Source organism: Eurytemora carolleeae, unplaced genomic scaffold (assembly GCF_000591075.1).
Source record: "Eurytemora carolleeae unplaced genomic scaffold, Eaff_2.0 scaffold604, whole genome shotgun sequence".
Taxonomy (NCBI): domain Eukaryota; kingdom Metazoa; phylum Arthropoda; class Copepoda; order Calanoida; family Temoridae; genus Eurytemora; species Eurytemora carolleeae.
In genome coordinates, this window is record NW_019396514.1 from 86,970 (window position 1) to 204,418 (window position 117,449).

The 117,449-nt window shown below is 31.2% G+C and overlaps 3 protein-coding genes across 3 annotated transcripts; all 3 read left to right on the forward strand.

Moving 5' to 3' along the window:
• The first annotated feature begins 15,400 nt into the window (after positions 1-15,400).
• Positions 15,401-81,667, forward strand: LOC111704687 (alpha-catulin). Its single transcript, XM_023477000.1, has 23 exons — positions 15,401-15,755; positions 27,585-27,691; positions 31,843-31,891; positions 34,323-34,442; positions 42,519-42,586; positions 47,953-47,998; positions 49,776-49,841; positions 56,579-56,623; positions 57,297-57,373; positions 59,633-59,698; positions 63,846-63,923; positions 68,156-68,248; positions 71,022-71,079; positions 72,463-72,521; positions 72,722-72,765; positions 72,836-72,872; positions 73,397-73,441; positions 75,014-75,062; positions 75,761-75,801; positions 77,138-77,204; positions 77,967-78,028; positions 79,348-79,396; positions 79,669-81,667. Exons 1-23 carry the CDS (start codon positions 15,456-15,458, stop codon positions 80,824-80,826), a joined length of 2,784 nt encoding a protein of 927 aa, XP_023332768.1. The 5' UTR covers positions 15,401-15,455; the 3' UTR covers positions 80,827-81,667.
• Positions 81,668-93,328: 11,661 nt separating this feature from the next.
• LOC111704688 (alanine aminotransferase 1) lies at positions 93,329-111,333 on the forward strand. The gene is made up of 21 exons (XM_023477001.1): positions 93,329-93,419; positions 93,963-93,998; positions 94,163-94,200; positions 94,482-94,507; positions 95,010-95,049; positions 96,182-96,250; positions 96,997-97,086; positions 98,080-98,147; positions 99,147-99,224; positions 100,216-100,292; positions 101,295-101,359; positions 102,476-102,550; positions 102,888-102,955; positions 105,051-105,117; positions 105,836-105,964; positions 106,676-106,741; positions 107,260-107,382; positions 108,175-108,360; positions 109,074-109,182; positions 109,514-109,572; positions 111,133-111,333. Exons 1-21 carry the CDS (start codon positions 93,335-93,337, stop codon positions 111,208-111,210), a joined length of 1,632 nt encoding a protein of 543 aa, XP_023332769.1. The 5' UTR covers positions 93,329-93,334; the 3' UTR covers positions 111,211-111,333.
• A 1,024-nt stretch (positions 111,334-112,357) lies between these two features.
• LOC111704683 (glycine-rich cell wall structural protein-like) lies at positions 112,358-113,729 on the forward strand. The gene is made up of 2 exons (XM_023476996.1): positions 112,358-112,383; positions 113,294-113,729. Exons 1-2 carry the CDS (start codon positions 112,358-112,360, stop codon positions 113,727-113,729), a joined length of 462 nt encoding a protein of 153 aa, XP_023332764.1.
• The last annotated feature ends 3,720 nt before the right edge of the window (positions 113,730-117,449 follow it).

Sequence of the window (117,449 nt, forward strand, 5' to 3'; positions counted from 1 at the left end):
TATTCTCCAAAATGTTCAATTTTTTAATCTTTTTGATTATTATATTTATTATTAGTCCAGCTAGTCTATTCAATGTATTCAATTTTCTATTGGGTATAATAATTTAGGTTCATTGTGCTGGATAATTGGACGAGAAAGGTTTTTAATGTCTTTCAATGAAAAGAAAATTGTGGTAGCAAGAATGACCAGAGTAGGGATTTTAAAAATATGACGCAAATCTTTGTAGGAAAACAAGATATTCGTATATATATGTTGCATATAGCCGGCCAGACGGCTGGACCGATTGGGCTAAAATTTTGTGTGGACACTCATTTAAAAAAAAAAAAATTTCCACGGGCAACGCCGAGCCCTTCAGCTAGTATATACTATAACAATCAAATAAGTAATGAAGTACAATATGTGGCAACTGCGCACACTCTCAGTACTGCTGTCAGGTGTTAAATCAGTTTTCTGTGTTAGACAATGTTTAATAGCATGTTCGGGGAAGTCCTTTGAACAGGTTTTACTGAGGTTAAGCCCTGCGGATCCAGTGGAAATGCAAGCAGAAAAAAAGGTGGTAATCTAGTGATAAGTCGTCTCTAAATTTAATTTTTTCTGAAGTGTCGTATTTGACGAAATTTGGGAAACCGTTAAAAATATACAACAATGCGAAAAAGTGCTGTTATGATTAAATTGATTAAAAAACTATATACATATCTGACAAATACAAACTGTCATTTTTCTTGTTACATTTTACACAATTGTTATGTCGTACATAATTGGTCCATATTTCTCTGTTAACTGTTCGACTTAAAAATTTATGCAGCAAATACAAGAATGGAATTAAATAAATGTTGATTTTAAAATAATCGGGGCCCTAGTGTCACTTGTTTCAAGAGTTTCAAAGTTTGGTTAAGCTACTAATTAACAATTTAATATGTTACATTTTTCATTTGTTCACATTGGATAAACATTAAAATGGAAACTTTTTTTGGTTAAAATTTTAAGGTTCGTTTAATCAAAAATAGGTATTTTGCTACAGTGAGAACCAGAAAACTATGGTACATAAAGACAACATCACAGCGTATTTGATGTTATAGTTACAAGTCAAACAAAATTAATTAGTAACTTCAAATCACTTGTCCAGTTACATGGGTCTGCTAGAGTCTAAACTGTCGTCTTCCTATCATGCTGCAAATGAATATTATAAATCAAAAGATTAAGTTTAAATTCAATTTTCTTAGCATTTGAGACTGAAATCTTAGTGAAGTTCAGTTTAGTATAGCCACTACCAAAGTTTAAATTGAATTTTTTGTTGTTGAAAGGAATTGCGCAATAATTAATTGCATTTATTGCGTGCCATACGTTTTAAATTGAATTTCATAAAAAAATTGAAACACAAACCCAAGAAAGTTGAACGGAATTGCGCGCTATAGCACGTTATTATTACGGAATTGTGCACAATAAAATTCGCTTAGCGCATTTGCGCGCAAGTAAACTCCACGTGCGTTGGAAACCCTAGTTGCCAACTATTGTACGTATTAACATTGATCTTTCTAACGTCACACAGATTTGTAGTAATAAATTTAGGGTTTGCAACAGCAAAAAATTATTAAATTGCAGTTTTGCACCTTTGTAAGGTTTTTAAAAATCAAATTAAAAATAGAAATTCAGTGGCATAAATTCTTTGAGACATTTGAAAAATCTGCTTTAAGTTTTATGTTTATTTAAGTAAAAACTACGACAAAGAAAAGCAAGAAAAATTCTTTTATTTAGTTTTCTAATTAAAAACTATTAATATGTTATCTGTTAATGAAATTAGAAGAAAGAAAACAATCATTAACACTTAGAAAACTAAAGAATTAAGAAAATTAATAAGACTGAGTCCATGTGATAAAAAAGAAACAAATATTTTTGAAAAAAACGTCAATTTAAAATCGAAAAACTTCAAAGAAGTCACAAAAAAGGCGAAGTCTAAAGCAAGCCAAAAGGTATGTAACGCATACCCCATGTAATTCATTAAATGGCTTTAAAAAATATATATTCAGAGAAAAGAAGCAAACAACTTTTTTTTAACGAAGAACCATCTTGATATGTTTTTATGTTAAATCGTAAAGATATAACATCCCTGAAAACTGTTCTAGATAAACCAATCCAAACCTAACTTTCTATCTCTCGGACCTGTCAAAACCATAGTTGTGAAGAAAGTTGTAAAAACATATTTGTGAAAACTCCACAAGAGGGTTGTTACAAGATGTCAGCACTCCAAACAACACAAAATAAATATGGTGTCAGCATAAGGAATTGTAAATAGACAGACTGGGTGTTAATAAGAAAGTTTCTTAATTGTTTCAAGAAATCTTGGAAAATAAGGATAAAAATCAATGAAATCTTAGACTTACGTACGATATATAAGCCTGTAGAAAGCATGTACAGTGATAACCAGAAGAAAATGTTTCAAAGAAAATAGTTTTACACTTGTTAAATCACTAATTTAGTAAAATGTGTCTGTTTACACTGCACAATTGCTGTGTGTCATGGTCATTGGACTTTTTAAGCTATGACTTGAATCTAAAGTCGTCTTCATTCCTGAGTTTTCCTGTGCTCACTGTATTCTGCATTCAAAAAGAGTTGCAATTTGTTCAATTAATTTTTAGATAACTAAAGCGATAAAATTAAAGTTTTTTTATTTACACTAGGCTTTTAGGGCGCTTCGCGCCCATCTTCTATTTAAATTGTGAACATATGTTCTTTTTGTTTACATTTAAAAACAAAGAAGAAAAGAATTTTGCGGATTTTTAAAAAAAAAACGGATTTTCAAGAATTTAAATTTTTTTAAAAATTAAAAACCTTTAAAACACATTTTTTTTATTTTTATCATTCATAAACCGTCCTTGTGGTCACGTGATGTCCCATAAAAAATTTGGGCCCGATCGGTTTTGCCGTTTTGACGTTTATTGGATACAAACAAACAGACAAACAGACAGACAAGCCAAATTTATATATAGATATGTTTCTAAATGTTCCTTACTTCGAAACCAATTCTACCTGAGTATCGAAGTAATAAAAGATAAACCATTTTTTCTTAACTTTCATAAAGAGCCATGTCAAATAAAATACCAAATCGGATCTCTGAGTTTCAGATACAGTGAACCAATTAATAACGAATACATCGAAAGAATTCATCAAATGTCGTATTCTTCACTTTCTGATAATGAAATTTTGCCGATATTTAGTTTTTTAATTAAATGATTATATTGAACTCTTTAAAACTGTTCCCGCATATTCATGGCTATTTATTTATTTTTGCAAATACTGAAATTTACGTAATATAGTATAAAACTCATTGAAAAATTGTCAAGACGACATTTAATAAATTCTTCCGATGTATTCGTTTTTAAGGGTTTCACTGTAGTATTAATACTATAATTATAATTATAATTATAATTAATACCTAAATTGTTGGTCGCTGACAAAAAGACTTGGTCCAATAGAAAGTAACATTTTATACATTATTGTGATCGAATAATTATTAATTACACGCAAAAAAATACCCAAATTTTCTTCGTAACTCGTACTTCAAAGTTTATTTACGAGTTTACATTTACTATGTGCTTAGTACAATTTATATTAAATAATTTTGTAACGTCTCACATAACAAGATTGAATAACTCTATTATTATTATGATTTATTTGTCGAACACATAAAATTGGTTCAGATATTAGATTAGAACTATAATTCAATTTATACATAGGTTTTCAACTAACGACTTTAATTGTTCTCTAATGTCGTCTTCTTCACAGTCCCGGAGCTGTAACAGGAGATGCTGCAGACATTCGATATTGTCTTCTTCTTGAATGGTGAGCGGCCCACATTCTTCAAAGATGGCTCTTGAAGTTGGTAGGCTGTTTAATATATCTAGAGAGAATTCGTCAGAGATATTTGAAATGTTTCTTCCAAAGTCGTACTGTAGAGAATATGCAGATATCGATCCAACTTGCCAAATCAATGGATCCAACTATGCAAAATAGACTGTGCAAACTTGGCAAATTGTCTTAGTAAAAGAACTCTCACAGCGTTGAATTCTTTAGAAAAATTCTTCACAAAATAAGTATGTGTAGGCTGTGGCAAGTTCCAACAAACTTCAACTGTAGTGTTCCAAGATCGGTAGGTTTGACAGGCATATTCATTGTAAAGGTTCCAAATATTGCTTCCATAAAAGGAACAACAATAAGTTTGCACAGCAGATAACTTTTGCAGTGGTGAGCAGAAATGAAAAATTCCCAATAATTCAGTAGATGATCCAATGTAGGCACCTCTAGCCTTTTTGCAGTCTATATTGAGTTATTTCTTTTAATTTAAAAAGAAAATTTTTATGATCAAAAGTTTTTTATTTTATCAGATAAGTTTTCTCATATAGCTGTATTTTCAAAATTGGGTTAACATTTTTTATTCAAAACCTTATCTGCAAACATAACGTCGTAACATATATAAAAATTGTAATACTTTTTAATGTGTAATTACATCAAAAATTACTATGTAAGAATTGAATTAGATTTTAAATAAATATCTAGATTTTAAAAGTTGCAAGGGTTTTTCGAATATGTCAATTTTAGTCTTTAGGAAAAGGAAAAAAAAAACATACTTGTGTTATTTCCGATTTTCCCTTATAAACCGACCAAACTTTAACTATTCTTTGTAAACCGACTAAACTTTAACTTTTCTCTATAAACCGACCAAACTTTAACTTTTCTTTGAAAACCGACCAAACTTTAACTTTTCTTTGTAAACCGACCAAACTTTAATTTTTCTTTGAATTAAAAAAAGAATGAACAATCCTTCAAATTACTTTTTCTTTAATTTCTTCAAAGTAAAATTGCTAGAAAAAAATAAAACGGGGGAGCGCCCTGACCCTTTTTCCTCCCCCCCCCCTCTCCGAGTCTTTTCAGAATGTATTCCAAATATAATTCCTTTAGTTTCTGTTGTAAAGTTTTTCATTGGTAAACTTTTCAAATCAACAGATATTGCAATTTGCAACTAGATTAAAATAAATTATTTCAACTTTTTATCAAGTTAATCAAAACTTTTTAAATATTCCATAATTGCCCTCAAACTTAAAAAAAGTTAAAATGGATATTTAGCTTTACTATAACCAAAAAAAACATGAAAAAACGTTTGTTTTAACTTTCAACTGGAACTCCTGTCCTCCCTTTAAAGTGAGTTTTTTTCCAAAGTATTCTTTTCTTGATTTTCGATAAGCATGAAAAACTTATGGTAGATGTTTTTTGTAATATTTGAACAAAAATTTAAGATTTCTTATTAAACTATCATTTTGTTCGTTTTGAAGGCATTGCTTTTTTTATACTAACTCTGATTTTCTAATTCCTTTATCTTTGCAACTAAACCTTAGGTGTTTGAATATTGTTAAATCAAATAATCTACGTTTAAAATATCAAAGGTTTAAAATAATATTTAGAATTATAGAAACTTGAGTTTGTAGCAAAGAATTAGTTGCGTTGTTTTGCACAAGTTTTGTTTGAAGAAGAAAAGAGCTTCGCCATTTTTTAGAGTCGTTGTCATATATATCAATACAATAACGATGACTTTCGATTCTAAATTTTGATTTCTTCCAAGCTTTTAAACAGGATGGATATGTACATAAACATGGAAAGAATGATTTGTTAGAAATTTAAACTTAATAGAAAAGTCGTCTTCATTGTATTGATATAAACACCGACCACTGTATATTATTAAATCCGTCCTCTAAACTACTTGAGAGCTCGGTTTCCTGTTTATCATTCAAAGCAGACCCAAGGCTTTCATCAGATTTATATTAGACCAAATAAAAATTTAGATAAATTGAAAAAAAAGTTAATATTTATATTAAAAATAATTATATAAAAAAATAAAAGTTGGTTTTGTTTAATCTATGCAGGGGGGTGTCTTACATCCCTGTGTAAGCAAAGTAGTACGTCAGAAATATGTGTAAAGAAAAAAAAAACATTTTAAAATATTGACATTTAATGATTATTGATAGAAGAGTATTGTTTTTAAAAGCTTTATGGAAAAAATTTTGGGCCTGAGCCCAATAACTAAAAAATGTCTTTGCTATTTTTATCTTTATTTTCCATCGCCCTTCCGACAGATAAATAGATAGATAGATAGATAGATAGATAGATAGATATATTGATTAATAGATAGATAGAATATTAACTAAACCAAGTTTAATTATTTGAACTTGAGTCAGCTAAGCAAGAACATGTTAGATTTCGATTAAGGTAATAAATTTAAAACACAATTAGGTTTCATTTTCAAATTTCCTTGCCAAATGCCAAAAAATAATGAGCTGCAAAACTATAAGCCAGCTTTTCAGGGGGACCGTAACAGGGAGGGGGGGACAACCGACCCATGCCCCCCCCCCTAAGAAGTTCAGGTTAAAAAAGATTAAATGACTAGTTTAATTAAAGAATCAATCGAAAACTAGAATTGCAAAACAAAGTTTCAAGAACATCTGCTAATTTTACAATTGTTTTAATTAACGAAAGAGAGAACCGTTGGAGTTCGGACATTATTTATTTTGTAAATAAAGGAATTTTTGTTCAAAATAAAAGAAATTCAAAATATTCTCCTTCATTCCAATCTACAATAATGTCCGAAATTGATTTCCATATCTAAATTTAAAAAAAAACACAAAAGACCATTTGCGATTGTCAATTTTAGCGATTCTTAGAATTTAAAAATAAATTAGTATTTCGGGAAAAATCTTTCAACCTTGCTGTATACATATTACATATATGTTTATTTTTGCAATGTTGTCACTTCCAAGCAAACTTTATTAAGCATTTACATATACAAAAATTGTTGATTAAAATAGAAATATAAGAGGGGGCGGTACACCCCCCAATTTCATGGACTGCCCCCCCCAAAAAAACCCCCCTTGTCGATGAGGCATTGTCATATGTGCGTGGAAGGACACTTGAAGATAAGTTTACAATACCTTTAAGGAATGTTTTCTCATCATCAATTTTGCTATTATCCTTTTTTACATGTCATCTAGATGTGTTATCTTAACTCTCTAACAAGTTTTTAATCTTATAATGTGAAAATGCAATTTAAGTTTTTGTGATGGTATGAAGTAATCTACTAAAGAAATAACTGTCATCCGCCTGTTAACTTTATGTCTCAACAAAAAACTCTTGTTGCTTTTTAATCTATCTTTCTTTGTCTTGTCAAAATAAAACATTTTAAAATTAAAGAACTGACATTATTAAACTTATTGCAAATAAGTGTGAAAAGTAGACTTTCTATATATTGATATTAATATTTAAATTATGATTTTTATTAGATCAAATAATTTAAGCTTATAAAACCAAAGATGTAAACTATTCAGTTTCAAAGATTTAGGGATGAGAAAATTTGATATTGTGGCGAAGACTCAATTTCTTTACCCCACTGATATCTAGACATTCATCCTACCTCACTGATATCTAGACATTCATTCTACCTTACTGATATCTAGACATTCATCCTATCTCACTGATATCTAGACATTCATTCTACCTTACTGATATCTAGACATTCATTCTACCTTACTGATATCTAGACATTCATTCTACCTTACTGATATCTAGACATTCATTCTACCTTACTGATATCTAGAAATTCATTCTACCTCATTGATATCTAGACAATCATTCAAACTCACTGATATCTAGACATTCATTCTACCTCACTGATATCTAGACATTCATTCTATCTCACTGATATCTAGACATTCATTCTACCTCACTGATATCTAGACATTTATTGTACCTCGTTGATATCTAGACATTCATCCTATCTCACTGATATCTAGACATTCATTCTACCTCACTGATATCTAGACATTCATCCTACCTCACTGATATCTAGACATTCATCCTACCTCACTGATATCTAGACATTCATTCTAGCTCACTGATATCTGGACATTCATTCTACCTCACTGATATCTAGATATTCATCCTACCTCATTGATAACTGGACATTCATCCTATCTTATTGATATCTAGACATTCATTCTACCTCACTGATATCTAGACTTTCATCCTATCTCACTAATAGCTATACATTCATCCTACCTCACTGATATCTAGACATTCATATTACCTCAATTTATCTAGACATTCATTCTAGCTCACTGATATCTAGACATTCATTCTACCTCACTGATATCTAGACATTCATCCTACCTCATTGATATCTAGACAATCATTCAAACTCACTGATATCTACACATTCATCCTAGCTCCCTAATATCTAGACATTTATTTTAGAGCTTTGTCAGTTCTAACAAAAATTCAGAGTTACACACAAAAGGGTGTACACGTAATTTTTTACGATTCTGATGTTTGATTAACAACATGGTTCCATTTAATTCTTTACCTGATTGAAGATAAATAGATATCATCAATGTTCTATCCAAGAAATTGAGAATTAGCAATTGTTTTATTCTTTTTAAAAGTGATTTGTTGATTAATACGGATTAATTCAGAAAAAAGTACGTTTTTTTGCCTGGTAATAATTGAAAAATCGGACATGATTTGGAAACCGTGAGACTCCATTTCTGAAAACCATATTTAAACTATACTTATGCTAAAAGTCCTTTATGGCACCTGTTTTTGGCAAACCTTGTCAGTTTGTGGAATATTTTGTACTGAATTTTATAATTTAAACCATTTTAAAACATTAGCAATATTTTAAGCTAAATAAGTTCAGTCCAAAAAACTTCATTAAGACGTTTAAAAACGTTTTTTACATTACTTTATAAATCTAATATAATTATAAATAACGCAATAATTTTCTAAGATCTCGTCTTTTGTGATTTCGAGGGTCAAACATAACTTTAAGTACTTTATAAAGGTAAAAAGTGTTTTTATATTTAAAAATATAAAAAAGGAACCTTGAATACTCTCCTCAAACTCTACTTGTCCAATCCTTAAATCTTTGCCAATTGATTTTGCAGACCTTATGATAGTTATAGATCAAACCACATTAATCTATAAAAAGGAAAAAGGTTAATTGTTTCTTTTAACGTCGCTGCAGTATTTACGTATATTGTATTACATGTTCTAGCCGCCTTTAAGTTGGTGCGATAGTTAAACTTACTTATGTTTTCAGTGAGACAATTACAAAACAATAAATACATCATAAAAATAAGTATTTTTTAAAAAGTAAAAAAGTAAGCAGAGAATTAAAAGATGATAGAAAAGATAGACATCGAATTTAATGGTTATAAAAGTAGTTTAAAATTGAAAAAAAAATGAAAATAAAGCAAGATGGAAAACTGATGGCATGTACTTTAAAGAAAACTAGAATAAAACATGATGGAAAACTGATGGTATACTTTAAAGAAAACTAGAATAAAGCAAGATGGAAACTGAGGGTATGTACTTTAAAGAAAACGAAAGGTTTAGCAAAACAGAAACAAAAAACCAATAGATGAAGAAAAATATTAAACAAATTTATAATAATAATGTTCAAAACTTTTGAGAGAAAATCATCCCATTTTTGAAGTGCTTCAGCATCCATTATTTAGCATAAAAACATCCATGATAATTTTGTATTCTTTAACAACAAATTTACTACAAAATAAATGTATTAACACTGCAATAAAGAAAAATTTTTAGAAGCAGAGTGAATTTTTGCTCTTCCGTGTTTAAACAAAATATATTTCTCATAATTTAAACATATTCATACAAAAACTACAGGTACGAATTTGACACCTCCTTTATCCTATAGTTTTGAGTTTACCCCCTAAACTGAGAGAACAAAACTTTTCACTGAAAATATACAGATTTCAAAAGTTAATCATTATCAGTAGCTATATCTAGAAAAATGAGCTATGTTTGAAGATATTAAAGTAGCAAAAATAATAAATACAAAGGTTTAACGTGTCACATAAAATGTTGACTTTCTATAAACATTTCAAAATTAATATTTGATTTGAATTATATCAAACACGTGCTTGAACGCACAAATTGTGTGTTCAGACCGACATTGTGGAAGACGATGTTTTGCGGCCTCCAAAACAGAGTTCCACAACAGAAGAAGAACGCGGGATTATCCATATACTCCTGCGATCAGTTTTTAGTAGTTATATAAAGTTGCTGGTTATAAAGAAATATATATTGGAATACTTCTAACCTAGTTTCGATAGAGTCCGTCCTCTGACCTCTATATTGGTGACCCCGACGAAGAACATTCAGTGATTTTTTTTCCAGTACTCCGAACTTTATTTCTAACTTCATGAAGATGACGGATGTACCGGCTGCCACACCCACCTCGCAGTTCGTCGCAAAGTTAGCTGTCAAACTTCCAGATTTTTGGACGGATGACCCTGATCTTTGGTTTTTGCACGCTGAGTCCGCCTTCAGGAACTCCCAGGTTACTCAGTCGCAGACCAAATTCGACCATGTTATACAGAAATTACCTCAAAACATCATGGTTTCGGTTCGAGGATTGATTATGAACGCCACCTCGTCCTCTACTCCTTATGAAGATCTAAAGGCGAAGCTGGTNATGCCCGATTCGCCATATGGTTCCTATGAAACCTTTATAAACAGTTTTCAAAATTATAAACATTCATATCAAATTAATACTTTGCCATCTTTACATGGAGAGTCATTTTAAGATGTATCTTTACAGAATAGAGATCTCTAGCTTAAACAAATTGGAGTTCTTTCCTGGTATATTTGTTTCTATAGAAACTAGTGTTTTTGTTCACCATAGTCATTGAAGGTCATTCTTAAATAACATTTTTACCTCAAGCTTCTTTGTGGCATTTATACCAGTTGTAATCGATAGTACTCGCTCCCCTTTGATTGGAATATGATAAGAATCATATCTCACGTATTTTTTTAAAATGTTTTTGTTTTGTTTTTATAGCTACTTTAATGGAACCATGTAGCAGATGTATTATGATATTTTTAGCTACTTTAATGGAACCATGTAGCAGATGTATTATGATATTTTTAGCTACTTTAATGGAACCATGTAGCAGATGTATTACATGTGGTTGCAGAGGGGTACACATAGGCCAATAAAATGTGTAGGCTCCACATGTGGTTGCAGAGGGGTACACATAGGCCCTCTGACCTCTATAACATATTTGTTTATCAGTGTGAGATAATTATGAAACAGCATGATATATCAACAAATATTACCATTATTATTATTATTTATATTATTTCTGGTTCTATAGTGCTTAGTTAGACCAATGGTTTACATGATTTATACATATCATTAATCTTTATAATAAAGCTCTTCCCTAATACATTGATAACCAGAACACTCTAAAAGACTACTATAAGCAATACAGAATTGTATTTGATGTTGTTACACAGCAAATTATGTTATTAGACACTTATCAGTTATTAAATCACTAACTAAGTGAAATGGGTGGTCTGTTTACACTGCACGATTTCTGTTTCCAATTCTCATTAGACTATTTAAAAAACATAACTTGAGTCTAAAGGTAGTTTTTCTATTTCTGAGTTTTCTAGTTGCAGAGGGGTAAACATAGGCCAATAAAATGTGTAGGCTCCACATGTGGTTGCAGAGGGGTACACATAGGCCAATAAAATGTGTAGGCTCCACATGTGGTTGCAGAGGGGTACACATAGGCCAATAAAATGTGTAGGCTCCACATGTGGTTGCAGAGGGGTACACATAGGCCAATAAAATGTGTAGGCTCCACATGTGGTTGCAGAGGGGTACACATAGGCTAATAACATTATGTAGGCACCACCTGTGGTTGCATAGGGGTACACATAGGCTAATAGAATTGTGTTCTTTAAACACTGGGCAACGCCGAGTGCTACAGCATTTACATGCACACTCAAAGAACTTTCAAATTTCAAAATTTGTTGAAGCACCAGCATCAAATTAATTTATTCATTTATCTTTTTGAGCCATACATTTCTTGGATCGTACCGAATCGAATTTTTTTTATTGCAAAAACAAAGTTTCCTTAAATATTATGTTATTTAATTTATTCCTAGTAACTTTCTGATTAACTCATAAAATGTTCTATGTGATACCAAATATTTTTAAGATCTAGATGTTTATTTTCTTCGTATCGAGATTATATTAAAGATACAAAATTGTTTATATTATTTTTACAAAAAACTATTTTACGATAGTGGCATGTTAATACATTTGTATTTTAGTTAAGAAAATACTTTAGTTTACGGATACATTTTTTTCATTTTTTCTTTCCAAAATTCATATTACATTCAGTTTCTTAGGGAAAAAGAACCTTTTTCAAGTATTTTGGACTATGGAATTGATAAGAGTTATAGTAATGCTGAGAATATAGTTCTCTTTTTTGTAAATAGATTGTGTGAAATTAAAGAACATCATTATCTATTCAAATATTGCACCCTGAACTAACCAGAGAGAGAAGCATTCGGTTTCTTCTATTTGAAATCAAACGTGTTTTCGTCTATATTTTTTACAATCTTTCAACTTACGGATTTGTTTATTTTATACTTTTTCATTCAAAATGTACATGCCAACAAAAAATTATTTAAGAATAAAGGATATAAAATTATGTATAAGGGGTCAAATTGTGATCGAAAGTCACAGCTTTCTGAAATACTGACAGAACCGTTAAATCCACGTGATTGACAAAACAGCAGTTCCAGAGAAAAAATTTACATGTTATATAGCAAGATAGCATACTGATTCGCGATTTGAAATGGACACAAGACATTCACAATGTGTGCTATCGTTTATAGGAGTATGCGGCAAATACCAAATATACCAAATATTGAAGTTAAAAAATGAGTTTTTGCCACATACTAAAATTTCTAATCCCTATATCTTTGTAACCATCGACTACATAATTTGAAGTGATGATCTGGCAGAAATTATAGTTTGATATATTTGAGGTATATCACACCGGGTTGCAGAGATATATAAGGATTAAGACATCAGACTATGTGACGAAAACTCAGATCCTTTCTTCTAAAAATGAAGTATGTTTGTTATTGTATATTTGTAGTCAGGGTAAAGAGTATATTGTATTTTTATGAAATGTCTAAAACTCTTCTTTTTCTGAAGAAAAGATATTACTTTAGTCCTCAAACCAATACAAAAGTGAGGGAGAGAAATGTAGGATTTGATTTCTATCGGGGCGTATCTTGAAAACTGAATGCAGAAACAAGTGTCACATTTAATATTATTTGTCAAAAACAAAACAAAAAAATTTACATTTTTCCTACCGTTTTTTTGCCATTTGCTCCAACTTCCCTGGCACCCAAACTATTACAGTTGGCGGTCTAATTTTTATTAATGAGCTGGCCTTGAAAAATTAGGCTATAATCAATGATCATTTATTACAATTCTATACCTTTACTCTAATACCTTTTTATAGGGACGCCCCCCCCCCCCNGGGGTAGTGTTCCAGCCACCCATGTGTTTTTTCCAAATAACTTAAAAATGGCTGAGATTAGAACGCTTAAACTTCATCACCTTTTCAACTTAATAGTTCTTAACAAATTATGCACAAAGGAATTAAGTTTTTACCACAAACTAAGATTTTCTAATTCCTATAACTTAGCAACCCATTTTCCTAGACCTTTGCTATTTCAAACTATTAGTTCTGGTAAATAGTCTAAGTTTGAGATATCAAAGGTTTACACCATCAAGTTGCAAAGATATAGGGGTTCAAGGTTTACACCATCAAGTTGCAAAGATATAGGGGTTAGAAAATGTAAATTTATTGCAAAACTCAGTTCCTTTTTTATGCATAGGGTAGGGTGGAGGTCCGGAGAACAGTCAAACTGCGGGTCAGTGTTTCAAAATAATTTGAAATGGTTAATAACTTTTTTTTAAATTAAGCTACAGTGCTAAAATCTATATATTTATAAAGCCCTTAAAAAATAGATGTAATAAGATGTTTCAAATGTTAATATTTGTCAAAAGTAAAAAGAATTATTTTTGAACATTTATCTTACGTAATTTTTGATTTTTTTTAGATTCTCTCTTGCACCCAACCCATTAAAGTTAGAGGTCAATTTTTTTAATGAGTAGGCCTTTACATATTGGACTAGGGACCCCCCCCCCATCTATTAAATAAAAAAGTCACTTAAAAAATGGTATAATTACAACTGACCCTGCAAGCAAAGATGGCAATGCCCGATTCGCCATATGGTTCCTATGAAACCTTTATAAACAGTTTTCAAAATTATAAACATTCATATCAAATTAATACTTTGCCATCTTTACATGGAGAGTCATTTTAAGATGTATCTTTACAGAATAGAGATCTCTAGCTTAAACAAATTGGAGTTCTTTCCTGGTATATTTGTTTCTATAGAAACTAGTGTTTTTGTTCACCATAGTCATTGAAGGTCATTCTTAAATAACATTTTTACCTCAAGCTTCTTTGTGGCATTTATACCAGTTGTAATCGATAGTACTCGCTCCCCTTTGATTGGAATATGATAAGAATCATATCTCACGTATTTTTTTAAAATGTTTTTGTTTTGTTTTTATAGCTACTTTAATGGAACCATGTAGCAGATGTATTATGATATTTTTAGCTACTTTAATGGAACCATGTAGCAGATGTATTATGATATTTTTAGCTACTTTAATGGAACCATGTAGCAGATGTATTATGATATTTTTGTCCACTCCTTCGCCCCCGACAGGCGTAAATACATTTACTCTTTCTATTTCAAAGTTTGACTTATGAAAAATGATGAAATTTAAATTAACCCCCCCCAAGTGATTATAAAATCAGAGTTTGTGGCAAAGACTCAATTCCTTTGTCTCATAGGATCCTTATTATGGTAACAAAAATATTCAGGCAAAAGTTTCTAAACTGGGCTATCTTCCATTTTTAGCTTTTCTTCTTTGTTTAATGAGACAAATTGTTTCAGATTTATTTATTTTTAAAAAATATGTTTTTTAAAGCAAGTAAAACGATTTCGAAAAGTGCCTTAATTTCGTTAGGAAAAAGAGATTTTATGTTGATTTAAGCAATTTAGACACATTTCCGATCATAATATTTAAAATAGAATAATTTGTTGTTTTGCAATCTTAGATTGTCGAATAAATTGTTTCAATGGTCTTTATGGAAGTTTCGTTGTAAAATATAAAAACACATTCATGATTTTCTTGCCATAAAAAATAATTTTAATGGAAAAAAATCAGTGTTTACATTAATCACGAGGTCTGGAGGATTAATATAATTTTATCCAATTATTCTTGGATAAATAGATGATCATATGGTTAATATCCCTGGGGGGTGTTCAACAGTTGGATAATAAACTAATCCCTCGATATACACACCAGAGGGATGCTACAGTCCATCATCTGTAAGATTTGTGTATCCTCTCTCTTCTCCGGAGGCTGGAGCTACAGGCTGGTGTGTCCTCAGGTCTGAATAAACCTGGCAGCCTCAGTACCAAGATTAGTGGGGAGGATGACGGGCGTAGTCCCAACTCCTCCCTCTTCCAGTGCCAACAGCAGGAATAGATCTCACTCGTTAACATTTCCACGCCACGGTGCACCACCCCACCTTACATCCCCCGCTCCACCACCACCTGCTCCTAGCAGTCCACAGAACTCACGTGCAAGAACAGACAATGCGCGGCGCTCAAGTGCAAGTGCCGCGCTTAATAGTGACCAATTTGTGATAGATCACCTGGGCACGATGGGCCTAGGTCGGCATCAGTCATCTTTGTTTAGTGTGAAGGAGGGAGGGGAGTCTGCACTGCTACAGGTAGGATAATTTACCTGGTGGGATCCAGAGCCTCAGATTCCAGGATATATCACACTAGCAAACCACAAACCAAGGGGAGAGGGGATATCACACTCTGAAACCACAAACCAAGGGGAGGGGGGATATTACACTCTTATACCACAAACCCAGGGGAGGGGGGATATTACACTCTTATACCACAAACCCAGGGGAGGGGGGATATTACACTCTTAACCCACAAACCCACAAACCTGCAGGGGAAGGTTGATATTACACTGTTAAAATTTGTGTATATATTCAACATAATATAACATATAAAATTTTTTAACGATAAAATTCTGTTATATATATATATGATTTACGTCAATTTACAGTAAATGACACTATATATTTAATTTGTATAATTTTTTTTAATCACTTCTTAAATAAGCATTTTAAAGATTTATTGTATTCACATCCACTTTTTTGATCTTTTAAGTTTTTCATTTTTCTTTCAATGGCTTTAAACTTACAATATCTAAGTAGGTATTTTTTGAAGATAATCAATATATCCTTTATTAAACTTAATCTTAATATTTGTTTAAACCACAAAGCTTAAAAAAGCATAAAAAGGCTAAATTTAATAAATTCTAAAGTCAGAACTTAGGTCCCCTTTGGTCCAGGTCATCTGAATCAGCGTTTGTTAGTTTGTAACCAAAGAAAATAGAATATAATTAGAGTGGAATTTACTAGAAAACAGTGTAAATTGGCCATTTTGTTGTACTGTATCCATACTGCAGGTGTACTTCACATATACGACCTTTTGGGCCCTGGAACATCATTTTATAGAAAATCTAAAATTAATTACGATGATTTTCCGCTATAACTATAAATCAATTGATGTTTTTATTCACCTCATTCATTTTATAAAGTTTATTTAACGGCTTTAAAAAATTCGAAATTGAAATGAATAGTCTATAGGGAACATACTGTATTAATGTACTCTACTGTACATAATTTGTGAATATTTACATGATTTGTACACTTTGAACTCCCTTTCAGGCTGAAAGGGAGTGGCAAAATTTATTCCGAGAGATTGTCTAAATTCCACTCTAATAAATATATATTCTATTCTCTTTGTTTGTAACCAACAAACTTTAAAAAGACAGAACCGATCAAACGCTCCGTGACCAAAGGGAAGGGATGCAAATATTTGAAAATCCACAAAAAAAATATTATAAAATCCACGAACTTTTTTGTCATTGTTTTATTTGTACAAAGAAAGGATGCTCGCAGATTGAGTCACAATTAAAAGTTAAAAAGAAGTTAAAAAGAAAATGCACACGAAGCGCCTTCAATGCCTAGTGATGTTAAAAAAGGCTTTTGGAACCCTGACCCGTGTTCGACCTTTTAATATATTGTGATTATAAAAAGCAAGATGTGTGGTGAAGGGATGATTGGGCAATATAACCGCAATTTCCGGGCATGCATAATGCATATACATTAAGGGTATCCAAATAAAGGTAAAAGTTAAACCAATTTTTGCAAAATGTAATTCGTTGTCATTTTTATTTGTCCTTTTTTGACAACCATTCTGTGATTGTAACGGTCTTTTAATACAATGGTTGGCGTTTATGGCACTTCCTGGTTAATTGACAGCTTCTCCTTGTATATGAATCCATACTGCTTGAAAGTTTTGTAAACATCTAAATGGAAATTGAAAGTATTCTTTAGTTTACTATATATATAAGAATGACTTTAGCATACCAAGTGACTATTTTGGTCGGTAAATTTTATTCATAGGTTTTAGATTTTTATTAAGAAGTAGTAAAAAGAAATTCTAATTTAGATTAAATAATTAAATAAAACATAGGACTTTTAATATGTCTAACCAAGGATGTAATGCAAGGAAAATTATTTCAGAAGTGTACACATCTTTTGTACTGCAGTGTACTGTCTCTGGGCGGTAATGTAAACACAAGACGGATGTCAAAAACTGACATGGGATCCATCTTTCACATAAAAAAATCAATGAAATATTCTGGTCATTGGAAACTATTATGTGAATTATCAAAATTATCAAAATTAAATGCTTTTAACCTCCTCGGATACTAAACGAACACTGATGCATAAATTCTTTTTTACAAATTCCGCCCAAAAAGAACTGGTTTCAATATGTATGCATTGCAGAGTATACGCGACCGCAATTAACTTTCCTTGCATGGCACCCTTGTGTCTAACTATGAATCTTACTACAACTATCTTGTGTTACAATTTAAAATAATGTTTACAACATCAGTTTTCAAAGATGTAGGGAGTAGAACATTGAAGTTAGACGAAAGTAAAAATTGTATGTCAGTTCTATCTTTGAAATGAATAGTGAGACACATGAACTGTGGAATAGAAAGGCGAATGTTAGGTTGCAAGTTATTTTTTAAAATAGTCCAATAATAAACATAAAGCACAGCCATTGATTAGATAAGATAATTTTCATGCGTATAACTCTCTGTTTTTTAACAACATCAATTATATATGTACACACATTTCAATATCTAAAACGTACCTTAAAGCGTACCTTAAAACGTATCTTATTACATATCTTAAAACGTATCTTAAAACGTACCTTAAGACGTACCTTAAAACGTACCTTAAAACGTACCTTAAATTGTAACTTAAACGAACCTTAAAAAATACCTTAAAACGTGCCTTAAAACGTATCTTAAAACGTACCTTAAAACGTACCTTAAAACGTACCTTAAAGCATATTTTAATACGTACTTTGAAATATACCTTAAAATGTACAAAACTTACCTTAAAACGTACTTTAAAACGTATCATAAAATATTTAGCGGGGTGCTAATAAGCATGAATAAGTAAGACTGAGTAGTCAATGCTAACTGAATATATATTTATCAAACAACAGTATTTATACAAGATGCAGTATACTATAATCTAAACAATAACAATAACAATGTGTACTGCATTCCAGGAATCCAAAAGGGGCATCACAAACGTACCTTAAAATGTACTTTAAAACGTACCTTCAAACTTAACTTAAAACGTATCTTAAAACGTACCTAAAAACGATACACATCCATAATTTTGGGTCTCACTGTATCAAATCAAGAAATCATTGAGCTTATTAGGGTCCTTGGTTAGCTTGCTACATGGAATCTCTATTTGTTTATCCATTGATCTCTGTGTCCCAAGTTTTTATATAAATTATCCCAAAGTAATCTTATCTTTGATCCTGAGACTAAACTAAACTTTATCATATCCCTCTGGAAACAAGACAGGAGGATAAGGTAAAATGTATGCGACATCACTGGTTCATCTTTGTGACCTCGTAGCTCCTCTAGTTTTCATTTTAAGTATAAGAAAATTTTCCGGTTACATATTTTAAAATCAAAACAGTTTTTTTCTAAATAGTTTATCTAAAAGAGTTATGATTGAAAATCCATAAGATTTAAATCTTACATGAATATTACTTTTGTTTGATGTGATGTCAAAGGTTTCATTGCAAAGATATATGGTTTAGATAATTTGTTAAAATTATTGTTACAAAAATTGCTATAGTTATGCTTTAGAACTGGATTCACATCATTATTAAATAACTTTCAAATTTTTCAATAACTTTTAAACACAAAAGTTTGAGAAATTAAACAACATACTGTACAATTTTTAATGTACTGTAAACAATTTTAGTGTTGACTATATTATATAACTTTCAAATTTTTCAATAACTTTTAAACTAAAGGGTTTGAGAAATTAAACAACATACTGTACAATTCTTTATGTACTGTAAAGTGTACACGGGAAAAAAAACATTTTGGTTAAATTAAAACGATTTTTTTTAATACGCGATTACATTAAAAATAATCGTTTTTTATGTTAAAAATAAGCTAATTTTTTGTTGAAAATAAACGATTTTGTGTCGCTTAATTGGCAGTCACCAACTTCTTCTGAAATATAAGCGATTTTTTTATGAAACAAAGCGATTTTTTTAAAAGCGATTTATGTTAAGCGACTTTTTGTCGCCTAATCGGGTGCCATCCAACTTTTTTACCCAATTAGGCGACTTTTTATCGCTTAATTACGACTTTTTTAATTTAGAGTATCAAAATAATCATGCTTCGCAAGATCAGAAAAAAATCTTAAATAAATTGTTATAATTTAAATCTATTCAAGTTTAAGACCAAATATGATGCAAATTAAAGTATGATATAAGGTTTTCCAACGCAAATGGATGTTACTTTGCGCGCAAAATTGCGAGCCCTAAAATCCCGCACAATTCCGATTGTAAACCCTAATAGATATCCATCATTTTATTTTTCTTTAAAAAGTAATGCTTGAAATTTCTAAGAAATAGTATTCTGGTTTTATATTAAATTCCTAACTTTATTATACCCTGGAAATATTTTGAGAAAAATGACCTCTTTCCCTCAAACTTTAAGATAAATTTTCAGATTTCCCCGCCAAGCATTCTTTTTTTGCGCCTAATATTTTTTTTTTGGGGGCCAAGTATTCTATTGCACAAAATACTCTAATTTCCCACCATTTTTTTATTCGCCAAAAATACTAATTTCCCCATGAAATATTTTCATTTTCCCGCCAAATATTCTTAATCTTGCTGTCAATAGAGAAGATTAGCCTAGAGCCACTCTTGTCTGAGATGGCGGAGCTTATTCAGAGAATATCAGACAATTTTTAGATTCATCAACTTCGGAATATTCCGGGAAATGTTTTTGAAAATGTTCTACTTTAGACTGATTAAACTCGGGGGAAATAACTGATTCAAGTTTTTATACAGTAATGACGACTTTCGATTCTAAATTTTTAATTCAACCAAGATTTCTAACAGCATAGATATACATTAATATTGAAATAATGAGAAATTGTAAACAAACAGCTTCGCTGTGTAATTGTGATTTCAAAAAAAGCTTGTCAGAAATGTTGACTCTTTTCAGCAAATTTAAATTCCAAAAACATTTTAGAAGTTGATAAAAATGCTTAAATTTTTTTGCCGGTATTTGATAATTTATGATTATTAGCTTTGTCCCCTCAAACCGGCTATTTCTTAAACTTTAGCCTAAATATTCAATATTTTACAATTTAGTTTACGCCTATATAAGCAGAAATAACAGAATAATTTAGTTAAGCTAATCACAAAATGGTAAAAAACAGGCTGTTGTTTCCAATGGTGTCAACGTTCTGAAAAATAAACGAAAAATAGATCGTTCAGAGAAATAAAAAAAACCCTTATAAAAGTCTAAAAATATTAAAAGTTCCAGTAAAACAAATTAGCTATAGCCAATTGCTAATCGTATTGCATCTTACTGTATTGTACTAATGTATTTAACTGTACCGTATTTTACTTTACTGTATTTTACTTACTGTACTGTATTGTACTGTAATTAACTGAACTGTAATGTACAGTACTGTACTGTCCTGTATTGTGCTGTACTGTCTTGTTGTATTGTACTGTATTGTATTGTACTGTACTGTACTGTACTGTACTGTACTGTACTGCACTGTACTGCACTATAACTATATATAATAAATCTTGTACTACAAGTGTTTATTTCACATATTGTGCTAAAACTAATTTTTAGCTTGGAGAAAAACTTTGAACATGTTTTGAATAATAACAAGATTCCAGACTCAAGAGTATTGAATAAAAAAGATGTATTGCACACATAATATAATAAGGTTACCCAAGTGTCAGGAATACTAATATATATCCTCCAGGCTTCTTTCAATATATACTCATATCTTATAAAAACATCAAATAAGACAAATTTTATTTTGCTTAAATGCATAGATTTTCTCAAAAGTATTGATTTTTCTAAGTAGATTTATAATATTTTTAACTATATGAATTCTGATATGTCAAACAGTTTGAAATATAATGAAATGTTTACACCATTAGGTGGCAAAGATATATAAAGATTGCACTGTTTAAAGGGAGTGATCGCGAAAAATGAAAGGGGGTATAGGCTTAATGCGATAAAAAAGTGCTTTTGATCGCTACTAATCTTACTTCTATCTGTTGCGTCTAGAAGAAAATTGTTAAAAACGACTAATACCGAAGAACGCAGTGTCCATACAAATTCAGAAAGATGCAACATACGACTTAGACCGTAAAAAAATCTATTTAATTTCAAAAAAATCATTCAGATATTACAACCTATAGTCATCGATTATCTTTCGCCACATTTTATATAGTTGATTTTTCATAATATGTTTTGATTTTATTTTTTAAAACAATATTTACCATACAACTTGTTTTCGAACATTCCTGGAAAATATGAAAATGTCGTCTTCATTACCAAAAATCCTCGAAACAGGAATAAATGTTTTTACAAGTAACTCTCGGATCAAAACAATTAAAACATATTTTGCGAACACTCCCTTTAAGTTTGTGACTAGAACTATTTACTAGATTTTTATTTGAATTTAAAAATAATTTTACTTTTAAAGCGTTTCAACATTTTCTCAAAATTCACTCTGTAAAACAAAAAAAAACTCCAAATTTCTTGTGAAATCTTAATTCTTAATACTTTATAAGATGTCATTTTGGTTTTCAAAAACTTTGTAAATTATCTAAAATAATTTTATTCAAACACAAATATGGTTGTTTTTATATTTTCTTTATGAAAACATTTATGTTTAGTTTTTTATTTGTTTAATCCCAACTATTGTGTAAGGAAAATTTCTGGAACCTGTCTGAAAAAAGAATCAGATTGTTTTTATACATAAAAATATATAATATAAAGATATCAAGCTTGTATCTAGAATATACACTAGAATACACAAGGATACAAATTAACCTAGTCTTAGTTTCTTCTATTCTCCATAATCTTAGAAGGAGAACAGCGTTTTTGCCAACAAACCAATTTTTGGGCGTGCCGTTTAATAAAAACGAAAGATGGACGTTAGCGACTTCTATTGTCAAGAGAAATAAACGCTAGTTTTTTTTTATTAATGAACAATTTGAAATTTTTTTAAAGATCTTAAAAAATCGTTTTATTACTGAACGTGCGAACGATTTTTTCAAACAAATTTTGAAAAAAAAACTAAAGTTTTATATATACCGAACGAATGGTTTTACTGAACGATCGTTTTGTGAGAAACCCAATGAAATTGATGGATGGAAATTTAACTTGTGTACGGACAAAGTCTGATCTTTTAAACAATTAAGAAAAAACGAACGAAATGGGTCGTTTTTAAAATTTATGATTTTCCTTAATTTGTCCATACTCCTCAAATAAATATTCTTAAAGAAAATAGAAAAGACATTATGGTACTTTGTATAAAAGAGAATATGAGAGATATAAAAGTAATGATGATGATAATTTCGGTGCTTTAGATACGGAAAGTCTGGTTCAGAAATATCAAATCATAATAAGTCATGGATAGATAGATAGATAAATAGATAGATAGATAGATAGATAGATAGATAGATAGATAGATAGATAGATAGATAGATAGAAGATAGACATATAGATAGATAGATAGACATATAGATAGATAGATAGATAGATAGATAGATAGATAAATAGATAGATAGATAGATAGATAGATAGATAGATAGATAGATAGATAGATAGATAGATAGATAGATAGATAGATAGACATATAGATAGATAGATAGACATATAGATAGATAGATAGATAGATAGATAGATAGATAGATAGATAGATAGATACACGTTTTACTTATTTTATCTTTTATTCATGCTTTTTTTTATTTTTAGATATCTTAGAAATAGTTTCTAGACTAAAGAATCTTCAAGAACTGAACTGAGTGCTTGCAAAAACCTCTAATTTTCTAGCTTTTATATCTTTGCAACCTGATGGTCTAAACCATTGAAACTTAAACAAGTCGATTAAGCAAAATTTAAACTTTGATACATCAACGGATTATCAACCCATTTTTTTCATGTGTTTCAGTCGTTTTCTTGCAGAAAAATTGTTCAGTAAACACGTTCGTTCAATAAAATTGTTGGTTCAGTAAAATCAATTGTTGAATAAAATCGTTTTTTTTTACTGAACGATCATTCAGTAAAATCGTTTGTTCAGTCTAACCGTATTGGTTCAATAAAATCGTTCGTATTGTGAAAAAAACTAAAATTTTTTTAATCTTTCAGAAAATTCATTCCTCTAATACAGAAGGAGCACGATCATTAGCTATCAACTCACTTACTTTCTACTCCCTTGCAATCAGCTTCATTTACTATCAGCCTCACTTACTATCCCCTCATTTGCTATCAATGCACTTGCTATCTGTTTCACTTGATCTCGGCCTCACTTGCTCTCGTGCACACTTGCCATCCAGTCTCACTTGCTATCAGGTCAATTTGCTATCAGGCCTCACTTGCTATCAAAACGTTTGTTCTTTAGTCTCAACTGCTATCAATGCTCATCTGCTATCCAAAACTAGTTACTAACGAAATAAGTTACTATCACAATTAGTTGTTTCTTAAATAAGTTGCTGTCAAACCAGTTCTTAGTGGCTGTCATAAACAATTGTTGCTTTTTAAACAAGTTGCTATTAAAACCAGTTCTTATTTACTATCATAAACTTATGGCTTTCTAAATAAGTTGCTATTAAAACCAGTTCTTATTTGCTATCATAAACTTGTGGCTTTCTTAATAAGTTGCTATCAAAACCAGTCCTTAGTTGATATTAAAAATATGTTGCTTTCTAAACAAGTTGCTATCAAAACCAGTTCTTATTTGCTATCATAAACTTATGGCTTTCTAAATAAGTTGCTATTAAAACCAGTTCTTATTTGCTATCATAAACTTGTGGCTTTCTTAATAAGTTGCTATCAAAACCAGTCCTTAGTTGATATTAAAAATATGTTGCTTTCTAAACAAGTTGCTATCAAAACCAGTTCTTATTTGCTATCATAAACTTATGGCTTTCTAAATAAGTTGCTATCAAAACCAGTTCTTATTTGTTATCATAAACTTGTGGCTTTCTTAATAAGTTGCTATTAAAACCAGTCCTTAGTTGATATTAAAAATATGTTGCTTTCTAAACAAGTTGCTATCAAAACCAATTCTTATTTGATATTAAAAATGTGTCGCTATCAAAACCAGTCGTTCATGCCATGAATAAGTTGCTTTCTAAATAAGATTCTTTCAAATCCTGTCGTTTGTTTACTTTTGTAGAACAGCTACGCGCTTTGCATCCGTTTCTGTATTTCTGGTACCTGTGGGTGGCCTATGTATTGTATGCCTTGTTTTTGAAGTGGAAATACAGATAGTTATTAATATCTTTCAAAAAGTTGATACCTTTACTTGAGGCAACAAAATGAGCCGGTTGCATGCCCACGCAATGTTTGCCAGAGAATGAAGAATTCCAAATTTTCAGGAGAATAAAAATGGTAAAAATAAGGATTGAGAGGAAGTCGAAAATTTGATAGCAAATGAGGATTAATAGCAAATTGGCCTGATAGCAAATGAGCTGAGGCTTGATAGCAAATGTGTCGATAGCAGTTGAGGCCGGATAGAAAATGAATGTGATCGCAACTGAGTTGATAGTAAATGAGTTTGATAGCAAATGTTTGGATAGCAAGTGAGGCTGATAGCAACTGATTTTCATTGAAAGTGAGTTGATAGCAAGTGGGTTAGGAGCAAATGATCGTTTTTTCAAGATCGATCGTACATATTTAAATTGTACAGTTTTTGATTGTTTGTTTTTTAAAAAACGGTCTACTGTCTCATCTGTGAAGAAAAAGTAATTATATAGTCAGAGTTTGTTGCAAGTAATTTTTGAAATAAATAGTGTCTGCTATATCCTCTTCCCCCCCCCCTCTCTCTATTATTGTTTGCTATCTCCCTCCCCCCCCCAAAAAAAATGATCTGCTATCTCCGTTCTTCCCCCCTTGAACAATGTATGTTAAAGTTTATAATTTCTAGATTTCCTAATCCTTTAATACTTCAAGGTATTAAGAGCCTGAGTACTTGTAGTTGAGATTAGATTTTTATAATCCTTGGAACATGTCTTTTACTAATATTTATAATATCCTGTCCTATCTTGTCCTATCCTGTCCTATCCTGTCCTATCCTGTCCTATCCTGTCCTATCCTGTCCTATTTTGTCCTATTTTGTCCTATCCTATCCTATCCTATCCTATCCTATCCTATCCTATCCTGTCCTATCCTTTCCTATCCTGTCCCATCCTATCCTATCCTGTCCTATCCTGTCCTATCTCGTCCTATCCTGTCCTATCTTGTCCTATCCTATCCTATCCTATCCTATCCTATCCTATCCTATCCTATCCTATCTTATCCTATCCTATCCTAACCTATCCTATCCTATCCTATTTTGTCCTATCCTGTCCTATCATGTCCTATCCTATCCTGTCCTATCCTGTCCCATCCTATCCTATCCTATCTTGTCCTAATTTTCCTATTCTGTCCAATCCTGTCCTTTCCTATCCTATCCTGTCATATCCTGTCCTATTCTGTCCAATCCTAACCTAACATATCCTGTCCTATCCTGTCATATCCTGTCCTATCCTGTCCTATCCTGTCCTATCCTGTCCTATCCTGTCCTATCCTGTCCTATCCTGTCCTATCCTATCCTATCCTATCCTGTCCTATCCTTTCCTATCCTGTCCCATCCTATCCTATCCTGTCCTATCCTGTCCTATCCTGTCCTATCCTGTCCTATCCTGTCCTATCCTGTCCTATCCTGTCCTATCCTGTCCTATCCTGTCCTTTCTTGTCCTATCCTGTCCTATCCTGTTCTATCCTGTCTTATTTTATTCTGCAAAGAAAAGACGTCATGGCATAGTTATTACAAGATAAAAAGATATAAAGGTTTTATGCTGTAAGATATACAATAACATTCTCCATAACATTTCCTTATGTAATCTAATTGCCAATAAAAAATCCGTATAAATATAATAAAACAATAAACCACACAATACAATTATTCAATTTAAGATAATTGATTGAATTACACCAAGATTATGCTTGTATCTATAACTATATTCAGATGCAAACATTTATCAGATTGTATCCGGGTATCAACTTTGTGAATGAGTTACATGTGTCTTGTTCATATTGATTTTAAATGACCTAATTATCGCCTAGCTGTTCTTTAATGACCTAATACTATCTAACTGCTTGGGAATAAAACTATTTATCACCTACCAACCTGCTCTTAAATTACCTATTTATTATCGAACTGCTAAAAAAGTATCTATTTATCACCTAACTACTCTAAATTGACCAATATATTACCTAACTGCTCTAAATTGGCCTATTTATCACCTAACTGCTGTAAATTGACCAATTTATCACATAACTGCTCTAAATTGACCAATTTATCACCTAACTGCTCTAAATTGGCCTATTTATCACCTAACTGCTCTAAATTGGCCTATTTATCACCTAAATGCTGTAAATTGACCAATTTATCACATAACTGCTCTAAATTGACCAATTTATCACCTAACTGCTCTAAATTGACCAATTTATCACCTAACTGCTCTAAATTGACCTATTTATCACCTAACTGCTCTAAAATGACCTATTTATCACGTAACTGCCTTAAAATAACCTATTTATTACCTAGCTAACTGCCCATGCATGACCTTCGTATTACCTAAATGCTCTTAATTGACCTATTTATTAACTAACTGCTCAAAAAGTATCTATTTATCACCTAACTACTCTAAATTGACCAATATATCCCCTAACTGCTCTAAAATGACCTATTTATCACCTAACTGCCCTAGCATGACCTGTGTATTACCTAACTGCTCTATATTGACCTATTTATCACCTAACTGCTCTATCATGACCTATGTATTACCATAACTGCCCTAAACTAACCTATAAATATTTGCAGAGACTGGGAAAGGGAATAAACCTGTCTGTGGAACGGTTTGTGACTGTCGGAGAAACTATTGCTGAGATAGATAGACAAGATATGCTGGATGCCTGCAGGGAAACAAGGTAATTAAAGTATTAAAGGGACTGTACACGAAATTTCAAGTAACCCTACACATTTCTGATTAACATAAGTTTATTGTAAACTTTATTTTTATGGTCACCCTGTTTGTAATTATTAAATCCTATCTTGGAAACCCTGTTTGTATTATTAAATCCCATCTTGGACACCATATTTGTATTTATAAATGTAATCTTGGACACCCTGTTTGTAATTATAAATTCTATTTTGGTCAACCTATTTGTATTTATAAATCCCATCTTGGTCACCCTGTTTGTATTTATAAATCCCATCTTGGACACCCTGTTTGTATTTATAAATCCCATCTTGGACCCCCTGTTTGTATTTATAAATCCCATCTTGGACCCCCTATTTTTATTTATTATAAATCCATCTTGAAATCCCATCTTGGACCCCCTGTTTGTATTTATAAATCCCATCTTGGACCCCCTGTTTGTATTTATAAATCCCATCTTGGACACCCTGTTTGTATTTATAAAACCAATCTTGGATACCCTGTTTGTATTTATAAAGCCAATCCTGGACACCCTGTTTGTATTTATAAAACCAATCTTGGACACCCTGTTTGTATTTATAAAACCAATCTTGGACACCCTGTTTGTATTTATAAATCCCATCTTGGACCCCCTGTTTTTATTTATAAATCCCATCTTGGACCCCCTGTTTGTATTTATAAATCCCATCTTGGACAACCTGTTTGTATTTATAAAACCAATCTTGGATACCCTGTTTGTATTTATAAAGCCAATCCTGGACACCCTGCTTGTATTTATAAAACCAATCTTGGACACCCTGTTTGTATTTATAAAACCAATCTTGGACACCCTGTTTGTATTTATAAATCCCATCTTGGTTGTCCTTGGTTAAATTGTTCCAGTGATAAACATATTTTCCATTTGGCAGGATTAGACTGGATTAGACGAAAATCCTCTAGTTAGATCCCCTAGTTAGTGGACCATTATAAAGATTTAGGGAGGCCTCTAGTATGTGGGAGTAAATAGGCGTGTTCTTTTTTATTTGTTCCTTCCTCGTTCTAGAACAAGGGCTTTCAAAAGAGATCCTTCGTTCCTCTTTACTTCGTTTTCCAATCATTTTATCCTCATAACGTTCTGTTCTTTGTGTTCTTGATCGAAAACGGTTCTAGTTGTTCCTTAACCTGTGTTTGTATAAAATGCCTTCTTTTTAAGCGAAAATTTTATGTTTTTTTAAAAAGAAAATGGTATTGAAGGTTTTAAAAGCTAGTTTTTGTACATTTTCTTAACACTTTTCAGATTATTAAATGCCTTTTTTTCGAAATTAGAAAATATAGATACTTTCAAACTAGAGGTTTTTGCAGTATTGAGATTTGAAATTTCAAAATGAGAATATAAAATTTCAACTTTTATTTTCAAACTCTGGTATTGGTGGTAGTGAGATTTCAAAATCCAAAATGAGAATATAAAATTTCAAAGATTTCAAAATCCAAAATAAAAAATTTCAACTTTTATTTTCAAACTGTGGTATTGGCGGTAGTGAGATTTCAAATCCAAAATGAGAATATAAAATATAAAAATATAAAACTCCAGAAAATCTTTGTGAATAATTGAGAGATTATAGAAACTAATAATTGAATAAGATTACTTCGATGATAAGATTAATTTTTATTTTCTCAACCTACTCCTAAACATCTAAATAGTTTACTGTAGAATTTTGTGAACATTTTTGACGTCTTTACTTAACAATTAAAAAAAGAAATTCCGAAAACATATCCACCATTGCCGACTTTGCGCTCAAACTCAGGATTTAGAGATCTTTAAAAAGTTTTCTATGTCTCTAATGAATCCTAAAAAAATCCACAACACTGCATACTCAATTCAACTACATTACATAGCCGGTCAGTCCCTTTAAGAGTAACAGAGTACCTTCTTCTTCCTTCACTTCTAATCTATAGCTGACAATTGAACTTTACTAAAGGGACAAGTAGACGTTATTTCAAGGTTTCAATTATAAACTGATTAAATCATTGTTTCATAAAGGGTAAATGTGAGATGTCTCTTGGAAAAATCAATTTTTTTTAGTTTTTGTTTTTGCACATGCACATATTAACACTGCAACGGCAGTGAAGTAAACTGCCAGAATTCAACACTTTTTAAGAGAATAACGGTTTAAAGGGTATCATTGTTAATCGAATATGGAATCATCATATTGTTCATTCTTTGAAATCATGTACAAGTAAATGTTTCTTTTTTTGGTTTGTAAACCAAAAATATGTTTAATGCGTAGTTTCTATGCAACTCGGAGAATCTATATATAAATATATATATATATATTGTGACATTGCATCAAATCCCCCGCCCCCTTCCCCTCTCTCCTACCCCCTGTCATCTATGATTACACTAGAAATTAGTTAATTTATCCTAAAGCTCAGTATATTTATCATTTTATCTTCATATCTTCATTACATGACCTGGACTGGACTAAGAGAAAATACATCAAACAAAGATCTCGAGCTGGGGGTGTTCGGCTTTTTTTCAGTTCATTAATTTGGTTATCGTTTTTGAACGACCAATTTCACTAGTTTTTTTTCAATTTTTCCAAAAAAAAAATTTCGTTCATTCTTAAAACTTTCGCTTATTTTACATGAAACGATTATTCAGTAAACATGTTAGTTCAGTAAAATTGTTCGTTCAATAAGAATAATGATAGTTTTTTCAAAAACTTTTGGAAATTTAGTTCATTCAGTAAAAAACGAGAGTTTTTTAAGTTTGTGTGAACAAACAATTCAATTTAGATACTGTTCATGTACAATCGAAATTGTTCGAACAATTTTAAGTCCTTTATTTTTGTTGTTTTTTCGTTTGCTTTTAGAAAACAATAGTTTTCATTTCTTTGAACGTTCCAAGTTGTTTATCCATCGTTTGTTAAACATCGTTTACAAAACCATGATTTCTCAAAAAAAGGTGTTCGTTCACAAAAACAATGCCCATCTATATTCAACAGTCAAAATTCTAAAACAGTTTAAAAGTAAAAATAATTTTTCCCGAGCATTTTACTTATTTGTCAATAAAGCTTAAAATATTTAGATATCCAGCTGTCCCGAAAAAAAAACAATATTACAATATCATACTGACAAAATTACAATCAAAATGTAAAATTTTCATAAAAGAAAAATCCAGATTCCGGGTAAAACTTATATTTTGTCTTATGTTTGTCTGATTACAAAACTTTGCCAGCCACCTTCCCCTTCTTCGTTTATTTAATAGGTTCAGTTTCTAATTCTTTCGAAATCAACCAATGAGGACTTTGATATGGTCATTCATTGGTCCAATAGCAAGGTACGATTGAAGGTTCTTATTGGTTGATACAATTTACCAAATATACCTCCTCTATAATTGGCCTAAATTCATTGTCACAAACTCTGGTTTTTAATCTCTATATCTTTTAACCTGATGTTGTAACTCATAGACCTTGATATTTTAAACTATGAAATCTGTTAAATCAAATAATCCAAGTTTGAAATATCAAAGGTTTTCGCCATTTTATTGAACATATATAAGAAGTCGAAAATTTGAGTGTCTGACAAAAATTCAATTCCGTTCTCCAATTTAAGACCCAATAAGTTTGAAAGTTTTTCCACTGAATTCTATTTTAGTTTAGAAACGGAAGCCAAGCTATATTTAAAGTTAGCTTTCAGTTTTTGGTGGTTTGTCAATTTTGGAACAACCTTTAGATCTCCAATATCTATTATCCGATTCAAACATTAAAACAACTCAATAAAACCAAAATATAAAAAGGTAAAGTTAAAATCATTATTGAGCATTTTTTCAAACATCTGCCTAACTCAAGAATTTTACGCCCTTTTTTTGTTTTTTCTTAAATCTTTGATTTAAGTTATTTATTTATTTTTTAAACAGATCTTTTTCACAGTCCGCATTTCTCAAAGAATGTTTTGAGCTTTGACCGACCATGCCCAACGCTAGGCCCCCTGATACCCTGGGACCATTTGAGATCCCAAACAAAATTTACCTTGAATGACTTAACTGTTTTGCTGGAAAATGCCAACAATGCATCAATCTGACAAAACATAACTCATTTACTAGTCTTTTTGTTAAAATAATAATATTAATGATATATTTTAATACTTATTCTTTTTTAGGCGAGCAGGAAAACTGATTGAAAAGCTTGCTGAAAATTTGGCTGTGCAGGAAAGAAATAGATTTTTAGAACTAACAATAAACAATTTAAGAAAAAAGGCAGATATTTGTATATGCACAGATGCGTAACTAAACTCAGCGCTTCTCCAGCTGTAATTCTGGGACCACATAGGAAAGGTCTGCTCTCCTCGGAGGTGGCAACTGAGATTTTTATAACTAACAGTATACAATTTGAGAAAAAAGGCAAAGATGCGTAACTAAACTTAGCGCTTCTCCAGCTGGAATTCTGGTACCACATAGAATAGGTCTGCTCTCCTCGGAGGCAGTAAGGCAACTGAGATTTTTATAACTAACAGTGTACAATTTAAGAAAAAACGCAGAAAAAGACCTTTTGTACCAGGCCAGCTATATGTTGTCTGCTTGCATATTTGTATATGCACATACAGTAACCAGAAAACTCTGAATTAAGAAGACGAATTTAATACTCAAGTCTTGACAACAATAGTGCAATGAACATTAGTAAGAGCAATTGCGCAGTGTCAACAGACCCATTTTAATTACATAACCGTGATTCAGCAAGTCTTTTAAATCCATTATGATTATTTCAATTTTTTTAGAAAGTTTGAAAATGCGGGAAACCTTGGGAGAAACTAGAATTAAAATGGATTAAACAAAAAAGAGTTAAAATGTTTAATCTTTAATCTAAAGTTTGTTGAATTAATTGGTTTAATCTGAAAGCTTTAGAAACTCCATTCTGTATGATTATTTTTCAATCTTTTCATTTTTTTTAAGGGAGGGGGAAGGGGTCTTTTTTGTGAATTCAGAATGAAAAAGTTTTTTAAAGATTTGCCGTATTCTGCAAAAGAAATACATATTCGTAAATTTCTGAACTATAAATATCTTGAAATTATAAAAAAAAAACTAGCTGAACGCCAGGCGGCGTTGCCCGTGGAATAAAAACATTGAAAAACTTTTTGGAAAAAAAATTGTTTTTTTAAAAATTGATTGTTTAGCCTATAACCCCCCCCCCCCGCAACCAATAATGAGTGTCCACAAAAAAATTGCAGCCCAATCGGTCTAGCCGTTTGGGCGACTATACGCAACATATATACAAATGTCTTGTTATAGATATATTGTGAAAACTTTGCAGTTCTTTGCGCATTAAAATGACAATCCATTATTTAATATTGTATTCCCGGTAAAATCCCTGGGTATGACTGTTTGTCGTTAACACACTAGGCTTACCAATATTGAATAAACGATTATCTTAAAGCTTAGAGGGGGATGCCAAGACACTTTATTTACAATAAAATATTTAACCCTATTAGTACCAGACTCTTTAGTGGTGTGTCATAAAGTTAAATACAAATTGCGAAATTGGTTTTAAAATTTCAAGCTTTATATATTATTTGCTTTTATCTTTTTGTTTGCCTTGATTTACTTTCTTAAATTAGTTTAATGTTGCCTTTTGGTTTAAAATTCAAAGGAACTGAGTTCTTTCCACAAACTATGGTTTTCTAATCTCTATATCTTTGTAACCCAATGTCGTAGACCTTAGATATTTCAAACTATTGATATTTATAGATAAATTAATCCAAGTTTGAAATATCAAAGGTTTACACCATCAGGTTGCAAAGATATTGGGTTCAGAAAATATGAGTTTGTGGCAAAAACTCAATTCCTTTCAGATGTTCAGCAAAACAGCCCCCCCCCTCATCCCCCTATGCATGTATTGTATAAGAACCTGGTCCTGGTCTATACACTAGAATGGTTGATATTGAGTGTTGCTGCTAAAGAAATCCTTTATTATATATACTTTTATAGCAGACATATGTTACTACTGACATAAATGTATTGTTGGGGTATTCAAGAATAAGCATAGTAAAGGGGGATCGGGGGGAGGGAGGGGGGTATTAGAAAAGTAAGGTAGAGATGGGCGCGTTCGGTTTTTATTCTATTTTGTTTGTTCATCGTTCCAGGAAGACCCATTTCGTTTTTTTTCCTCGGTTGTTAACGACCCATCTCGTTCTTTTTTATCATTCAACAAAATTTATTTATTTCGTTCGTAAAATAATCGTTCATTTTCCATCTTTCATTGTTCATTGATATCGTTCAGTAAAATGGTTCGTTCAATAAAACCGTTCTTACAGATAAAGCACGAATTTATTCAAAACTTGTTTGACAGTCTAGAAAAATCATCCTTTTTTCCAAATCTTATGGAAAATTTGTTTGTTTAGAAATTCTAGATCGCTAGAAAGTTCTTATTTCTCCGAAATAACTTTGTATATTTTTCTAAACGGCGCCATCCTTCACAAAGAATTTCGTTTGTTCTCAAAAATTTCATTTGTTCGCAAAAGCTATGCCAATCTCTAGGGGTAGGTGAATATAAAGGAGTGGGTGATATAAGGGATAGAAAATAAAATGCAGGATGAACAAATTTAATTTCTACGATTTGTCTCCAAACTATTTTGTGTTGGTCCAGAGTGGAGGTGGAGGAGGTAATCTCGCAAATACAATATTAGAGGACGAGGTAATGGCTGAGCATAACGAGGACACTAGCTTGCTGTCAGCCTGCAGGAACCTCATGACCTCAATAACTAAGGTGAGAATCTACGATGTTCGGTACTTTCTCAAAAACATTTTCCCAAACAGCAACTTCCCATGGGGTATTTTCCCTAGTGGCAACTTCACAAATGTGCAATTTCCCAAGCGGTAAGTCTGTCTTAGCCGCAGCTCTTGGCCCCCAGTCTGTTCTAACCGTGGCGTTCGGCTCCCTAGCCAATCCTAGCCGCAGGGCTCGGTCCATTAGCAAATCCTCGCCGCTGCGCATCGCTTGGTCCCCATTGCAGCCTTGGGCGCCTGAGAGGGCCTAACCTAACTTTTGGAAAGTTGCCGCTTGGAAAATCGCACATTTGGGAAATTGATACTGGGGAAGTCACCCTGGGGAAAATGCATTGGGAAAGTACATTACATCGAATATATTTACAGCTTTTAAAATGATGCACTAACTTTCGGGACTGAACCAACTTTCAAACGTATCGATGGGCTTTTGTTCTAACTTTGACCTTATGGACCCACGTGTACATTTTTGCAGCAAAGGACATGAATATTTCAAAGCTGCAAAATGCTTATTTATAGCTTTAGTTTTCTCGAATAATTTACCCATTTTTGATATATATACATCTAGATACTTCATGTTTAATCACAGCAGCTGTAGGTCTATTTTTAAATTTAACCCTATCCCTGCTGGGGTACTTGAAAACCAGGATATGCTCTAAATCCCATGTTTTATGTCCAAATATGACAAATCATACATCATTAGAAAGCTCTTGTGCTCTACTTTAAGAATCTGCAAAAAAATTTGCAAATTTGCAAAAGCAGTCATTCAGGCAGTGTGCCTGAGGACTCAGGCAGTTAGTATAAAGCCCGGTTTTAGGCCCAAAGGGAGGGCTTTGGGTATGTAAGAAAAGTCAGAAAATTTCAACAGCCTCAGACCAATACTTTTTGAGTTATGTAAAAAAAACTACAGGGGGGGGTCAAATTGACCCCCACCCCCAGCAGGAATAGGGTTAAAAGAAAAATTATTTTATTTTACCAATCATGAAACCAATATTAAATCTTATAATAAATACCTAAATTACAACATTTTTTTTTTGGGGGGGGGGGAGGGAGGGAGAGGGGGCCAAAACTCTCAAGCTGGATTCACCCTTTTCAGATATGTATAAGTCTATTTCACTTTGAAACACAATATATAGGTTTTCCAATATCATATATGTGATGAGATGAGATTGTTTGAAGTTCTCCTGAATTCCCTGGGGGAAACTGCCCGTATAGGTTCCGAATTATATTCCAATCCTATCTTTCTGATTTTTGACTTAACATCGATCCAATCATTAATAACATATTTTTGTTAAACTTTTCCAACCCAATTTAAATTCGTTAAAATCCACTTTATCTATATTGTATGGTAATTCATTGTGCAGTGCTGATATTGTACGGCACTGCATATTGTAGGGTACTACATTGTGCAATACTGTATTGCATGGCAATGTTTTGTACGGTAATGCATTGTACAGAACTGTATTTTACAGTACTGTATTTTACAGTACTGTATTGTACAGTGCTGTATTGTACAGTACTGCATTGTACAGAACTGTATTTTACAGTACTTTATTGTACAGCACTGTAATGTACAGTAATGTATTGTACTGTATTGTATTATACAGTAAGTATTGTATTGTACTGCTGATAGTCCAAGTCAGAAAAATTGTATTATAATAAACATTTTTGAGAATTTTTAACATATATCAAATTTTTTTTAAAAACCGCAAACATTCCTTTATACCTTTCCTCTCCTATTCTTAGATAAACTAATGGCACAAGAAGCCTGGACAATTAGTCCTGAGAAAAGAATTGGTAGAAAACCTATGACCTTTTCCCAGAAACAATAGAACTGCTGGGGGGGGGGGGGGGGGGGGCACAAATCTTCAGGAAAATGTCATTTGTCTGGAAACCCAGTATTCCAGTATTCAATATTTCTAGTCTAGCTTCAAGATTAATGACAGAATCTAAAATGTTTCTATAAGAGGAATGCATGTCAATTTTAAATAATAAATCAAGAAAAGAAGCACCATCAACTTAACCTGCAGTTTGGCAAACCTTCAAACTTTAAATTTAAAAAGATTGATAATATGGCATGCAGCTTCCAAGTAGATTTTCATGTACAATAGGTGGCAACAGAGAGATGGACCAATTATACACGACGTCACAAGTGTCAAAGAAACTGAGTTTTTGCTACAATCTCTGAGTTTCGAATCTTTTTGTCTTAGCAAACTTAAATGTATAACTGAATATTCTATTTTAAGGACATTGATAAAAAACCAAGGATAATTAGATGCGATTTTATAATTTTATTAGATTTAAAATTGGTGGATTCCATCATTGACTGAGCTACTAGACAGTCACATACGCTATTCGAAATTTAAATAGTAAGGACATGTCTTCTTTATGTGCAAACCGAAGTCGCAGACCTTTGATATTTTAAGCTTTGGACTCTGTTTAATCAAATAGTCTAAATTTAAAATATCAAAGGTTTACATTATCAGGTTGCAAAAAAGGTATTAGAAAGTTTGAGTTTGTGGGAAATACTCACTTCCTTCAAGGGGAGAAACGAAATTTTCTCACATTAATTGGCATGTCTTCCAAGATTAAATAAAAAAGTGTAAAACAGAAAATGAAGAACCAAAAATTAAAACTTATTTTACTGTAAGATAAGCACTTTATTTTTAAATTAGGCAATTATTAATAACTTTGTCGGACACAAAAACTAAGTTGTCACAGGGCTGGGCACATTCCAACTTTTTCTAACGGTTTCACTGTTACTTACCGTTAAAAAATAAAAATTTCAGTTAGCCGTCAATTTTAAAGGTTTGTTTCATTAACGGCATTTACTGTTTTTTTTCAAATTACCGTTAGTTAACAATATCAATTTTTATTAACAACGTGAACAGAAAACTCCCTTTAAATCATTAAATCGGCGAACCTGTTGAAATCACATAAACATTTAAACTTGAGAATTTATTTCTCTTTGTAAATCTCGGGTTCGATCAATAAACACCAAGATACAGATTAAACATAAAATTTTCTTTTGTATTTTGAATCAAAACTACAATAAAGCAAAACTACAATAAACCAAACTACAATAAAGCAAAACTACAATAAAACAAACTGCAATAGAACTAAACTACAATAAAAACTACAATAAAACAAAACTACAATAGAAGAAAACTACAATGAAACAAAGCTACAATAAAACAACTAAAATAAAGCAAAACTACAACAAAGCCAAACTATACTAAAGCAAAACTACAATAAAGCAAAACTACAATAAAATAAAACTACAATAAAACAAAACTACAATAAAACAAAACTACAATAAAACAAAACTACAATAAAACAAAACTACAATAAAACAAAACTACAATAAAACTAAACTACAATAAAACTAAACTACAAGAAAACAAACTATAACAAAGCAAAACTACAATACAGAAAAGGTTACAATAAAACAAAACTACAAAAAAACAAAACTACCATAAAAGAAAGCTACAATAAAACAAAATATAACAAAGCAAAAATACAATACAGAAAAGGTTACAATGAAGCAAATTTACAATAAAACAAAACTACAATAAAACAAACTATAACAAAGCAAAACTACAATGAAGAAAAGGTTACAATGAAGCAAAACTACAATAAAACAAAACTACAATAAGATAAAACTATAATAAAACAAACTATAACAAAGCAAAACTACAATAAAGAAAAGGTTACAATAAAGCAAAACTAATTCTAAAAAAGCCTTTTATCTAAAGAAAAGACAAAAGTATAATTTTAACCTTTATTAGGTTTAAATGGTTGTTAATGGAAACCAAGATGTGGTTCCTCTCACGCAAAATTAAATTAGTATTTTGACAATTACTCCTTTTAAACTTAAGCTAGAAAAAGTGCTTAGGTTTTCGCTCTCAAGGTCTCTGAAAACTGAATAACTTGTCATGGTGTTGTCATTAAATTAGAAATTATACTTGGAGAAATAGTTGGAAGATAGAATATTTTTTCACGACAAACCAACTACAGCCAAGTATGTCTCCTGTGCTTATATATATAAAGTAGTATTCTCTATATTTGGGTATTTCTTTTTCGATCATAACTCATGATTCTCTTGACTCATTTGCCACACATGTTGGTTAATTTTAATGATAACTGTAAATGATTCGACCAGCCGATAATCTGACTTACTATGAGCGAAAGCATGAGGTTGTAAAAAAATGTCCATTTGATAAAGACGGTTCGGAGACAATCAAATCTTATTTTTTTCAAGGTATGGAACCTTTTCGTAAAATAAAATGAATATTTTATTATATGGGGCCACATCTTATTTAATTACAAAGTCGCAATAAAGTTTTTTTTCAAAATAATTTTTTGTACGTCGATATTGGTGATTTCGCCCAAAATGGTCCGTTCTAAATACAATAAAACTGTAAAAACTATAAACCCTATATGGGCAATATTCTATCTTGGAGCAAAGCATAAAAGAATTGAAAATTCGTTTTATAGACATAAACATTTCTAGCTGATTTAACATATTCAGATTCATCCGTATATATGTATATATATACAGGGTAGGGTGTCAATGAAATATTTTTCTTTAAAATGCCGTTTTAACCTTCAATAGTAGGCCTAATATTAAAAAATGTTCTCTGTCTCTTTTCTGAAGATTTTCACAAAAAAATTAATAATCAATGATAGAATTAAGGATTTTTCAAATTTCAAAATGAATGACATATAAGGAATTATTTTAAGGACGTTTGATTTTTTTTTTTGAAAATCTTAGAAAAAGGGCTAAGAACATTTCGAGTTAAAAAAAACGGCATTTTAGAGCAAAATCTTTCAACGACGACACCCTAGTATGCTTAAAAAGCCTAAACACACTTTTTTAGAGACATCTTGTACATATATATATATATATATATATATATATATATATAAAATATATCACAGAGCATAGACCAGGGCCGGCTAGTTTTAGCTTATCGAAAATCATCTTTTTTTGATGAAACACAAAGAACATTAACAAGATAAGGCCTAGCAATTTTGTCTTTTTAAATATATCACAAAAAATAAACTGGATATTAATCAAATCGCCTTTATTTAGTTAAACAATAAAATAGAAGAAAAGTTTGGTTTTCTGATAGTTTCAAAAATGTCTGGAAAAATAAATGTCTGCGTTTGTTTGTTTTGTTTGAGATATTGTTTATATATTGAATATTGTGTATGCATATTAGGATATATATTGACTATGATATATAAATATATTTATCAATGAATATATTATAAATCATGTTCCCCATTAGAACAAACACTACAACAAGCTAATGATCCTAATCCTCATATATGTACATACAGGGGGGCCAGGGAAAAAAGGCACAAAAAATGAAACTTCAAAAAACACACCTGAATTATGTATTTAAGAAAATTGCATTCACAACAAAACAAAAAACTAGAAATAACTCAGTTCATTCCATAAGTGTATTTTCAAGTTACTGGTTTCGTATTTTCCAATCTGAAAATGATATTAAATACACTCTACGCGTGAAATTGCATAAATGTTGTCTATTTATTATACACTTTTTTGTCTCCCTGTAAACATAAATCAAACAAATTAAAATTCAAATTGGTCACAATACGCTAATTTTCTGATCCCTGCTTTGAAACCTGATAACAGAATTCATATTTTTGAATTAAAGATATATAGATATACATATTATAATAATATATAATAGTATATAAATATATATATAGATTAGGAAATAAGAGTTTGAGACAATTGTTTACTTCCTTTTTTCTAAACGTTTTCAAATTACTCTGTGGTAAAGATGTACTGCCATTCACACCATTAGACATTGGTAATCCAAACGTACAACAAGAAAAAAAAACATATTCTTTCAAGTGTAATATTCGGTCCTATCGTAGGATTATCACTTATGAATATGATGATATGATGCTTTGCAATCAAATTGAAGTCTATATACTGTACAACTAGGTTATAATATAGAGTGATGATGTATACTAATCCATTACTAATTGTACAGGGCACGTACTTCACTTACTTACTGCGAAAGCAAACTGCATTTATTATGTTTGTACTGTTTGTTTAGGGCTTATTATCTTTGCATCCTTTATCAGTAAACCGTTTCAATTGTACACTCAAGCTGAAAAGCAGGGCAGGTAGTTAACTACCAACCCCCCTGATACTGAACAGTGTATATCTGAGCCGGTACAACATGTACTGTATTGCAAATGCATGAACTCGCACTGTCCAAGCTGACTACCAAGAGTGTAAGGTTGACCTTTTTATGCAAAGAATACATCCCGGCAAGATCACAGTGAATAAGAAATAACCTTTTTCATAAATCAAAATTTTAATTTGGTGAATAAACTAGGTTCGAAGGATTTATGGATTTTTAAATCTTTGCGTCTCAAAATTTTAGATCTAGTAATATTTCAAGAAGCTCTTCAAACTATATTATTTTAAAGAGACTGCACGTAGCATTTTCAATTGATCTCCCATGTATTTCACGGACAGTCGTAGTACATTTGAATTTCCAAGCCGGGTCAACCTTTCCGGTCCCAGTTTGTACTGTATCGTCTGGACATTGGGTAAATAAAGCAGAAACTCAATAGGACTAGCCGGTGCAACAAGGTTGACGCTGTCAGACTTTAGGTTGAATTTACTTTTACTAAAGAGACAGAGGTGCATGATTCCCGATTTACAATATTTTTAAACCATTATCTGATCAATGATATGGAAGATATTGTCGTTTTTGTACAAAACTTTAAAAGTGTTTAATTCTATCAATTTACTACTTTGTTTCCGAAGCTAAATGCCCAAGTGTATTTATAGAGAAATCACTATTGAAAATAATCAATTCACGGCGTAAAAATCATCATACATTCTTGACCAAACAAAAAGCATTTAAAGGGACATAGCCAATGGCAGTGCAGTATCGTTGTCACGTCATACAGACGGAAACCACGTGACCAGTAAACTGCACTGCCATTGACTGAAGTTCTTATGACGTAACACGGACGTAAACGGACTATATGTAATAGTATTATCAATTATATCTATTGAAAATGCAAAATAGCAGCAAACCTGAGATTCTCAGGCTCCTGTGGGATATAATCGTTTTCATATTGGTTGCATATTTGTTTAATATGATCTATTTAAACCTACTACTTTTATACAGAATTATATATATATGAATTTTCGTATGAATTTGTCACAGTATCATATCAATTTCTCGAGACAGGAACATCAGATAGATGTCTTATAGGTATCGTTCAACGCCTGAGATTCTCAGGTGTCAGCCTATACTCCCTTTCATTTTTCTGTTACAGTCCCCCTTTAATGGTACCGTTGTGAATAGAATATGTCTTTCTATAAATGGAGAGTGACTTGAAATTACATTAATGGTCCACAACATGTAGTAAAAGACGAATCTATGTTTTTATTGCTTCCAATTGATGAATACAAATTAGGTGGAGAAATTGTTAAACCTTAAAGTGCTGTAATATGGAATTTAATGTTCGGTAAAAATATCCTTATTGCATACAAATTGTAAAAACAGCATTTCTATCCAATAACAGGTTTAACACTGAATATTCAAAACTGTGTTAATCATCTGAACAAACAAACAGAGATTACTACTTTATATAAAAATAGTTAATAGGTTTTTGGAACCCAGCTTTGCTTGGAAACCAACAGATTAGAATTTTAGAAAACTTATTTTTTGAACCAAGCTAAGAACATTCCTATGTTTCTACCGATTTCCCCATTAAAAATTAAGGGCGAGAGGTTCGTGAATCATAAAATATGAGCGGGCATCAAAACCGACAAACTACCAAACCGACAGACAAACAGAGATAACTAAATTTAAAATTCAGTGATGGCGATGGACCAAACCTCTGTAGAGTAAAAAAGTAGATGTTAGTTCCACATTTATTGAAAATATATTTCGGTCTGGGTTGACCCTCGTCAGTTCTTGAGATTGTTTCTTCACAAAGATTAAAATTTATATTTATAGATAAATCGTAATAATAATAATTATATATTCAGGTTCTCCTTTTGGCTGATAGTGTGGTAGTGAAGCAACTCCTTCTAGATAATGATTCACATACTACAAGGCAATTAAATGAATATAGAACTCATGTTGTGAATCGAGCCTTGTCATGGAGTCCCAATGAATTTACTCCTACAATCCCATTATGTTTTCGTGAAAAAATGTCTGTAAAGGAAACAAGTCGTTGCCACTAACTCTGATTTTCTAATCCTTATATCGTTACAGCCTAATGTCGTAGTCCTTAGATATTTCAAACTATGAATTTTGTTAATTCACATAATCTTATTTTAAAATATAAAATGCTTATACACCATCCGATTGCAAAGATATAAGGATAAGAACATTTAGGTTTCTGGCATTGACAAAATTACTTTAAAGAGATTTTTACCAAAAAACCTAAAATTACTGTATGTGTGATTTCAAGGATATTGTCGGTGTTTAAATCTGAAAACTTATCTACGTTTTCCTGAAGTAGAAATGCGCAAGTCACTTTTATAGAAACTACAATTAAAAATAATCAGTTTTCAAAATTATAACATTGATATCTAATTTAAACTTAATCGCTGATCATTTGAATCAATACTGGTATAAATTCTACCCAAGGTTTTTTTGGACCTTTACCCTTTTAATTCTTTTTAAAAACTCTCTTTAAACTCTATTAAAACTATTGAGGGTTCTTTCTCACTCCCCTTGTAAAGTTAAAAGAAGAAAATTGTAGATACTGAAGAAGTCTAAATATGTAAAAAAATTTACCTAGAATTCTTTGATGTTAACTTTGCTTTGAGACTTCTTTCATGGTTTGTTCAAATTCCATGGAGTCATTTCTGACACAAAACCATATATATATACTTTGCTTGGCTGTCTGTCTGATTTTTTCTAAAAAACGTCATAACGGCTGAACCGATCGGACCAAAAAATTTGTAGGCAACTAAATGACCCTAGGGAGGGTTTATGGATGCTCAAAGTGAAAATTTGGATTTTTGTAAAATTTTGAAAATCCTCGAAAAAGTATTATTAAATCCACAATTTTTTTTTCATATTTTATAAAGAAAAGATGCTTTGAGTAAATTGAGAAAGAGCCACAATTAAAAGTTGAAATATAAGATGGGCGAAAAGCCCATTGAAAGCCTGTCCTTTTTAAGTAATAATCTTCAAGCGGTCTTTTGTTAATAATCTTTTTCGTTTAAAAATTAACAAATTTTGTGGGTTTTCCAATTTTAATTATTAATTTTCCAATTTAAAAAATTAAAAATAATTTCGTGACACTTTTGATCTGTGGCTGACGATAAAAATCCCTTGTGGTATGTTTTTAAAGCTTTTTTCCTTGTAAAAGATTGTATTTTATAATTTGAATTTAAATTTGATTAAAATTCCTGAAATTTTACGAATATTTCTGTAAAAAAGAAATGCCAGCATTTAAATTAAACGAAGAAATCATTTTTGTTAAAGAGAATAAAACAAATTTTTGTCAAACTATAATAAAACAAATTTAACATTAACAGTCAACATTTTTTTCAAAGCATATTTGGTTTTGAAAAAGCCACAATCTAAAAAGAGGATGAAACTTTAATGACGAATATGTTATGACACTACCATATATTTTAATAACCCAGGGAGGGACTGAGCCCCTAGAAACCCTCAAAAAACCCTGCCCCAGTATGCGCCTCTGAATTTAATCTAAAGATGTATTTCGAAAGGTTATTCCTGATAACTTAAATATTGGTTAGTTCAACAAGATTTTTCTTGAAGAATTTGTAAAAACTTTTAGATGGTTCTTAAACAAATGATAGGTTTTAGTTTAGGACAGCTTTATAATTCTTTTGTATTTATAATGTATTCTAAGGTAGACAGTTAAATATTTTCTAAGCTAGACAGTTAATTGTATTCTAAGCTAGACTGTTAAATGTATTCTAAGCTAGACTGTTAAATGTATTCATTCTAAGCTATACAGTTAAATGTATTCTAAGCTATACAGTTGAATGTATTCTAAGCTAGACAGTTATATGTCTTCTAAGCTATACAGTTAAATGTATTCTAAGCTAGACAGTAAAATGTATTCTAAGCTAGACAGTTAAATGTATTCTAAGCTAGGTATTTAAATGTATTCTAAGCTAGACTGTCAAATGTATTTTAGGCTAGGCAGTTAAATGTATTCTAAGCTGGACAGGTGAAAGTGTTCTAAGCTAGACAGTTAAATGTATTCAAAGCTAGACATTTAAATGTATTCTAAGCTAGACAGTTAAATGTATTCTAAGCTAGACATTTAAATGTATTCTAATCTAGACAGTTAAATGTATTCTAAGCTAGACATTTACATGTATTATAAGCTAGACTGTTAAATGTATTCTAAGCTAGACTGTTAAATGTATTCTAATCTAGACAGTTAAATGTATTCTAAGCTAGACAGTTGAATAATTTCTAAGCTAGACTTTAAATGTATTCTAAGCTAGACAGTTACATGTATTCTAATCTAGACATTTAAATGTATTCTAAGCTAGACTGTCAAATGTATTTTAGGCTAGGCAGTTAAATGTATTCTAAGCTAGACATTTAAATGTATTCTAAGCTAGACAGTTAAATGCATTTTAGGCTAGGCAGTTAAATGTATTCTAAGTTAGTCAGTTAAATGTATTCTAAGCTAGACAGTAAAATGTAGTCTAAGCTAGACAGTTAAATGTATTCTAAGCTAGGCAGTTAAATGTATTCTAAGCTAGACAGTTAAATGTATTCTAAGTTAGTCAGTTAAATGTATTCTAAGCTAGACAGTAAAATGTAGTCTAAGCTAGACAGTTAAATGTATTTTAAGCTAGACAGTTAAATGTATTCTAAGCTAGACAGTAAAATGTTTTCAAAGCTAGACAGTAAAATGTATTCTAAACTATATAGTTAAATATATTCTAAGATAGACAGTTGAATGTTTTCAAAGCTAGACAGTAAAATGTATTCTAAACTATAGCTAAAAGTATTCTAAGCTAGACAGTAAAATGTATTCTAAACTATATAGTTAAATGAATTCTAAGCTAGACAGTAAAAGAAAAGGATTTAAACTTATTCAATTTTATGGAAGTCTAGGCAGGTAAGCTTTGCTCAAGTCCCCATGGGATGAAAGAATTTAAACTAGGGATGTGCGTCGTTTCTGGGGAAAGATCAAATTCTTTCTTGGGAAAAAACAGAACGGAACTTGACGGAACGAACGATTTAAGAAAAAAAGTAACATATCCGGCTCAAGTGCTTGTTGTCGTTTCTGGGGAACGATCTGTTTTTCAAGGTAACAAACTGAACGGAACGGAACGAACGATTAAAAAAAGTTGGAACATGCCAAGCTTAAGGGCTGAGTATCCTTTCTGGGTAATGATCATTCTGTCACGGGAACAAATAGAACGTAAAACAGAACGGAACGAAGATTTTAAAAAAAGTAGGAATATTCCCATTTCTATAGATGAGAGAATTCAAATACAGTGATTCTTGATCCTAGATTTATTTTCATTTAATAAACAGAACCATCCTGGGTAATTGAGCAAAAGAAAGAAAGAAGTTATTGTCACCCCNCTTCAAGCAAGCAATATTTGAATATAATAAATAAAATTGACAGAATTAATCCGTTATAAAAATAGGAAATCGACTATTTTCTTCTCATTTTAATCATTTATTAAACATTTTTCATTGCCGTTCAGATCATTTTTACATTGTCTTTTTATACATATTCCTTCCATCAGAACTTTTCAATAAAACTTTTTATATCTGTCTTTACTTGGGCTTTCCGTTTCTTGAGTCTGGTTAATATAGTTTGACAACTTTACAGGGTTTTTGTTGTGTCACTTTCCTGCCAGTTTGGCTCGTTCTTGGACTTTTTAAAGACACCACACATTTTGTTCTTTTTCTATTTGTTTTCTTTGAGGGTCTAAATTTGTGTAAAGAGAAGCAATGTTTAGAATTAACAATTTTGAAACTTGTAAAATTTTCTCAGATTTGTGTAGAACCTTTTAAAACTCCAAAATCCTTATCATTTTTTAAAAAAAGATGTCCCAAAATATATATAGTCCAAATATAATCTTACATTTCCTAATTTTAATGAAAAAAGACCAAAATATCTTAATTATTTTAAAAAAATGTTTAAAGGTAAAAATAGAAATAAAAAGAATATTAGATCTCAAAACAAAGTTTTCGTTGTTATTCATAGCAATCAAACATCATTTTATTAAAGGGCATAAAAATCTTAAAAGTAAAATCGATTATGTAGACTTAAGTCTACATAATGGGATAATAACGGCTTTAAGAGTAATAGTTCATTCAATATTATAATTTGAGCAGGGAACTTTAGAATGGATAACCTTTAATCCCAACTACTTAATCCGAATATCCACTGTGGAAACTTTTAATTTTTAGTCCTTAATCCACTCTTTTTCTCTCTCTTTGGATATCCGTACATTGTTTTCTTCAATGAGAGTGAAGGAATATAGTTTGTAAATTGTACTGACCAATGACAGCCTTGAAAATAAATTCTATTCCATGAGAGAAATCCATAATTTCTAACAAATTAAGAATTTGTTGTCGGCCATTTTGTAAATTTATCGTTGAAGCAAAATATTTAATAATACGTTAAATGAAGGCCCTTCCAGTCAAGAAAACTAACAAATCTGGCGTTCCTAGAATCAAATTTGTTGATCTAAATATTTGATCTCGAGACTAACATAATCTCGAAATTAGCAAAAAGATAGGATCAAACATTAATCCTGATATCCACCATTCTATAGTTTCCAGCTCTGAAAACCTATAACACCGCGAAAGATAATTTGATTGTGATAAATCATTATTTGCCGTCTTTAGGTTCATCCATAATATAAGGCGTAAACATTGAAATTGTAAACCTTTAATTTATAAAGAGCTCCTAAAATATTTTAATTTCAAAATTTAATAGTGAATGCAAAACTTAATTGAAAATGAAGTAAAATATTGTTTTAATGAAAATGAATGCATTTTGTTGAATACATTAAATATTCTATTGAAATGGAACACATATACAATTTAAAACTCTGGAATTCATTTCCAGATTTTCTACTCCAGAAACTTGGAGGCAAACTTGCAATATCGGGCAAACTGTCAACCCCTGCCCGTTAGCAAACTGGCATTGATATTTTAAATTTGTTTTAATATCTAGTTAAAACTAGTAAAGGAATTGAGTCTTTTCCACAAACTCATATTTTCTAATCCCTTTATCTTTGATGTTGTAAACCTTTGATATTTCAAACTATAATTTCTGTCAGATTAAATAATCATAGGTTTACCACAACTTTAAGCTGCAAAGATATAGGAATAGTGCAAAGATAGGAATAGAACATTTAAAATTGTGACAAAAACTCAATTTCTTTGTATCAGTTATATTTTCATTTCTTATCATTTTCTTCAATCAATATTCATGTAAAAATTCAGTCAAGTTGCCATCCAGCACATGAACAATTTCTCCGAGTTTGTTAAGGTAACATTTTATTGCGTTTTTTATGTTTTTATACCGTCGCTACAGTTGTTTCTTTTTCCTAGAATGGGTTATATGACGTTTGTTTCTGTTCTGCATTTGCATTTCTCGCAAATTTTGATAAATCTCTAAAAATATTTTCAAAAATATTTCAAAATGGCAAATTACAAAATTCGTTGTATTATTTTAAAACTAGCTGAAGGGCCCAGTGTTGCCAGTGAAAAAAAAAATTTGAAAAAAATAGAATTTTAAGCCTATAATATCTTTGCCACCCATGAGTGTCCACAAAAAATTTCAGCCCAATCGGTCTAGCCGTTTGGCGGGTTATAGGCAACATACGAATGTCTTCTTTTATTATATAGATTGTATTTTTGAAAAAAAATATTTTTAATTTATACGCTATTTCCTTTCTTTCTGTCAATAAACTAATATTTAATATTTTAAATTAAATAAGAAATCCTTGAAAAGAAATATAAATGTGCTTTTATTTTTAACTTTCAAACTATATTTGCTTTTTACCTTGTAGGGAGACATGAAAGGTATTTCAAATTTAAACCTAAAGTGCTGCACAAACTTTTAGATTGTACAAAGGTCGGTGAAAAACTGTGGAAATTGGTATTAAAAGACAATTGAAGATTTTTGCTGTCTTTTTTTGTAATTTTTTTAAGGAAATACAATTGTTCTTTTCAATGAAATTTCAAATTTTTTTCTCAAAGAAATGTATTTGATTGCCATTAATGAAACTGAGGTTTTGCCACAAACTCAATTTGTTTCATCCCTATATCTTTGCAACCCGATGTTGTAGACCTATGAAATCTTCTATATCAAATGGTCTAAATTTGAAATGTCAAAGGTTTACATAAAGATTAGAAAACTTTAATTTGTAGCAAAAACTCATTTCCCTTAAACCAAAAGTAAACAACATGTACAAAGGCCAATAAAAAACTGTTGAAATTGGTATCAAGTTAGACGGTTGTAGATGTTTTGTTTTCTTTTGTTTATTATTTTTCAAAGAAAAAACAAGTTGTTAATTTTTGATAAACTTTCGTATAAAAAGACGTTATGAATTTGTTTCTCAAAGAATGTATTTGATTGCCATTAAAGTAACTGATATTTTGCCACAAACTCAAATTTTCTAATCCCTATATCTTTACAACCCGATGTTGTAGACCTTTGATGTTTAAAACTATGCAATCTGCTAAATCAAAAGATCTAAGTTTAAAATATCTAATGTGTGCATCATTATTCATTAGGTTGCAAAGAAATAGGGATAAGAAAAATTCAGTTATTATCAAAAACTTAGCTACCATAAACTCGAAACGTTTAACGTGTATAAACTGTAACATAAGACCAGTGAAAAACTGTTGTATTTGTATCAAAAGACTTTTGTAGTCTTTTCTTTGCAGTTTTTGAAAAGAAAAAAAAAACTTTTTCATAAATCCTTTTTTTAAATATGAATTGTTTTTTGTTATAAATCAAATTCAAATATTAAACATAATTTTGTTAAATGTTCATTGGTTTTATAAATAAAAATAACCTATATAATAAAGCTTTCCGGTCATATATATATTTATATGATAACTATAGCTGGACGGAATAGGCTGACATTTTTTTAGGGAACCTTTGAGTACCCTGAAAGTAACTTGGGCTAAAGAATTAGAATTTTTTCCGAAAACAATTTTTTTTTAAATCAAAATTTTTTTTTCTAAATTTGATTTAAAAAATTTCTATTGGCAACAACTGGCACTTCAACTATAGTTATTTGATTCTTGTTTTTAAGGCTTTCTGTGATTTTGGACAAGAAATGGTTGATCTGATAGCTACCACTAGATGGTCTTCTAATCAGGTTAAAGAACATTTTTTTTTTTTTTCAATTTTTTTAAAATAATGTTGGATTTTGCTATAAAAATGCTTTTAATTTTTTTTAATCTGAAAAATCTGGCCATTTTCATTTTTGTCACTGCTGTATATATCTACAACTTAAACTCTAGGAAAGCTAGTGATTATAGCTTCTACAAAAAAATCAGATAACTACTAAATTGTTAATTTTAGTTTAACAATTTAGTCAAAAACTAAAAATTACTTTTTTCCATTTCAAAACATTGAGAATTTTTGAGAATTTTTAAGAATTTTCGAGAATTTTTGAGAATTTTTGAGAATTTTTGAGAATTTTTGAGAATTTTTGTTTGCCTAATTCTCAATCCTTTAACTTTGGATCCTACAGTTTGGATCCGACAGCTAGGATCTTTCAGGTCTGATCCTACACTTTAGATCCTTCACTTTGGATCCTACAGGTTTTATCCAACAGTTTGGACCAAACAGTTTGAATTCTACAGTTTTGATCCTTCATTTGGAACCCTACAGTGTGGATCCTAAAGTTTGGATCCTACAGTTTAGATCCTACAGTTTGAACCCTACAGTTTGGTTCCTAAATTTTTGATCCTACAGCTTTGATCCTACAGTTTAGATCCTACAGTTTTGATCCTAAAGTTTGGATCCTACAGTTTGGATTCTATAAACAGTTGAATCCTAAAGTCCGGATCCTACAGTTTGGATCCTTTAGTTTGGATTCTAAAGTTTGGATCCAACAGTTTGAATCCTTTATACAGCTGAATCCTACAGTTTGGTTACTACAGTTTGGAACCTACAGTTTGGATTTTACAGTTTGAATCCTACAGTTTGGATCCTACTGTTTGGATCCAACAGTTTGAATCCTCTATACAGTTGAATCCTACAGTTTGGATCCTGCAGTTTGGATACTATAGTTTGGACCCAACAGTTTGAATTCTATAGTTGTGATCCTACAGATTGAATCCTACAGTTTTGATCGTGCAGTTTATATCCTACAGTTTGGATCCTAAAGTTTAGATCCTATTGTCTGGATCCTACAGTTTGGATCCTACAGTTTGGTTCCTACTGTTTTGATCCGACAGTATGGATCCTATAGTTTGGATCCTATAAACCGTCGAATCCTTCAGTTCGGATCCTACAGTTTGGATCCTACAGATTGGATCCTACAGTTTGGATTCTTCAGTTTGGATTCTACAGTTTGGATCTTACAGTTTGGATCCTTTAGTTTGGATCCTAAAGTTTGGATCTTACAGTTTGGATCCTACAGTTTGGTTGCTACAGTTTGGAACCTACAGTTTAGATCTTACAGTTTAGATCCTAGAGTTTGGATCCTACAGTTTGTATCCTACGGTATGGATCCTACAGTTTGGATCATTCAGTTTGGATCCTACAGTTTGGATCCTTAAGTTTGGATCCTACTGTTTGGATCCAACAGTTTGAATTCAATATACGAATGAATCCTACAGTTTGGATCCTACAGTTCGGGTCCTACAGTTCGGATCCTACTGTCTGGATCTCACATTTTAGATCCCACAGTTTAGTTCCTACAGTTTGGAGTCTTCAATCTGGATCCTATAGTTTGGATCCTACAGTTTGGGTCCTACAGTTTAGATCTTACAATTTAGATCCTACAGTTTAGACCCTATTGTTTCAATCCTTCAGTTTGGATCCTACAGTTGTGATCCTACAGTTTGCCTAATTTATCTTGATAAATAAAATAAGGGTTTAGCTGTCTTGTTTATTATATATCTCTACAGACTCTCAAGAGACACTCTTGTCTTCATAAAACAAAGAAAATGTTGGAAGAATATATACAATATATATATTAGTGTTATATAAGGAAATATATAATGTTGGAAGGATATATACAATATATATATTAGTGTTATATAAGGAAATATATTTCATTTCAAATGTAAAGGGACAACATAAAAAATGGTGTAGTTCCAGTGCTATAGTTCTAGTTCTAGATAAAGTTCTAGTTTTAGTGCTATAGTTTGAGTTCTAGATAAAGTTCTAGTCTAGTTCTAGTTCTAGTTCTAGTTCTAATTCTAGTTCTAGTTCTATTTCTAGTTCTAGTTCTAGTTCATACGTTCTAGTTCTAGTTCTAGTTCTAGTTCTTGTTCTAGTTCTAGTTCTAGTTCTAGTTCGAGTTCTATGGTTTGAGTCACATTGCACATTTTTATCCCACGTTGAATCCTTTCTTGACAATCAATCTTTTAACATCTTTACAAAGAAAGGGAGCAAAGAACAGCACTTAATTTAGACACATTGCATTTGTCACAACCAAGGTTTTAGATCTCAATCTAAATTTCTTCAATTTTCAATAATTTTGATTTTTGACAGAAATACTAAAGATTTGTAGAAACAAGTTAAGCAGACACTGAGAATAGTTGAAGTTGACAAGAATGCTATGAATAAAATTAATAATAATTAGAAAAAAAATCAGATTTATAATTATTTTAGCAATAAATATAATAATGTAATTAAAAGTATTAATCAGGAAGTAGAGTATTAGTCCTGTGCTCCAAATCAACCCAAAAGGTCAACCTTGTGTGACTTGTAAATTTCTTTGCCATGACTTTTATAATAGTTTAGGGGTCAGAATCCTATTTTACATAAATCTGAACACACATGGGGGGAACCGAAAAAAGCCCCCAAAAATGGTCCAAATTTTAAATAGCCGAAATCATGTTAAAAATGTGTTGAATCAAAAAAATATTCTAAAAGTATTTAGGGTCCTCAAAATTAGTTTTTGTGTAAGTCTTATAAAAATAAAGTTATCGATAAATATTAATATCTATTCTGTAATCTAAATTTTTATTTTAGCAAAACGTGAATTAGCGGAAAATAGATAGTTTTAAACCCAAAATAAAAAAGTAATTAACAATTGTAAGTAGAAATGAAAGATAAACATAAATTTAGATATATAGGAAATTATGAATGAGCAGGAAGAATTAAAAAGAAATTTAAAGTGAAATCTAAGATTTAAACAGATGAGCTGGTTGTTCAGAAAATTTAAACATAAAGCAAAATATCAAGGGAATCCAGAATTACAACAATAAAAAGTGAAAGTGAGGATAACGATTTAAAAAATAAGGAGGAAAACATAATGGAGAATACACACCTGATCATGAAAAAAATATATATTTAATACTTTTATTTCTATACTCACAAGTTCTCTCTCTAAAACTATATTATCATAATTTTGTACTCACCGCTTATCTCAGTTCTCATTTTCTTTTATCTATTTTCCTTTTTACATCCACTTTCCATTTTTCCTTTTATTTGGTTGTTTTTTAACTTTTTTTCCTTTTTTTAACTTTCACTATTTTATTCTAATGTTTTCCTTTTCACCGTGATTATCTTAAGTTATCCAATCTTTAATACACTTTTCGTACTTTTTCTGCAAATATTTTGTGGGAAATACAAATCTTTCACCTATATAATTCTCTTTTTAACTTCTTTAAAAATTGTATTTCCAATTTTACTTTATTTGTAATATTTTAATTACTCCCCATTTTAACTTTTACTCCCACATTTATAATTATTAATAATTTCACATTGTATATGATGTTGTATTTTCTCAATTAATATTTGAATTATCATATAAATTAAGAAAAATCGGCTATAACTTGGTTTTTATCAGACCTATTGTAAAATTGTGTTTCGATGACCCCAGTTATTTTTAGCATATTTTGGGGGTCGGAGAAATAAGATTTTTTTTATTAAGTATATTCATAACTTGCATACTTTTGGCCTATTTTTATTTCAAACATTTTTGAGGTCATTTTTCTAACCACTAAACCATTTTAGAAGTCATGACTCATGGTAAAGAACATTTGAAGGTCGACTTAGAGCCAATAAAACCAATAAAACTATTTGACATTCAAATACATGAATTATATTTAAAATTCGCCAAAAAAGGTGAAAAAACTTAGGAAATTGGAAGCTAAATGTCAAAATAACCCAATGATATTTTTATTACTTTTTTATTTTCCCACTTTTCGTTCTTTTCTTTTATGGAAAATGTAATTCAATTATATAAATTACTTTTTAATGTTTTATTTTCCATTGAATCCATTCAAAGTTTTATCAACTATTTGCTGAAACGCCCGACGTTGCTCGTGGAAAAAAAATCAGGGGGGGGGGTTTGTTTTTTTAGCCAATTCAACCCCTAGGCTCCTATGAGTGTCCACAAAAAATTTCAGCCCAGTCGGTCCAGCCGTTCGGCCGGCTATATGGAACCAACATATATACGAATGTCTTGATTTGTTACATAGAAGATTGGCTAACTCTTTATAGTGGTACTGCTTACTGTTTAGTGATTGTGTCTCAATAATAGATCATTAAAAATCAGATTAGAAATAATATATTTTAAAAATAAAAATGTTTTAAAAATGATGGTTTGCAGTGTCAGGGGTTTCAAATATTGTTTAAAGAAGAACAAAACAAATATTAAATATAATAAGATAATTATATTGTAAATAAAAAAGGGAATTCATTATTTTATATTTTCCAAATGTTGAACTATTGAACTTAAACAGACAGATAGCTTTCAGACTGAACGATGTTCAGTAAAATTGTTCGTTCTTTCTAAAAAAAAAGGATTGTTTTTTTCAAAAGTGAATTATAAAAAATCCGTTCGTTCAGTAAAACTATCTTTTGTTTTATGTTTGTTCGAAAGAATCGTTCGTCCAGTAAAAAATCTTTTATATTTTCAAAATTTTTCAAAACATTTGTTCAGTAATTTCTCTGAACGATCCATGAATCCTTCAAGATAAACATATAGATAGATAAACAGATAGATAGAAGGATAGATAGATAGATAGATAGATAGAAGAATAGATAGATAAACAGACAGATAGAAGAATAGATAGATAAACAGATAGATAGAAGAATAGATAGATAAACAGATAGATAGAAGAATAGATAAATAAACAGATAGATAGAAGAATAGATAGATAAACAGATAGATAGAAGAATAGATAGATAAACAGATAGATAGAAGAATAGATAGATAAACAGATAGATAGAAGAATAGATAGATAAACAGATAGATAGAAGAATAGATAGATAAACAGATAGATAGAAGAATAGATAGATAAACAGATAGATAGAAGAATAGATAGATAAACAGATAGATAGAAGAATAGATAGATAAACAGATAGATAGAAGAATAGATAGATAAACAGATAGATAGAAGAATAGATAGATAAACAGATAGATAGAAGAATAGATAGATAAACAGATAGATAGAAGAATAGATAGATAAACAGATAGATAGAAGAATAGATAGATAAACAGATAGATAGAAGAATAGATAGATAAACAGATAGATAGAAGAATAGATAGATAAACAGATAGATAGAAGAATAGATAGATAAACAGATAGATAGAAGGATAGATAGATAAACAGATAGATAGAAGGATAGATAGATAAACAGATAGATAGAAGGATAGATAGATAAACAGATAGATAGAAGGATAGATAGATAAACAGATAGATAGAAAGATAGATAGATAAACAGGTAGATAGAAGAATAGATAGATAAACAGATAGATAGAAGGATAGATAGATAAACAGATAAATACAAGGATAGATAGATAAACATTTAGATAGAAGGGTAGATAGATAGATAGATAGATAGATAGATAGATAGATAGATAGATAGATAGATAGATAGATAGATAGATAGATAGATAGATAGATAGATAGATAGATAGATAGATAGATAGATAGATAGATAGATAGATAGATAGATAGATAGATAGATAGATAGATAGATAGATAGATAGATAGATAGATAGATAGATAGATAGATAGATAGATAGATAGATAAACAGATAGATAGATAAAAGGATAGATCTGGATTCATCATCTTGTTCCAAGAACTCATTGGTTATTGTTAGAGTTAGCTGACTCAAGTTCAACTAATTAAACTTGGTTTAGTTAATCGAACTATCAGTATTCTATCTATCTATCTATCTATCTATCTATCTATCTACAATTCTTCTAAATCTAACACTCTTAGCTCCGTGAAACAAAAACTCTTTTTGCCAAATTTTCGGTATATTTAACCATCTTCAGCGCATATTCCAAAAAACATACAAAATAAGAAGCTTGAATAATAAATGTTTAAGATTTGAAAGAATTAAAAGATAAAAGTAACAATATATAAACAAAAACAAATAAACAGATTTCAAATGTGATACCTTTCTTTAACTCAACCAAAGATTAGCTGAATATTTGAATGTTATGAATGGTGGTGGTCTATCTATCCTTCTATCTATCTATCTATCTATCTATCTATCTATCTATCTATCTATCTATCTATCTATCTATCATATATCATCTATCTATATATCCTTCTTCTCAAATACTTTATTAAAAACAAAAGAACACTTATACACTTAAAATATAATTATAGGTATAGAGTGGCGTGTTCTCCCTCTATAGTTTCAGATAAAGTAAAAAACGTGATTTCGAAGAAATAGAAATAAACTTTTAATAAATCTGCAAAAACTATGGATTTATGAATTTGTAAAGTGGCTTGGTCGCCCTTTTATTTTAGCAAAGATAATATATTCAATAAAAGAAAAAAGAGAGAAAAAACTTTAAAATTCAGCAAAAATTATTGATAAGGGCGTAATTGCATAAACGCCTAGAGCTAAAATGCATATCTATCTATATATCAATCAATCAATCAATTATATTTTGTTCTGTTCAGGCTCGATCTTCAAGAGAGAGAGCTCAAATAGAATGCGCAAGACAGGTTAGTTTGAAGGGGGGGGGGACCATTTTTTGTCCGCTAGGCGTCTCTCCCAATATTGAGAGCAGAGACACCTTGCGGCCAAAAAATATTCCTCTAAAGTACATTGTACACAAAAAAAAGGATAAGGATATTTAAACAGCACATAATGAATGCCCGAATTGAATTCAACAATTATAAGGGGTAATATCTGAATAATTTAATAGAATTAGCTGCGGTCCGGGTAAATAATGCAACTCCGTAGATTTGCATGAGTATTACTTTTTTGGTATGAGTCGTTAATAACTATGTGCACCAGAACATTAGTAACGATGGATATCAAATTCAATCCGGAATCAGTCTATATCATTTTGCTAACACTTCCTTTAAATGTTTTAAAGAATAAGGCAGAAAAAAGTTTTTTTATCAATGAATACTCACACTTACTAGAATTCGAAAAGAGCAGAGCCAAGAGTTGTTATTTAAAGCGGAGCAAACCTGATAAGGTTAAAAAGTGTTTAATTTTAATGATTTCATCCAGGCAATTCCAGCTATTTTACTCATTTATTAAGTTTCAAATTAATGAACCTAAGGTTAAAATCTTATTATGTATTTTCTAATTTCTCAGAAATCCTGTTACCGACGGGTGGGAGGATTTAATATTGGTAGGTTTTAATTAAAAGTATTCATGTTCCAGGTATTAGATAGATCTACTGTTCTCCTTTTAACCTCTACGCAGTGTTGCTTACGTCATCAAAACTCCGTCACAGCGAGGCATAACAATAATAACGATAATAGTAACAACAAGCTGAGTGTTGCCCGTGGAATTTTTAAAATACTTGAGAAAAAAATTCTAATTTTAGAAAAAATTATAATTTATAAAGAAAAAAATTTTATCTACGTTACCACCGGGGCCCAGGCACCCTTGGGTTCCCTCAAAAATGTTCAGCCACTTTGGTCCATCTGTTTGGCCAGCTAAAGCTAACATATATATGAGCGAAGAGCTTTATTATATAGATAAAAACAACAATAACAACCATTAAATTCATTTTCAAATATCCTTATGTCCAGGACGGAAGTGCAGACTATACCCTATTACGATGGGGTGGGGGGGGAGGTCCATTAACCCCGGGGTTTTTCTTAATAACTTAAAAACGGCTTAAAATATAAAACTTCTTCACTATTTAAACTTCAAAGTTGTGAACAAAGTTTGCAACAAAAAATTTGTTGATGCATACATTACATAAGGTAGGGTGAAGGATAGTCAAACGGTGGGTCCGTGTTTCCAAAAAAAATAGCATTGGTTAACAACTTTTTATTAATTAAGCTACAGGGCTAAAATTATATGTTTAACATATTAATTTTTGAACATTTTTCCGATGTTCATTTTATTTAATCGTCCCTTGCACCCTTACCATTAAACATAGAGGTCTAATTTTGTATTTGTGCGCCGTAAAAATTTGGTCCAGGGACATGTATCACACTCCTCTGACTCAACTCTAAAAGCAAAATCAAAGAGGGGGGGGCGAAAAAAATAGCCCAAGCCTGAAAGGGTTAAAACTCTTCAAGTATAAACATTAATCAGCCTTATTTCTGTTTCCTGCCTTGCTTGTCTTGTGTCTCTCCCCATGCTGACGTAAACAGAGATATTTAAAAATATTTTGTTTGTTTTCCTCCTAGACATTCCAAAACAGGATGCAGACCTATCAATGCATCTTTCTTTAAACAAATATGCTACAAACAGATGTGTTTCGATCTTAAAATACCACTAATGGGGGGGGGGGGTAACATTAAATAAGGCATTGTCATAAAAAATAGTTTTATCGAAAGAGATTACAAAGATAAGAAATCTTCATTTTTAACGAGGCAAAAATTATTACAAATTTTAAGGACCACAGATTATTTATTCATGCTTATCTGGTGCTAAAATAATTCTTTTTTTTAACCCGAATTCAGTCATTGGATTTAAATATTATAGCCTTTGAGAAAAATAACCTATGGCAAAAGAAAGCATAATAAGCAAGTTTAAAATATCACATGGTTTTTTCATAGTCTTATTTCAAATAAAACAATAAGTAAGTTTTTCTTGATTATCAAAAATCCGACATATTTTTACACATTTAAAATTGCATGATTTAGGGCTTTCACAAATTTATATTTTGTCAAATTTGTCGCATAAGCTTTTTTATTACTTTTTTCATCATAAAAAGTTTGGATTTCGCAAATATATATATTTATCGATGTATCCTATTTCGGTCAAATGTTTACAGTAATGTATACTGTAAACTGTAAACAACACTATGTTGAAAAAACATTATGAGCCGGAAACTTAAGACAGAGTATTGTAATGACACCCAGTATTCCGGAAACCTGATTCAGAGCCCAAAACTTAAGACAAGGTAACGTTATTAAAACCAGTTTTAAACCCGGGTTTCACGAATGGGGTTAGGCAATTTTGTGAATATCAATATTTTTGTTATGAAAAATTATTTTATTCACTTTATTTATATTTTCTTTTTTTTTCGAATCTCTTAAATCAAAATCTTAAGGCCCCAAAAAAAGAAAACGATCGGGAGTTCAATTTTTCGGCTCAGGCAGTTCATTACGGATACCAATATTTTTGGTCAGAAATTTTATTTCATGAGGTGTCCAGTAGATCTTACCATACACTACCGGCCCTCAACTCAAATTATGGAAATCAATTTTGCAAATTATTTACAAAGATATATTTAGTATTGTCACGTCCCACCGGTGTACATTTGAATATCCGAGCTGGGTCAACCTTTGTAGTCCTACTTTGGACTGTATACTGCCAATTTACAATTACTAAAGCGGCAGAGGAGTGTGTTGGTGTTTCTTCACTTTTTAACACAGAAACTAACACAGTTACAAAATGAAAACATAGGAAAAAACTTTAGTATTTTGGCAAAAAATAAAATTAATTGGTGAAGTATTTTGAATATTTTTATGTCGTTTTTTCTAAACTTTCTAAAGTTTACTTTTCTTCTTTTTGTAATTATTATTGTTGTGAAGAGAGAACAGAGACACAGTGTTTTGTCAGATGAGACGGGCAATAGATCTTATCCACTTCGTTATCAGGTAGAATACAGATACAGATACAGATACAGATACAGATACAGATACAGACAGATTTCGGAATTCCGGTTTAATTGCAGACTGATTTTTTTGTAAGCCTGAAATTTTCCGGAAACATGTTCCGGAATTTTGGAACGTTAGGGAAAAGCACTTGCAAAAAACTTTCAGGTAAAAAAATAAAACCTTCGTAGTTCTGAAAAAAAACTTTTTAAAATTTTTCCCTCGACAAACAGTGTGGTAAAACATCCGGTCCGTGTAAAAAAAACGAAAGCAGCCCTTTTGTGAATTAAGCTCAGTGGTCTAATATTTTTTGATGAGCTGGCCTTGAAAAATTTGGCTATGAACATGCATTGCAACAAAAACCTTTAGTTTAAGAAAATTTTCTAGGTCTCACCCCCCCCCCCTGATATACCTATAGATTCAGGCCCACCCAGCCTTTATAGGATTAAGACAGTGAGTTATTTTTTCACACAAAAAAAAACAAGAAATGAATGAAAAACCAAAAATAAAGCTCAATCTTCTTTTGTAACAGTTATGGTAATATTTTCAATTAACAATATCATAAGATATTTCATAAAACATCCATTGACTATCTTTATTTTTCAAAAAATAAAATTATTTTAGAGATTTTCAGGTATTTATTCTGGAACTACAAACTTTTTAAGTCTAAGCTGTCTAATCCTCGTGAGAATTTTAAATTTGAAGAAAATTGCAAACTTTTGTTTCAAAACTCTAAGTTTGTAAAACTTGTATTTCCATTTTTCTATTTAACTCAAGATAATGCAGTTAGGAAAAGGAAAGTTGATCATTTTACGTTTCAATGGACACATTTGTTACAAATTTACGATTACCAACCTTTTAGGACGCTTTGCAGCACTTTTTCTTGTGATGAATCTAGCTTTAATTGTGATTTTCATACCACCATTTTTTAACATCGCACACTCTTCCCAGTTTGTACCGGCCTGCCAGATAACAGCGTGTACTGACCCGATCCTATGGTATAGTACGTCGCCCTAACCAGATTAACATACGAAAGGGGTCAATTTTCTTGGCATAGTTCCGTCGGAGGGCTAACTATGACAACTCCCATGGCGCGTTCAGACTTTTTACAGTACCCGGCCTAATCCTAGGCCTATTTGACCGACCCCACTGGCTTAAACCACCGTGCGCTGCGTATAACTAATAATTTCTGTATTATTATTATTTTATATTATTTGGTGAATTTTTTTGTTTCAATTGGCAATAATCGTTCTTTCTTGGGGGACGTCTGACGTTTATTGGATACTAACAAATCAAACAAGATATATCTGCAATAAAAATATATCTAGCTAAATTCGTAAAAAACAGAGAAGCTACAAAGTTACAAAGTCATGTCAGTAGTGTCGTATATTTGGATCTTCTCCTAGTGTTCTAGTACAGTGTGCCATCTTCACAAAAAACCCAAAATTAAATTTAGCCTTTCCGTAACTAATTTTAAAACTATCAGAACAATTGTAATTGTTAACCCACGAAACCTTTGAGTGATGAAGGTTTTCGGACTCGATGAACTTTCAAAGGTTTGAAGGGTATTGTTTTGTAAATCGGGCACTGTCCTCTGTTCATGGAGGATCACTTGAAATTACGCTAACAGTCCCTTTAAATCAAAAATATCTTTAAATCTGAAGAAAAAGTACGATGAATCGAAAGGAAATAAAAATGTATTATCTATTATATTTTTACTCAATATAAGATAAACAATTATTTGTTCCACATTCTTAGTAAATATTAATTGTTGTAATGTTAGCTGGATTAAAGAGTAATGAGGGGGGGGGGCACTTTATATAACTATAAAGGGACAATAGGAAAATATTAAGCAATATTTCATTTTAGAAATGTGTGTCCGATTTCTGACGATGCAACTTACCGTTTGAACCTTTATTCAAATTAACAATATGGAATTGATATAATTCTATAAATTGCTTGTATTACATCTGTTGCAAATAAATTTAAGTCACTTTTTAAAGAGAATAGAAATTAAAATGTGTTCACTTTTATAAATACATGGAAATCTTTATAGTTTTTACCACCTTCTAAACTTAAATTTTTGAAAGAAAAGATCACTTGAAAATACGCGGAAAGTCCCTTTAATATTAAAATTTATCGTTGTGAGGATTATCTTCAAAATACGATAGTTTATGGTTAGATTATATTGGATTATATACTCAGATTATGGTAAACTGAACACATGAAAAAAATATGATTTTAAAAGTAAAATTTTGCGCTTTTAAATAAAAAACTAGGCTTCGTGCCCATCTTCTTTTTCAACTTTAATTAATTTAATTAATCTTTTACCATTTTCTCTCTTGGCTAAAACAGCAGTGAAAAATATTGCAGATTAAATATTTAAATAAACGTGGATTTTCATAATCTTACAAAAATCTAAAATTTTGAAGACTACTTTAAGCAATTATGAGCATCCGTAAACCTTTCCTAGGGTCATGTTAGGTCCCACATGCACAACATTTTGACGTTTATTTGATACAAACAGACAGACAGATAAGCAACGTCTATCTATATCTATATCTATATCTATATCTATATCTATAGATACCATAAAATTGATTAAAATTATTAAATAATATGATTTAAAGGGACTGTAAAGGAAAAATGAATGGGGGGTATTGGCTGAAAGCTAATCACTTTAGCTCTCGATCGCGACCCATGAAAGTTATATCTGATGTTCCTGTCTCGAGAAACTGATTTACAACTTTATCAAATTTATACGAAAATTAATATATATATACAATTTTGTATAAAAGTAGTGGGTTTACAAAGATCAAATTCAGCAAATATGCAACCTATCTGAAAACGAAAGCTAATTGTAACTTAGGCTTACTCCAATTCTAATTATATATTTGTTATTTCTATTTTTTATAGATTTAATTCATAATATTATTTTTACGTCTGTATTGCTTGACCAGCAATTCCACCAATTGCAATGCAGTAAAGTGGTCACGTGATACAAGCGGAGACACGTAAACAGTATACTGCTCTGCCATTGATAATAGTTCTGGTCACGTGATTTAAGTTTAAGATTTTCTAAATTTTACAAATATGAACTTTCGTATAATTTTAACACAGTTTATATCAATTTCTCGATACAGGAACATCAGATAAAACTGTCATGGGTCGCGATCAAGAGCTAAAGTGATTAGCTTTCAGCCTATACCCCCTTTCATTTTTCCTTTACAGTCCCTTTAAGTGCTAATATTCTCAAATTCTCTCTTTCTGCGGGACAATATTTTTTATATTTTTGAGACACAAAAATCTTTGGAATAGAAAGATGACAGATAGATCAAAGTTATGACTGTAAATAGTCCAATGAACACATAAAACACAACAATTGTGCATTGTACACAGACCCTTTTCACATTATGAGATGGTTTTTAAGCTACTAGAAAATGTTTTCACATAACTTCAACATAAAAAATCCATGACTCAAATTTCTTAGATTTCTTCTTTCTTTTCTCACAGTTTCATCCTTTAGTGTGTCTTCTCGATACTAAAAGTAGCAGTATTGCAATTAGTGGTTACTCCTTACATTGGACATAAAGAGATAGATGGTTAATCTATAAATCTATATATATAAAAATAAATATATATATATCTTATCCATACATTAACCAAAGCAGTATAATTGAATGTATGTATATCGTGTGTGTATGTTACCTATATAAAGTAAAGAAGACTTTAAAAAAAATGAAAATAATGTAATTTCCTTATTCCACTCCAAAGAAAATCAACTGATACGACCTTGAGACCTCGTAGCTTCTCTACAGTTTTGGTATTTAACACCTAAGCATGAGAAAACAATAATTTTTACTTGTATATCATTAGAAATTCAATAATCATCGTTCTTCTAAAAAAGTTCTTCAAAAAGAAGTAGTAAGGATTGAATCTTTTTAACATTTAAAGTTATCAGATTTTAATGAAAATTCAATGAAAACTGTTGCGTAAGATCATGTTTTTATTAAAGAATGTTAATTTACGTTTTAGAACTAAATTAATCTAGAAATTGCCCGGAGAGAAAGAGAGAGATAAAAAATAAAAGATAAAATAAACCTTAATTATTATTATTATTATTATTATTATTATTATTATTATCATTCAGGGAAGGCGTGTCCCCCCAACTATCAGAAGATCTAGAACTCAATGAAATCCCAGGAACTATCTATACATCAAACCAACAGTAAGTTTTTATAGCTACATTTATGTAAGACACAATGTTAAGCAGAAAATTGTCGAATATGAAGACGACTGTAAGGCAATATTTACGTGGTTTTACAAAGCTAATAGTTTTACTAGTAACTTATTAAATCACTTATTATGTGAAATTTTATTTAAAGTCATGACTTGAGTCTCAAAAACGTCTTGCAATTCTAGAGTTTTCTGGTTCTTACTGTATTATATTATAAAGGAGAATATTGAAATGTATTTATAATAAGATAAGTCTTCAATTCAAGTACAGTAAAGTATGTGTAGGCAAGGGTTTATGTGTTTTCTGGTTCTTACTGTATTATATTATAAAGGAGAATATTGAAATGTATTTATAATAAGATAAGTCTTTAATTCAAGAACGTGTAGGTAAGGGTTTTGTGAACATTTAAAAAGAAAGCTTTTCTAAAAGTCAATTTGATAACCAATAACAAATAAGATGATAAAAATCGACCCCTTTTAAAAGGATTGTAAGCGTAACTTTAAGTGACCCTCCATGTAGAGATAGCGATGCCCTTTCTACAACGTATACCCTTCAAAGTGCTTCTCATCGGCGTCAAACCTTATAGAAATCCAACGTATAGAAACCGCTACGTATAGCAACATGGCGTATTTTCCCGGAGAACATTTTTCATATTTTTGAGAAATTAAATAATCAGTGTAAAGTAGATATAATTTTCATAAAATCCTTTCATTTAAATGGTAAAACGGAATTTTATGAAATCATATTTGCATTGCTGGAGAACTTTTTAATACTTTTGAGAAATTTTTTTCTTCTAAAAATAAAACTGTAGATAGCATTTTTATAAAATATTTTTTTAAATAGTAACATGCAAATTTACGTATAACCATATAATCATTCATTTATGTTGTCAGTACATAATAAAATCTGGGGGACCTTAAACTGCACAATAGAGAGCAGTACAAATGTACATATTAAAATATTTTGCTCCTTTAATGTCTGGGTATGTTAAAAAATAGAAATTATGAAAATGATAATGATAAGCTACAATGTTTTACAAAAACGTTTAATTTCTCAAAAATATAAAAAAAATTCTCCCGGAAAATACCCCATGTTGCTATACGTAGCTGTTACTATACGTTGGATTTCTATAAGGTTTGACGCCCTTCTCATCAAGTATATTAAATATCCAAGTATCCAAAGCATAATGTTAAAGGGAGTGACCGGCTATGTAAGGTAGTTGAACTGAGTATGCAGTGTTATGGAAAACTTCTTTCGGATTCATTTGAGATATATTAAACTTTTTAAAAATCTGTAAATCCTGAGTTTGAGCGCAAATTTTACGTTCAAAACTCCTACTTTGGGGGTGGATACGTTTTCAGAATTAGTTTTTTTTAAATTATAAAATAGCGACAACGAAAAATAAAGTAAAACTTATACAGTCGAATTTGCGCTCAAATTCAGGATTTACAGGTCTTTAAAAAGTTTAATATGTCTCAAATGAATCCGAAAGAAGCTTTGCACAACACTGCATACTCAGTTCAACTACCTTACATAGCCGGTAACTCCCTTTAACATTATGCTTTTAAAATTGAAATACTTACGTTATTCTTACGAATAAAATGTTTGGGTTTAGTGTTTCCATGCGCAACAACTGTTTATTCAATATTTGTGATTCTTTTATCAATATCAAGACAGAGTACTATTTGTTCTAGGGTTGGTAATTGTAAACTTGTAAATTTGTGTTGGTAAAACCCGATACTGCAGATAGTGCAGAAGATAAAAATTTTTGAGTACCGAGTAATTCTTATACCTGTATCAAGTAACTGTATAAGTATACCTGTATCTTATACCTGTATCAAGTTACGTTGATACTTCTAAAATGTCAAAATAGATAGGTTTGAGCAGTTCCAAATTGCACAAAAAGATATATTTTTTCTCAAAATAAAGTATATACGAATTTGTTACTGTCTACGGCTTTCGATTAATTGAAATTAAGAAATTTTGCCTAGAAAATTATAAATTCAATGGGAACCCTCTAAAAACATTAATCAATTTTGCTTAAATATTGAAAATGTCAATATCTCTGAAAATCCATTTAGAATATTTCTTTTTTTGTCAGGTCTGCCATTTATAAACCTGAAATTTCAAAGTATTTGATATTTTCAATTTGAACTTTGCAAATTGATTATACAGCCCAGTACAACCATTTTTATAGTGCACAATATTTCAAAAATAGAATTTTCAAGAGGGAGAAATTGTCAAGCTTCGAGCCTAAAGGAATTAACAAAAAAATATTTGTTGGGAACCGCCATATCTATAGGGTCAAATATGTTCACTGCAAATATTTATTGAAATTTTAAGTTATTAAGCAAACATTTTTAAAAGATCTTGACACGGCGAATTCAAATTTTTGGAAAATTTGTAACATTGTATTTAAGAAAAAAATATAAATGTGCAAACTCCCTTAAAAGGCATATGTGCAAAATCTAAGCAAATTTCATCCTTTTGTTTAAGGCTTTCTGCAAATAAGTGTAAAATGTCGAAATCCAATGACAAGAAGAAGGTCTAAATATTGATTTAGTCTGGTAAAGGTAAAATAAGGCGTGAAGGACTCAGGCAGTGGGTGTAAAAGCCCCACTTTTTGTTAGTTAGAAAAGTTAAAGAAAAATGAACAGCCTCAGACCAATATATATTTTCTGAATTATCTACAAAAAAAAACGTCAGGGGGGGGGTCGCATGGATAGGATTGAAATACTGTCTATAATGAGGAGAAACAAATCTGAATATTTGTCAAAAATGTACTTTGTAGGGGTATTTTGATAACTTTTCAATAATATGATTAAAATAAAAGAACATATAAAACTATGTTTTATTTTTTTTTTTTTTTTTGAGTGCTCTTTCATGATTTTAATTTTTGGTACTTTTTTGCTTGGTTTTACAGAATCTGTGAAATGAATACTTTTATTGTAAAATTTTATAATGTGTTTTAAAGTTTAAGAAGTAATACCTTAGGTTCGATAAAGTAACTTTGGAAGGAATTGGTTTCTTTTTGGCAAAGGAACTGAAAATCTGCGCCAAACCCATACATTCTATATTCTGTCTCAAAACTGCTATTTTATTCAACAAAAATCAACAAATCGGTTCACAGTGTGCCTTCTGCTATAGAAGACGATACAGGTTAAGTTAAGTACAGTGTTTATTGAAGGAAAGATGGAAGTATGGAAGTACAGGAGTACGCGCTTACGGTACAATATATATATTAAAGGGAGTATGGAAGTACAGGAGTACAAGTTTACAGTACAATTTACATATTAAAGGGAGTATGGAAGTACAGGAGTACAAGTTTACATTGCAATATGTATATTAAAGGGAGTTTACAGGGGTACAAGTTTACAGTGCATTGTGTATTGTAAAGGGAGGATTGAAGTATAGGAGTTACAAGTTTACAGTACCTTGTGCATATTAAAGGGAGGATGGAAGTACAGNAGTACAGGAGTACAAGTTTACAGTACAATATGTATATTAAAGGGAGTATGGAAGTACAGGAGTACAAGTTTACAGTACAATATGTATATTAAAGGAGGGATGTAAGTATAAAAGTAAAAGTTTGTAGTACAATATGTATATCAAAGGAAGGATTGAAGTATGTAAGTACAATTTTTCAGTACAATATGTTTATTAAAGGGAGTATGGAAGTACAGGAGTACAAGTTTAAAGTACAATATATATATTAAGGGGAGTTTGGAAGTACAGGAGTACAAGTTTACAGTACATTGTCTATATTAAAGGAGGGATGGAAGTATATGAGTATGGAAGTAAAAGTTTTCAGCAAAATATATTTATTAAAAGGAGAATGGAAGAATAAGAGTACAAGTTTACAGTACAATATGTATATTAAAGGGAGTATGGAAGTACAGGAGTATAAGTTTACAGTAAATTGTGTATTGTATAGGAGTTCAAGTTTACAGTACAATATGTATATAAAAGGGAGAATGGAAGTACAGGATTACAAGTTTATAGTAAATTGTGTATTGTAAAGGAGTATGGAAGTATAGGAGTACAAGTTTACAGTAAATTGTGTATTGTAAAGGGAGTATGGAAGTATAGGAGTACAAGTTTACAGTACAATATGTATATCAAAGGAAGGATGGATGTATGGAAGTTTACAGTACAGTGTATTGTAAAGAGAGTCTAGAAGTATAGGACTAGTACAAGTTTACAGTACAATATATATTTTAAAGGGAGGATGGAAGTATTGGAGTGCAAGCAAGTGTACTGGGATCTCTACGACAATTCGAACACTCCGTGGACCTAATACGACTGTCTGTTGTCAGGTTAGTCAATAATTGACAAAATTTCAAGTAACGCTCTAGGCTGCAGGCAAGAATATAATGCAAGGAAAGTATACTCTGCGTACATATTGAAACCAGTTCTCTCTGGGCGGAATTTGTAAACAAGAATAGATGCCTCAGTGTTCGTTTAGTATCCGAGGAGGTTAAAAGCATTGAATTTTGATAATTTTGATAATTCACATAAATAGTTTCCTATGACCAGAATATTTCATTGATTATTTATGTGAAAGATGGATCCCATGTCAGGCTTCGACATCCGTCTTGTGTTTACATTAACACCCAGTGACAGTACACTGCAGTACAAAAGATGCGTACACCTCTGAAATAACTTTCCTTGCATTAAATCCTTGGCTCTAGGTGGCATGTACTATTCGCCTTAAACGCTTTGTCTGATAAGGAATGAAATGATGAATGAATGAAAAATCGACGCGTTTTTTTTAATTAAACTTAGTCTTTTGTCGTCTCTGTGCAGTTTTTATTTTTAATATTTGTTTTCTTGGTATTTCTAAAGAGCCCCGCGTTGAATTGGTCTAGCTTGCTTGTTATTCTTTATCAAGTGTTTACATCATTTTAGAAGCAATTAAACAAATAAACAGGTTTGTATTCCCTCTTAAATTTGATTAAAAACATTACTTAGAAATATACAGTATCTACAGACGGGGTTTCAATACATTAACCCTAAACAGGCTGGGGGGGGGGGGGGGGGGGGGGGGGGGGGGAGAGGCGTTTGGCACCCCCTATAGTTTTTTTGTCCTAGCACTCTCATTTTTCACCATGCAATTTTGTGACTTTTAATGAAAAGGATTTTTTGTTAAAAAATATTTTTTTTAATTTATAGGGTAGGGTACAGGGCGGAAAAAATTCCGATCTGAACAAAAAATTTTAAAAATAGCCCATAACTTTTTTATGACTAAAGCGACAGATATTTTTGAAAAGCCCTTGAAAAATCTATGTAGAAACATGTGTCATACTTTGATATTTGCTTAAAACAAAAAATACTTTGAACTTTTTTTTACCCTCCCTAGCACCCAAACTATTAAAGTTATCGGTCTAATTTTTTTCCTTTCAGGTGGCCATGAAAAATTGGTCTATGAACATGCATTTCAACCCTATACCTATTCTCTATGGCCTTTTTCTAGGGGGGCACCAAACCCCAAACGCCCCCCCCAGGCTATACATAGATTCAGACCCCCCCCCCCAGCCTTTATAGGGTTAAAGACAACTTTTCTATTTAAGTTTCGCTTTCTAGTATTTTTTTTTTTCAAATTACAAGTTTACAAGTAAACAAAGAGAACCTGATAATTTACAGCTTCGCTTTGGTTCCACGTTTATGGGTATCCATGCTGTTTGAATTGCATAATGAAAATCAAATTTAAGTCGAAAGACGTATTTATCGTATTGATATATACGACGATGACTGTATGCAAATTGATGATAAGTCATGGGACCAATTGCAAAAATGTTTTTTTATTTTGTTTGCCAAAGGATTAAATAATTCATTGTGGATATAATATTATGGGCATCCGTGTGAGGTCCATTTTGAGATAATTAAGGTTTCTTGGCGTTTAAAAATTCAAAATACTTACTCTGATCGAAGACATTCACAAAACAATTTTTCAAACCGCGGAAAACGAAAAATGATTTTAGAAATTGTTTCAAAGCCCGTTTCGGTGAATATCTGTGGTCAGAAATATTTTGATAAATCTCATAAAAACTATCTTGTCTAGCAAGCAATTTTGAAATAGGATTTATATCTCAGATTCTTGTGGAGACTCTTAACATGTAATAGTTACATACAAAGTACTTAGCGCAATTTATAACTAAAAGAAGTAATGAAGATGTCAATCATTTAGTTTTTTTAAATATTTTGAATGTTTGGATGTCAGAGATATTTAATTTTATTCTTACTCTTCCTTAAAAAGATAGTGAATTAAGAAAAAAGAATGCGGGAAACTGAATTAAATTAATTAGATCTTTCTAACAAATCAAAATAAATGCAGCACAGAGATAAAAACTTACACTAATGGGGGAGTTAAGGTTTCTGTATCAAAACACTGACCCCTCCCATTACTTCCCCCCCCCCCCTACAAAACTTAAAATTAAAAACCAATTATTCTAAATAATTGCTGAAATGATTAAATGAAATGATTGCTAAATTGATTTATTGATTGATAATTTGATTGATTAATTGATTGATAAAATTATCGATTAATTGATTGATTTATTAATTAGCTAAATGATTGATTTATTGGCTGATTATTTGATCAATTTAATGAATCCTTGAATAATAAATTGATTGATAAAATGATAAATTAACTGATTGGAAAATTTATTGGTTAATTGATTAATTTATTGATTGAATAATTGTCTGATTAATTGATTTATTGATTAATTGATTGATTAATTGACTAATTAATTGACTGATTAATTGACTGATTAATTGACTATTAATTGACTGATTATTTGACTGATTAATTGACTAATTAATTGACTGATTAATTTACTGATTAATTGACTAATTAATTGACTGATTAATTTACTGATTAATTGACTAATTAATTGACTGATTAATTGACTAATTAATTGACTGATTAATTGACTGATTAATTGACTAATTTACTAAATGATTGATTTATTGGCTGATTGATTGATTTATTGTCTGATTGATTGATTAAATTGAATGATTAATTGATGTATTGTCTGATTGATTGAGTAATTGAATGATTAATTGATTGATTGTTAAATTTCTATTTAGTCCTAGCTACTGTGATCAGATAAGCTGTCTTCTCGATTCAATTGTGGAAAGGACACAGGTAAAATGTCTTCTATTTTGTTAAATCAAACAAAAATATGAAACTTCCCAAATGATTAGATCCCAAACGGTTTATACCAAATATATATTTTTCAAACATAACTTTTCCCAAATGTACGTTTATCCAACTCAACCTGTTCCCAAATATAAATTTTCAAATCTGGTTTTAAATCCAAATATTTATTTTCCCATCTCCCCAATGTCCCAAATCATTTTTCCGTATATACAGTTTCCAAACTCTACGCTTCCCAAACATAAATTTCTAAAAGAGTAATTTTCTAATTACCAATATTAGGCAGAAACAAAAAAAAATACAATTTGTATTCTGTGTTACTAATAGGTTTAAGCAGTTCTTTGGGTTTTACGTCATGGCTGCAAGCATAACAATTTTATTTTGGAAATGTCTCCTAGAAAATGATCAATTTTATTGAGAAACGTCTTTAATATGTTTAATTAGATTGTGCGTAAGTTAAGTTAAATTATATTTTGATTTATTTAACACGATATCTGAAATAATTAGAATAATAAAATTTAGTAGTTTCCATGAAATTATGCTGTTAAAAAAGTTTGGGGAGATACAGTTAGACCCATAAAATTGTGGAATAATGAGAACTACTTCAATCTTAATTGTTTATATTGTTAAAAAGCAAGTAGTTTACTAGTAGCAAGTAGTTTACTAGTGTTAAATCTGAAATCGTCTTCCTATTCCACAGTTTTATAGGTCTCACTGTGTAATTCCTTTTACATTTCAGATTGAAATTCTGATACAACAGCATTTAGCAGGGTTTTAGTATAGTTTAAGCTATAAATAAGTTTATTTCTTTTAACACATTCTCACACTACATTTTATGAGGGTCTTGGGGGAGGGTTCTTTGCTTTCAAAGATGTATCACCCACATTTTAGACTTTATAACCTTGAAATTTCATTATTTTTTAAGTATTAGTAATTTAAAGGATTTTTAAATTTTTTTTTTTAAGTAGGTAGAGTAAGGTACAGGACGGTCTAAAGACTGGTCGGGTTAAAAAAAAAACTGCCCACAACTAATTTTGTTATTCAAGATATCTTTATTGATAATGCATTTAATTCTATGAATTTAAAATTGTTAAAATTTTGATTATTTTACTACGTTGATAAATTATTTTTAAATGTTGGATTTAGACTTGGAAAAGGCGTTTGATTTCAGTATTCTCAACATTGGCAATGTTTACCATTGAACAACGGTTTCTACTTTACATAAACAAATACTCCACTACACAAATAGAATATATGAAAGCAATGTCGGAAAGTGTTTATTCGTTTTCTTTTGAAGTTTGAGGCTAACATTTGAGTATTTTTTATTTTTAAAGAGAATGTTTTCGATAAATTTATTTTTTCTTTATTTAGGATTTTACGGATTCTGCGTACACGACACATGATCATCGGCAGCAAATTATTCTACTAAGGTAAACATTTAGAAATGGTTGCGCTCTGGATGTATCTCGGCAACATTTTTAACTGGAAATGAAACGCAAAAATTTAATTTTTAATTGCATTTCACTTTTAACCTCCAATGGGATTGATATTATAAACAATAATCGACCTTTATCTTCAAGTTTGCCGAAAAGTACACCACGAGAAAAATATTTAAAAATTCTAATTTTAGGTACAGATGTAAACTAGAGTTGGATAATCTGCTTCGTCTTCCAGGTTTTGCCATTTTTTAAATATTTTTTTAACCCATTCGAATTTTTTGAAATTATATTATGATATATTTTAGGTGTTAGCTCACATATACTTTCAGAACAGGAGTCAAGGTATGTATGCCTGAACGATCGGCATTAAGGGAAACATGGTTGAAAAAACTTGATGTTAATAGCAGAAGAGTCAAGTAAATTCACTGATTTCACAAAGTATGATTGATGCGCGGCATTCTCGATCAGTCGCGCTTGAAGGAAGATGAAGAGCACGATTAATTGATTGAAAATATCGTCCTCGCTTTTTAAAAATCTTGAAAACTGTAATGAATATTCTCTAAAGTTACATAAGTTATTATAAATGTTTACTGCATTCGAATGACTAGAATAAAATATAGAATGTATGTACATTGTAATATTGAAATGATAAGTTAACGGTGTAATTTAACGATTTACGGGATAAAAAGAATAATGCAGCTTAGTGAATTTGCATGGACAATCAATCTGCTCTTTACTATTAAGCAATTTCAATCATTTCCTCCTTTCTATACGCTATGATATAAGTAAAGTTACCAGCGATCCAAATAAAGTTTGAAAGTCAGGTTTTCCTCTTTCATTTTTCGCGAACACTCCCTTTTGTTTAGATTGCACGAGGAAAGGAGTGGAGACACAGGCTTGTTAGCAATGAGGTTTTCTTCATGTCCAGATTATCTGTTTGAATACTTTGCCTGTCTGGGTGTATGTTAGGATGTTTGTATCCAAAAAACGTCAAAACGGCTGAACCGATCGGGCCCATATGACCCTAAGAAATATCTGGACAGTACAAAAAAAACAATTAGCAATTGTGTATAAATGTCTATACATATGTCTATATGTCTCCGCGGATGTTTCATAATTTTTAATTTTGGTTTAAAACAATGTCCAATCCGATTGTTTGGTTTCCTTTTTTTTAAATTACATCTGTATGTCTATTTTTCTCCTATCGTTTTATCTATCTATATAATTATATATCTGTCTGCATCTTTTCTGCTGATTCTGTGATGTTTAGTGCCAACAATATATCTAGCTAAACCTACTCCTATATTAGTGGGGATATAAACCTACTCTCCTATATTAGTGGGGATATAAACCTACTCTCCTATATTAGTGGGGATATAAACCTACTCCTATATTAGTGGGGATATAAACCTACTCCTATATTAGTGGGGATATAAACCTACTCTAATATTAGTGGGGATATAAACCTACACTCCTATATTAGTGGGGATATAAACCTACTCCTATATTAGTGGGGATATAAACCTACTCCTATATTAGTGGGGATATTAACCTATATACTTATAAAATAGTGACGTGGAAATACAGTCATAATCAGAAATTGCTGGAATAGGAAGTTGACTTTAAACTCAAGTCATGATGTAAAATAGTGCAATGAACAGGAGGCCTAGTAATTGTTCAGTGTTAACAGAGCTATTTCTATTAATAAGTGATTTAATAACTTACTAGTAAAGCTATTTACTTTACATCTACATCAAATGCACCTCAATGTTGCTTTAATGTCGTCTTCCTTTTCAACTGTTTTCTGGTGATCACTGTATTTTGAATCATCTATAGACTATATGTAGTATGTAGCTTATTCAATTACTTACCAGCTTTAATCCTTATTTTAAAATTCATTGAATTAAAATCCAATATTTAAGTCCCGGGTGTAATCCTCATACTCTATTGCAATTTACAATTTAATCAAATAAATCAATTCTATATCTATTCCTTTATATCAATCTTAGAAGAACAGAAATAATTCTAGGATATTATTTCACATTGTTTCAATATTGGATTAAATCTGGGATTAGTTGCAAGCACTTAATCCAGAATTGACGTGGATTGAAGAAATTAAGTCAAGGTCACAAACTCAAATTTTCGAATCCCTATATCTTTGCAACATGAGTGTGTTAATCTTTGATATTTTAAATTAAGGTTATTTGATCTAACATAATTTATACTTTGAAATATCTAAGTTCTACAGCATTGGGTTGGAAAGAAATAGGGATTAGAAAATCAGAGTTTGTGGCAAACATTCAATTCCTTTGTAATTAAACTCAATTATGAAAGCTGGGATTAATAAGGATTAAATCCAGGATTCGAGGATTTTATCTGGAAATTGAAAAAGGGATTAAAATTGGGATTCATGTTGATAGCATCCGAGATTAAAAGAAGGGATTGCAAAACCGTATTTCAATGCCATGAAGAATAAATTCTAGTCGAACCCTTCTCCATACAATAGCGGAGCTAAGAGCTGAACTAATCCAGGTATTCTTCATGATTATTCAACTCAACATAGCAATTCTATAATTTTCATGCTTTCAAATTGACTAGGAGTTTTTTAAATGGACTAGGTATATTCCTAGAGAACGATTTTGATATCTAATTGATCCTTGATCAAACAAGACTTTGAAAAGTACTGTTGTAATTCGACCAATGCCATTTTAGCATGTCCATTGAAAGTATACGCTTACAGTCCCTCTAAAGATCTCTTAAAATTTAAATAACATTATAAAACTCTTCTCAAAAAATATACCAGAGTAATACAAACTTGAGAGATAAAAATAAGAAAATATCAATTTAATCTAACAAAAAAATTGTGCTTTGACTTTTTGTTGTAAAAACTTTTTAGTTTTTTTTAGTTTTGACCAATCATGAGTAATTTAGTAAAAAAACATGTTGCCACAAAATCTCATTTTTTTATTCCTATATTTTTACATCCTGATGCCATAGACCTTTGATATTTCAAACTACATTAATATAGAAAAGAATCGGACAGGAGAAAAAACAAACAATCGGGCAAAAATCTTTAAAGAAAATAGAAAATAATCTGAAAAGTAACTCAATATTGATGATTGAGTCGAAAATATATTATAAAAATGGAAGTATCAAAGATATTGGGATAAGAAAATTTGAGGTATTGCAAAAACTTAATTCCTTTAATTGTTACATTTCTATTTGTATAGACTGCTGTGGAACACACCAAGTTTTTATCTGACCATTCGAGGTGAGTAAACTCTTTGGTATTAGATATTAAAGGGACCGAGCGCTGAGCACATATATATATACATAAAGGGGAGTAAAGTTATGGTAAATATGAACCCTATAAATATATACAGATATAGAAACTGCACACTCAGCTACCGAACATTTTCTACATATTTATTTAATAAATTAGGGAGCCTAACGCTACGGCTAGGCCATACTTGGGAAGTTTCTGCTTGGGAAATTGCACATTTGAGAAGTTGTCTATTGGTAAACTATCTTTGGGAAGTTGCCGCTTTGGAAAAGGCCTTTGGGAAAGTACCTAACATCTTTGGGAAAGTACCTAACATCTTTGGGAAAGTACCTAACATCTTTGAAACAACTCTTCTATAATTTTTAGTTTTTAAGGCTTTCTTTAACTTTTCACAATAGTTTTGCTTTTGACAGGGTGCAAGGAGTAGGGTTGGTTTCTCAGGGAGGATTAGGGTTGGTTTCTCAGGGAGGATTAAGGTTGGTTTCTCAGGGAGGATTAGGGTTTGTTTCTCAGGGAGGACTAGGGTTGGTTTCTCTGGGAGGATTAAGGTTGGTTTCTCATGGAGGATCAAGGTTGGTTTCTCAGGGAGGATTAGGGTTGGTTTCTTAGGGAGGATTAGGATTTGTTTCTCAGGAAGGATTAGAGTGCTAGCTCCCTCTCCTCCCTCCCCCCCCCCCCCTAGAAAAAAGTAATCTCTTTCCTGGTTAAATTCTTATAGAAGCCCCTAAATGTTGTAAAGTAGAATTCATAGTTAAGAATATCAAAGGACTACAGACTACATCAGGTTGCAATCATAAAAGGTTTAGAAAATTCAAAAAAAGAGTTCAGTTTCTTCACTGTAAAAATTTGAAAAATCTAGATTTTTCTATTTTAGGAATTCTAAAGAAAGACTAAGTCACAAAAGGTGCGCAATAGAAAGAGTGTTTTGAACTTTTAATGTGAATATATTAAAGTACAGCTTGCATTATTCCTCAACTTTACTGTGATATAAAGGAGAACTGAACACAAAGGATTAAACATTTTAGATTTATGAGAATTACAGTTTTAATATTGGACCAACGAAAAGAAAATTATATTTTGCTATTTTATATTAGAACAATTGTTTCTGGTTGCGGCTGTTCGAGGAACTTTTGTTTAGAAATCAAGATTATAATTTTCAATTTTGAGATTGTATTCATGAAATACTTTTCAAATTGCACTTCAGTGTTTCACGGATTTCAATATTTAGCTACAAAAATACAGATATCTCTGTCTGTTTTGATTAATTAATTGTACATGCAAATTTTTAAATGAAGTTTTAATTAATTTTTTTTTAATAATTAAGACGAGGAGCAGATATTCTTCATGCAGTTAGAACAGCTGGTTTCTCCTCAGATCCTGATAGATTGCAGGTAATTAATTAACAGGGGATATATTTTTCAACCCATATCCCCAACTGCACCCCCCCCCCCCCCCCCACCGAATATTTTATATTAAGGTTTTTGTATGGACTTCAAAATGACACCACAAAAATCTGTGAAAATTCCAATATTTCCAAACTATATATTCGTAATTTAATTAAACTATGCTAATTTGTTATTCTTTGAGAAAAAACTATTGTATTTTGTTTCGATTTTTTTCACAAATCTTTTCTCAGGGTTTTAACTTGGCATAGAGTAGTGTAAGGAAAGCAAATGTTTATAATAAACAATTTTAAAAGTTAAACATTAAACCGATTAAACAAAGAGATTGCTCTTTTTCTCTGTAATGCTTTATTGTCGGGGGATACATTATTAAAAAACCTTGTTCGTTATGAGCTGGTCCAAGAGGTTAAGTTATGAGTTGAAAACGAACAATTATTTAATTGGCCGATTTTAAAAGTTAATTAAACCTACCTGAACCAAATATATTGGAAAAAAACTTACTTTCCCAACATTCATTTACAATCCAATATGGTTTAGATATAGTGGTAAATATCAATCAAATTAACATGGAAACAAAGAGAAGCTGTTAATTAACAGCTTTTCTTTGCTTACTTGTAAACTTGTTATTTAAAAAAAGCTTGATAGAAATAGAAAAGCGTCTATATTGTAGTGATATTAACGCCGACTACTGTATCTAAAACGAGGAGAAACCAATGAAAATGTGCAACTTCTAATCTAACCTCTATTTAGGTTGAATGTGATCTGTTTGCTGAACACATAGATTATGTGGAAGATGTGTGTAAACTGATCAGGGAATTGGTTATTTTATATTTTATGCAATAAAAACTTGATATCATTACTTTCCCACAAGAAAATTTTGGTCTTGTTAAAGTGTCAAAACATTTTCTAAGCATTTCTAATTTCCCCTTTTTCTAAAATACTAGGCTTTATTGTCTATATTTCTAGAGTATAACATTTATGATCATCAAAAAAACTAAATCATACATTTTAAGATAAAACAAGGACGACAGTCATTACCTTGCTTTCTGTTTACCACTGTATTCAATTCCATTAATCTGAATGATAATCTGTTGGAAAGATTAGATCTGAGATATATTCAAACTATCTCTCAGATCTACTGGATAGATTAGATCTGAAATATATTCCAACTATATATCTCAGATCTGCTGGATAGATTAGATCTGAAATATATTTCAACTATCTCTCAGATCTACTGGAAAGATTAGATCTGAAATATATTCCAACTATATATCTCAGATCTACTGGATAGATTAGATCTGAGGTATATTCCAACTATCTCTCAGATCTGCTGGAAAGATTAGATCTGTGATATATTCCAACTATCTCTCAGATCTGCTGGATAGATTAGATCTGAGATATATTCCAAATATTTCTCACATCTGTTGGAAAGATTAGATCTGAAATATATTTCAACTATCTCTCAGATCTACTGGATAGATTAGATCTGAAATATATTCCAACTATCTCTCAGATCTGTTGGAAAGATTAGATCTGAGATATATTCCAACTATCTCTCAGATCTACTGGATAGATTAGATCTGAAATATATTCAGACTATCTCTTAGATCTGCTGGATAGATCTGTTTTCTTCCTCGACCTTTGATCAAATATTCATTATTCAAACTTTACAAACACTCTCTTCCTGGTATCTTATTATACTGGTATCCAGGTGCCCAGGTATCCTGGAATCCTGGTATCCTGGTATCCTGGTATCCTGGTATCCTGGTATCCTGGTATCCTGGTATCCTGGTATCCTGGTATCCTGGTATCCTGGTATCCTGGTATCCTGGTATCCTGGTATCCTGGTATCCTGGTCCTGGTATCCTGGTATCCTGGTATCCTGGTATCCTGGTATCCTGGTATCCTGGTATCCTGGTATCCTGGTATTATGGTATCCTGGAATCATGGTATCATGGTATCCTGGTATCCTGGTATCCTATCCTGGTATCCTGGTATCATGGTATCCTGGTATCCTGGTATCATGGTATCATGGTATCCTATCCTGGTATCCTGGTATCCTGGTTCCTGGTATCCTGGTATCCTGGTATTCATATGCTACAAATGTTAAAAAATAACCAAAAAAATTTAGTCATGTGTCAACAAGAGAATGTGATAGAGTTAAAGCAAAACATTCACAGGAAAATTATCAAATCTTTTAATACTTATTATTAATCTAATTTTTATTAATCATGTTTTTAAGGAAAATGGTTCTTACTCAATCCTTTATCCTGAAAGAGTACAGTTGAATATTCAATATTTGTAGAGATGTTTGCATATTCAGCTATTGATGCTGCTGGCATCAAATTCCTTTTATCAATATTTTACAAAATATCGACTAAGGGAAATTTGAGGAAATTCACAAATTCTTTTTAAAATTTTTTTAAAATTTGATGAATGTTTACCCTTATAGGTTAACTTGCATATCTACGGACCACAGGTTATTGTTGCTTCAAATACCTTCTGTGCTGAGCCTACCTCCAAAATTGCCAAAGAAACTTTTGAAAACTTTTGTGAAATGTGGCGCTTCCTAGTAAGTGATGTTGTTCAAGTGGCCAAAGACATATTAGAAAGCTTTAAAAGTTACCCACCCTCAAAGGGAGGCGTAAATTCCATACAAAATTTGTCTGCACAAAATTCAGAACAGTTTTTTCCAAACCATGTGAATCACTTTACCATGGGACCAATGATACAGCATGGATATAGATCAAGGACAAATCACTGTGATGGATCCATGTATTCTCCTGATATCAACTCTCAACAGCATAGGATAAACAATATGCCGATGCGTTCGCATCCCCACTATCCGATGCATGACCGGGGGCCACCTGATGGGGTTCCTTACCGGAACGAGACTGTCTGGGGCGGTGAAGGTTATGGACAGTACCGACAAGGTGGGTATGTACCAGATAATGGAATACGGTCTGGTATGGCGACCGCCCATGAAATCCTAGATACTTTCAAGGAGGTTGGTGATGATAATGAAATTTTGAAACATGCACGAGGCATGTTAGCAAGCGCCCAATCAATGCAAAGTTTTACCCGAGGGGAAGGGAAAATTAAAACCACCCAGGACTTTTTCACAAAGGCAGAATCATTATCAGAGTTCTCTAATAAGCTGTATAAATTAGTTCGCATGTTTTCTTACACCGTGCCAACCGGCGAGGACAAGCGAATACTGATGCAAGCTGCTGACCATATTCCTCGCCACTGTGGGCAGATGCAACTCCTTATTCAACTCCCAGGAGTTGGTAAAGAGTCTACATTTAGAAAAGTAGATAGCATAATAAAAGAAAACAATCAAATCATGTACCTAACAGCAAAAGTAGTTCAGTTATGTTTTATGAATGCCAAAAAATATGAATTGGATTTTAGAGGTATTACGCTCTCCAACAGCTCTGGAGACGGGACAGATGCAAGCTCAACCTTCGGTGCTTCCTCAGGAGGAGCCGGAGGATCATCAAGCCATCTGGATTCCGGAATCGGGTTCGGGTCAAGCAGACGCGGAGGACCCCCAGCAGCTGGCGCAGGGGGAAATAAGAGAACAAGAGTGTCCTTCCTTCTTTACTAACATCTTTTTGATGAAGAATTTTCATACAGGAGTGTTTCCAGTTTATAATATTAATTCTATTTTCCCCACTAAATTTCCTAGTATTTCTAGGAAGACAGCTCAACCGGCAGACAATAGGGATAACTTTCAATTTGACTCCCCGGGGAGCATAGAATCTAGTAGAGAATCAGATATTGGTTTGGATGAAAATATTCTAATTGAATTAGGAATTTCTATGCCTACGCAAAAGACTGGTCCACCCAAGGCTGTTTATTACACAAAAGAATTAGGCGTCTACCGTCAATGTTTCCAACCAGCGTTTGATTATCCGAAGACCTGTTCTCAGTTTTTGGGTTGTAAAGCCCGGGACTTTCTGCTTGTACTAGCTGGTCTTATAAATATACTCTTGCTACAGTTTGCGTTGGTTATTATCATGCATGCTGTTAATGAAGATTCGAAGAACTTGGGAGCCTAGAAAAGCCGTCATCGGACATTTAAAATTCAATTTCTTTCTGCTTTGTTTTCTAGCATTAGAAAAAACAACGGGTTTATAATGTTAAAAAAATACTTTTCTCAAACAGGAACTTTTACTTCCTAACACTGAAAGAAAATCCTTAAACCCTGCTTTTTCTTCTTAAATACAACAACTGGAAAAATGAAGAAAGTTTTTGTGCTGGAAATATTTGGAGTATTTGATTTGTAGATTTCTTCCTAGTAAATATACAGGGTAAATCATTTGGAGTAGAGTTGTAACTGGTTAATCAATTTTACAAACGATAAAAAAACTATAACTTTTTTTTTGATTTATCAGAATAACGATACCATCGTCAACAAAGGGTTGTTGTTATGAGTCGTTAACGATTGTTAAAAAAATAAAATGTACCTCCCTTTGATAACGAAACGACCAAGTAAAACTTAGAAACGATTCCAGCGTTTTTTTTATTTTAAAAAGCGATTGAAATATCCATTCCTACTTTTGAGAAAATATCTTGTAACAAAATAATTAAATTTCTGGCAACGCAATGTTTACATTTACTTCTACAAACTGTATGTTATTTCATTCTACTTTTATATTGAATATGCATATTTATCGCAAAAACATGAAATCACAAAAGATGCAAACCAAATTTCAAAACCTCGGCTTACTTTTCTCAACTACTGTAGGCGGCGGCATTCATATCAATAAATGAAGACGACATTTTATAAGTTTATATTTCTAACAAGATTTTTTAGATTACAAGTTTACAAGTAAACAAAATAAGCTGTTAATTGGCAGCTTCTCTTTGTTTTCCTGTTTATGTGTATCCATGCTGTGTAAATGCTTGGTAAAAATAAAAAAATAGAATTCGGATGTCGTCTTTAATGTATTGATATATACGACGATCCCTGTATTAATGTACAAGCAAGATATATTTTACTTTGTAAACCACAAGATTGGCTAAGTACTAGCCTCAAAATATAACTTTCTAACGTAAACGTAAACGTAAACGTAAACGTAAACGTAAACGTAAACGTAAACGTAAACGTAAACATAAACGTAAACGTAAACGTTAACATAAACATAAACGTAAATGTAAACGTAAACGTAAACGTAAACGTAAACGTAATAGTAAACATAAACGTAAACGTAAACGTAAATGTAAAAGAAAACGTAAAAGAAAACATAAACATAAACGTAAACATAAACTTAAACATAAACGTAAACATAAACGTTAACATAAACGTCAATGTAAATGTAAATGTAAACGTAAAGAAACCTAATTTTTTTAAACTTTTGCTGACCTGGTTTACTTAAAAGACTTTAACAACAAACATGTTTTTCTCAAATTTGTTGTTTTAGCAAAGAACAGAAATGGTTAAACTTGTTAAACACCATCCCAAATACCATCTGTTACCATTATTTCTTTTGCAAAATGTTACTTGATTATGAAGTATGTTTTACCAATATTGCATTTAAACAGTTAAACAGGGTATAGAACTATAGATACTTTTTAATAACAGCATAAAAAATATAAATTCATTTATCTGAAAAAAACAGTAATTATAATTTTTCAACAGGTTTTGCAAAACATTATAAGAGATAAAAAAAATTTTAAAGGGACCTAACACGTTATATTAATTGACTCCCCATCTTTTATTTCGAAAATATACATGTCTACTTTAAAAACGTTGGAGTATTTTTCCCAATAGTGATCAGATAAAGGTTTAAATGCATGTACCGTTGTAAATCGGACATGCCAGACTTTGAAGGAAGGATTTATATAAATCACGTTTACAGTCCCTTTAAATCTAACATTACAGGATCCGGAGGGGGCAAAAAATAATGTGTTATTAGGCAAAATATTACTTCTTATCAAACTTTGTCTTTTCATAACAATTTTTAAATGTTTATCTATCTATCTATCAATTTATTGTTAAATGTGTATCTCTGACTGTATCTGTAAAATTTTTGAAAATTTGTTGTTGAAAGGGGGAGGGGGGGGGGTCAAAGTTTATACTGTGAAATATTTTCTTATCCTCTGTAAAATCTGTTTAAAATATCATTCCATCAAGTATTTTCTCAATACACTATCAAAATGAAATCTGCCGAAAATTTTATTTTACTTAATTTTAATCTAAATCCCATATTTTATAAAGAAAATATTTGTTTCTTCAACAAATTTTTTTATTTTTATTTTTTAAGCATCTGCATTCTTTTTTTGTGGAAATAAGATCATTTTTAAAGGATAAATTCCAAATTACAAAAAACTGTTAGGTATTTTGCTATCATTTCAATTTAAAACTTACCTAATTTACATAAATCTTTTCCTAATTATTTATTAATTTTTATATAAATATAGTTCCATAGAAAACCAAAGTGTTATTAAACCCCCAGATAAATGTGATATATTATAATTTGTGATTTGTTTATCCATGTTCGAAAAGACCAATATGTGCATTGTTGTTCATTGGGCTGTATGTATTCTTTTACTTTTGTTAACTTAAAAACTGTTTATCTTCCATAGAGAATAGAATATATATTAGAGGGGAATTTAAAGAATCTCTCGGTATGAATTTTTTCAGTTCCTTTAAGCCTGAAAGGGAGTTCAAAGTGTACAAATCATGTAAATGTTCACAAATTATATGCAGTAGAGTACACAAATACAGTATACTCCCTAGACTATTCATTTCAATTTCGAATTTTTTAAACTGTTAAATAAACTTTATAATGAATTAGGTGAATAAAAAACATCATTTGATTTATAGTTATAACGGAAAATCATCGTTTGTAAAGTGGAAGGCATAGAGTCTATGTAAAATGATCATTGGTCAATTATGAAACCAGCCTATTTCATAATTTGGTTTTCTTTTAACAATAATTTTAGAATTTCTATAAAATGATATTCCAGGGCCCAAAAGGTGATATAGCATAAATATGTGAAGTACACCTGCAGTACGGAAACAGTACAACAAAATGGCCGTTTTACTCTTTTTTCTAATAAATTCCCCTCTAATATATATTCTATTCTCTTTGTTATCTTCCCATTCAATCAAAAAACATATATAAGATGACAGATATGACATATACTGATCATGTTAACAAAAAGCTTTTACGGAAATCAAACGGACTTAGCGTAAAACTGTTCAAAACTAAATTCATCTTCAAAATGTTGTAAGAATTATATTTTATTACGTTTACGTATAAATGTATTCTGTTACAGTACAATTTTGACTTACAGTACAATGAACAGCTATGTACAAAACAATTTTTAGGATTCTCAGTACTGTTAGTGTACACTGTACATAGATCAATGTTAAGAATTTATTATTTTATATATTGAGAATTTGATACAATGTAGAATATAAAACAAAAACAAACAATAAACTCTAAAAATGGTTGATAATATCTTTTATTATTTCATAGTTTGTGCCGTGCTTCCTATTAAAGCAGCTAGAGAGGCTCTTAATTTTTGAATTGTCAGATTATGAAAATTAGCTTAAACTATAAATGCATCCGGCGGACTAGGGTTAATTTGAATCCGGACCGGACCGACTCCTTGTACCCATGGCGTGGTAACGTACGGCATGTACCAGCTTATGTCGGCCTGGTTTCAACTTTTGTAGTCAACTGTCAACTTTTGTTGACACGGCCAGACGTTTACAGTACCCGGCCTATCAATCAAAGCCCCAGCCTATCCAAGAATGTAATGCAAGGAAAGATAATTGCAGTTGCGTATACTCTGCGTACATATTGAAACAAGAATAGATGCATCAGTGTTCGTTTAGTATCCGAGGAGATTAAAAGCATTGAATTTTAATAATTTTGATAATTCACATAAAAGTTTCCTATGACCAGAATATTTCATTGATTATTCATGTGAAAGATGGATCCCATGTCAGGCTATAACATCGGTCTTGTGTTTACATTACCGCCCAGTGACAGAACACTGAAGTACAAAAGATGCGTACACCTCTGAAATAACCTTCCTTGCATTAAATCCTTGAGCCTATCAATCATAGGCCCGGTCTATCAATCATAGGCCTATTTGACCTACTCCAATAGCTTGGTTCAGTGTGGGATATTGGGCAAGGGGATGACGCTGGAATTGCCAATGATATTGCGTTATGGGGAGCAAGGGGAAAGGGGGGTGATCACTCAGATTCCTTAAATTTATAATCTTAACTCTAACTTTTTTTTGCTATGCCAAAGGCAAGACAACGTTTAAAATTTAAATATCCAAGAACTTTTTTTGGGGGGGTTAATAACTAAAATTTACTATTATGTGAATTATCAAAATTATCAAAATTTAATGCTTTTAACCTCCTCGGATACTAAACGAACACTGCATGTATCTATTCTTGTTTACAAATTCCGCCCAAAGAGAAGTGGTTTCTATGTGTACGCAGAGTATATGCAACTGCAATTAACTTTCCTTGCATTACAATCTTGGTTCCGATAGTATAGTTTTTCCTAGAGTAGAAATGCACAAGTCACTTTGAAGAGAAATCAGTTTTAGAACTTATTAACATACTTATATACAAGAATGTAATGCAAGGAAAGTAAGAGTTTGCAGTTCTCTCTGGGTGGAATTTGTAAACAAGAATAGATGCCTCAGTGTTCGTTTAGTATCCGAAGAGGTTAAAAGCATTAAATTTTGATAATTTTGATAATTCACATAATAGTTTCTTATGACCATAATATTTCATTGATTATTTATGTGAAAGATGGATCCCATTTCAGGCTTCGACATCCGTCAAGTGTTTACATTACCGCCCAGTGACAGTACACTGCAGTACAAAACATGCGTACACTTCTGAAATAACTTTCCTTGCATTAAATCCTTGCTTATATAATTCAAATTTGAACAGACAATTTAGGGGCAATTTAGAGGCAATTTAGGAGCACTGGTGCCGTCTTTGCATACAGGTTCACTTGAAATTACGCTTACAGTCATAAAAACCATTAATGGTTTCCATATTTGAACAAAACCTTCATATTTTTCCGCTGAAGTATATATATTCTTATCTTACCGACAAATTACTGTGTTTAAGATCCTTAAAAGTTTGCTGGCATTAATTACACTAATGAGAGTAATTAGTGTTTATGACATCAGGACTCTAGGGGACAAACAAGCGTACTGCAGTTGAAGACTGTAATTAATTAACACAACTAAAAGATTAAAATTATTTACAGGGCTGCCCACAAAGAATGATACTGCAAAGATGACGGAAAACTCTTGAAATATGACAATTCCAATTAAGTTTAAATTGCATCTTCTGCATAAAATATAGAATTCCAATGGCTTAATTAATGAGTTGGCAAAGAAAGAAACAAGTTTATAATTGCAGGGAAAGAATATAAAAGAAACAGTGTCCGAATTTAATGAATTTAAGCAGCATTTTAAATCCGCCAAAAACCGGTTTCAATTGAACGCTGACTTAAATCTTTAAACATCGAATATAGTTTTAATTGGAACCAACCATTATTTGATCAGCATCTCAAATTTAAGCCGCGGCTCAAATTCTTTAGATTCGGCCTTATGATAGGATAAATTCACTATAATCGTCTTTGAAGGCTCATTCTCCGTGGGTAACCCTGTAGTTTAAAGAAAGAAAAGCTAGATATAAAAGGGATACAGCATTAAAAGGGGAAGGCAGGGGCATGAAACTGTGCGCTAGTATTAGCTTGGAAACCCAGCTTTTCCTGGAAACTAGGTTTTCACATACTCAACTCATAAACCAAGAACATTACCGTGGTTCTAAAGAGTTCTCTAAAAGTAAAGTGTTTTTAAAAAATTATTTTAATTTGGTTGGAGATCAAGAATTGTTTTAAATATGTTAAAATTGTTATGAAAGGGGATACATCTTAATGGCAAAAGAAGACGACTGGAATTAAAATTTTTTGCAGTTCTCAATGTATATGCATACTTTGCTTTTCTGGGTGTCTGTTTGTGTGTATCCAATAAATGTCAAAATGGGTGACCCGATCGGAGCCATTTTTTGTGTTGGGCCTCACTTGACCCATGGAAGGGTTTATGGATGCTCAAAATTACAAAAATTGCGAAAATGCGAAAAAATATCATTAAATCCGCGAACTTGTTTTTGTTATTGTTAATTACTTATATTGTTCAAAGAGAAACTTAATCTCAATTCTTCACAATATTATACATTATACAATATATCTAACATCAAATACGTAGAAAAATATTCCTATATATACATATCTATATCATCAATACTTTACCCAATATCCGATTTTCATTTAAATATTTATACTCTATACATACAGGGTGTCCTAGGAGTTTAGGATTTACCGGTTGTTTCAGAATATTGTTGTAAAATTCTATGATTTTTTCTTCCTTCTTCTTAGCGAATTTCCGAAAGTTTTTTGGCCTTTCGGTTTAGTCGTTTTGACCTTTAATGGAAGTAAGTAAGAAAAAAGAATCTCCAAACACATCTGTATTTATGGCGTAGTAATCTTTTTGTCTATCTGTTAGTGTTTTGTATGTCCGTTCATAATTTTTATAAGAGATCTTTTTCTTCCCAGGATATGATCGAGTTGTTACAGAATTCTCTATCGCGAAAGTTGGTGATGTTTGGGTTTATATTGATCTACCAGGGGTTGTAATCTGATAGCACATTCATCTATCCACGCTTCATTCATACTGAGCTGCCTAAGGGCTTCTTAGGCCTGAGAATAATAGAGTGCAGGAATTCTTCTGATATACTGGAATGAGGCCCGGGTGCCATACAGATAGGAAACATCAAACTCATTGCTCCCTATCATTTGTAAGCCCGGATTGGATACCCCCAGGTACCTATAACTGGAAACCATAGACTCTCTCTGCTTGTCCATCTTTCCTCTTTTCGTCATTATTCATTTGGATCAATCCACTTGAAGCTTCGTTGAGTAGAAAGAAAGCACGCACCCTTTCGCTGCTAGAGTTGTTGACAGCCGCCACTCTGTCCTCCTACATCCGTCAGGTGGTCATAACTGCTTAACCAAATGTCGGCTTCAGATGTTTTTGAAACCACAGGTTTGTGTGGAGTACGGGAATCGAACCCGTGAACGCCTGTTTGTATGACAATGAAACTTTTGATGGTTAAAAGATGGCTAAACAGATCGGATATAAAATCTAACTTAACACTCCACAAAAAAACTTGCGCTATTTGAAAACTGTCAAATGAAATAATTCTAACTCCAAAGTAACATTTAAAACTGTTACCAAAAGGTGACATGGAAACGCCTCAACATCGAAACTGATCTAAAATTAGCGGAAACCGATCAAATTACTTATTTTTTGATGCATTTCCACGATTTCTTTGAATTTTTTGGAAATCCCCCAACAGTCAGATTTTGAGGAGTTTTCTCCTTTTTTAGATAGATTTACCAAAATTTTAGATCCATTTCCGCTTTATAGCAATGAAATATTCTCGAGGGATTTCCCAATGTTTTTGAGGGGATTCCCAATAGTTTAGATCCGTTTCCTCATATCTTTGATCCATTTCCGCTTTCTTCAAAAACTTTATAATTGATTTGTTTCCTCATATTTTATACAAATTTTAGAAAACAATAGTTTATTTCCCTCTTGTCTGTAAAGAAAAAATGTATTAGTTTACGTATTTTCACCTCATCACCTGAAAATAGTATTGTTTTTAGTGTTAAAGAAAGGAAATATTTTGTAAACGCAGGAACTGAACTAGACCAACAAGTTCTCCAACTGTTTGTTTTATTTGTCTGTTCTCCAATCCTACATAGGGCTTTGCGGGGGAGGGGTTGCAGAGCTGCCATGAGCCCCATGAAAAGACCTCCGGAGCCTCTTAATATGCAGAATTGCTTCCATCCCGCGCAAAACCGTCCCAAAATCCAATATATCTCTCTCTTCATAGTAGAATCCACAATGGTTTAAAGAAACAATTAATCCACAAAGTTCAATTATTAATTGATCTTATCTTGTTTTCTTGTTAAAAAGATATGATATGGGACACCCTGTTTGCGTCGACAAATCCCAGTTGTGTCAAAAAAATTCCCCTGCAGCGCGTTCTTATTACAAATGTGCCCCCCCCCCCCCTATTCAAAATCCTAGTTACAGGCCTGTTTTAATTTATAACTTGAATAAGTTAATTCTGAAAAAGAAATGGAAAGTTGTCATCATTAGTATGAATATAAATGCTGACCACTGTACCCTAAAAGTGTCTTCCAAATTTTTGGGAATACTAACAACCTTATTATTTCAGAAGTTTTTTAATTCAAATTAAAAAACATATATTTATTTTCTGTAGCTGTCACGGCAAAATAAATGATCCACAAAGCATTGAAAAAAATAAACTATTAAAGCTGAAGTTACCGGCGTTGCCCGTAATTAAAAAATTATTTTATTTCTATTTTACAAATTCTAGGTATTCTTTGCAATTCGTACATTTTCATAACAAACCAAAATATTCAAAAATACGGTGGTAGGCGATTATATCAATACAATAAAGACAACTTTTTTATTTAAGTTTTGATTGTTAACAAGCTTTTTTAGAACTATGACCTTACAAGCAATCAAAGAGAAGCTTTTTAATTGATAAATTCTCTTGACTTCTATGTGTTTGTGTATCGATGCTGTTTAACAGCTTAATTTAATAAGAAAGTCGTCTTTATTGTATTGATATAATCGGCTACCATTGTACTATATGTTTTCGATTGAGAAACAGAGTGAAAAAATGGACTAGAAGTCTTTACTAATTGCATGGAAGACCATAAAAGAAAAGTATATTTACTGACCTGCTTAATAAACATAAGTAAAAAATAAAAATAAATGATGGATTAAAAAGCTTATTATACAAAAGAATATAGAAAATAGTTTTTCTTTGGAAGGAACATTTACAAGCAAAAACAAATTGATATTTTTTAAGTTTCTGAAAAAGCGGAAACGGATCAAAATATGAGGAACGGACCTAAAAATTGAGATTTTTAGGGTTCTTGAAAAAAAGGCTGAAACGGATCCAAAATAGGAGAAACAGACCTAAAAATTTAAGGAAATCGAACAACAAATAAAGATTTTTAAAGTTTTTGAAAAAAGCGGAAATGGATCTAAAATATGAGGAAAAACAAGCCTATCGAAAGATCAGTTTAAAATGGATACGTACAAATGTCGTCTTCAAGAAAACAATTTTAAGAATTCCTGTTGTGTGGGAGCCACAATCATTGTGTGGGAGCCACAATTTAGTGCATTGAAATTGCGATTTTCAAAATTCCAGCCACGTCTTGCAAAAAATTTGCACTATAAAGATATTTAAAGAATCAGCTTCAAATTCAATATTTCAATATATTTCAGAATCTCACTATACATGATATTTCAATATATTTCAGAATCTCACTGTACATGATATTTCAATATATTTCAGAATCTCACTATACATAATATTTCAATATATTTCAGAATCTCACTATACATAATATTTCAATATATTTCAGAATCTCACTATACATGATATTTCAATATATTTCAGAATCTCACTATACATGATATTTCAATATATTTCAGAATCTCATATTTCAATATATTTCAGAATCTCACTATACATGATCTTTCATGCCTTGTGGCAATCCTCAGTAGGTTAATTAATTAATTGATATAAAGATATATTTAAGTTTAAATTAAAATAATGATTCCTTTTAATGTAAACTGCTTAACTTACTTTTCCCCAAAAATAAAATACATCTTTCCTCTCAAATGGCTAATGTTTAAAATAATATAAGCAATAAAAAATATGCTTGATAACATACCGAACATTTGCACTATTTAACAAGAAAATTGCAAACTTGGATTTTTTGGTGTAAATTTGGAAATTTGTAAATTTGGCAATGACAGGTAATATTGTGATTTTCCCATCTTTTCTTATTTTTTAGATTACCCTAAACAATTTGTCTCGGTGTCCACATTGCGTAGAATTATGTAAAATCTTTTTTTTTAAATTAAAAGCAGTTTATCAACTGAACACACTGCGCCTGCCTTTTGGCCTGTGGAGTGGGGTGTCCAGTGTCTTTGGCCCCTTTCTTAATTTCTTATCAGAAATAATTTTTTTAACAAAAATACAATATAATCATAGATTTGAAAGTTGTAACCCCCCTTTTTGTTAGCTTTGGTATCTCAAAATATATACGGTGTCCCACGTAACTAGACAGTTGGTGAATATTTTTGAATGACTTCTTCCATATACTGAATAAGATATTAAAGACTTTTTCCAGTTTATTTCGTTAAAAAATCTTTAACTCAAGTATTTAATTTTGAAATCAATTTTACTATGATGGCTGCCACATGGTATTTTTGTTATTTTCTTTTGTTTAAAACATATACCCAACTTATAAAGGAATTGTTTTTGCAGTTTATTATAACTCCCCCCCCCCTCACAATGAAAATCTGGGCAGAATCTTTATAATGTTTCAGTTGAACGCTGAAACAGTGCTTTTCACCATGAATTCTCCTTTCCTTTTTATTTCTAGTGTTTTCAACATCAGCTGATGGTCCGGTAAAAGCTGGAAAATTCAAGAAAAAAATATTTGCATTTAAACTAAAAAAAATCTGTCTTTCTCACAAAAAGCTGTGATAAAATATTTTAGGACAGATTATCTATTATGCACTTTTTGACACCGGTGTTAATGCTAAACTTAAAGATTTTCAAAAATACGGAATTATTTAAGGAAATTTTGGAAATTATACTTTAAAAAAAAAAAAAAACTCTTCCCGATCCTTCACTGTTTGTTTTATTATGAACAAGCTTAAGGGTCCTGCATTGCCCGTGGGAAAAAAAAATAAAATTGGATTTAAAAAATAAAAAAAATTGAAAAATTTGAAAAAAAAATATTCGATTTCTATGTCACTCCAATGCTACCCAGTGTCCACAAAAATTTCAGCCCATTAGGTCCAGCCGTATGGGTGGCTGTAGGGAACATATATACGAAAGTCTTGTTTTATTATATAGATTTGACATTCTTCAATTTATGATGTTGTTCAATAACTGAAATCCAAAATAAATTATAGGAACAGTTTTAATAACCAACTTATTTAATGTCATTCCCATATTAACTATATTCGAATGCTTCAAAAAATAATCGATGACTTTATTTAGGATGTGATATTTGAATGATTTGTTTGGAATTAAAGTAAATATTTTACCATACAAGTCGTATATTGCAACTTTCTGAATTTGTATGGACGCTACTTTCTTCAGTATAAGTAGTTTTTCACAATTTTCTCCTTAAAGACGCAACAGATAGATATATGATTAGTAGCGATCAAAAGCGATTATTTTTCGTCGTAAGATTATCTATACCCCTTTTTATTTTTCGCAAACACTCCCTTTAAGTCTCTTTTATTTCCAGAAGTTAACGACTGGCTCAAGAAGTTTCAAATATGAGATGTACGTGCATCCAAACTTAGCTAAAATACGTTACTATTCCCTTCTTGGTAGAGTTCAGAGTTAAGAGCTGAAAACTTTAGAATGGTGGATATCGAGATCAATGCTTGATCCTGTCTTTTTCTTAATCTCTAGATTAGATAATACTTGTTCTCCTCTTGTTATTAATCTCCAGATTAATTAACCGATTAGGATTAAGGATATAAGGAGTTTTCAGCTCAGACTGCTTAAAAAAATTGTTGTTACTTAGCTTGAAAAATATATTAAGAAATCACGGTGATTTAAAGGTTGTTTTCACGCAACAATCGAGAAGAATTTGTCAATTACTTTTAAAACTTAAGAAAAAAATAAGTGCTTAATAGTTCATACTGTTTATGTCTAGGACTAAAAAAAGTATAAGTAAGCAAGTTAGGTTAAATCACAGGCAAACTTCAAAGTCGATCCATTCTTGAAAATTGATGTAACTTTTATAGCAGTCTGGATCTATGTGAGATAGTCTATATCCTTTATATCACTTTTAGCAGTAAATCAAGCGTAATTCAGCTTAATCAATTTATTTATAAACTATTTGCTGCCTAATCAGCTTAATCAATTTATCTTTAAACTATTTGCTGCCTAATCAGTTAATTATTTCTAGAGAAAAATGGATCCGAGTAATTTTCAGTCCATGAAACATTTGAAACTTTGTGAATCTTCAAGCTGTACAGATCTTCCTGGGTTAGATACAGGTGATACAAGGATCCTGGATACAGGGATACTGGGATACAGGATACAGGGATACTGGATACAGGGATACTGGGATACAGGATACAGGTGATACTGGATACAGGGATACTGGATACAGGGATACTGGATACAGGGATACTGGTATACTGGATACTGGGATACTGGGATAATGGATACAGGGATACTGGATTACTGGATTCAGGGATACAGGGATACAGGGATACTGGGATACTGGATACAGGGATACTGGGATAATGGATACAGGGATACTGGATACAGGGATACTGGATACAGGTATACTGGATACAGGGGGACTGGGATACTGGATACAGGGATACTGGGATACTGATACAGGGATACTGGGATACTGGATACAGGGATATTGGGATACTGTATTCAGGGATACAGGGATATTGGGATACTGTATTCAGGGATACAGGGATACAAGGATACTGGGATACTGGATACAGGAATACGGGGATACTGGATACAGGGATACTGGGATACTGAATACAGGGAATTTGAAATTTGAAATCTGTTTACAGGGGATCTTGATAGTCCAGATTTTAATGGAGTTGAAGGTAAAAAATAAAATAATAGTATTAAGAAATTTATTTTGGAATCCTCAAATCAAAATCTTAGAATAAACTAAAACTAAAAAAAAGAATTACAATAACAATTATTATAAAGACTATGTAGCTACAATTAATAATATTACAAACTAACCAATTTTATTATTTTTAAGAAAGTGGAAGTGATTCAGAGGGGAGAAGTGATGAGGACGTATGTAGATATTGCAAATTAAAGGGAGTTTTTGCTAAAAATAAATGGGGTATAGGTTGATATCAAATTGAATTTAGATAGATTCTATAATTTTACCAATGTTCTTCGGTGAGACGTTTTTAACTTTTATTCATTATAGACGCAACAGATAAAAATAAAATGAGTAGCGTTCGATATCGAATTCAATGTGATATTGGCAGCTATACCCCATTCATTTTTCGTGAACAGTCTCTTTAAATAATTTCTTTTAAAAAATATATTAAAATATTTTCCCTTTCAAGATCCTGACTATGAAACCGGTGGAAAGGTAAGAAACTTTTTTTTAAAGTTTCATTTTATTAAAATTATATAAAATCAAAATTCTAATCAAAATAAGTTAAATTCTGTTTTCTTGTAATTTCTCGTGAAAACATTGATTTTCAAGTATTTGAAGACGTGATTCACAAGAGTACCTTTAACAATGAAGAAGAAAAATTGTCGTTTTTTATCTTTAAAAATATTAACATAAATCCACAAGTCATTCTTATAAAAAATCTACGATTGAAAAAATCAATTATAATCTAGAAAAATAATGATTGATTTTAAAACAGATAAAGGTACCGTTGGAAATCGGACATGCCACTCTAAAAAATAGGGGTAAATTAAAATTATGTCTACAGTCACTTATATTATTTTTTACAGTATTCATATAAAATATTAAAAATTACATGTTTAAACTTTGAAATTTAAAAAGCGCTGAACCGAATAAAGTTCTGAAATAAATTTGAGAAACATGAAGCACCCTGAATTCTTGTTTTATTATATTTTAGTAAAGTGCTAACAGTAGACATGGTGAATGAAGGAATAAAGGTAAAATATATAAATATATTAGGGTTGGTTTAAAGCAAGTTTGTATAGTATAGTGTTAGATACTCTGCGATGCGCTCATGTACAAGAAATGTCGTCTTTATAGCGATGGACACTCAAAATCCTCATATGACGTAACATATTATTGCCGAAAGATGAAGTAACAGCGTTAAAAGTAAAGAGGGGGAGGGAGTATTTTCTCTGCTTGTCAGCTGTAGAATTGTTCGTGTAAAGTGCTATTAATACAACATTTTTAATATATGCGCATACGCATTATAGTATATAAAACCTTACTTTACATCCTTGGTTTTTAATATATGCGCATACGCATTAGAGTATATAAAACCTTACTTTACATCCTTGAAGGAAATAATTACTTTTCTTCCTAATCTATACTCTAATTACTACATCTTATGGACCTTTAATTTTTCAAATACGAATTCCGATAAAATGTTCAAAGTTTAAAATAAAAACGATTTCAAACATTGTGTTCAAAGATATTTGGGATTAATAAATGTTGAGTTTGAGTGAAGTTATCAGATTCTTTATTCCAACAAACATCACTTGGTAATAGGTGTTGTTCAAGGATATTTGGGATTAATAAATGTCGAGTTTGAGGCAAATTATCAGATTCTTTATTCCAACAAACATCCCTTGGTAATAGGTGTTGTTCAAAGATATTTGGGATTAATAAATGTTGAGTTTGAGTGAAGTTATCAGATTCTTTATTCCAACAAACATCCCTTGGTAATAGGTACTGTTAGTCAAAAATTATTTTCTCTAAAACTGAACATAAAAATTTAAAATCTTCCAAATTGACAATTAGAATGCTATGTATACTTTGATTCTTTGCGACTTGCCTTGGAAGCCTCTTGAAACAAAAAATTTTTCCTCATAACGTGTCTTTATCAGACATAGACATGTATTATTAAACGTCTTTCTTCATAGTATTACATGACAAAAAATGACAACAAAAATCAGTGTCCAGATTGTGTAGAATAAAAGTTTAATTAACTGGCAAATATTTAATAGTATTAATAGGTTATGTTCCCCTTTTAAAAATTAAATTCAAGGATATAATAGATAAATTCATTAAAAATAATTTCGCCTTGAAGCCCTTATTGCTTGATTACAGGTTATGACATATGCTGTCCGTGGACCATTGCTAATCAGAGCTAATGAAATAGAACAGGAATTAAAACAAGTATGTATTGAAAAAAACAGGTGGACATAATATTCTGATGTGCAAATGTGCGCGCGAAAAATACGTGCTAAAATGTTGCCGAAAGTTAATTTCAATGTCTGTCCTCTGCAGTTGTTGTAAATTTTGTTTTTTGCATAAAGGTAAATGATAATTGCATTCTGTTTGCATGTTTCACAAACTTTATGCATGTGAATGTGGTTAAATTTGGCGTAAAATTTGCATAGCGCTTTTGTTTGTGCACCGGAATTTGTCCAATATTGCGCAATTTGCGAAACAATCTTGATACTCAAAGAAGCGCAAAAAATTGTATCATATAATATTTATTTTATTCTCTTAACAAATTATGGAAGAAGACATTTAAAACTATTCCCCAAGTGTCATGTTTCGTGGGACCTTCATATCCAAACAAACAAAATTACTGAATACTTCTTTTGTAAAGGTCCTGCCAGCGTTGTGAATAATTAATAAATTAAATTATTTTATGTTCTAGAAAAAAAAATTTTAATAAATGTGCACAGTGCAAGAAAGACAACATTTAATAAATATATAAAAATATAATATGCATTAAAGAAATTGAGTTTTTGTCACAAACTCAAACTTTCTGTTCCTGATAGCTTTACAATCTGGTGGCATAAACCCTTTATATATTAAAGTTTTTCTTCCGACGAAATCAGGTTGCAAAGATATAGAGATTAGAAAATCTAAGTTTGTGGCGAAAATTCAAGTACTTTTTGCAATTTTTTAAGGGAGTTGAAAAGTCTTTTAAAACGGTGATAAAGGCAAATATAGGAGATGCTCATGCAATGGGCAATAAACCTATCACATTCATTAGACAGGTAGGTTTAGACAAGATTTACAGATAGGTTTAGACAAGATTAGACAGGTAGGTTTAGACAAGATTAGAATGGTAGGTTTAGACAGGATTAGACAGGTAGGTTTAGACAAGATTAGACAGGTAGGTTTAGACAAGATTAGACAGGTAGATTTAGACAAGATTAGACAGGTTTTAGACAAGATTAGACAGGTAGGTTTAGACAAGATTAGACAGGTATATTTAGACTAGCTAGTAAAGACCAATTTATAACGGTACAAATAGATTCCGCCTGCTTATAAACAGTCTCTTCAATTTTTAGGACAGGGTCGACTTTGAAGTGTCGGAACGCCTTGGGCTTAGATTTTACCGCTCTAACTCACTTATACTTTTCTTTAGCCCTTTACATGAACATTTTAGTACTAGAAAGCACTTGTTGTTAGCTTTGGTTTTTGAGAAGTAATTGGCAAAATTCTTATGCGATTTTTGCTTGAGAGCGTGAGACCTTACAATCACAGAGGGTAACCTTGAAACCTTTATTTATCAAAAATGTGGAAGATATTGTTGTTTTTCTGACACGAAAAGTGAGTTCCTCCAGCCATTGATTCTAAAAAACAAAAACAAGTCACTGTATCACAAATGAAAATAAACAGTTTGAAGATGCAAAAGTTATTCTATTTAATTTGACTAGTTAATAAGGCCCTTTAAAACTGTTCTACTCTTAATCTCTACTCTTATACCTTGTTGGACGAAGCAGTGTTTATTACAGAAAGGACCAATATCAAGTGTCTAGAGTAGAGTCGAGCAGGCCTTTATAAAACCTTCAATATCTGCATAGTGCAAAACTATGCGGATAATTTCAGGCATATATACTGGTGTACACGAGCTACCAAAGAAACAAAAACATAGATATCTAATTCATACTTGATCAGACAAAGTTTTCACGGGTAAATCGGGCATTGCCATCTTTGCATGGATTGTCACTTGATATTACGTTAATACTTTTTCTGTATTTCAGGTGATGGCAATTGTAACCTGTCCTTCTCTTCTAGAATCAGAGTTTTTTCCAGAGGATGCAAAACTAAGGTTTTTCTTTTTCAGAAAATGGTTATTTTGCTATCTTTGTTTAAAGAGTCCATAGATTTATAGACTGGGATATTATCTTCTACAGTAGTAATCAGATCATGGTTTTTAGGTTAACGTTGGGAATTTAAATTGTATTTAAATTAAATTATGAGCTACGAGTTTGAAATATAGATAAAGATAGACACTCAGCCAACTCAACTCAGGAAACCTCTATTCCAAGAGGAAGTGGGGTTTAAACAGTACATATACTACAGGATCTGTTTTAAACTTCGATTTTGGCATTTATTTAGATTATATACTTAGTAGGCATTTTGCCAGCGTACACATCAATACAAAATGATCTGAGAGATAGATAGACATTTCCCCCTAGAATTTAAATAAGAAATAAGAAAGTAAACAAAGAAAGCACTGGAAAAATAACTTTTTTTAAAAAAAACGTACACAAACAACCCCAATTTTTTCTAAAATTGTACAATTTTGCCCAGCCTACTGTACTTAGTACACTGAACCTCTATAAATATCTACTCTGTGGTATTTAACGATGTAACGAAAACAGTTATTTTTTAAGTTTTAGAATGTAAATTAAATTAAACTCTCACAGCATCAACATTTGCCTCAAACTTTGCGTATCTTATCTTGGCACCCTGATGGTGTATACCTTTCATCTATTTCAATCTTTAAATACTGTTGGATCAATTAGTTAAAAATATTATATGCGTAAAAATATTATGGGGAAAAATCTTATCTTATATCTTATTTTAAACAAGAAGAGAGATTTTTAATTTTAATTTTAAATTAGGAACCTCGACATGTCATATTTGAGCTTGTGTTATGGTGGGTGATTTACGTTCTGATTTTTTTAATGCATTTTTTTTATTTTTTTTATTCATTTCGTTCTCTTGTTTCCTGCATGCAATTCTTTCTCAAAGATAGAATTGGCGTTTATATTCTAATTATTTAATTCAAATCAAAAAAACTTTTAATCATATATTTTCTCAGAGCCCGGGAGATCCTAGCTGGTTGCAGAGGAGGAAGTGTCGGAGCATACAGTGATAGTCCAGGAATAGAAATTATTAGGTAACTAGCTGAAGTGCCCGGCGTTGCCCGTGAAATTTAAAATATTCGATTTAAAAAATCTGATTTTGAAAAATGAAATTCGAATTATTTTAGCCTTTGTTACCCTCAGGGTACTCATATTCTACAGCTTACAGAACGAAAGGTAAAGGGATAAAACCATAGATAAATAAATAAACATAGATAGCTTATGTACGCAAAATCACCAAGAATTGTACAGTCCGCGAACTCATACTTCTAGGGGTCAAAGTGTACTTCAATGATAAGCGGGGTGGTTTGGTGTTTTAATGAATTTCATAATTATTAAACCACTCAGGAGTGAATTTTATTTCACTGAGCAATATATCATATTACCGAGAACTGAAGAAGGACATGAGAAGGACTAAACTAACTTAAATTTCTTTTTACATAACTAATGTACACCACAAGTACTCAATGATATAAGAACAGCCAATGTTTACAACCGACCTAGTTAATCTATATAATAGGAATATCTTTAAAGCATCTCTGTACATTTATATCTTTCAAGATGAAAAATGTCGTTTTATGCGTAATCTATCTTTATCCATGGATAAAACCAATCAAATAGTTAAACTGAACCAATTAAAGGGACTGTAAGCCTCGATGCATATATGACAATACCCAATAAATGGGACTCTTAAAAGCTTGGTCTAATCAAGTGTGAATATGATATAAATTTTAAAACATGATTTGGACATTTTGACTACTGGAAAACATATAGGAATTATCAGAATAAAACGCTTTTTAAACAAAGAAAATGGCCATATCCTTCCACATAATTTATCAGATAAAGGTTTCAAGGGCACCTCTGTGAATCGGGCATTACAATAAGGGGCAGAATCAATTGAAGCCAATTAATGTGCAGAAACAAATAAATATTGGAGGCAATCAATCAATTGCGAAACATTTAAAAAAGTGGCGGGATTATTAATTCTAGGGGCGGGGGACTGATTCAGCAAAATTTCATTTTCAGGAGACATGTGGCTCAGTATATTACAGAAAGAGATGGAGGTATTCCAGCAGATTGGAGAAATATTATGCTTTCTTCAGGTTATACATACTAAACTATTGTTATTGTTAATTTTTAAATATTCGTAATTTAGAGTGTAAGGCTGCTATTTTTTCGGCCTTACAAATATATTAAAATCAGCAGTTTGTCATGCTAAATTTTTCATTTTTCACTGGCCATCATTGGGTCAGCGTTTTGACTTTTGAAGCTGCAGTGGACACAACCAAACTAACGAACACCATATCAAACCACATATATATTATATATACAGTATGGACCCCCAAAAAAAGCAGGGATTAGGAGTTTTTAGCCCTTTTAATCGTTAAAAGAAAACTCGAAATTGTAAACCGAAATTCAGTTTTAAATTTTGAAATGGGTCGTTTCAGTACATTTTTGTAGTCCGATCCTTCCATTTGATGTAAAACTATGTCGAATAATTGAAACTCTGTCCGATAACTGTTGTTTAAGAAACAAAAAAAATCGCTTACAATTATCTGAACTCCCTTAGAGTTTTCCTCTGGGCTTTCTGAAATCCAAGGTGTATAGGTAGTATTTAACCTAGAACTATGAAGAGAAACCTCTAAAGAGAGGTTGCAGTAATCCCGGTCCCCCCATGGTTGCGAACCTTATAGAATTTGTTGCATCAAATTGGGGCATCTTTAAGAAATAATAATAAATATAAACATTAGCATTCAGTATTAATTGTTACAATTTAAAGGCATATTTTTATCTTCTCCATGCAATATAGATTTAAACAGAATAATTAGTTTTCATAGTATTAGTAAACAGAGAGGTTTTCGAACATTTTAACATAGTTTTACGCTAAACGAACATTTTAACATAGTTTTACGCTAAACGAACATTTTAACATAGTTTTACGCTAAACTTAAACATCAAACTACAAAATATTACTTAAAGGATGTCCTTCTAGAATTAAAAACTATAGCCAACAGCACTGTTTAGAGTCATTTTATAAGATTACTGGGACTTAAAAACGCTAATCCCTATTTTTTGGGCCACCCTGTATATTAATTATAATTTAGGTGCCAGCGAGGCCATCAGAGCTATTTTAAAACTTATGACAAACCCAGGAATAGTTTGTCAAAAGGTTATATTTTCTATTTTGTGTGTTTCATTCACTATTTTTTAGCCTTTAAAATCTATTAAAGGGACTGTAAGCATGATTTCAAGTGACCCTCTGTGTTCTGATCTCTGTATTGTAATCCTAATTTTAGTTTTGTAACCTGGCCGGTCATACCGGCCCGTATATAACCATGTTTATCAATAAATCAGTTAAATACAGACTTTTGTTCAGAATAGATGGAATCAGCCTGGGTAGCCTGATTATTAGAGTTAGAGGCGGTTTAGCCATACAACAGTCTGGATTGACTGATAGTTAGAGTTTGAGGCGGTTTAGCCATACAAGAGTCAGGATTGACTGGCAGTTAGAGTTTGAGGCAGTTAGCCATACAACAGTCAGGATTGACTGGCAGTTAGAGTTTGAGGCAGTTTAGCCATACAACAGTCAGGATTGACTGATAGTTAGAGTTTGAGGCGGTTTAGCCATACAACAGTCAGGATTGACTGATAGTTAGAGTTTGAGGCAGTTTAGCCATACAACAGTCAGGATTGACTGGCAGTTAGAGTTAGAGGCAGTTACCCATTCAACAGTCAGGGTTGACTGGCAGTTAGAGTTTGAGGCAAGTAAGCCATACAAGAGTCAGGATTGACTGATAGTTAGAGTTTGAGACAGTTTAGCCATACAACAGTCAGGATTGACTGATAGTTAGAGTTTGAGGCGGTTTAGCCATGAAGATTAAGTGAGAAGAGGTCGTTACATCTCCATGGAAAGCTAGATAGAAATAAACAAGAAATACGCGAGTCAATTTCTCAGGGAAAACTCAAATGAAAAAAAAAGTTTAAAGAAACAGAAACATTGATTCATACTTGATCAGACAAAGCTTTCAAGGCCGGGTACCGTTGTAATTCGGGCATTACCATCTTTGCATGGAGGGGCACTTGAAATTACACTTACAGTTACTTTAATCTGTAATTAACCTAAATATTTAGTAAGATAGTTGAAATATTAAAATTTGTCAAAAATTATGCATTAAATTCTGAATATTTTTTGTGGTCAGCTATCAAGTATCTGAAATAAGTTTTTACGACGTAAAATTTTGCATTTGTTTTTTCAGAAAACTTGAAAAAAACTTATTATTTTCAGAAACCGGGTGTAATGGTTCCTATCCCACAATATCCCTTGTATAGTGCTACACTAGCAGAATATGGTATGGAAAAGGTATATATTACGCGTCAAACTAACGACAACGAAGTAAAGCCCACGTCAAACTAACGACAATGAAGTACAGCCCACGTAAAACTAACGACAACGAAGTACAGCCGACGTCAAACTAAAGTAGATTGCACATTTAACTGAAAACTTATATGTTTTCCAGCATTATCCTTTAATTGAAATGATATTGGAAAGAACAAAAATGTTTTTAAATTTTTAATTTATAATGTAAAACCGTATTTAAAGGAGTTTCTCTAGTGCAGAAAATCAGAACTATATAAGCTACAAAATCACAAAGTCGTTCCAGTAACTGCTGACTTCTTTAAAGTGACTTATTAATTAGGTTGGATATTACCTCGATGAGTCTAAGGGCTGGGCTCTCAGCAGTTCAGAATTAGAAAGATCAATTAGGTGACACAAAAAATGTTCTTCATTACAAATATTTTTTATACGCGTTTTATAAATAATTGTATTTTTTCCCGCATATTATCGATGTTATATGGATTTTATCAATGAGTGTATTTTTGTATACATATACTATAAAGAAGTGCATTCTTTTTTACACAATTCATTAATGATAATATTTTTTACACGCATTTTATCAATGATTGTATTTTTTATAATTACTTTATCAATGATTGTATTTTTTATACTTATCTTATCAATGATTGTATTTTTTATAATCATTTTATCAATGATCGTATTTTTTATACTTATTTTATCAATGATTGTATTTTTTATACTTATTTCATCAATGATTGTATTTTTTATACTTATTTTATCAATGATTGTATGTTCTATACTTACTTTATCAATGATTGTATTTTTTATACTTATTTTATCAATGATTGTATTTTTTATACTTATTTTATCAATGATTGTATGTTCTATACTTACTTTATCAATGATTGTATTTTTTATACTTATTTTATCAATGATCGTATTTTTTATACTTATTTTATCACTGATTGTATTTTTTATACTTATTTTATCAATGATTGTATTTTTCATACTTAATTTATCAATGATTGTATTTTTTATACGCATTTTATTAATTATTGTATTTTATTTATACTAACTTTATCAATGATTGTATTTTTTATACTTATTTTATCAATAATTGTATTTTTCATATTTATTTTATCAATGATTGTATTTTTTATACTTATCTTATCAATCATTGTATTTTTTATACTTATTTTATTAATGATTGTATTTTTATACGCATTTTATAAAATATTATGTTTTTAAAAATTTAACAATTAAAGTTTTTTTTTCATCACAATTTAAAGTTCGAGAACTTTTTCTTGTTTTTGATAATTTTTGATTGAACAATCAAATAATTTTAAACGTGACAGTTGCTGAATATTTTAAAATGTCTACTTCCATAATTCGTTAAGTTGTTTGATACCAAAGAAAATAATAATAAACATTAAATGGGAGTATTATTTTAGTAAAATCGACCCCAGATTAAGATATATTGGAGTAAAAGATTTTTCTACCGAACTAAACTGCAAAAATTCTGTAAGTCTAATCCAGTTTTTGGAAGACTACATTTTAAACTATTCAACTGTCATGTGTTTGTGGGACACCCTGTATCATGTAAAAAAACCTAATATTTTTTGTTATTTTGTGTGAGCCTCTAATCAAAAAAGGACCATGTCTGATTCACAAAAGTACCCTTTCAACAATCATATGATCATTAATGTAGAAGATATTGTAGTTTTTGTAGCCGCTTAAAGGGACTGTAAAGAAAAAATGAAAGGGGTATAGGGTGAAAGCTAATCACTTTATAGCTCTTGATCGCGACCCATGATTGAAAGTTTTATCTTATGTTCCTGTCTCGAGAAATTGACATAAAACTGTGTTAAAACTATACGAAAGTTCATATATGTAAAATTTTTAAAAAATCTGAAACTTAAATCACGTGACCAGAACTATCACCAATGACAGAGCAGTATACTGGTCACGTGTCTCCGCCTGTATCACGTGACCACTTTACTGCACTGCCATTGGTGGAATTTCTGGTCAAGTAATACGGACTTATAAATAAAAACGTAAGTTACAATTAGCTTTCTCTGGGATATCATCGTTTTCAGATTGGTTGCTTACTTGGTGAATTTGATCTATATCTAAACCCACCACTTTTATACAAAATTGTATATATATTAATTTTCGTATAAATTTGAAAAAGTTGTAAATCAATTTCTAGAGATAAAGGAACATCAGATATAACTTTCACGGGTCGCGATCGAGAGCTAAAGTGATTAGCTTCCAGCCTTTACCCCTTTCATTTTTCCTTTACAGTCCTTTGAAGGGATTAATTCTCACAAATTTCTTTATTTATACTTCTGTGTAAGCCAGAAACCAGCAAGTCACATGAATACACTTGTGAATTAGCTATATATCACTCTACATAGCTATATATCACTCTACAGCCACATAGGGTCAATTGAAATTAGATTAAAGGTTCTTTAGTATAAATATATAATTAATGTAATTGTAGAGAGGCAAAAAAGAGATGTACTGTCCGAGCAATTGTTGTTATCAATCCCGGGAACCCAACAGGACAGGTGCAGTACAGTTTTTCAGTACAGATAATAGAACAGTAAAGTACAGCACAGTACAGTACAGTACAGTACAGTACAGTACAGTACAGTACAGTACAGTACAGTACAGTACAGTACAGTACAGTAGCAGTTTAATTATATGATCTGATATCATATTTGATCTTGTTAAATAACAATCCAATATTGCAAGCAATTTAATCTTCGATATTTAAAAATATATATTAATACATATTCAATTTTTAAATATATATTGATACATATTCTATATTTGAATATGCACTGATACATATTCTATATTTAAATATGTACTGATACAGATTCAATATTTAAATGTATATTGATACATATTCAATATTTAAATATATTGAATCTATAATCAAGTTTGTATCTAGGTATTGAGTAGGAAGAATATTGAATCTATTATCAAGTTTGTATCTAGGTATTAAGTAGGAAGAATATTGAATCTATTATCAAGTTTGTATCTAGATATTAAGTAGGAAGAATATTGAATCTATAATCAAGTTTGTATCTATGTATTGAGTAGGAAGAATATTGAATCTATAATCAAGTTTGTATCTAGGTATTGAGTAGGAAGAATATTGAATCTATTATCAAGTTTGTATCTAGGTATTGAGTAGGAAGAATATTGAATCTATAATCAAGTTTGTATCTAGGTATTGAGTAGGAAGAATATAGAATCTATAATCAAGTTTGTATCTAGGTATTAAGTAGGAAGAATATTGAATCTATAATCAAGTTTGCCCACAAGGAGAAACTATTTCTTCTTGCTGATGAAGTTTATCAGCACAATATCTATTCACCAGAATCAAAGTTTTACAGTTTCAAAAAGGTATTTTTATTTTTCATGATCTGAGAGTTACTTTTGAAAACATTTATTCCAGTTTCGAGGATTTTTGATAATGAAGGCGACATTTTCATATTTTCCAGGAATATTCGAAAATCCAACGCCAGCGAAAATTATTAAAAAAAATCAAAAATATTATGAAATATTCACTATATAAGAATGCGTCGAAATAATCGATTTGTAATATCTGATTGATTTGTTTGGAATTAAATTGATTTGTTTACGATCCGAGTTGAATGTTGCATCTTTCTGAATTTGTGTGGACGCTGCGTTCTTCGGTATGAGACGTCTTTGACAATTTTCTCCTTATAGACGCAAAAGATAGAAGTGCTTTTTTATCGCAATAATCCTATACCCACTTTCATTTTTCGCGAACACTCCCTTTAAACAACTCTACAACGGCACTACTCATCAAACCTTTATAGGATCAATAATGTGGAAGATTATCTAGTATTTCAAGCTTGAAAAGTGTTTAATTCTAATAATGTCTATATTAACTTTTAAAAAATGCGCAACTCTCAAATAACTTTTATTGAGAAAGCATAACTGATATTAATCAGTTTAAAAAAACACAGATATCTAATTAAGCTTTATCAGACAAAGCTTTTAATGGTACCGTTGTGAATTGAACATTAATCCGACATCTATAAGATTTGTATTCAACGGAAAAAGTAATGTTAGACGTCTTAATTATAGGTTATGATGGAAATGGGACACCCTTACAGTTCCTTAGAACTGGTTTCCTTTATGTCTTGTAGTAAGGTAATTCTTAAATTAGAAATTTACGATCACTTTTTACCAGCTGATTTCTTGGATCTCCTGTTCAAAGTTTTAAGTTTTCTGTTTACACTGCACCAATTGTTGAGTGTCATGTCTATAGGTCACAACTTGAGTCTAAAGGTCGTCTTTCTATTCCAGAGTTTTCTGGTGCTCACTGAAGACAGGGTTCAGTTACTATGATTACACTTGCTATAATTATATTTCCCATAAAGTTACATTTCCTATAAGGTTACATTTCATACACTTCCTATTTACAGTTAGACATTACGTTGGGCTAGGTTAGGTTCAGACAATATCTGGGCCGAACACCGCGGCTAGAACAGGTCAGGGGGCCGAGCGCTGCTATAGGTGTAAGGAAGTGTAACTTGGTAGGAGGTTAAACCTTGAAAGAAATGTAACTGATTAGAAATGTAATTATATAAAGTGTAACTTATGAACTGTAATTATAGGAAGTGTAATTTTAGAAAGTGTAACTATAAATGTAACTGATTGTACTGCAGGGGTACATGGGAGAGTGTGGTGTAAGAGGAGGTTATGCTGATATTATAAACATGGATCCTGATGTGATGGGTATGCTACAGAAATCAATATCAGCCAAGCTGTGTCCCCCTATCCTAGGACAGGTTATAGTTTTATAGTGGTCGGTGTTCATATCAATACAATAAAGACGACTATTATTTTTCAAATTGATTCCAATGACATTTTTTCAAATTACAAATTTTGCATGCAAACAAAAGGCTGTTTTCTGCCATTTTCTCTTTGTTTCCATGTTAATGTGTATATATATGCCGTTTGAAAGCTTGGTAGAAATAAAAAATTAAAATCGAAAGTTGTCTTCATTGTATTGATATATATGACTACTATTCTAGAAGTTTTATATTTCCTCTTTTATTTCTTTTGAGATTAGTGACAATATGATTTTTTATATGAAAATATACTGAACTCAATAAACAGAAACTGAAATTTCAAAAACTTTCAGAACTTCTTTTATTCCTAAAGTCTCATAAATTAGTCTCATGAAAACTACATTAGTATTGAAAGTAATGTGTCATAAACAACTACTTAAGGGACGTAAGCGTAATTACAAGTGACCCTCCATACAAAGAAGGCAAAGCTTTAATTACAACGGTACCCTTGAAAACTTTATCTGATTAAAACCGTCGTTTATCAGACTCAAAAAGTGTTTATTTCTGTGATTTTTTCAATTGCTTCTGATAAGCAAAGAATGCGCAAGTCGCTGTAGTAGAGAAATCGCAAATGAAAATAAACAGTTTAAAGAAAAGAAACTAAAACATGGATGTCTAATTCATACTTGATCAGACAAAGCTTTTAAGGATACCATTGTAAACCGGGCATTGTAATCCTTGCATGTAGGGTCAATTGAAATTACGCTTTATTGTCAGGAATCTTTTTAGGCTTGTCTTGACCTTGTTGTTCATCATCCACAACCTCAAGATCCCAGTTATTCAAATTGGACATCCGAGGTTCAGAAAACATTAAACAGTTTTGCAAAACGGGCTGAAATGGTTGCAAATATTCTCAATGGAATCGAAGGCATGAGATGCAATGTAGTTCAAGGAGCAATGTATGCTTTTCCAAGGGTGAGTTTAACATGTATTTACATAGCTTGCCTATTTGTTTGTTACCAATGGCAAAAAACGTCAAAATGGTATAAACCGTTTTCAGGCTTGACATAATTTACTAGAAAAGAATATATTTTTTGAAATTTTCGGAAATCCAATATGCTATCAGAAAAATCTGCGAAATTTTAACATGTTAAAGAAAAAATGGGAGTTTAAAATTTACATTAAAAAGCTTAAATTGTTCCCAAAAATTGGGTGCGATTGCGAAGCACTTTTAAACCTAGCTTTAAAGAAAAAGTGGAGTAATTAGTGTCCTGAGTGTTAATTACCATCCCTCCAGTGGAGTAATTAGTGTCTTGAGTGTTAATTACCATCCCTCCAGTGGAGTAATTAGTGTCTTGAGTGTTAATTACCATCCCTCCGGTGGAGCAATTAGTGTCCTGAGTGTTAATTACCATCCCTCCAGCGGAGTAATTAGTATTGAATCAAAAATGTGCATTACCTCCGCAGAAAAAAATTTCCCTCCGTTGGCCTCCGCCCCAGTGGAGGGGACCCAATATGCTGCTGCAAATTTCAATCTCTCCAATATTGAACCTTTTAATTTAAGCAACGACTCTGTGAATCGAAAATCGAATTTAAGTTTGAAATTTTCCAAAAAGTAATTTTGTTTTTAATGTTTTAACAACAAAAATGTAAAACCTGATATTTGTTTACTTTTAAAATTAATTTAGGTCATGCTTCCCGAGCGTGCTATTGAGGCTGCTAGAGAAGTCGGTCAAACCCCTGATGTATTTTATGCTTTCAATTTGTTGGAGGAAACAGGCGTCTGTGTTATTCCAGGTTAGAATTTCATAACAAATTAAAGGAATTGAGTTTTTGTTACAATCTCAAATATATAATCAGTTAGATCTATTCAACCTGATGTTAACAAAATTCCTATTTTGAAATTGAGCGACAGAGATCAACCAAGTTCTCAATCTTTTAGTTTTTTCCTTAATTTAAAAATGTTGTTATTTAGAAGAAAAATGGGTGTTGCCCTAATATTCTAAATTTCTTAAAGGGACTGTTCACATTAATTCAAGTGACCCTCCATTTATAAAAGTACATACTCTGTGGCCGTAAAATAAAATTTAAAAAGATAAAAATTAAATAATTTGTAAAGCTCTTCTAGGATCTGGATTCGGACAGGAACCTGGCACTTATCATTTTAGAACCACAATTCTTCCTCAGGTTTATTTTTTTAACCCTATTCCTGCTGGGATACTTGAAAGCCAAGATACGCTGGGGGTGGGGGGCTGTTTGCAAAAAAGTTTGCAAAATTTTAAATAACCTGATGTGCAATTAAGAAAAACTAAAAATGTGCAAATTTCTTTTGACGGGCGGGTTGTATTCAAATAGTTTGCAAAAATTTCTTTGCAAAGCTTGTGCAATCCGTTTTCTTATGTCATAGGCTTTCCAAAAGGCATATTTTCCAAATCTAACAACTAAAAGTTGGTCAACACAAAGATTTTGTTACCAGGAAAAAGTAGTCTTTAAGGCAGTGTGCCTGATGACTCAGGCAGTTAGTATAAAATCCAGGTTTTAGACCTAAAGGAAGGGCTATGGGTATTCAGGAAAAGTCAGAAAATTTCAACAGGCAATACTTTTTGAGAAATGTAAAGAAAAACTACAGGGGGGTAAATATCCCCCCCCTGTAGCAAATTAGAAGCAACATTTATAAAAGAAAAAAAATTTTAAAATCAAACTCGTTCATTAATTAACGATTTAAAAAACACAGGTCAAAAGAAGGGTTGATTTTTCAGTTTTTAGAACATGTTGATGGGTAATTTTTTTTAGACTCTGACAAATATTCTTCCAAAAACCTGGTTTTTTACTTATCATTTACTTAACTTTTAAGCTATTTTAACGATTTTAATGTTTCTGGCTTACATTTATTATATTATTTACGCAGAAAAAAACCTCGCTGAATGAGTTCAAACATTTTTTTTTAATTTTTAAAGAATCTCACATCTTTTTTGACTGTATTAAATAAAACTTTAGAACTTGTGCAAAAATGTTATAAAAAAGTGCCAAATATTTTATTTAAGAACATAAGTGGCACTTGTAATTTTGTCAATACAGAAAATGGTTTGGAAAATGTATTTAAGTTTTCGCACAAACGTAACTCATGCAAAGTCCGTAGACCTTTGATATTTCAAACTAAGAATTCTGGAAGAGCATAAATTCAACGTTAGAAAAATTATTGAAACCACCAGGTTGCAAATATATATATTTATTATGACATTTCAGTTTGTGTCAAAACTTTTGGTCAATGCAGAAAATTGACTGGAAAATTTGGAAGAGTCCACTTATGAACATACAGTGATATATTTGATACAATTTTAGTTATTATTAAAGGGACTGTACGCGTAATTTCAGGTGACCCTCCAAAGATGGCAATTGGCAATGCCAAAATAACAACGTTACCCTTTAAGTCTTTGTCGGACTACGCATGAATTAGATACCAAAGTTTATAAATTCTAAACATGATTATTCATATTCGTGGTTTTCCTAGACACGTGGCTTGCACATTTCTACTGTATGAAAGCAAATAGACATTATCGGAGTTAAACACTTTTAAATCTATATAAAACTACAATAGCTTCCATTTGACCAGATTAAGGTTTCAATGATACCGACGTGAATCCCGGGTATTGCCATCTTTGCATGTCGGGTCACTTGAACTTAACTTGAGTACACTTAATGTTGGCGCTTAATTGTCGATGTAATAAATTTTCTATCTCTATTTAGGAAAGTGTATTGATGGATATGTTGGACAGAATTAAGAGATTCCATGTTCAATTCATGAAAAAGTTTTCTGATAATTAATCAATTTTGAGAACAAAATCGTAGTTTTATTTGTAAATATATTCAATCTTTTGTGTCTTTTGTTTAGAATGTTTAGTAAAATTGTACATATTTTAATGATTGAAATAAATCTTTTAAAATGAACATATTTCTGATTGTTTAACAACATGAACATATTTTTTGATTGATTAACAACATTAACATATTTCTGATTGCTTAACAACATGAACATATTTTTTGATTGATTACAACATGAACATATTTCTGATTGTTTAACACATGAACATATTTCTGATTAATTAACAACATGAACATATTTCTGATTGATTAACAACATGAACATATTTCTGATTGATTAACAACATGAACATATTTCTGATTGTTTAACAACATGAACGTATTTCTGATTGTTTAACAACATGAACATATTTCTGATTGTTTAACAACATGAACATATTTCTGATTGATTAACAACATGGTCATATTTCTGATTGTTTAACAACATGAACATATTTCTTTGTTTAACAACATGAACATATTTCTGATTGTTTAACAAAATGAACATGTTTCTGATTGATTAACAACATGAACATATTTCTGATTGATTAACAATATGAACAGATTTCTGATTGATTAACAACATGAACATATTTCTGATTGATAAAAACATGAACAGATTTCTGATTGTTTAACAACATGAACATATTTCTGATTAATAACCAACATGAACATATTTCTGATTGTTTAACAACATGAACATGTCATATTTCTGATTGTTTAACAACATGGTCATATTTCTGATTGTTTAACAACATGAACATATTTCTGATTAATAACCAACATGAACTATAAGAATAACGACATCAGAAAATTAAATGTTTGTGAATAGGACAGGCCTCATCTTTTTATAAGACTAGGTTAGACTCTTTTCGAATTAAATGTAACAAAACGGATTTCGAAAATTGTGAGTGGTGTGCGGCATTTTTAGATAGTTGCGCAAGCGACAAGAGAAAAAAACAAATTAATTAAGAATTAAATGTAACAAAAATATGAAGATAAGAAAAGGCAAAGTTCATGTGAAAATACTGGCAAGAAAAAACTATTTTTTTTTTTTAATTTGCCTCTCAATAGCTCTTCAAAGAGAGTTAGAATTGTAAATGAGATAAATATGAGATACATGTACAAAATTGATAGGTGAGGCGGGGGGGGTCCAAAAATCGATCTCTAGGAAATTACCTAAATTAATTCAGTGATCAATTAACTTGGACCGTTAATTTAACCCTATCCCAGCAGTTGGTCACTGTGTTTTTTTCTCTCTAAAATTCAAACTTACTTGCATTATATCAGATGAATTTGCTGGTTCAACTGTTCAGTTGGATAATTCACAAAATCATTTCTATCTTTGCTGTCACTAAGTCAGGGGCGTGAGATAAAAATATCAGAGGGAAGGGTAGGGGGGGGGTAGTACTTTGCATAAAATTACAATATAAGGGGGAATAGTTAAAATTAAAAATACCCCCCCCCCTTTTAGTTAACCACTGTGTATGGTATCCTATCTGTAAAGACTTGAATGATTAAGGTGTAAAGTTGAACTATATATAAGGTTCTGATTGGGCCAAAAGCTCACAGTGAGCTGACATAGATCAATAGCTCAACAACAGTACAGAGAGCTGGTATTGATCTACTGAACAACAACAGCACAGTGAGCTGGTATTGATCTACTGCACAACAACAGCATAGTGAGCTGGTATTGATCTACTGCACAACAACAACAATAAATATTATGCATCTTAAAAGGAAACAGTTGAAATATGTAAAGCAAATTTGTTAAACTTTAAATTTTTCTTTGAATTATTAGTTTCATGACGCAATTAAATATTTTCAAACTTTTAATATTAATATCAACGTATTAAATAATCTTTAAGTTTATCAAATGTTACATTTGGTTTTTAAGTAATTGATGTTTTATTCGCAAATATGGGTTTGCGTAAAAAAAAAGAACTTTTGGTAATTGGTAGAAACAAAAAAAGAAAAAAGTTCTTATTTTTTAATATTATCAAATTATTGTTTTTTATTAGTTTATATTTAACTATTTTTTAAGCAGGCTTGGATTGGCTTTGTTGGCCTTAGGAGGATTTGTGAGGTCTGAAGATGAATATGAAGAAGTTGAAACATACAGCGGTGGTTATGGCGGAGGACATGGTGGTGGAGGCTACGGAGAGGGAGGACACGATGGAGGCTTTGGAGGAGGTGGTCATGGAGGAGGCTTTGGAGGAGGTGGTTATGGAGGAGGATATGGTGGTGGAGGCCATGGAGGCGAAGGGTATGGAGGTGGAGGGCATGACGACGGAGGATTTGGGGGAGGTGGTTACGGGGGCGGTGGTCATGGTGGTGGAGGCTTTGACAGTGGAGGTCACGGAGGTGGAGGCTATGGAGGTGGAGGCTATGGTGGAGGTGGATATGGCAGTGGAGGTTATGAAGACAGTGGGTATGGAGGAGGAGGCGACTATGGCGGATACGGAAGTGACGGCTATCGTTGAAAAAGAATTGGTCTTCAGTCCGGCGAAGCATTTGGATAAGAAAGAATTTTGTTTATCTTATCTTTCTAACTTATTTATTAATTTATTAAAAATTAGAAATAAATTTGTTTTCCTCTTTACCTCTTTTCTTCGGTGAACAGACTGTTTTGTATTAAAAATGCGTTGAAAATTTAAATAGCTGAGCAAATTTGGGCATAGACCTGGAACGTCACATGGTCTCTGCGTGAAATAAAACATGTCAGAATTTCACAGTTTAAAAAGTGTGCATTACCTTAATTTTAAGACAAAATCACTAAAACATGATAATTTATTGAAATTAGCTTTATGTCGCCGAAACTCCTTTTCAAGTGATATTAGTTCCAAAACTAACAGTTGGCCCATTTCTAACAATGAGTGCCCATATGGAGAGTAAAAGCTAGTCGATATATATATTTTACTAAGCATGAAGAGGACAACAATTCCTAATTTAAAACTATTTTCCGGAACCAAAATTATAAAAGGAGTTCTTTTTATAAAAAAAAACCCTTGACCGTTTTCAAGACAATGTCAGGTTTTCCATTTTTGAACATTCAGAACAAAACTCACTTTAAAAAAATCACTGAAAATAAAAATTATCTTATGAACACGAAATTAACTGCTAAATTATTTCTAAAATATTAATTTCCTATTTTATTTTATTTTTAAGAAAATAAAGTTGATTTAATATCTCGCTTTCTAAATAAACCATTTCCCGGATTTCTAGTTATATCGATGTAAGAACAAAATAATACACAAATTTTGATTTCCCAATGCTATAATGATTTTAAACCATGTTTTCTCATCTTCTACAAGTCCCTTGAGTTAAAATATAGCATAAAAAAATAAGAAATGCATTTTAGAACAATGTAAAATTTGAACTCTTTTAAAACTTAATTGGATGCTGAAATTTTGCGTACCTTAATGAATAATTTAAATTAGTCCGTGTAGTTGACCAAATGCACGTGAATATAAAGTGCCTTAATTAACAATAGTTTAAAAGAAAAAGGTAAAATTTAGTATTTTTCTAAAATGATTAAAATACATCTTTTAGTTATAATTGAGCTCGGGGTGCCACCTAGAATGGACAAAACAAAGGTGCATATTCTTTAAAATCTTTTTTTGACGTCTTAATGAATAGTTTTCAAAAAAGAGAAGCTGTCAATTAACTGCTTCTCTGTAAACTTGTAATTTATTTGAAAAAAGAAATAAAAACTTAAATAAAAATAAAAACGTCAAAACGGCTAAACTGATTGGGATAAAATTGACCCTAAGGAAGGTTTTGGATTGTTAAAAGTGAAAAATTGTGCCTGAAAAATATTCAAAATTTATTATATTTGAAAATACGCATATTGAAAAAGGGCAATCCACGAAATTCCATTTACAAAGAAGGATGTAACTAGAAAATGTACTGCTTAAACAATCAAAGCTATTGGTATTAAAGCTATTTTACCTGTTTTGCAATCAAGCACCCTTATAATTATTGTTATTGTTATTGTATAATTATTAGCATATTATAATGCAAATCAATAAATATCAAACACTCCGTACATTGATTATATCAGAAACTAATTTTAATTAAATTTAATAATTTGTTTCACATGAGAAGTATTGCAGAAATGGAGAGCAAGGTTGTTTGTCGAATATTATTCTGCATTGTGCCCTTATTTCAGATTTCAGGTATTACTTCATATTTCATATTTTTATTCAACTACAAAGCACGAGATAATACAAATAAAAAAATCACAATTTACTATGTAGTTTGGACCCGCCTAACCAGAGTAGGTTGTTTTAATTGGTTGGCCCACTATAAACTTAAAAAGGGACTGTACACATCATTCCAAGTGATCCTCCATTTCCGATTCACAATGGTACATTTTTGTCTTTTTACTTGTGATTTCTCTGAAAAAATTACTTTCTTGTTTTAAAATAAATCAGAAAATCGATGATATCTACAACATTTGTTATTAGATTAAGGTGTCAAGGGAACCACTGAGAATCGTGCATTTTCGTCTTTTGATGAAGGGTCACTTAAATTTATAACTGTTTCGCGACCAAATATGGTCCCGTTAAATATCCTTAAGTATTAACCTAGTCAAAATCTGTTTTGGGGTTTGATTGGAACCAACACTAAGCCTTAGACTTCTTTTACTCTACTTCTTTTAGAACCTCTCCTTGATAGTAACAGAGCTCTGGTTAGCAAAAAGACGGGTTCGATCTGTAATAGATTGCTCGAATTAGTTTTTATTTATAACTATAGAAATACAATATGCATTAAATGGAGTAAATATACAAAATTTGTTACAAGTATTAAATTATTTAAAGCTCATGATAAATAAAAAACTGCGAGAATCTTCAACATAGTAAAACTCAGTTTAATTTAAACAATCCAAGGATACAATTACTTATTTATCAAGTAAAAGGACATAGTAGGCCTATTTAGTACCTTAATGTAACATAAATAGATCACAAAGATATCTCTCTATATCAAAATATCAAGTATAACTGACTAGAAATGGCGTGTACAGTATAAATCTAAGGTAAAGTTTACAAATGAAAACTGGTTTCAGTGATACACATATCAGTCGCATTCCCCCCCCCCCTCAACTTCAGGGGTTTAACATCTTCTGTGTGGAGAGCTCAGGGGTGAGGGAATTCATAAAGTTTTGATTGATGACGTCGGTAGAACCAACCCGAGGGAATATTTATAGCTTGGTTTTAAAATCTCAAGTTGAGTAAGTAGGCTTTAATAGAAAAGTTAGGATCCCTGGCAACGCTGGGTACGCAAGCTATTATAAATATATATCAAATATACAGTTAGAACCGAGAAGCTGTAGAAACGAAAGACGACATTATAATAATAATAATATAATATAATGATTTGTATTTGATGTAGTTATAAAACAAAACGTTTAACTAATAATGTATTAAATAAATTAAATAACATATTAAGTTCAATAGCTCTGTTTCCAACTTTACACCGCACAATGTTAATGTGTTCATGTTCATGTTCATGTTTTATATTCATGTTCATGTTCATGTTCATGTTTATGTTTCATAAATCTCTAAAAATGTTCGTGCAACAATCTTAAGGTTATAATATAGTTACAATTTTAAAAATTCAAAATTAATTCAAAATCCGTCGAAAACAGTGCAGAAAAGGCTTTATATATTTATATAATATATAGGATAAATACGTAAATATATAGGCTTTATATATTATATATATAGGCTAAATACTTTAATATAATTGAATTCATGTAGAATTTTTAGAGCATTCATTAAAATTATCTAGGTGCTGCGACCCCTAGAGAAGGAGTAGCTTTATCACAGGGTAATTAAATGATTTTTTTTAAGAACAAAAATATTTTTGGAAAAAAAACCTGTTCAATATTTAGATGGAAGGTCGTGCTACTTTTTTGAAGATGCTACTTTGATGACCATTGGAGAATCCTATCCATGCAGTGCAGCACAATTTAGGTAATGGATGTCATCAAATTCTTGCACATAGTCCCGTATTGGTGTAAACTGCCCCAAAATCAAAATTTGGGTTATATGTCAACATATCCGTGCGTTTGTGCGTTATCTTTACTTTTATTTGTGATAATCTTGAATCAAAATAAAATCAGCAATCCATGTTTTTCCTTGCGCCAGTGCATTTTCAATCAAAACTTTGATTTCCATTGAAAAATATCATTTTATTTA

Excerpts from the sequence above, each read along its gene's own strand:
- LOC111704687 (XM_023477000.1), top strand. The coding sequence starts at position 15,456 with ATGACGGGCGTAGTCCCAACTCCTCCCTCTTCCAGTGCCAACAGCAGG. Across the intron at positions 59,699-63,845 it reads CTTATCCACTTCGTTATCAG|GGAAGGCGTGTCCCCCCAAC; the intron begins GTAGAATACAGA and ends ATTATCATTCAG. Across the intron at positions 72,522-72,721 it reads CAGCAAATTATTCTACTAAG|GTACAGATGTAAACTAGAGT; the intron begins GTAAACATTTAG and ends TTCTAATTTTAG.
- LOC111704688 (XM_023477001.1), top strand. The coding sequence starts at position 93,335 with ATGGATCCGAGTAATTTTCAGTCCATGAAACATTTGAAACTTTGTGAA. Across the intron at positions 102,956-105,050 it reads GAATTAGAAAGATCAATTAG|AGAGGCAAAAAAGAGATGTA; the intron begins GTGACACAAAAA and ends ATGTAATTGTAG. Across the intron at positions 109,573-111,132 it reads GAACCACAATTCTTCCTCAG|GAAAGTGTATTGATGGATAT; the intron begins GTTTATTTTTTT and ends ATCTCTATTTAG.
- LOC111704683 (XM_023476996.1), top strand. The coding sequence starts at position 112,358 with ATGAGATACATGTACAAAATTGATAG. Across the intron at positions 112,384-113,293 it reads TACATGTACAAAATTGATAG|GCTTGGATTGGCTTTGTTGG; the intron begins GTGAGGCGGGGG and ends TTTTTTAAGCAG.